The 127,950-nt window shown below is 42.5% G+C and overlaps 3 protein-coding genes and 2 long non-coding RNA genes across 18 annotated transcripts; 2 read left to right on the top strand and 3 right to left on the bottom strand.

The window, feature by feature from the left end:
* Positions 1-7,159: 7,159 nt before the first annotated feature.
* On the bottom strand, positions 7,160-8,133 carry LOC149984114 (uncharacterized). The gene is made up of 2 exons (XR_016495549.1): positions 7,879-8,133; positions 7,160-7,576 (listed from the first exon to the last, which is right to left on the bottom strand). It is a non-coding gene; the product is annotated as an uncharacterized LOC149984114 (long non-coding RNA).
* A 6,282-nt stretch (positions 8,134-14,415) lies between these two features.
* Positions 14,416-15,681, top strand: LOC110520978 (basic leucine zipper transcriptional factor ATF-like). Its single transcript, XM_021598424.3, has 3 exons — positions 14,416-14,721; positions 14,940-15,050; positions 15,243-15,681. Exons 1-3 carry the CDS (start codon positions 14,647-14,649, stop codon positions 15,426-15,428), a joined length of 372 nt encoding a protein of 123 aa, XP_021454099.2. The 5' UTR covers positions 14,416-14,646; the 3' UTR covers positions 15,429-15,681.
* Positions 15,682-25,376: 9,695 nt separating this feature from the next.
* LOC110522249 (cyclic AMP-dependent transcription factor ATF-3) lies at positions 25,377-29,325 on the bottom strand. 2 transcript variants are annotated; one of them, XM_021600481.3, is made up of 4 exons: positions 29,084-29,325; positions 28,138-28,392; positions 27,752-27,859; positions 25,377-27,367 (listed from the first exon to the last, which is right to left on the bottom strand). In XM_021600481.3, exons 2-4 carry the CDS (start codon positions 28,381-28,383, stop codon positions 27,119-27,121), a joined length of 603 nt encoding a protein of 200 aa, XP_021456156.1. In that variant the 5' UTR covers positions 28,384-28,392; positions 29,084-29,325; the 3' UTR covers positions 25,377-27,118. The 2 variants fall into 2 exon arrangements, with proteins under 2 accessions (XP_021456156.1, XP_021456155.1); XM_021600480.3 differs by having other exon boundaries at positions 25,377-27,391; positions 29,084-29,248.
* A 26,778-nt stretch (positions 29,326-56,103) lies between these two features.
* On the top strand, positions 56,104-58,043 carry LOC149984113 (uncharacterized). The gene is made up of 3 exons (XR_016495619.1): positions 56,104-56,258; positions 56,649-56,703; positions 57,300-58,043. It is a non-coding gene; the product is annotated as an uncharacterized LOC149984113 (long non-coding RNA).
* Positions 58,044-69,035: 10,992 nt separating this feature from the next.
* LOC110522246 (androgen-induced gene 1 protein) lies at positions 69,036-126,991 on the bottom strand. Of its 13 annotated transcripts, XM_090233465.1 has the most exons (10): positions 100,602-100,897; positions 99,391-99,438; positions 99,236-99,279; positions 99,031-99,125; positions 96,991-97,091; positions 93,375-95,341; positions 92,614-92,715; positions 74,090-74,205; positions 70,817-70,980; positions 69,036-69,818 (listed from the first exon to the last, which is right to left on the bottom strand). In XM_090233465.1, exons 6-10 carry the CDS (start codon positions 93,375-93,377, stop codon positions 69,784-69,786), a joined length of 420 nt encoding a protein of 139 aa, XP_090089591.1. In that variant the 5' UTR covers positions 93,378-95,341; positions 96,991-97,091; positions 99,031-99,125; positions 99,236-99,279; positions 99,391-99,438; positions 100,602-100,897; the 3' UTR covers positions 69,036-69,783. The 13 variants fall into 13 exon arrangements, 12 of the variants coding, with proteins under 12 accessions (XP_090089591.1, XP_090089586.1, XP_090089587.1 ...); XM_090233460.1 differs by lacking the exons at positions 93,375-95,341; positions 96,991-97,091 and adding an exon at positions 74,650-74,770; XR_002473275.3 differs by lacking the exons at positions 93,375-95,341; positions 96,991-97,091; positions 99,031-99,125; ... (1 more) ...; positions 99,391-99,438; positions 100,602-100,897 and adding exons at positions 74,650-74,770; positions 113,404-113,559; positions 126,641-126,934.
* Between the last annotated feature and the right edge of the window lie 959 nt (positions 126,992-127,950).

The following is a 127,950-nucleotide window of genomic DNA, read 5'->3' as shown; positions in this document are numbered from 1 at the left end:
GTTACTTTTCAAGAGCCACTGGCACACGTAACTCACTTCCACCATACCATTAGGAATTATAATCATTTAGTAATTGAATTGGATCTGTACGATGTCACAGTTAGCTTTGTTGCGCGACATTCTCAGGTTTCTAAATCCATGGAAGCCGCAGCTGGGCAGAAGGCACAAAAAAAGCGCCCATTACAACACCTCATTATACACCACATAATGTGGCTGCTATTTGCTATAGCGCAATGGCGACCCATCATTCAGGGCAGGTGGAGCAGAACCCCAGCTGTTTTAGCCCCACCTGTGTAGCTAAATATATATATATATATATATATATATATATATATATATATATATATATATATATATATATATATATATATATTTGGCCTGTTTTGCATGTTATTTTGGCATTCATCTGTGTCATGTATCAGTTTGCTAACAATGTCAAAAACAAAATACAGTGCATTCTGAAAGTATTCAGACCCCTTGACTCTTTCCACATTTTGTTACTTTACAGCCTTATTCTAAAATGGTTTCAATAGTTTTTTTCTCATCAATGTGCACACAATACCCCATAATGACAAAGTAATTTGAGGAAATGTATTAAAAATAAAAAATGAAATATCACATTCACATAAATATTCAGACCATTTGCGCAGTACTTTGTTGAAGCAGTGACTACAGACTCAAATCTTCTTGGGTATGACGTTACAAGCTTGGCACACCTGTATTTGGGGAGTTTCTCCCATTATTTTTAGCAGATCCTCTCAAGCTCTGTCAGGTTGAATGGGGAACGTCGCTGCACAACTATTTTCAAGTCTCTCCAGTGATGTTCGATCAGGTTCAAGTCCGGGCTCTAGCTGGGCCACTCAAGGACATTCAGAGGCTTGTCCCGAAACCACTCCTGCTCTGTCTTGGCTGTGTGTTTAGGGTTGTTGTCATGTTGGAAGGTGAACCTTTGCCCCAGTCTGAGGTCCTGGTGCTCTAGAGCAGGTTTTCATCAAGGATCTCTCTGTACTTTGCTACATTCATCTTTCCTTCGACCCTGACCAGTCTCCCAGTCCCTGCCACTTAAAAACATCCCCACAGCATGATGATGCCACCACCATGCTTCACCATAGGGATAGTGCCAGGTTTCCTCCAGACGTGACGCTTGGCATTCAGGCCAAAGAGTTAAATCTTGGTTTCGTCAGGCCACAGAATCTTGTTTCTCATTGTCTGAGAGTTCTTTAGGTGCCTTTTAGCAAACTCCAAGCGGGCTGCCATGTGCCTTTTACTGAGGAGTGGCTTCCGTCTGCCACTCTAATATAAAGGCCTGATTGGTGGAGTGCTGCAGAGATGGTTGTCCTTCTGGAAGGTTCTCCCATCTCCACAGAGGAACTCTGAAGCTCTGTCAGACTGAACATCAGGTTCTTGGTCCTAGAGCTACCCGCCAGGCCAAACTGAGCAATCAGGGGACATAGGCCTTAGGCCCTGACCAAGGCCTATGTCCCCTGATTGCTCAGTTTGGCCTGGCGGGTAGCTCTAGGACGAGTCTTGGTGGTTCCAAACTTCTTCCATTTAAGAAGGATGGAGGACTCTGTGTTCTTTGGAACTTTCAATGCTGCAGGAATGATTTGGTACCATTTCCCAGATCTTTGCCTCGACACGTTCCTGTCTCGGAGCTCTACGGACAATTCCTTCGACCTCATGGCATGGTTTTTGCTCTGACCTGCACTGTCAACTGTGGGACCTTAGATAGACAGGTGTGTGCCTTTCCAAATCATGTCCAATCAATTGAATTTACCCAAGGTAGATGGCAATCAAGTTGTAAAAACATCTCAAGGATGATCAATGGAAACAGGATGCACCTGAGCTCAATTTCGAGTCTCATAGCAAAGGGTCTGAATAATTATGTAAATAAGTTATTTCTGTTTTATTTGTATTTATTTTTTTAAACGGTTTTTGCTTTGTAATTATGGGGTATTGTGTGTAGATTGATTAACCATAAAAAAAAGTAATACATTTCAGAATAAGGCTGTAATGTAACAACATTTGGAAAAGACAAGGGGTATGAATACTTTCAGAATGCACTGTATATTGAGTTAATAAAGCTGCATACAAACGTGGTCTCTTTTTTGCTTTCTTGAATAAGGCAGGTCCAAAATGCAGGTGTTTCAGCCTAGCTCAGTGCTTTTTGTGGTTGAGGGGCAGCCATCAGAAAATACAACGCATATGTGTTTGTAATCTTCTCTAATTGCGCAGTGATTGGTTGAGTGTTCTATCACTCATGTGGACACTACGTCACCACAGAATCTACAGGGCGAGCTAAGCAATTCAAGCCCCCTTAGGTGCTGCCATAGATTTACATTCAAAGTCCCCATCCAAGAAGGCTCATTGTCCAACAGATAAAGATCATTGACCAACAGATACAATTATGTGAAATCACGTTATATCTACCATAGCGTTGATTGGACTGATCATGCCAACATCATACTTTCAAAATCTTAGCTAGCAAGCTTGACAAGCAGTCATGAATTATATCAACAATCTACTGGAAAATCATTTATAACCCTTTTTATATGAAGAGAAATTATAGATAAAACGTATCGGTGCTCACCGGACATTGGACATAAACATTACACAAGAAGTCAGAAATCACAACTTCAACAATGAGTGGATTGGAAGGAATCAGTGGCTAACTGCAAGCGTTGCAAAGCAATCACTATTTTGCGTCCTCTGCCTGCTATTTGGTGGAGAGGGTGTGTGGTCCAAGTCTGGATTTAAGGATTTAAAACATCTATCGCTTAAGAGGATAAACATTCACACACAACACCATGGGCCAGAAAAGGCTGAATACATTGAGAATTCTGTCAATCCAGCATGACTTCTATCGCTTTCAAAACAACTGGAAACTCGGAATTGGGAAATCTCAGACTTCAGTGAGTTCAAAACAACTGGGAACTCAGAAAAAAATGAGCTCCGACTGAGAAAATAGGTTTTGAATGGTCATCCAACTCAGAATTCCAAGTCGGGAAATCAGGCCTCTTTCTAGAGCTCCAACCTGAAGATCACCGACATCATGATTTTTTTTCCATATTTCCCAGATGTCATGAAAGCACCACGAATCCAGAGAATGTGTCACGCCCTGACCTTAGTTATCTTTGTTTTCTTTATTATTTTGGTTAGGTCAGGGTGTGACAAGGGTGGTTGGTTTAGTTTTTGTATTTTCTAGGTGTTACCTTGTCTAGGGTTTTTTGTACATCTATGAGGTTTTGGTTTGTCTAGATATATATAGGTCTATGGTGGCCTGAATTGGTTCCCAATCAGAGGCAGCTGTTTGTCGTTGTCTCTGATTGGGGATCCTATTTAGGTTGCCATTTTCCATGTTGGTTTTGTGGGTTATTGTCTATTTGTAGTTGCATGTCAGTTCTCGTGTCACGTAGCGTCACGGTCGTTTTGTTTAGTTTGTTCAGTGTTTATTCTTAATTTAAAAAAGTATGTATTCTTATCACGCTGCGCTTATCACGCTGGTCTCCTCGTTATGACGAACGTGACAGAATGCTAGACTTTGATGACAAAATTTGCCCACAAGAAGGACCGCCGTGCCACCTTCCTGTTCAAGTGAGCATAGCACAATCCAAAAAATGTATTGTATGCTGCTACATACATGATTTAATATACCAGGGAGATATGCATACTGTAGCTAAGAAATTAATACTAAGTGGATGTTGTGTAGTAAACTATTAGTAGCCCATGTGTCTCACCCAAATAATTTGGTCCCTCTCCCCCTCAGAACTTTGCCTACTGTTCTGAATAAGTGGTGCACATGTAGCCCAAAGCCTATTTTAGAGAAATGTCATCATCTAATATTGTAAAAGCTTTCATTGTCTGCTCATTTGCCCCCATTATATATTGTTCTGACTTGGTGTACAGGGATAAAACTAAGAGCGACCCATGTTCTGAATTCTGTCGCTGTACATTTCAAAAGTCCTGAACAAATAGTTATATTGACTACGTCCGTCTTAACTTGCTCCTCGAAATTACGGCTTGCCTCTAATCCGCTCATTGTTCCCTCATGGCATAGTTTGTACATCTCAATTGTTATAGGCCTATTGCTTATATAGGTCTATCTCATTAGTACTGTGTTGCATTGATAGATTTAGGCAGTGTTGGAAGGATTTAATTGTTTTGCTTGCTTTATGTTATAATTAGCTCATGTGATTTTCTTCATGAGGAGGGGATACTATATAACGTTGTTGGGTCTGTTACCATGTGACAGTCTCTTCACATTCAAATATATGTTTTCAACAAAAAGTTCAGTAATATGACCCATGTAATTCCAGTTGATATAGCAAGGGTTGTTTTGTTTGTCTGTGGGTCGGTATATTGTCTTTAAAAGTGGATCATATTTTCCGTCCCTTTTAAACCACATAGGCCTGATAAAATATTTCAAATGGTCGGCTATCTGCGTCTCTCTCCTCCTCCGTGCTGACTCAAAGAAGAGTAAAGTTAAGGCCTCAACAGCTTGCTGAATCTTCTGCACCAACATCTATCAGAATTTCTGTCTGTGTCCATTTTGAAAGTGCAGAACGAATAGGCCTACCTCGTCGCAGCACGTTTGCGTGCACTTGCTTATACTTGGAGCTAAGTGTTAATGATACAAAAACAAACTTTATGAATTTACTCAACATAAATGTACTAATGTTTGTGTATGGTGCAAAAGTCAAAACACTATGTTGGCCTTCATTATTATTGAAGGAGAATGTGATTCTTATCGACTTATCCACAAGTAGTCAGTAGAAACCACATTTGTTTCTGCAAGTCAGGCATATCAGCTATTATTTTTTTTTTAAGCAGTAAATGAGGCTGAATGAACTGTTTCGCTGCCAGACGAGGCTCTGCTGATGGCCAGGTGTAGCCGTAGGAAGGAGTCACTCCATGGTGCTGAAAGGAAAGCTCCACTGTCGGGAGAGCATTTTGTACTGTAGGGCTTAAGTTTTTGGGCACCGTTTTTCACCGTTACAGCAATTCATTTTTTTGTGTGTTTTGTTGTGTAGTGGCTTTGCTGGCATGCATCTAAAAAAAATGTTGAGTTTGCCCCACCAACATTTACATGCCGAAATTACCACTGCTACAGTGGTGTTAGAAAGCTTGGTTATGGGAATGAACAGAGAAGATACATTTTGACTGTCATTTGCAAATGGTCTGCGACTTCAAGTCACTCCCGGGCAGAGACTCCGGAGCAACGGTCCGTTTTGGACAGCAGGACATGTCACCAAATACCAGGCGCAAAGACATAAGCATTGCCATTGTCATAGCCATTGATTGCTGATTTTATGTGTGACCATAGACATTGATGTTAGTGTCTGCTGACTGTCAGGATTTCTGGATTATGCTATGACATGTTTTTCCCACCATGAACGTGGTCTTTAAAATTCTGCTCAAATTGAAACCATGTGATGGCTAATAATAAAAACTCATGGATAGTGACATTTTTATATTTTTCAAGGGCCACCTGGTATGACCAGAGGAACAAAAGACCCACCTTGGCCCGAGTGGCGCAGCGGTCTAAGGCACTGCGTCTCAGTGCAAGCGGCGTCACTACAGTCCCTGAATAGAATCCAGGCTGAATCACATTAGGCCGTAATTGGGAGTCCCATAGGGCGGTGCACAGCTGACTGGTGTGTTCACGGGAATATTCAATCTCTCCCTATCCCAGTCTGCTGTCCCCACATGCTTCAAGATGGCCACCATTGTTCCTGTACCCAAGAAGGCAAAGGTGACTGAACTTAATGACTATCGCCCTGTAGCACTCACCTCTGTCATCATGAAGTGCTTTGAGAGAGAGGCCAAGAATTATATCACCTCTACCTTACCTGCCACCCTAGACCCACTTCAATTTGCTTACCGCCCCAATAGATCCACAGACGATGCAATCGCCATCACTCTGCACACTGCCCGATCCCATCTGGACAAGAGGATTCCATATGTAAGAATGCTGTTTAGTGACTATAGCTCAGCATTCAACACCATAGTACCCTCCAAGCACATCATTAAGCTCATGGCCCTGGGTCTGAACCCCGCCCTGTGCAACTAGGTCCTGGACTTCCTGATGGGCCGCCTCCAGGTGGTGACGGTAGGAAACATCACCTCCACTCCGCTGATCCTCAACACTGGGGCCCCACAAGGATGCGTGCTCAGCCCCCTCCTGTACTCCCCGCCTCCAACTCAATCATCAAGTTTGCAACAGTAGGATGCTTAATTACCAACGATGATGAGACAGCCTACAGGGAGGAGGTGAGGGCTCTGGGAGTGTGGTGCCAGGAATATAACCTCTCACTCAACGTCAACAAAACAAAGGAGATGATCGTGGACTTCAGGAAACAGCAGAGGGTGCACCCACCTATCTACATTGACGGGACCGCAGTAGAGAAGGTGGAAAGCTTCAAGTTCCTTGGCGTACACATTACTGACAAACTGAAATGGACCACACAGACAGACAGTGTGGTGAAGAAGGTGCAACAGAGCCTCATCAACCCTCACAAACTTTTACAGATGCACAATTGAAAGCATCCTGTCTGGCTGTATCACCACCTGGTACAGCAACTGCACTGACCGCAACCGCAAGGCTCTCCAGAGGGTGGTGCGGTCTGCCCAAAGCATTACCGGGGGAAAACTACCGACCCTCCAGCACCCAATGTCACAGGAAGGCCAAAAAGATCATCAAGGACATCAACCACCTGAGCCACTGCATGTTCACCTTGCTGTCATCCAGAAGGCGAGGTCAGTACAGGTGCATCAAAGCTGGGACCGAGAGACTGAAAAACAGCTTCTATCTCAAGGACATCAGACTGGGCTCCCGAGTGGCGCAGCGGTCAAGGCACGGCATCTTGGCATTTGTTAGATATTACTGCACTGTCAGAGCTAGAAGCACAAGCAGTTCACTACACCCGCAATAACATCTGCTAATCACGTGTATGTGACCAATAAAATTTGATTTGAATTGGCCCAGCGTCATTAGGGTTTGGCCGGGGTAGGCTGTCATTGTAAATAATGTGTTCTTAACTGACTTGCCTAGTTAAATAAAGGTTAAATAAAAATAAACCTATGAACCAGAGGAACAAAAGGCCCATCTGGTATGAACCTGAATTAAATGTCACTTCAATTATACATACAAGGGTCCATCAACATGCACAAACACCAGTCTCCATTTTATTTCACAATTTCATTTTCAGAGATACAGCATGAGAGAACACAATATGAATTCATTTACAAAAAGCCAAGAATTAGACCTATACATTTAGTGTGATGTGTGTGACCCAAGGAACAATCGGAGGGCATTCTCTGTGCTGGCATGAATAACCATTTGAGGTGTGATTCCATTGACTTGAGCAATGCACTCACAGACAAGCAGTGTGTTCTTAGGTTCATTCCTGTACTGGAGAGGGGAGATATATAATACGTTTAACGATTCAAAACAACCAGGTTGCTGCTTTCCATAGTGTTGCACTCCAAATGATGATAACCCACATGTTTTTCTGCTTCCAAGACAAGAGAGTCTGTCTCCAGACACAGGTGTTCCAATGGAATCAGTTTTGGCTCTCTGTTACAACACAGTAACAACACAGTCATTATGAGGGGACTCAACGGTAACTATCAAAAATCATGTCTGGTTTTATCACACCATAAGGCCATTTCAGAGTTTTATGTTTTGCAGAAAATGCACACAGCATTTGGCAAAGTGAAAGCAGCCTTTAACCATTCTTTAAAACTTGAAACAAGAGTTTTTTATGCATATTCAAAGATCAAGGGGTTAGAAAAGGTAAGGGATTTCTATGACAATGAGGACATACAGTACTGAGAGATTACTGGATTACTGCAGGTTAATGAACAACTATCGCTCACCTGTTCATTCCTGCAGAGACAGCTGGAGAGAAGAAGAAGAAGTACCCTGCCTGCACTTCTTCCACGGCCACTGATGGTTTCCCTGCAAAGTTGTGCATCGAAGCACGAGTGTTTTTAGAAGGCCTTCTAAAAACACATTCATCACTTCAGCAGTCAGGCAGTCAGTCCTCTTATGCAATCCTGATTTTAATACACCCACACTGTTCTTTCAGAGTATCTATGGTGACCTTTGCAGCTGATTGGGAATGGATGTTCCTGCGTCACAGAGGAAATGCCCTCAACTTTGGTTACACAACAAGAAACGGTCAGGAGAAATATACTGGTGACAAATAATAACGCTCCGTAATATCCAGTTACAGTGAGACATTCCATGCAAAGCCTGTTCTTATCCCTGCCAAGCACACTGCTCATTGCACTTGCCCACAATCCGATAACATTCATGTAATGGTGTGTCTAGTACACATAGCAATATGGATCAAGGCACTATCCACGATGAACTCACACTGGCAAAGCTCCTTGTACATTTGTATTTGCTTGTTGAAAACAGTCAACTGCTCCTATCTATCCTGAAAAGTGGGGGCATACCAAGGTGTGAAGTCAAGACCAATCTGTAATCAAAATAATAAAAAGAGACAGTTTAACAGACGAGGGTCAACAGAAAAATATCCGAACTGTCAATGATTCAGTCTATTGGCAAAACATAACCTCAGCACAAATCTGAAATGGGCACTGGGCAGTGCAAAGTAGGACCCTGCTTATTGTAAACCAGTTGAACAGTGGGTGGTTAGCCAAAGGTTTCCCAGCCCGTGCCAAAAGTCAGTCAGTCCCACACAAAAACACATGCTGGGAATGTTCAGCTAGAGCGCCCTGTCCCCACCAGCTTACTCTGCGTTGTTATTGAGACATTGTTGACTTTGTCCTAATACTTGCCTCTCTGGGCTCCACCAAATTAACATTGTGAAAAATGGTTTATGACAGACATGCATTCCTTCCAAAGCTCATGCAAAGGATATAGATCATGTAGGGTATCAGCAGGCAGGGTGAATTGTTAGTGATTTAAGAAGTTGTTCTGTGAGAGTTCACATACAGTTTAGCAAGCGGGAGCTCAGGCTTAATAAGTCTAATTTGTTTGCTTTACAGAAGTCACATCATCTTACAGTTTTTACACCAGAATATGACATGTACGTTTAAGCATGGTGCAGGGCCAGACAGACCTGCTGCATAGGACTGGTGATCTGATAAGTGGCTTTTCCATGGAATTCTATGAGTAGGCCTACAGTACAGTATATTCGGAAAGTATTCAGACCCATTGACTTTTTCCACATTTTGTTAGCTTACAGCCTTATTCTAAAATGGATTAAATAAAAAAATGTCCTCATCAATCTACACACAATACCCCATAATGCAAAGCGAAAACAGGTTTAGACATTTTTGCAAATGTATTACGGATCAAAACAGAAATAGCTTATGCAAATAAGTATTCAGACCGGATGTCTCTGGTAGAGAGCCACACACGCTGTCCAGGGTGAAAGAGTGGCGTAGGTCGGCGGCATATGTTGGCAATGCATTTCTGTCTATTAGAGGCTTCCTGCAGATGCCGGTGAGCGGTCTCCCATACACACTCACTACGCCGAAACCAGTCGTCGACAGCTGGGACAGTACCAGGCTCCACCTCCCAGGGAAATATGGGGGGTTGTTAACCAAGGACACACTGAAACGGAGTAAGGCGGAGGGATGAGTGCATGGGTGATTTCTGAGCGTATTCGGCCCAGGCCATATACCGGCTCCAGTCGTGTGGCGAGGCAGAACATTGTTGGCGAAGGTACTTCCCTATTTATTGGTTCAGGTGTTCCGTCTGCCCATTGGTCTGGGGGTGGTACCCGGAGGAGAGGCTGAAGGCGACCTCCAGTCGGTCACAGAAGGCTCGTCACACCCGGGAGACAAACTGGGGCCCGCGGTCAGAGATGATGTCCTCTGGAATCCCATACAGACAGAACATCTGCTGGAACATACACTCTGCCAATTCCATGGCAAATGAGGAAGAGGAACCAGACACATTTTTGAAAAACGGTCTACTATGACAAGAATGGTGGTGTTACCAGAGTATTCAGGAAGGTCTGTGATGAAGTCAACAGCTACAGTTGAAGTCGGAAGTTTACATACACTCAGGTTGGAGTCATTAAAACTCATTTTCAACCACTCCACAAATTTCTTGTTCACAAACTATAGCTTTGGCAAGTCGGTTAAGACATCTACTTTGTGCAAGTAATTTTTCCAACAATTGTTTACAGACAGATTATTTCACTTATAATTCACTGTATCACAATTCCAATGGGTCAGAAGTTTACATACACTAACTTGACTATCCCTTTAAACAGCTTGGAAAATGGCCATCAATGACACGGGGAGGAGGGCTGGGCCTGGAAACAGAAGAAGGGGGAGACACAGGCTTAATCCTAGACGCATGGAAAGTAGGGTGAATACGGAGGGTATGGGGTAACAAAAGACAAACAGCAGTGACGCTAATGACTCTAGAGATGGGGGACAGGCCGATTAAATGGGGGGAAAGTATATGGGACTCCACCCAGAGGGGCAGGTCCCGGGTGGAAAGCCATGCTCTCTGCCCGAGCCGATAGCATGGAGCAGGGGTCCGGTGGCAATCCGCTTGTTGCCTATACCTGGAAGTGGTCTTCAACAGAGCTGCCCGGGCTCTCTTCCAGGTACGGAGGATTAACATCTGGGCAGAGGGATTGCTGACTTCCTCCTTTTGTTTGGGGAAGAGCGGAGGCTGATATCCCAAGGAACACCTAAAGGGCGAGAGACCAGTGGCAGAGCAAGGAAGGGTGTTGCAGGAGTACTCAAACCATACCAGTTGCTGACTCCAGGTAGTAGGGTTGGCGGCGACTAGGCAGCGAAGTCCTGGTTGGCTTGTTCCGACTGCCCTTGTTCCGACTGGCCGTTGGACTGGGGGTAGAATCCGGAGGACAGGCTGACCGACGACCAAATGAGCATGCAGAACACCTTCCAGAACCGGGACGAGAGACCATGTCCACCAGGAGACCGGTGCGCCTCCCGGACCTGTTTCGCTATACCCCAGCTGAGTGCCGTCGCCAGGCACGAGGTGAGAAAGACGGTCTCGGGCTTTGGGTTCGTAGCCGTGGGGTTATAGCGGCGAGAAAGAGCATCCGGCTTGACGTTCTTGGACCCCGGCCGGTAGGAGAGGGAAGAGTTGAACTGGGTAAAAAGTATGGCCCATCTCGCTTGCCTGGAGTTGAGGCGTTTGGCGGGGCGGAGATACTCCAGGTTTTTGTAGTCGTCCACAAAATGAACGGATGTTCTGCCCCTTCTTGCCAGTGCCTCCATTCCTCCAACACCATCTTCACTGCGAGAAGCTCCCAATTCCCCACATCGTTGTTCCTCTCCATGGCATTGAGGCAGTGGGAGAAGAAGGCGCAGGGATGCAGCTTAAGGTCCAGGGCAGAACGTTGGGACCGGACAGCCCCCACTCCGACATCCGAAGCATTGGCCTCCACCACGAACTGACGGGAAGGGTCAGGATGAACCAGGATAGGAGCAGTGTTGAAGCGGTGGTTAAGGGCTCGAAACGCCCGGTCAGCCCGGTCAGTGGAGCAGGTGTTCTTGGGGAGAGCGGGAGAAGATGAGCATGTCATCAATGTAAATGAAGACGAACCGGTTCACATGTCATTCACCAGAGCCTGCAGGGGCATTGGTGAGGCCAAAGGGCATGACCAGCTGTTCGTAGTGGCCGCTGGCAGTGTTGAAGGCGGTCTTCCACTCGTATCCACCCCAGGTGGTAGGTGTTTTGTAGATCCATCTTGGAGAAAACAGTGGCCCCCTGGAGCGGGTCGAAGACCGAGGAAATGAGTGGTAATGGATAACGGTTCTTCACAGTAATGTCATTAAGTCCTCGGTAGTCAATGCACGTGTCTTGTCCTTTTTTTCCAATGTCTTGTCCTTTTTTTCCATGAAGAAGAACCCAGCGCCAGCGGGAAAGGAAGAGGGACGGATAAATCCTGTAGCTAGGGATTCCCCAATGTAGATCTCTATAGCCTTGGTCTCTGGTCCCGATAGACATCCCCAGGGCGGCATGGTGCTAGGGAAGTCAATTCTGCAGTCATAGGGGTGGTGCGGTGGAAGGGAAGTGGCCCGGGACTTGTTGAACACCTCCCAGAGGTCCTGGTACTCCGCGGCAATGGTGGACAGGGCAGGAGCAACATCCAAGCCCACAGGAAGACATCTCGGGGCAGGTTGCGCCGACTTCAGACAATGGGCGTGGCAGATCAGACTCCAGCCCATGGTTGCACCCGTACACCAGTTGATGAGGGGATTGTGTCACTGGAGCCAGGAGTGGTGTTATGGGTAACCCAACCTATAGCTCGAAAGCCAGTGTGGCGTCCAAAAAGCTCTCATCGGCCCCAGAGTCAATGAGGACACGAAGAGATTTGGACTGGTCTCCCCGCAGCAGAATGACATGAAAAGGGGTGCGAGTAAGAGAAGCAGAAAAGTTCTCCATACGGCCCGCCAGAGTACTCGCTCCTACCGGTGAGCCTGGTCTTTTACCGGGCAAGAGGACACAAAATGACCAAAAGTCCCGTAATACAGACAGCTCCTTGTGTTGGTCCTGTGTTGCCGTTCCGCTGGCGACAGCCCAGCTCTGCCTAGTTGCATAGGCTTGGAAACAGCATGATGAGGTATGCTTTCTTGGAGCAATGTGAGGGGAAAGAGGAGGTCTGAAACTCGAAAATGAGGGCACACTGAGCTAAAACGCCCAACAGTTGCTCGGCTCTCCATTAAAGCGCTCAGGGTGAGGTAAACGGGGCTCCCAGGAAGGTGGAGAGGCTGGTGGGGTGGCACTGCTAACCCCGAGTTACAGAGGGGCGGTGGGGTTACCAACCTGGCAGGCTGCCCCCTAGAGAACCCGCAGAACTGCTCCAGTAGCATGTCCAACGCAAGGTCATGGCGCTCAGCCAATATTGGGACCACCTCCATAAGACCCCGAAGCAATTCCTCATGCCTACCAATTGAGGCTCCTTGGGAGGAGATAACATTGCGCAACTGGTCTGGGTCTGCTGGGTCAGTAATGGCCAGTTCATACTATCAGGTATGAAGGTAAGACCCAGGTGCAGACAACGTCGAATTAACAATGGTTTAATAATCCAACAGGGGCAGGCAATAGACAGGTCAAGGCAGGCAGGGCAGTAAACCAGAGGTGGGGCAAAGGTACTGGACGGCAGGCAGTCTCAGGGTAGGCAGAGGTCAATAATCCAGAGGTGAGGCAAAGGTACAGGTTGGCAGGCAGAGTGGTCAGGCAGGTGGGCTCAGAGTCAGGAGAGGCAAGTGTCAAAACCAGAAGGGTGAGAAAAAGAGACTATGAAAAGCTGGAGCTGAGACAAAAACGCTGGTTGACATGACAAACAAGACAAACTGGCAACAGGGGGAGGGGCAATGCAAATAGTCTGGGTACCCATTTGATTAGCTGTTCAGGAGTCTTATGGCTTGAGGGTAGAAGCTATTTAGGAGCCTCTTGGACCTAGACTTGGCGCTCCGGTACCGCTTGTCGTGCGGTAGCAGAGAGAACAGTCTGTGACTAGGATGGCTGGAGTCTTTGACAATTTTTAGGGCCATCCTCTGACACCGCCTGGTATAGAGGTCCTGGATGGCAGGAAGCTTGGCCCCGGAGATGTACTGGGCCATACGCACTACCCTCTGTAGTGCCTTGCGGTCGGAGGCCGCAGCTATGCTCCCATTACACCCTCTTCTATCCAACATAAGTGTATGTTTCATATATGACCACGGTTGAGAGTGACTGGTGACCGATGTGTCTGCTGTAAAGACTCTCCAGGTGGTGCATCAGAGGGCTAAGGGCCTGAGACAGGTGCTGAACATGCGTCCCACAGCCAAGTCCCTGGAGGTGTTTGGGGAGGTGTTCAGCAGCAGGCCCAACAGAGAGGACAAGACAGCTAGGAGGACCAGACCACCCATCAAGAGAGCCATAGAGCAGGCAGAGCTCAGGAACAACTATGCTCCTATTTGTGCAGCAACAACTATGTTCCTATTGTGATTGGAAGGATGCAATACTGTAGTATTTATCAACAGTGATGGGGTTTATGTTCGCAGAAGTCTGTGATACAATATCGCCCTCACGTGGTGGATAACGGGAACTGTATACTGTATGTACAACGCATACACCTCCATAGAATCACTTTTTAAAACAGTCCCCTTTTTTTGCTAGGGTTATTATTTTTTATACAACATTTGTCACGGCGTTGAGGTCATCCTCAGTTGTAGGCTTATGAGAATATAAGAATACAGCCAGATTGAACATAACATTTAAAAATGTTAAACTTTCTGAAACATTGTGGGAACGAGCATCTGGTCCTAAAATTTAAAGAAAATGTATAAAGCATGTTGATTTGAATAAAAAACCTAAATCTATTTCAAACATTTTAACAAGCACTTTTAAAAACAAATAAAGTATGTGCTGCTTTGCTCTTGTCCCAACGCTCAAAGGGCGTCACACACTATTTAGCACGTGATTTAAAATAAATATTGGCGCCTTCAATGAAGCGGCAAGTGCACTTTGAACAAGTGAAACTCTTTGTCTCTTGCATGCAAATCCGTATCACTTTTGTAGACTCTATATCTTGGAACTTGCTATCTGAAATAAAACGTTCAACGTTTTTTTTTTTTAAATACATTTCATATTTTAAATAATCGATATAGGCTAAACTTATTATTGCGTCTGGGATGTCTGACTGCGATATTTCTAGCAGCTTTTTGCAAATCAATGATCAAAGCAGTTTTATGCTTCAAAGATGCGAGGTAAGTGTCAAATACACAAAAATAGTAGGCTTAAGTTGAATGGTTTATACAATTATTCCTTTGTTGATTTTTTTGTCACTCTATCACTGTTGACAAATGGAATAGTAATCCGCGTCATTGTGTTGGATGACCACACAAAGATTAATCAGGGAGGGAGTAGCAGCGTTGTGTGATATTCTGACTGACATGCAATGTGGCATTCTGTACCTCTGCTGCAGAGCTCTGGTGATGAAGATGATGACTGGAGACATAAAAGAAGGGAAAATAACAGGATGGCAGCACAGAAGAGCCGAAACAGACAGACACAGAGAGCAGATGAGTTGCATAAGGTGGGTCTGTACGTGCTTAACAGACTCCTTATCGTCACACAACTATCTTGGCATAGTCTAACCTTTTCTCTTATATGACAGGAATAACACAGCTATCAATGTCACATGTATTCTCTGAATCAAGTGGATTCAACTTGTATTCTACTCTACTAGTAAGATTATAAAGTAACTGAGCCCAGTTGTCCCGTACAGGCATATGAGTGTCTGGATCAGAAGAACAGGCTGCTGAAGAAGGAGGTACAGTTTCTGTCTGAGGAGCAAATGCGTCTGACTGAGGCTCTCAAGGCCCATGAGCCTCTCTGTCTAATCAGGCACTGTGTTCCCACCCTGGGGTCAGGGCCCAGGGATGTAGGGGTCCTCTCCAGTCTGCCCAGATAGCCACCATACCATGCAAAGGTCACAGAGACAAACCAACATGGGAGACTTGTAAACAGAGTTAACAGGTCAGATCACGCATGTCCTCCTCTGTCCTTTGTACTCTCTGTGTCAATTAGATTTGTATAGCTTGAATCAAGTTGTAATCAAATAATTATAGGTTGAAGTAACGAGCTTTGTTTCAGATGTTCAAATTGCTTGTCCTGTTTAAAATGTGTTGTATAATAAATTGCAAATACATTGCATATCCCTCTCCCATGAGACCATCTCCCTTTCAGTCTGATAAATGTGGTTACCGCACCTTTAATCACTTGTGTTTTTGAACTTGTGTTCCGGTATCTGGGTTTGGCCATGTGGGAACTTCTCCTTTACCAGAAACAATAAACCATAAAACATTTTTTTTTTGGGGGGGGGGGGGGGGGGTTTCCTTATTCCCTACTCTAAAACAGGTTATACACTGGCTATTACTAATCTATTTATGAATTTCAACACTTAATTGATCAATTAGATAATCAAATCACTTAATCCCAATATCAGATGTAGAGTAATATTACACTATTTTGGTTAACTCATGTTATTACATTGTTGAGGTTACCCACTCTCTCTTCCCTATAATGTGGGTTAACACTCACTAACCTCACGTCTTCTCAAACATTTAAAAAAATGTGTGATGTTGAATAATGTTGCATTCTGGTCAACGTCAATGATCTACAGTACGTTATGGTCTATCTTGATCACATGACTGCAGGCTTCTCTCCAACGCTATTATGGATGGATGTACACATTCCCAGTAGTCTAGTATTTGGCAAGGCTGTTTCTAAGTTTCTAAGAAATGCAGGCTGACCGATGAGAGAAGCGAAAGTCTCTCCAGCCACACAGGCAGTGCTTTTCATGCCAGAGGAATCTATTGACTTCAGTGTACTGTATTTGAGGGAGATTGTGGTGATTATCACAAAGCCTTTTGTGTGGATCGCTCTTTTCAAAAATGGTTTATTTCCCACATTTACCCGAACCCGGGTCTGTAGTGACACCTGAAGCACTGCGATGCAGTGCCTCACCCATTAATTTCTACACCTTGTTGGGGCATCATGTTACACGCACTTCTTAGTCATTTTCTCTTCTAACTTTCACATGAGCACAGATTGCTTGGACATAAACAACACTACTTTCAGTTCCATCCAGGAGATATTGGGGCATCATGTGGTATTTCACATAACACGCTCTTCTGTACGAATATTAGTTTACACATTCAGGTTAACATGACTTCACTTTCAGTATAAGTCAGCCTTACTGGAAAATCACATCCTTCACTTCCTTCTCCTTCATTTTTTTATTTAACTAGTTAAGAACAAATTCTTATTTTCAATGACGGCCTAAGAACAGTGGAACTGAACTGCCTGTTCAGGGGCAGAACGACAGATGACCTTGTCAGCTCGGGGGTTTGAACTTGCAACCTTCCGGTTATTAGTCCAACTCTCTAACCACTAGGCTACCCTGCCGCCCCATTGGCAGGTATACAATAGATACCCTACATTCATACTTTAAAAAAAAATGATTGTCATTGTCTGTGTGTGCCCCATGGCTATCAGATTTGGTAAACTAGTCATTTTACTGCACTCTATTGACTGAACTATGAGAGACAAATATTTAACATTTACATTATGATGCATTCCCTGTCCCTTGTTGTTCTTGTGTAAATGTATGGGGCATGAACTTTCAGAGGAACTGAAACATGTTTTTGTGGAATATACTGTGTACAATTTCCTGTCCCTTCCCACTCAAGTTGAGAAGTTGTGGTGGAGGAAGACATTTTGTTTGCCAATGAATATTCTAGATGCGTAGCTCTGGCATATGGAATGCCCAGTGTGACATATCCTCAATCTTTATCCCAGTCTTGTCCCATCGCTGCAACTCAGGAGAGTACAGACTCGGGAGACACAAAGGTCGAGAGCCATGCGTCCTCCGACCCTGCCAAGCCGCATTGCTTCTTGACTGACACACTGCTCGCTTAACCCGGAAGCTAGCCTCACCAATGTGTTGGAGGAAACACTGTACAACCGGTGACCAAGTCAGCGTGCATACGCCCAGCAGGCCACAGGAGTTGCTAGAGCGCGATGGGACAAGGACATCCTGGCCAGCCAAACCATCCCCTAACCCGGATGACACTGGGCAAATGGGTCTCCCTGTCCCGGCCGGCTGCGACACAGCGTGGGATCGAACCCGGGTGACACCTGAAGCACTGCGATGCAGTGCCTCACCCATTAATTTCTACACCTTGTTGCTTCTAAAAGAACAGAGGCACATATCCAGACTTTGCTGAAGCTGAACATCCATACAAAACCAAGCATGACATTGTCAAAAGCACCAACAGTGGTTGGCAGGCCTAGCTTTTTGGGGGCCTGAAGCAAAATTGTATTGGGGAGCCCATCCACCTCAGGGGAAAAACATTTGAGTGGCCCCCCCTCTTGATGATGGAGAGAAAAAAAACATTTTTAGAGTTGAATTCTGCCATGGAGCGCAGAGAAAATGTTGCACATTTATAGCAAGTTTGTTGCAATTCTACATGTTTGGCCATGGGGGTTTTGTTACTAATTTTATTACTAATTCAATAGATTTCTATTCATTTTGCCATGGGGCGGAGATAAAAATGATAATTTTTTACAGCTAATTTCATGCAATTCTATACATTTTGCCATAGGGTGGAGAGAATTGTTTTTGCGGTCTACACATTTTGCCATGATTTATGCCATGCTAATATGTAATCTGAGTGAGAGTGACTAACAAAATCAATGGGGCCCCTTGGAAGTACCCTTCATGCCTGGTCAATAATTCAGCCATGATTACAAGTTTAGATAGCAGACTAGACTAATTTACCAATATGAAGCTGGCATGGGCTAATTGAGTGACCGTCAGTAGCTAAGTTTCCATCCAATTGGCGACAGATTTTAATGCGAATATTCAAACATCTGTATAAAAACACTATACACATTTTCCCACCAGAGATGTTTCCATCAAATTGACTTGTTTCAGGTAAAAGGTGCACATTAAAAAACAATTTGCGGTCAAATTCCCATGTACCGAATAAGTTAAATGAGTTTCCATTGCATTTTCAACTCTACTGAGTTGTTTGTGTTATATAGCGAGTTTTCCCACTTTGGTATTGGCACGTGTGCTCTAGCCAAGCATTGAAAATCATGTCACCAGAATAAGACCCTCAATATTTATTGGAAAGGAGTGTCAAGTTCATTAACCTTGAACTTTCACCATCTTGTGAAGTTCACAATTGATTTAATCTGAAGCCTAATAAACTGCATGCTTTCCCGACAAGTCATAGTGGGGGTACCATACAACATGTCAAGATAATTTACATCCGACATGCACTTTACAGGCATAAAAAGGTGGAATGGAAACCTTAGTTAGTTACTGACATAACTGCTGAAGCACGTTTTTAAATTGCACCTTGTGTATTCTACTATTCTAACGTTCAACAGTAAATTGAGACACTGACTGATTCCTAAAACTAAATGGGAGCGACCACTTATGCCTGGGGCTGACCCTGGTGGTTGGCATTAAGCTGGAATTAAAACACAATGACACAACTCTGCAGCAGTGGAACTAACATTTCACAAGGGACCTACAATTGCTGTTGAGTGCATGCTGTTCTCATATGAATTTATTGCATCAATTTTCCACATGAACTGAACATCATGATACTGTATGTCTGAGAAGCTTGCCTCATAGTACATTTCCTGTAAGGGCACAGCATGGTTTCTTGTCTTGCATCACCCAGAGCTTCATGACACAGTGTCAACCCCACTATGATGACTCTCATCTGACCCTGACAGAGAGAGGTTAGTTTATCAACAAACTGACACAGCTCAGAGGAGAATGGATATCTGGATGGGGATTTATGATGTAGATATTGATTTACAGCATCCATCGGTTCATGTGTGGATGCTTGTAGTTGTCCTGTACTACATAAGGAATACCAGACAACTTTGGAGATTAATTAAAATGTCACGCCCATGTCATAATCTTGGAAGCAGGTCAGGATGTCAAGTAGGGCTCCCTATCATTGCATGAATTGCAATGTTGAGACAATTCACATTTCTGTAAGGGTTGCATAAATCCTGTTCTATATTTTGTAGAGCAACCCTGAGAGGCATTGCAAATGGTACTTGATGTAAATGTTTGATCATGTTTTATTATCTGTGGCATGAGAATGAGTTGAGTGCTGCAAGGCTGAAGGAACAGATATCATGATGGGATACAGTGCCTTCAGAAGGTATTCACACCCCTTGACTTTTCCACATTTTGTTGTATTACAGCCATCATTTTTAGATTTTTTTTTGTCACTGGGCTACACACAATACCACATAATGTCAAAATGGAATTACTGTTTGTAGAAATATTTACAAATGAATTAAAAATGAAAAGCTGAAATGTCTTGAATCAATAAATATTCAAACCTTTTGTTATGGCAAGCCCTAAATAAGTTCAGAAGTACACATAGTAAGTTGATTGGACTCACTGTGTAATATTAGAGATTAACATGTTTTTACCTCATCTCTGTACCCCACGCATACAAAATCTGTAAGGAAGGTGACTTTAAAACTGACTTTAAAACAATTACAGAGTTTAATGGCTGTGATAGGAAGAAAACTGAGGATGGATCAACAACATTGTAGTTACTCCACAATACTAACCTAATTGACTGAATAAAAAGAAGGAAGCCTGTACAGAATAAAAATATTCCAAAACATGGATTCTGTTTGCAGCAATTTTCAAGCATAGTGGTGGCTGCATCATGTTATGGGTATGGTTGTAATCATTAAGGATTGGGGAGTTTTTCAGGATAAAAAATAAATGGAATGGAGCTAAGCACAGGCACAATCCTAGAGGAAAACCTGATTCAGTCTGCTTTCCACCAGCCACTGGGAGATTAATTCACCTTTCAGCAGGACAATAACCTAAAGGCCAAATCTACACTGGAGTTGCTTACCAAGACGACAGTGAATGGTTGGCCAAGTTACAGTTTTGACTTAAATCTACTTGAAAGTTTATGGCAAGACCTGAACCAGTAGGTACAGTGCCTTGCGAAAGTATTCGGCCCCCTTGAACTTTGCGACCTTTTGCCATATTTCAGGCTTCAAACATAAAGATATAAAACTGTATTTTTTTGTGAAGAATCAACAACAAGTGGGACACAATCATGAAGTGGAACGACATTTATTGGATATTTAAAACTGTTTTAACAAATCAAAAACTGAAAAATTGGGCGTGCAAAATTATTCAGCCCCTTTACTTTCAGTGCAGCAAACTCTCTCCAGAAGTTCAGTGAGGATCTCTGAATGATCCAATGTTGACCTAAATGACTAATGATGATAAATACAATCCACCTGTGTGTAATCAAGTCTCCGTATGAATGCACCTGCACTGTGATAGTCTCAGAGGTCCGTTAAAAGCGCAGAGAGCATCATGAAGAACAAGGAACACACCAGGCAGGTCCGAGATACTGTTGTGAAGAAGTTTAAAGCCGGATTTGGATACAAAAAGATTTCCCAAGCTTTAAACATCCCAAAGAGCACTGTGCAAGCGATAATATTGAAATGGAAGGAGTATCAGACCACTGCAAATCTACCAAGACCTGGCCGTCCCTCTAAACTTTCAGCTCATACAAGGAGAAGGCTGATCAGAGATGCAGCCAAGAGGCCCATGATCACTCTGGATGAACTGCAGAGATCTACAGCTGAGGTGGGAGACTCTGTCCATAGGACAACAATCAGTCGTATATTGCACAAATCTGGCCTTTATGGAAGAGTGGTAAGAAGAAAGCCATTTCTTAAAGATATCCATAAAAAATGCCGTTTAAAGTTTGCCACAAGCCACCTGGGAGACACACCAAACATGTGGAAGAAGGTGCTCTGGTCAGAAGAAACCAAAATTGAACTTTTTGGCAACAATGCAAAACTTTATGTTTGGTGTAAAAGCAACACAGCTCATCACCCTGAACACACCATACCCACTGTCAAACATGGTGGTGGCAGCATCATGGTTTGGGCCTGCTTTTCTTCAGCAGGGACAGGGAAGATGGTTAAAATTGATGGGAAGATGGATGGAGCCAAATACAGGACCATTGTGGAAGAAAACCTGATGGAGTCTGCAAAAGACCTGAGACTTGGACGGAGATTTGTCTTCCAACAAGACAATGATCCAAAACATAAAGCAAAATCTACAATGGAATGGTTCAAAAATAAACATGTCCAGGTGTTAGAATGGCCAAGTCAAAGTCCAGACCTGAATCCAATCGAGAATCTGTGGAAAGAACTGAAAACTGCTGTTCACAAATGCTCTCCATCCAACCTCACTGAGCTCGAGCTGTTTTGCAAGGAGGAATGGGAAAAAATGTCAGTCTCTCGATGTGCAAAACTGATAGAGACATAACCCAAGCGACTTACAGCTGTAATCGCAGCAAAAGGTGGCGCTACAAAGTATTAACTTAAGGGGGCTGAATAATTTTGCACGCCCAATTTTTCAGTTTTTGATTTGTTAAAAAAGTTTGAAATATCCAATAAATGTCGTTCCACTTCATGATTGTGTCCCACTTGTTGTTGATTCTTCACAAAAAAATACAGTTTTATATCTTTATGTTTGAAGCCTGAAATGTGGCAAAAGGTCGCAAAGTTCAAGGGGGCCGAATACTTTCGCAAGGCACTGTATATTCAATGATCAACAAAGATTTTGACAGAGCTTGAAGAATTTTGAAATGAATACTGGGCAAATGTTTCACAATGCAGGTGTGGAAAGCTTTTAGAGACTTACTGTCACGTTCGTTATAAGGATCAGACCAAGGCGCAGCGTGGTATGCGTACATTCTTATTTATTTAAAGGATGAACACTGAACAAACTAACAAAATAACAAAACGTGAAGCTATACAAACAAGTGCTGACAGGCAACTACACATAAACAAGATTCCAACAAACACCAAAGGTAAATGGCTACCTAAATATGATCCCCAATCAGAGACAACAATCCACAGCTGTCTCTGATTGGGAACCATATCAGGCCAACATAGAATTACAAAAACCCCTAGACCTACAAAACCCTAGACATACAAAAACCCTAGACAATATAAAACTAGCGTACCCAACCTAGTCACACCCTGACCTAACCAAAATATAAAGAAAACAGATATCTCAGGTCAGGGCGTGACAGTAGCAAACCTGAACCTATAATGGAGGGTCCGGGTGGGCATCTACCCTCGGTGGCGGCTCCGGTTCCGGACGCATCCCCCCCTCTTTATGCTGATCCCTCCGCCTTTGTAGAACCGGACCATGGATCATCGCCGGAGGCTTTGGACTGCGGATCATCGCCAGATGCCCCGGACTGGGGACCATCGCCGGGGACTGTCGCCGGAGGTTCCAGACTGTGGACCGTCGGTGGAGGTTCCGGACTGTGGACCGTCGGTGGAGGTTCCGGACTGTGGACCGTCGGTGGAGGTTCCGGACTGTGGACCGTCGGTGGAGGTTCTGGACTGTGGCCCGACGTTGGAGGTTCCGGACTGTGAAACGTTGTTGGAGGTTCCGGACTGTGAAACTGTCGCCGGAAGCTCTGGACTGGGAACTGTCGCCGGAAGCTCTGGACTGTGGAGGCGCACTGGAGACCTGATGCGTGGGACCGGCACTGGTGGTACCGGGTTGAAGATACGCACCTCAGGGCGAGTGTGAGGAGCAGGCACAGGACGTACTGGACTGTGGAGGCGCACTGGAGGTCTGGTGCATGGGACCGGTACAGGTGGCACCGGGCTGAAGACACGCACCTTAGGGCGAGTGCGGGGAGCAGGCACAGGACGTACTGGACTGTGGAGGCGCACTTGAGATCTGGAGTGTAGAGCTGGCACAATGCGTCCTGGCTGGATGCTCACTTGAGCCCGGCAAGTGCGGGCGCTAGCACAGGACGCACTGGGCTGTGCAGAAGTACGCAGAGACGGCGCAGGATATCCTGGTTCAAGGAGGTGTACTGGTGACCAGGAGCGCTGAGCCGGCACCATCCGTCCTGGCTGGATGCCCATTATAGCCAGGCAAATGCGAGGAGCTAGAATAGAGCGCACCGTGCTATGAATGCAAACTGGAGACACCATGCGCATCACTGCGTAACACAGTGTCTGATCAGTCACACGCTCCCCACGGTAAGCACGAGGAGTTGGCTCAGGTCTCCAACCTGACTCAGCCAATCTCCCCGTGTTCCCAACAATTTATTTTATGGGGCTGCCTCTCGTGCTTGTCTCGTTGGTACAACTCCTCATAATATCGCCGTTCCGCTTTCGCTGCCTCTGATCTCCTCCTTAGGATGGATGATACTCCCCAGCCTGCATCCAGGGTCCTGCTCCATCCAGGATCTCCTCCCAGGTCCATTCCTCCTGACCATGCTGCTTGGTCCATTTGTGGTGGGATCTTCTGTCACGTTCGTTATAAGGATCGAACCAGGGCGCAGCGTGGTATGCGTACATTCTTATTTATTTAAAGAATGAACACTGAACAAACTAACAAAATAAAAAAAACGAAACGCTATACAAACGAGTGCTGACAGGCAACTACACATAGACAAGATTCCAACAAACACCAAAGGGAAATGGCTACCTAAATATGATCCCCAATCAGAGACAACAATCAACAGCTGTCTCTGATTGGGAACCATATCAGGCCAACATAGAATTACATAAACCCCTAGACCTACAAAACCCTAGACATACAAAAACCCTTGACAATACAAAACTAGCGTACCCACCCTAGTCACACCCTGACCTAACCAAAATATAAAGAAAAGGTCAGGGTGGGCGTGACACTTACCCAGAAAAACTCACAACTGTCCTCACCGCCACAGGTGATTCTAACATATATTGTCTCAGGGGTTTGAATACTTATGTAAGAGATATATTAGTGTTTTATTTTTCATATAGTATTTTAACAAATTACAATGGAACATTACAGAGCATTTTGTGTAGATCGTTGACAAAAATGACAATTAAATTCCACTTTATAACACATTTTTTTTCTGAAAGCACTATACAGGACAATAACATACCTCAGCCTCTGCAAGAGAGAATGAAAACATCCTGTGTGGTGCTACACATATGAGAACATTACAGCACACAGACCTTTTCACCTCCCAACTTTCCCCAAATTCGAACTCTGGTGCCAAATAATGATCCAGTGCCTTTAATATGGTTAATCATTTGTTTAGATCATGATCCACTGTTCAGATTATGGAGATTTTCATCTCAGAGTGTGTTAAACTTCCTGTGTTTAGGGAAATGTGTCAGAGTAATCAGTTATCTAAGTATTATCCATGTTTCACAATCATGTTCTAGAGAAACACTGAAGAAGATTCTGTAGAAACACTACAGGAAAACCGCTGGACGGTCAGTAATTTGATCTACCGTAGCAGTCTGTGATAAGAATAAAGACGTCCCACAGTCTGGCTGCATTCTGGCTGTTATGAGTATTGAGTTACTCATGTGTAGTTATCAAAAACCACCATCAGAAAAAATGGGATATTACTTTTTATGGAATATGGACCACAACGATGGGGTGGAGTGAGGGATACTTGTGTTCTGAGTGAAACATTATGTCACAGCCTATCTCATCAGATAACACCCACTGAACTATACTGAGCAGGCCAGGCACAGGAGAACACACTCTTCCAGTCTCTCCCCTGCCTGGCCTGCCCTCAATAATATGAGTCTTCTGGAGGGAGACATGTCCTGGCTTGTCCTCAGATGAACGCCAACACAAATAATGTGCTGAGATGCTAAACATGTTCATGAATATTTGTTTTGCATCACAACTATGCAATGTCAATATACCAATGCCATTGAATACCATGCCATTGAAAAAAAAATGTTTTAAATGTTGTGAATCCTTCCCCAGAAACAATAGAAAACAAAAACATTTGAAGTATATATATATTTATTAACAAAGTATCAAAAACAGAAAAATCAAAAGACAGAATAGAATTGAGTACTTAATTGGTTTCATCTTGTGGTTTTACCGGACTTGATACAATGTGATATTTCTCATTACACGAATACTTTTAGTGAACAATGTTTAAGTGAGAGAAGAAAATGGAAGGTGAAACAGAAAAACAAGACAGGTATTGAAGAACATAAAACAGGCGTGTCATCCTTCAAATGAAGTATTTCAGTAGTAAGCTCCCAGCCATGACTAGCATGCCTGTTTGAACACGAAACACTGAACTACACAAAAACAAATAAAACACATGGACGCCTGCGTCTCTCACCGTCTTCCTCTCAACCGTTTACTCACAAACACACACAGATAAACAGTACCTTACCATAAACCACACATGTTATTTTGAGACATTACAGAATATAGAGACAAAAGCTACTATTGATCATAAAAATGTGTTGTTTGCGCAATGAGCCTACCAAGAGGAAGTGGCAGCATAACCAATGGACTGAGGGGAGAGGGAAGGGGGTTGTTTGGCAGTGACTTGGTAATTGCAGCCAAACACTGAGGCAATTCATGTCATCTTCCAAGACTTCAAAGTGAAAACCTCAGACAAGCAGAGTGCTAAATAATTCCACTTAGATATCTAGCTACTTATACCTAGTGGTTCTATTTGATAAGTCCAGCTTCAATAACACAAACAAACACCTTTTTGAAGACAATAGGGAGGTGTAAATTGGTTTACATATATGTTATACAGTAAATACACACTTGTTTACACGTGAACAAAATGTAATAGGAAACACACAAGCATAACTTCAACATTTCAGAGAAAATACGACAGATCACTACAAAATCAGGGTCTAGTCAGAATACACCAGCATACAGAAATGTAATGAATGATTTTCAAGAAAAGAGTTCCGGGTCTAACAGTGCCATTGTCTGTCAGTAAGTTAAATGAAATGCTATCTAAGTGAATCAACATTACATGCACTCCCTATATTGTCCTCTTATTAGAGGGTTCCTGTGATATGAACTACACCTGTATCGTCTGAGTTAGTGGTAGTAGTAGCAGCTTCAGAGGTTTTTGTTAGGCTAGTCAAGGGGGAAGAAAGTGAGCTATAGCCAGAGCTAATACAGAATATATTCAATAACAGCAAACACTTCATACCTACGTATGCAAAAAACTTTCAATATGACAGTAATAACACAGCTATCAATGTCGCACACAGTACACAGCCATTAATATCTCTCCACGTGTATTGTGTGCCATAAAGATAGCTTATACAAGTAGTATTTTTCCTCAACAAGCATATATCTCAACTGACCAGTGAAATCATGTGCCTTTACCACTTTGACATCATGCTTTAGTACAAAAATAGAGAATCAGTAATTTACCTCAAATAAAATTGTAAAAGATTTAAGGAAACAATAAATACATTAGATGTATTTCTATGTTTTAGTGCTTTGACATTCGCCCTATGTGCCGGAACAGCCCAAGCCACCCTAGGTGGAACACGGGGTGTCCGTCCTTGTGCTGTCCAGTCCTTCCTCTTTTCACCAACCCAGCTGCAGTCACTATGTTGAGGAGCGGAACGTGTAAAGCTCCTTTGCTTTGATGGCCTGAAAGAGCCTTCACTTGATGCAGGTACAGAGTGCAGTAGCCAGGGGAAGGTGAGTGCTTGAGTGTGTAAGTAGTACCCTACTACCCCAGAGTGGGTGGATCAGAGATGGCCACAAGCGGTTGACACTGAGGTGTGGTGGTGATCAAGCTGACCCATCTGCAGGGTTCCCTCCTTGATCTGCTGGATGAATAGGTTTCTCTCGTCCTCAGGGGTCTGGCCGTTCTGGGCCCGTACGATGCAGGTGGGCCGGTGGAGGTTCAACATGTAGACCAACTGCTGCTTCTGATTCTTCAGCTCCTCAATCTGGGCCTTCAACTCACTGTTCACCAACTCTAGTTTCTCAGACTCCTGGAATAGTAGTTTGGTCAGATCCTGTTAACCATGTTGGTACATCTTTTGAATACTCAATTATGTTTAGTGTAATTGAGTTTGTATGCAAATAATTACATTGAGCCCTTACATAAAAAAGGGGAACCTCTACCCTTCACTTAAATCATAAAAAAAATATGGGAGATTAAATAGAAAGTATCACTGAGGCACATTCATGAGGCTCTAACTTTATTTTAAAAACCTTTTGAATAAATAAAGATATTGCATAATATAACAAACACTATGTCTACTTAATAAATCACAAAAGACCACTTGACAGTCTGGCAGCCTCTGGGTAAAATGTATAATCTCTCTCCATCCTAATAAGGCTGTACTGCCCTTTAAAATACATATTGAACGTACCTTTAGCAGACAATCCGTTTTTTCCTTCTTCTTATTCCTACATTTGGCAGCAGCTACTTTGTTTCTTTCTCGTCTTCTTTTCCTCCTCTCGCTTTCCTCCGGGGTCGCCTGATAAACACGCATTGGGAAAATGAACAACCTCGAATAACAGCACCAAACTAGTGTGTGCTAAAATGTGTCGGTAGACATGTAATTACAGTGTTCTGTATAGCTACGAATTAATTTACCACCGTCTCACACAATTCGGTGAAAACATAGGCCTATACAAAAAAAAGGCCCCTATAAGAGTTATTACTATGTAAGAATTACTATTGGCTTTATGCGGGCCAACAAATAACTGAAAAGGAGTAGATATTACAGTACGCGGCTAATGTCGACATCCTTACCAGTCTCTTGACACTTGTGGCTTCTGACCGTCTGTCTGAACTTGAGCTTGCACAGTCGCTCATGATATCGGTACTCAGTCCGTTGGACAGCCGCCTGTGCTGGATAGCGTAGCGCAACTCCTCCTTTACCAGGGGAGTGAAGTTGGTGAAGTCCTCGAGCGTGAGTGTTCCAGGTGGGGACAGGCAGGGCACAAAGGCTGACGCGCTGATCTCGGACAGGCTGAATCCCTGATGCTGAAGCATCATTATGAACAACTGAAACAAAAAGTGGTGCTCTGTCACATAACGCGTACTAAAATCGAAACAAAAGCAAGACAACAACCCTTGGACACTGGACTGAATAGAACGTCAGATAAGCAGCAACATCTTGACAAGTGAGCAAGACGATTAAAAAGCTTATAGAAAAGGTGTATTCACGTCAAAAAATATAGTTTCTTGCTAATGTATACCATTGGAATATTTTATAGGCCTACAAAAGAACGCTAGCGTGTTCTCTGTTATGGGTGTGATACAGAGGCTACGTCGCTACAATTCCACCAGACACAGCAGTTAAAGTTTTCTACATTGTAGCCCAACATGCCAACAATGTAACCCAACAATGTAACAATACCGGCAAATACATCCCTGTTAAACAATGTAACAATGCGTGTCACTTTTAAGGACAGTAAATGTAACATCTACCCAGTCGTCGGGTAAGTACAGTTCATTTATAATTCAAGTTTCAAAATAACTAATAAGACAAATATAAATAAACTCTAGTTTAATTCACAAAAACAAAAGTTACGAGTAGCCTAAGAATTGTGCATTTAAACCCGTTTTCTTTATGAATGGACATCGGTCCGTCTTAAACTATGCAACATTTCGGCTGTTGTGGGCACCCTAGGCGGATCTTCTGACACTTCGATCCAACACCGGAAGAAACTTCTTATTAAGAAAATAGACCTACCTGATTATGTTTTGAGTGAAGAAATTGTGTTAGACGTTGAAAGGCATTTATTCGGCTCCTGGGTGTGAGACTCTTCTGTTCTGTTAAGAAAGTTACAGTTGTCGACTGAGCGTTGCATCACCCCTTTTTATAGTGGACTCTTCGGCATTTACTAGTTGGTGGGCCGGTCGTGGTGACGTCATCCTATTTATAGCACCGTGGAAGCTTAGTTGCGATGATGCAATCCAGCAACCCTTTGTAGCACACCATAAAAGGGCAGGCTCAACCCCCTTTACTCACAAGGAATTTAAGTCGTAACATTTCATACTAATGAGCAAATACAGACGTAATAGTTGAATGATCCGAGGTGTTTTTTTGTCAAGTCTATGTAAAAAAAAAAATGTGTTAAAGGTATACATACCTTCAGCGAGGGGCTTGCCCATCTGAGATCCCTGTTAACATATCAGTCATATCATCTCTAGCATTCAGTGCAAGGGTATGTCTCGGCTACTAGCAAAAATAATAATAACAGTAATAATAATAATAAAACCTAGTTTATCAGGGAGCTTCCATGAAGTAGCATATTGCTTCTGAATTTAGCTTCTGAATGAAGTAAATGTATATTGAACTACAGTAATATTTTCAAAATAAGGATTTGCCTTTCAAGGTACTGTAATTTTTAAAACATTTGTTTGTGTGCTGTGTGTTGCTTTTGGATGTTATGTATTACTTATACCTAAATTACTTAGATTATTGAAATATTATAATTGTAGAGAGGTCATATCTGATGTTAATTACACGTTTATTACATAGTTATTCATTTAAGTGAATTACAAATCTTGAATGCTATGGGTGGCCAGGTGTCAGGACTTTATATATATATATCATGCATGAGCTATGGTCTCAATCTTACAGAGGACAGTTAATTTAGGTCTCATGGAAAAACTGATATTTTGAGGACTTGATAACAGGTATAAAATCCCCACTATTCCATGGTATCTTTGTTTGATTCCAAAACAAGATTAAACTGATAGGAAACTGTGGCAAACCATGCTAGTGAGACTGAAGTAATATAGGGTTCACTGCTTTAATTTCATGGTTGGAAAATCTTTCAGTTGTGGGTACACATAGATCAGTTTTAATTTCTCGGGCTAATTAAACGTTTTACTTTATATATTTATATATAAGATATAAACTTCTAAGTCATACTTGCATTTCAAGAGGTTTCAATATTTTTGCGAGGGGGCAAGGTAAGTGTTAGTTTTATTGTGTTTTGTATGTCATAAACATAAAGTGAGGATGGATGAAGAGATTTTCAAAATTATATTTTAAAATATGAAATAGCTTTTGAAATCTTGATAATCGTTCATAGGTGGCTCACTTGAAAGTGTTTCACTATAGTTTTGCCTCTGTTCAAGCTGTGCTGGCCTCTGGGAGAATGGTGGCTGGGAGTGTGGAGTAAGCGAGTACTGCATTCCTCTAGTTGATGTGAAGTGCGGCTTTCTGATGATAGTCAGGTCAGCCACTCTCTCCCCCCCCCCTTGCCTGATCCCAGCTATTACCTTTGTGTTCTGGAAACTTTAAATCCTATCCCCAATCGTTCCACCATTAATCATTGCTGACCCTTCTGCTGGCTGCTGGTTTCATTTGTTTCTGTACAGACACATTGTTACCAGGGAGCCATATCATACATAGTAAGTAGTGGAAAAAGTACCCAATTGTCATACATGAGTAAAAGTAAAGATACCTTAAGACAAAATTACTCAAGTATAAGTGAAAGTCACCCAGTAAATGACTAAAAAGTCTAAAAGTATTTGTTTTTAAATATACTTAAGTATCAAAAGTAAATGTAATTGCTAAAATATACTCAAGTATTAAAAGTAAAAGTATAAATAATTTCATATCCCTTATATTAAGCAAACCAGATGGCACAATTGTCTTATGTTTTATTTAAGGATAGCCAGCTGCACTCTCCAACACTCAGACATAATTTACAAACGAAGCATTTGTGTTTAGTAAGTCTGCCAGATCAGAGGCAATAGGGATGACCAGGGATGTTCTCTTGATAAGTGTGTGAATTTCACAATTTTCCTCTCCTGCTAGCCATTCAAAATGTAACGAGTACTTTTGGGTGTCAGGGAAAATGTATGGAGTAAAAAGTACATTATTGTATTTAGGAATGTAGTGGAGTAAAAGTAAAAGTTGTCAAAAATATAAATAGTAAAGTACAGATACCCCCAAAAACTCCTTTAGTAGTACTTTAAAGTATTTTTACTTAAGTAATTTACACCACTGATCATAGTATTGGAAACATCCCTTTGTTGATTTTCCATATTGGAAGCTTTGTAGACATCATACAGTCATATAACCATGACTCCGAGGCATACCGTACTTGTAAAAGTTCATGTTAACTAGATGGCTTCCCCAAACGTGGATATTTACCTTAGGCTTAACATGTTTTGAATGTGAATTGTAGGCTAATTAAGCAATACATGTAAGGGTGTATACAAAAATAGTCAAAGTGTTCTAAGCACTGCAAGTGTCCTAAAAAAAAGCCATAAAGAGGATTTACAATTATTGCATAAAGTTGAGTGAAAAGAAAAGAAAACAGGAAAGGCAGCATGTTTAGGTTTAACCAACACCTCAAAGTACATTTGAAGAGTGATTCTTCATACCAAAATGTATTGATTTGATTTACTTTATCTGGTGATGAGATCATTGGGACCTTTATGTGTCATGGTTACTTGAGTGTTGTTGATATATGTTTTATACCCTCTCAGAAAGTTCAAGGCATATAAACAGTTACGCTGAGCCAAAGACCATGAGCAGTTTTCCAAACATACAACATCACCCAATGCATCTAGACAGCCTGGACTCCCAAGATATAATCACGTCATAGTATTTTACGTCTCACCATACGTATGCAGACAGGTGTTTCAAAGGTCTAGGGTCATGCCCGACCCTCAAAAAGATGTTGGGTCTGTGATACATCACATACTAACCCCACTTGCTATTTATACTGTATGATAAAATCTGGCTTGCTATATCATTTAATGACTCTCAATTGAATATGACAATAGAAAATATTGAATTAATGTTTTGTTCCTCATGGTTTATGAACACATTTTACTTCCTTAAGTTATGTCCTCTTATTCATCAATTTAGAAGTTTCTGGAAAAGGCAGGATGTTTTGTCATTTTGCCACACTTTAGCCTCTTCTTGTTATGAGCTGTGACCACAGTTTGTGGACCGTGTGAAATGCAAGCAGGACTAGTCGGTCACAAAGTTTCATTAAGTGTGAAACACACAGGCATCTCTCCGGGCTGTTTCTGATTCCCTAAATCTCTTTAGCAAATGATGGAGAGAGGCTAAACATTAACTCACGTTGTGCAACTATAAATGTCCATCCATCATGACAAAGCAAATTGATTTACTAAACTTGTGTCCGTACAAGTTTATGGCTTGCTGGTTTACTTCCACAAAACGTTGATGTTTGTTACTTATTTAATTTAACTAGTCAAGTCAGTTAAGAACAAATTATTATTTACAATTGATGGCCTACCCCGGCCAAACCCTAACCCGGACGAAGCTGGGCCAATTGTGCGCAGTCCTACGGGACTCCCAATCATGGCCAGTTGTGATACAGCCTGGAATCAAACCAGGGTCTGTAGTGATGCCTCTAGCACTGAGGTGCAGTGCCTTAGACTGCTGTGCCACTAGGGAGCCTTGGGCAGATACATTGGGATACCAATCATTATGCTGTTGTGTCAAGCCACATTTTACAGGAGAGTTTGGAAAGTTTAGGTTGAGTAAGTTGATAAGGGTAGCCTAGTGGTTAGAGCGTTGGACTAGTAACCGGAAGGTTCAAACCCCCGAGCTGACAAGGTACAAATCTGTCGTTCTGCCCCTGAACAGGCAGTTAACCCACTGTTCCCAGGCCGTCATTGAAAATAAGAATTTGTTCTTAACTGACTTGCCTGGTTAAATAAAGGTAAATAAAAAAAAGTTGTTTTGCAAGATAACAAATCAATTACATACAGACTGTCATGATTTTGAAGAATTTTTATGTATTTTATTATACATGTATATTCTATTCTGTTTGTTTATTCAATAGGGGTAATATGTAGACTATTTTGGCTATACATTTACATGTTTTGCCCTTAATTTTGTTTCATTATAGGATACTTTCACTATTTATTTTGTTGTGGCATCACTTTAACTTGTATTTCGTCATGTGACAGCTACAATAGACGTTCCAATGTTTATACTCCATAGTGATATACCCTACATAACATAACATGGTTCTCCCTACTTGAAAAAACGTCGATACTTGTTGATTCTGACAAGGAGCAGAATACGTAATCGTTTCCGGGAAGTGAAGTGGCCGACTCACCCTGCCTTTAGCATTATAGGCAACCAGCTGGAATGTGGGAAAACGAATCAGAGAAAAGGTAGAAATAATTTGAACTAGGTTCGAGGGGTAGGCAGTCAGGCTATACAAGAAGCACTTTCGATCTGAGTGAATCACCACCACATTCCCGTAAGGTGCAGAACATTAGTCATGAACTGCAATCCACCTGCACCGAGAAACGCTCCAATCTAAAAAAGTATGTAATATTACGGTTCGGCTATTCAGCATTAACATCGAAATACAAACATTTAACACAAATTGTAGGATCTCGTTTTTCGTGGATGTGTAGTTTATAGACATCCCCCACCATCATTAGTAGCCAGAATTCACTGATGCAGTCAGCCATGATTGTTTGGAACCTGTTTTGTGAACATTTGCTGAAGAAATAGGCAAACATAATCAACAATATAAAGATAAATGAATGAATTAGGAGCAATAGTAGTAGTACTAATATAAATAACAATAATACATGTATTACATAATAATATTTAAACAACCATTGAATATTATATTAATTATTATTAATGTTATTAGTCAACAATATTAAACCATAGCATTGTTGTAGGGCTAATGCCACCATATTTATTAAGAGGGGCTTCAGAAGTGTCTTCATTTAGTTTTTCTCCTTTATAGAATGTGTTGACATGCCTCTTGGTCCCATCATGGCTGGTTAGTTGATAGTTATCTAGTGTTGCTGAGGCCATAACCCATGAGGTGTCTAAATGAGTATAGTGAACAGTGAGTGTCAGAGAATTCCCCAGATAATTTGATACATACAGTATGAGATCTAGGGAAACCCTAGCGGATATTCAGAGACATTGTTCAAGGCCTCAGTATTACGAGGCCCTAATTTAGGATGGCCTATAATATAAATATTAAAGGATGGTTAGCAGTAACTTCCCTCTGTTACAAAGGTCACTGAAATCAGGAACTAACATGTACTGCCCTTCATCGCAACCACTATTACAGCTAAAAGGATCCTGTGAGCAATGGCTGGCAAAGGTGAGGGCAAAAATTAGTCTAGATGTAAATAGGCTCAGTGACACTTGGTGACGATGCACTTTCACAAAGCCAAAGTTGGCGAGATGAGCTCACTACGTTCAAGACGTTGACTGACACGGTAGCCTTTAAATAATCGTTTGTAGCTTTCTCAACACTGTACATTGGCATCGTGCATGGACAGCAGAAGTCATAGTTATTAATAAAGCAAGCCCCAGTTAAATCAGTACTACATCCTCTAGTGCGCTCACCCTTGAACGCAGCCCAGATCCCAGCCCTGTGTTTGTGTTTACCCGGCTGCAGCCATAGCAACACCCTCCCACTCAATGGACTTTCATCCTAGGCATGCAGACAGGCAGGGCAGGCAGCAGAGGGCAAGCCGCGACTAGGATTCCCAAGCCCTTCACAGGCCCTGACCTCATTTCCTTTTGCAGCTAGGCTCCCTGCATTGTATTATTTCAGTGTAATTTGTAGACTGGTTAACATGAACTTGGCAACACTTTCTTCACACGCAGCGCCAGTACTGTAGCTTGTTTACCTGGAAGCAGTGGATAAGTTGCAGAATCAGGGGTGAGAGCTAATGTCAGCTAAAAAGGCTGCACACCACCGTTTGGGGTGTCTTAGAAATGTCCTTGTGTTTGAAAGAAAAGCTCAGTTATTTACAACATTAACAATGTCTACACTGTATTTCTTATCAATTTGATGTTATTTTAATGGGTAAAAAAAATGTGTATTTTTGTAAATTCTTTCAAAAACAAGGACATTTCTAAGTGACCCCAAACTTTTGAACGGTAGTGTACATGTATATGATGGTTTATGGACAGTATATGAATAGAAAAGGTGTGTACAGCAGTAGTTATATAGGATGAGCCTTGACTAGAATTCAGTATATACAGTTGAAGTTGGAAGTTTACATACACCTTAGCCAAATACGTTTAAACTCAGTTTTCAGTTAATCCTAGTAAAAATTCCCTGTCTTAGGTCAGTTAGGATCACCACTTTATTTTAAGAATGTGAAATGTCAGAATAATAGTAGCGATAATTATTTATTTAAGTTTTTATTTCTTTCATCACATTCCCAGTAGGTCAGAAGTTTATATACACTCAATTAGTATTTGGTAACATTGCCTTTAAATTGTTTAACTTGGGTCAAACGTTTTGGGAAGCCTTCCACAAGCTTCCCACAATAAGTTGTGTGAATTTTAGCCATTCCTCCTGACAGAGCTGGTGTAACTGAGTCAGGTTTGTAGGCCTCCTTGCTTGCACACGCTTTTTCAGTTCTGCTCACAAATTTTCTATGGGATTGAGGTCAGGGCTTTGTGATGGCCATTCCAACCATCACGGTTGGGATGGTGTTCTTCGACTTGTAAGCTTCCCCCTTTTTCCTCCAAACATAACGATGGCTAAACAGTTCTATTTTTGTTTCATCAGAACAGAGGACATTTCTCCAAAAAGTACGATCTTTGTCCCCATGTCCAGTTGCAAACTGTAGTCTGGCTTTTTTATGGCGGTTTTGGAGCAGTGGCTTCTTCCTTGCTGAGCGACCTTTCAGGTTATCTCGATATAGGACTCATTTTTACTGTGGATATAGATACTTTTGTACCTGTTTCCTCCAGCATCTTTACAAGGTCCTTTGCTGTTGTTCTGGGATTGATTTGCACTTTCCACACCAAGGTCTATCTCCAGGAGACAGAACGTGTGTCTCCCTCCTGAGCGGTATGACAGCTGTGTGGTCCCATGGTGTTTATACTTGCGTACTATTGTTTGTACAGATGAGCGTGGTACCTTCAGGCGTTTGGAAATTGCTCCCAAGATAGAACCAGACTTGTGGAGGTCTACAATTGTTTTTCTGAGGTCTTGGCTGATTTCCCCATGATGTCAAGCAAAGAGGCACCGAGTTTGAAGGTAGGCCTTGACATACATCCACAGGTACACCTTCAATTGACTCAAATTATGTCAATTAGCCTATCGGAAGCTTCTAAAGCCATGATATCATTTTCTGGAATTTTCCAAGCTGTTTAAAGGCACAGTCAAGTTAGTGTATGTAAAGTTCTGACCCACTGGCGTTGTGATACAGTGAATTATTAGTGAAGTAATCTGTCTGTAAACCAAGTAGATGTCCTAATCGACTTGTAAAAAACTATAGTTTGTTAACAAGAAATGTGTGGAGTGGTTGAAAAAATAGTTTTAATGACTCCAACCTATGTGTATTAAAACTTCCAACTTCAACTGTATATATACAGTGGGGCAAAAAAGTATTTAGTCATTCACCAATTGTGCAAGTTCTCCCACTTAAAAAGATGAGAGGCCTGTCATTTTCATCATAGGTACACTTCAACTATGACAGACAAAATGAGAAAAAAAATCCAGAAAATCACATTGTAGGATTTTTAATGAATTTATTTGCAAATTATGGTGGAAAACAAGTATTTGGTCAATAACAAAAGTTTATCTCAATACTTTGTTATATACCCTTTGTTGGCAATGACAGAGGTCAAACGTTTTCTGTAAGTCTTCACAAGGTTTTCACACACTGTTGCTGGTATTTTGGCCCATTCCTCCATGCAGATCTCCTCTCGAGCAGTGATGTTTTGGGGCTGTTGCTGGGCAACACGGACTTTCAAGTCCCTCCAAAGATTTCCTATGGGGTTGAGATCTGGAGACTGGCTAGGCCACTCCAGGACCTTGAAATGCTTCTTACGCAGCCACTCCTTCGTTGCCCTTCGTGTGTTTGGGATCATTGTCATGCTGAAAGACCCAGCCACATTTCATCTTCAATGCCCTTGCTGATGGAAAGAGGTTTTCACTCAAAATCTCACGATACATGGCCCCATTCATTCTTTCCTTTACACGGATCAGTCGTCCTGGTCCCTTTGCAGAAAAGCAGCCCCAAAGCATGATGTTTCCACCCCCATGCTTCACAGTAGGTATGGTGTTCTTTGGATGCAACTCAGCATTCTTTGTCCTCCAAACATGACGATTTGAGTTTTTACCAAAAAGTTATATTTTGGTGTCATCTGACCATATGACATTCTCCCAATCTTCTTCTGGATCATCCAAATGCTCTCTAGCAAACTTCAGACGGGCCTGGACATGTACTGGCTTAAGCAGGGGGACACGTCTGGCACTGCAGGATTTGAGTCCCTGGCGGCGTAGTGTGTTACTGATGGTAGGCTTTGTTACTTTGGTCCCAGCTCTCTGCAGGTCATTCACTAGGTCCCCCCGTGTGGTTCTGGGATTTTTGCTCACCGTTTGTGATCATTTTGACCGCACGGGGTGAGATCTTGCGTGGAGCCCCAGATCGAGGGAGATTATCAGTGGTCTTGTATGTCTTCCATTTCCTAATAATTGCTCCCACAGTTGATTTCTTCAAACCAAGCTGTTTCTGGTGTCCTTTGACAGCTCTTTGGTCTTGGCCATAGTGGAGTTTGGAGTGTGACTGTTTGAGGTTGTGGACAGGTGTCTTTTATACCGATAAGTTCAAACAGGTGCCATTAATACAGGTAACGAGTGGAGGACAGAGGGGCTTCTTAAGAAGAAGTTACAGGTCTGTGAGAGCCAGAAATCTTGCTTGTTTGTAGGTGACCAAATACTTATTTTCCACCATAATTTGCAAATAAATTCATTAAAAATCCTACAATGTGATTTTCAGGATTTTTTTTTCTCATTTTGTCTGTCATAGTTGAAGTGTACCTATGATGAAAATTACAGGCCTCTCTCATATTTTTTAAGTGGGAGAACTTGCACAATTGGTGGCTGATTTGGGGTCACTTAGAAATGTCCTTGTTTAAAAAATATATATGTTTTGTCCATTAAAATAACATTAAATTGATCAGAAATACAGTATAATCATTGCTAATGTTGTAAATGACTATTGTAGCTGGAAACAGATGCTTTTTTTAAGTGGAATGTCCACATAGGCGTACAGAGGCCCATTATCAGCAACCATCATTTCTGTGTTCCAAAGGCATGTTGTGTTAGCTAATCCAAGTTTATCATTTTAAGAGGCTAATTGATCATTAGAAAACCAGAAAACTGTTGTTTTGATTGAAGAAGCAATAAAATGGTCCTTCTTTGGACTAGTTGAGTATCTGGAGCATCAGCATTTGTGGGTTCGATTACAGGCTCAAATGGCAAACTGTCCCTAACCAGAATAGAGAGAGGAGTGGGAGGCCCCGGTGCACATAATGACAAGCATGAGGACAAGTATATTAGAGTGTCTAGTTTGAGAAACAGACGGCTCACAAGTCCTCAATTGGCAGCTTCATTAATTAGTACCTGAAAAACACCAGTCTCAACTTCAACAGTGAAGAGGCGACTCCGGCATGCTGGCCTTCTAGGCAGAGTTGTAAAGAAAAAGCCATATCTCAGACTGGCCCCAAAAAAATAAAAGATTAAGATGGGAAAAAGAACAGACACTGGACAGAGGAACTCTGCCTAGAAGGCCAGCATCCCGGAGTTGCCTCTTCACTGTTGACGTTGAGACTGGTGTTTTGCGGGTACCATTTAATGAAGCTGCCAGTGCTGACAATTTCATTGATGGAAGTTACAATCTATCTGCAACATTAAAGCTGATCTACCCCCTTAAAAAAATAATTTAAAAAAAGACCAGTGTAGTTCATTGTAGGAGAATATACACTGCCGTGGCGATAACCAGAGTCTGCATTTGATAGTGAGCTATTCCCGATCGGGAAACAAAAGGACTGTACTTCCTGTTCTTTACGACAATCACATTATGAATAGTTAATCATGAAACATACACCTCCGTCGTTCTATTTTCCGGAGAGTTCTTTCTTCCTGTCCGCATGATATACGGAGAATACCGATGGCTGTATGGACGGGGACAGTATATCCAGAGAGATACATATATCTAGAGTGTATCACTGATTTACTGGCATTAATTTCTAATGAATTGTTACAATACTCTTTACAACTTGCCGAAGCGGCGTCATATGAGAACAGCCATGTGATTTTTTTTTTGTAACTTCACTGTTTTGAAGTAGGGATCAAATGAATGCTCATTGTTCGAGCCTGCCATTATGGGGTCTTTAGCCAACAGGATTCCTCAGGTGAGGTGACATCAGCTCTCTAATCTGTAGTGTGACTGCAGCGTGCATCATCACAGCACTCTGTGAATAGTTAATGAGAACACTGGCCCGGGACCAATCAGGACTTAGGTCAGAGATTACTCCAGGGACTGGTTTAAGAAATCAATCACACACACACACACACACACAAAACACAGGGCCTGAGCAAATGGACTCTGCTTTGAACAGGCTGCTCCATTAGCACGCTTACAGCCAACCCTCTGATAAGGGCTGCCAAAGACACATGGCTGGTAAACAAGTCTAGCACATGGTTTAGATTACATTGCTTTTAGATTAGTTTGAAATACTTCTCATTATTATTTATAAATCTATGGTAGCCTACAGTTGAAGTTGGGAACCATTTCTCTCCCATCATGCTGTATGCCTATGTGATAAAGAGATAATAAATAGCCTATTTCACTTGAAACCACAGCCTCAGTAGAGTCTTGTGATAATGTGATAAGGGTTGTTATTGTTATGGGTTTGATAGGAAGAAAGGTGAGCCAAGTCTTTTGACAGGGAAGGTTCTGGTGATTCATTGCCAGTTGTGATGACTCACCCTTAATTGCTGGAGAAGCAGACATTTAAGATTGAAGGATTAAGTTAAGTAGAACAGATATTCAAATGTAACCCACTAGTGACAAAACGCTAGAGATTGTGTTATAAACAATCTATTTTATTATTGGTCTGAATTGGGTCATAAAACATTCACATTTTTGCTTATGTACTACACTAATTTCATTGCAGCATACACATCAATATCTACCAGTGGAGGCTCCTCAGAGGAGAAAGGGGAGGACCATCCTACTTAGTGAATTTCAGAAAAAAATATAAAACTAAACTAATTATTTTCACGTCACCAAATAACTGATTAAAACACTGTTTTGCAATGAAGGTACACTGCAGTGCATAAAGTGTGGTGAGTAGTTGACTCAGAGACAGAAAGACAATAGTTGAACAGGTAAAAAAATATATATATATTTTCAAAAAAATGAAGGAGAAACAGCAGAGAGAAAGAGATATCGGTGTATTTTTTCTTCTTCTTAGTTTACTTTTCACTTACTTAGGTAACGCAGCAAATTTTTCCTACTCAACAACCTGACTCAAACAGAGAGAAATGCTATTTATGTTGCCAAGCTGGCTAAGGCTATCCAACACTAAAACTCTTCCAAGTCAAGGTAAGCTTTCCGTTTAATTAATGTATTGTCACCGGGGCCCGCCGGTGTAACTGCTAAACTGCTTGCTGTACATTGTACTGCGTGATTGTACAAATGAATTGGTTTGTGGGTTTACTAACATGTTAGTTCTAGTTTGTTGACTATATCGTTAATGTGGTGATAACGATGTAGGCTGTGTAGCTGTTAGGGTTTATGGTGTGAAGGTTTGGCTTGAAGAGGTTTTTGCGCCTGGACACAGTTGTGTTGTGCACTGAAGTCCACAAGCTGTGATAGGAAGAGAGTGTGTAGATGCGAGAATGAATTATACAACTAGCAAAGTGATGATGCTGTATGTGGCTGCTATGAAAGTGAACTGTGTGTGCGGATGATCAAGGTTGTATTCATTTCACAGATTCTGTTGCAAAACGTATCTTAAACTGAACCAAACAGAATGAAACTGAAACTAATGATTACATTTCAGATCAGCTAGGTGCAGGCAAGCGAGTGCAATGCGATATTGAATGAGTCCCTGTCTGTCACCTTGATTACTCCAATTTGGCTCTTGATCTGTTATCCTATGTTGTAAACTGTCATTTGTTGGCTAAGTTGTAGCAACCTCATGATCGGTATAAGGCAAATTTGGGTATCATGTAGTAGTTGGCCTAAACCTATCGATGTTATATTGAGCTGGATGAATGGAAAATGAACAGTCATCCAATATGCTGTAATAGAAAAGGCGTTCCTAAAAAAACATTGTCCTCCCTAATTTTAAACGGAACAGACCGTCACTGATATCTACAATACAATACCAGAATGTATTAGTTTGTGTTATCTGTTAGTAGCTACTGTTGTCCAGCCTTACTGTGTATCAATGAATACAAGGTTTGAGTTCTTAACAAAGCCATACATTTTTTATCTGAAAAAAACTAAAGGGACATGACTGACCAGCGAACCCATGTTAAACCGCAATCTTTCTAGAATATGCTCTGTAACAACATGCTATTGCAATAAGTTATGCAAACTAGTACTGTTACATTCTAATATACAGTGCCTTGCGAAAGTATTCGGCCCCCTTGAACTTTGCGACCTTTTGCCACATTTCAGGCTTCAAACATAAAGATATAAAACTGTATTTTTTTGTGAAGAATCAAATCAAAAACTGGCCAAGTCAAAGTCCAGACCTGAATCCAATCGAGAATCTGTGGAAAGAACTGAAAACTGCTGTTCACAAATGCTCTCCATCCAACCTCAATGAGCTCGAGCTGTTTTGCAAGGAGGAATGGGAAAAAAATTCAGTCTCTCGATGTGCAAAACTAATAGAGACATACCCCAAGTGACTTACAGCTGTAATTGCAGCAAAAGGTGGCGCTACAAAGTATTAACTTAAGGGGGCTGAATAATTTTGCACGCCCAATTTTCCAGTTTTTGATTTGTTAAAAAAGTTTGAAATATCCAATAAATGTCGTTCCACTTCATGATTGTGTCCCACTTGTTGTTGATTCTTCACAAAAAAATACAGTTTTATATCTTTATGTTTGAAGCCTGAAATATGGCAAAAGGTCGCAAAGTTCAAGGGGGCCGAATACTTTCGCAAGGCACTGTAAACCTGCTTAGTCATTCTCAGAGTAGGAAAGAGCAGGGAAAATGCCTGATGCAACATCTCTGAAATGTTTACCAGAAGTATCTCCCATAATGTTCCAGGATGTCTGCCTTCATGCCTTCAGCTTCTTGACCACACTCATGTGATAGGGGAATTTCCTGTTAGCTGGCAAGCACACAAGAAAGGGCACACTCACAACAAGTCACGTGATTGGAGGTGAGCTGTTTGTGAATGTGCTTTGTGGAAAACACCCTAACAATTACTCAGCACATGTAATTGCTTTATGTAACAAAGCATCCATTATGGACGTTTACACTACCCCTCTATTTGGGCACCAAAACTGCGTCCGTCAGTATGACTAAACCAGTTTCTCCCCATGCCACACAATTGGCAAAGGATTGCCATCACTTTTAGCATCACTTAGCCCATATTAACCATGGACTTGAGTACACACTGTCCTTTATTTAGCCTTGCTCCAGATCTCTGACTGGAAGGCTTTGTTATGAAACTCTGGGAACCTTGACTAGGGCCATTAGAAAAGTGCCATAATGGCACCACCAGATCAGTCACAATCTTACACTCTTTTGTTCTTTAGGAATTCATTTTCTTTCATGTCTATGTTTCATAAACCGCCGGCTGTGTTGAGGACATAAATAGCACAATGTAAAACCACAGTCTAGTAGCAGTCTACTCTTCCAAATCACTAGACGCACTGATGAGTGGGTGTGTGACGAACATGCCTTCTTTCATTGCAACAGAAATAAAAGTCTTTGTTCATATTTGGTATTTTGTATCCCCATTAGCTGTTGCAGAAGCAGCAGTTACTCTTCCTGGGGTCCACACAAAACATGAAACATGACAAAATGCATAATACTAATAGACAAGAACAGTCACACAATTTAAAATAAGAACAATACAACTAAAAAAGTCCTGTACTGCATACACCATATTCATAAACAGCATATACAGGTAACTGACAAAATAAAGGAAACACCAACATAGTGTCTTAATAGGGCATTTGGCCACCATGAACATGAACAGATTCAATGCCCCTTGGCATAGATTCTACAAGTGTCTGGAACTCTGTCGCAGGGAGGCCACATCATTTGACCTTGAGAAATGTTATCATTTGGTGTTTTGTTGATGGTGGTGGAAAACGCTGTCTAGGCGCCGCTCCAGAATCTCCCATAAGTGTTCAATTGGGTTGAGATCTGATGACTGAGATGGCCATGGCATATGGTTTTCATGCTCAACAAACCATTCAGTGACCACTCGTGCCCTGTGGATGGGGGCATTGTCATCCTATGGGGGCATAGCCATGGTAGCCAATATAATGGCCTGCCCAGCATTTTTAGACATGAACCTAAGCATGATGGGCTGTTAATTGCTTAATCAACTCAGGAACCACACCTGTGTAGAAGCACCTGCTTTCAATATACTTTGTATGCCTCATTCCCTCAAGTGTTTCCATTATTTTGGCAGTTACCTGTACATACAGGTTTTTAGGTCATACAAGGTCAGTGGCGTTGTGCCGGGAGGTTTTGCCTCACTTGTTTTTTTAAGATAACTTTGCTACTTGCCTGAGTGATCCGAGTTGGAATTGAGTTCCATGCAACCATCGATTGATACAACACTGATTTGAGTACGTTCTGGATTTGGGGACTGTGAAGAGTCCCCTGGTGACAAGTCTGGTGGGGTAAGTGTTGGTTTTTAGAGGTGTATGTAAGTTGATTATACAAACAATTTGGAATTTTCAACACATTGATGTTACTTACAATAAATAATGCAGTCAATCTCTCCTCTACTTTGAGTCAGGTGGGACTGACATGCCTTAGCCCTCTGTGTACAGTGAAGGGAAAAACATGCTGTTCTGGGCTTTCTTAGGTCCTTCTTTGCAGCTCCTGGCCATATAACCAGGCAATAGTCAAGATGTGACAAAAGCAGAGGCTGCAGGACTTTTTTGGTCAAATGTTATGTTAAGAATGCAGAGCACCTCTATCACAGACATACTTCTCCCCATCTTTACAGCAATATCATCAATACACCTTGACAGTTTACAATCTAAGGTATCACCAAGAAGTTTAGTCTCCTCTACTTGCTCAACAGCCACATTATTCATTACCATATTCAGCTGAGGTCCAGTACTTAGGGAATAAGTTGTACCAAATACAATGCTTTTGGTTTTTAGTTATGACCAGGACTAGTTTATTCCTAGCAACCCATTCTACAACTGACTGCAACGTTTTGTTTAGAGCTTCAGAGATTTTACTAGCGTGGGACACTGACATGTACAGTGCCTTCAGAAAGCTGAAATGTCTCGAGTCAAAAAATCTGAAACACCTTTGTTATGGCTAGCCTAAATAAGTGCAGGGAGTAAAAATGTGCTTAACAAATCACATAATAAGTTGCATGGACTCATTTTGTGTTCAATAATAGTGGTTGACATGATTTTTGAATGACTACCCCATCTCTATACTGCACACATACAGATAATTGTAAGGTCCTTCAATCAAGTAGTGAATTTCAAGCACAGATTCAACCACAAAGACCAGGGAGGTTTTTCAATGCCACGCAAAGAAGGGAACCGATTGGTAGATGTGTTAAAATAAAAAAGCAGACGTTGAATATCCCTTTGGGCATGAAGTTATTCATTAGGCTTTAGATGGTGTATCAATAAATCCAGTCACTAAAAATATACAGTTGCCGGAGAGGAAGGAAACTGCTCAGGGATTTCACCATGAGGCCAATGGTGATTTTAAAACAGTGAAAGGATAAAACTGAGGATGGATCAACAACATTGTATTTACTCCACAGTACTAACCTAATTGACTGAGTGAAAAAAAGAAAGCCTACACCGAATAAAAATATTCTAAAACATGCATCCTGTTTGCAACAACGCACTTAAGTAATACTGCAAAAAATGTGGCGAAGAAATTAACTTTTTGTCCTGAATACAAAGCGTTATGTTTGTGGCAAATCCAACACAACACATCACTGAGTACCACTGTTCATATTTCAAACATGGTCGTGGCTGCATCATGTTATGGGTATGCTTGTTATCGGCAAAGACTAGGGAGTTTTTTAGGGGGGTATTAAAATAAAATGGAATACAGCTAAGCACAGGCAAAATCCTAGAGGAAAACCTGGTTCAGTGTTCTTTCCAATAAACACTGAGGAGACAAATTCACCTTTCAGCAGGACAATATCCTAAAAGGCCAAAAGTACACGAGTTTCTTACCAAGACGAGATTGAATGTTCCTGAGTGGCCCAGTTAAAGTTGACTTAAAATCGTTTTGAAAATCTAGGGCAATACCTGAAAATGCATTCCAGCAATGATCAACAACCAACTTGACAGAGCTTTAAGATAAAAAAATAAAATAAAAAATAAAAAGATTGGGCAAATATTGTACAAGCCAGGTGTGCAAAGCTCTTAGACTTACCCAGAAAGAATCACAGCTGTAATCACTGCCAAAGGTGTTTCTAACATGAATTCTTTCAAGGGGGGGTGAATACTTATCTAATCAAGATATATTAGTGTTTTATTTTTCACAAATGTTTAATGTTAGAATTTCTTCCACTGACAGAGTATTTTGTGTAGATCGTTAACGAAAAATGACAATTAAATCCATTTTATTCCCACTTTGTAACACAACAAAATGTGGAAAAAGTAAAGGGGTGTGAATACATCCAGAAGGCACTCTGTAGTGTTGAAACATCTGCATACATAGACACACAGGCTTTGTTTAAGGCCAGTGGTAGATCATTAACGAGGAAACATTAAAAAGGGCCAAGATAGCTCCCCTTTGGAATACCACGCTTGACATGTTTTACGTCAGAGAAGCTCCCATTAAAGAAAACCCTCTGTGTTCTAATAGATAGATATCTGCCATATCTTGGATAGAGAGCTGTTGTAAAGCCATAACATGAGTTTTTCCAATAACAAATGACCGTCAATAATATCAACGGCTGCACTGAAATCTACACTACAGCTCCCACAGTCTTATTATTACCAATGTCTTTCAGCCAGTCATCAGTCATTTGTGTGACATGTTTCACCTGATATGAACATAGTAGTAAGTAAAGAAAGTATTTTATGATCTCTTTTAATTGTTTTTAGTATATCGTGGCAACTTAACATATTCTAAATACAACAAATACTTTACATCTAATAACACTTTACAATTTTGGGAAACAAAGGTAACAAGGTTGTGTTTACCATCAGTATTTTCAAGAACTCGTAATAAATGGTGATGTTTCAAAAACAAGTACACAAAATATTGAATGTTATAGGTCACTTTTGAGCTTTAACTTTATAAATCAAATGTGTTTGTCCCAAAAGCATTTGATAGCGATGAAGCCTACTTGATCCATCATACATGTTAATTGTCAGGGGCAGTATTGACGCAATGGGAGTCCAGTATAGTGTTAGTCCTTATTGTTATGTGCTGCCCTCTGCTGCTGAGCAGAGGAACATCTAAAGAGACGACAGTATGACCCTGAAGCAAAGGTGGTCCATAAAATAGTTACCTACATTTATATTAGGAAACACAAATCAAAGAGACACTGAATATATTAAATCGTGATTTTATAATTTTTAATGTCAATGCTACAGTACTTACATTTTCTGTTGTTATTCAGAATGTTATGTTACAAAGAGGAAATAGACAGGCCTACATTCTCACTTCAAGTACCCAAACAAACCCCAAGGTTAACTTTAAGGCCCACTCCCATTCCCTAACAGAAATATGAGTACATTTCCAATTTCCATGATTTAATAAGAAAAAACACTGACATTTCAAAGACAGAGACAAAGTAGATGAAGTCAACAGTGCAGTGAAGTAAAGAACATTGTTGAACAGAAAGTAAACCTAGAGGTTGAATGGGGAATTGCAGTCTAGATGGCACAGCACTGGATCTTTTAATCCTTCTTCAACCCGTCTCGTCCAATTCATCTACACTGATTGAAGTGGATTTAACTAGTGACATCAATATGGGATCATAGATTTCACCCGGATTCACCTGGTCAGTCTTATGGAAAGACAAGGTGTTCCTAATGTTTTGTACACTGATTCCTCAACAACAGTAATAGAATGGAAAAACTAAGACTAATCTGTTTAGACTCAAACTGACACTTGGTTCACTTTATGCTTAAAGCTGCAATCCATAGCAGTGAAAATGCCGAGTTCATTTGCGATATTGGTCAAAGGATAAAAGTGACCTTTGATATTTTAAGTAGAAATTGTGCATAAATATCTCATTTAAAAAAAAAAATAGGCGTGCCAAAATTCAGCATTGTAACATCTCCCTTTGTCTCAGGTCAGTGCGATAGCCATCAGCACTGATCTGACGTGAGACAATGATGGACAAGTCAAAATGCTGATATAGAATTAAGTTATTTGTAATTTGAAAAAAAAAAAGAGAAAAAAATCTGGTGTTTTGTGGTGGAAAACAGCAAGGGTCAAGCATAACATGTCAACCCTGTTAGCTATAGATACAGGCTAGAAATATTTTACGCTTGAATTCAATTGCCTTTTCCTGCTGCACACAAGCTTCCATTACCTCGCCACAAGGGGATTTATGGCTGATTTAAGATGAAGTCACTTTATTTGGCACTTGCAAGGTTTTTATTTGTATCTGTTGATGTTGTAAAATAATTAAGAATGTGTGCCCTTTATTGAAGAATGTTAAAATTAGGTGAAATACTGTAAAACTGGGGCTTTTTTCTCTAAAAGTTTCTGGTAAAGTTACACTACTCAAAAAGGCACCTAATTGGTGGAACACATATTACAACAAAGACTTCAAACACCAACAAAAATCTCTCGGACATCATTGCACGAGCGATAGAACAGCAGGGTATGTATGCTGATTTCTTTTTTACACCACAATGCTGGGTGCTCATTTCCTCAAAACAAAAACAACAAATGCTCCTGGGGCAGTCCGTGGCTCCTTTGGCAGATTTCAGCTTTAATGTACCAAAGCAACAGCTATGTAAAGTGGGATAAGGCTTTCAGGATTTTCTTCATAATGACACAGGAAAATTACCTGATTCATGGTGGGCTGTCTGGCTGACTTTTTAAGCCTTGGGGGAACAGTAAAGATTGAACCTTTATTTAACTAGGCAAGTCAGTTAAAAACAAATTCTTATTTACAATGACAACTGAACAAGGCAGTTAACAGTGGGTTAAGGGCAGAACGACAGAAGATGCAGTGGGTCTTTGACCTTGAAGTGTCCAGGTAAAGAAGGCAGCAGTTTAGAACCCTTCAGTCCACAATGGAACACAGTTCTCCCACCAAGGACAGGGAACAGTAACTTCCCAAGGACCCGATCCTCTTGAGTTTTGTGACTTGGTACAGAGAATAAGTGCATTTCTTCCTCCATCTGTGATGTCCAGTGTCATGCAGACATACAGAGAAGGCCAAGAAGTCCAGGTCTACCAGTAAAATGTCCACTCCTTCATTTCTGCAGTTCATGGGAGGTGCTGAATGTAGGCTTAATATGTAACTAGGAATTGAAGCTGCCCCATAGGGTACAATACATTAAAGCTTAAAGGCGTACCATTCAATTCTTGCTGACAGAATTGTCCATGTATAAGTAGCCACAAATTATATTGAGCTGAACATGGTGTAAAACAATCAACATATCAACACACTGTACACAGCCACGACACTTCGGGTGAAACCTGGGGGTGATTACCATATGACAGATTAAATCACTTTAGTTATTGATTCAAATGAATTCATGTTGAAGAATAATAACACTGATAATCTTCAGGTCCTCCCATATTTAAAGTTTATTTGCTGGTCTAGAAGAGAAACAGGTGATGTCATTAATAAACTAATAATTTTGCTGAGCTATCAAGTCATGACCGCGTACGTACATGCTCTTCAGCAGTGCTGTGAGGTTCTGAGTTCAGATTATGTAAAATGGCTTCTCTTAATTAAGGTAGGGAGCATTGACAACACTATACATTTTTAAAAAATCAACAGGGTTTCAAAATGCACAAATATGAATCATCAACACAGCAGTATCGCAATCATTTGACATGATTGTTGCAGGAGATTTCAGGGCCTGTTACTGTTAATAGACTGAAGGTGAGATGACTATCTGTAGCCTACCTGTCATGTTGCACGTTCTCTGGTTACTCTCGAAGTGGAACTGACGTCAGGCTTGAGCGATATACTCTGATGCCTCACGCTCGTGTATATCTCAGATTTTCTTTTGGGTATATTTACCAAGAAAGTACACACCTGGAACAGATAGGCAGGATGTAGCTAGCTAGAACGACTGCACCAACATTTGCTAACGTTACGGCCATCAGCTAGTTAGATTTATGCTGATTATACAGTGCCTTGCGAAAGTATTCGGCCCCCTTGAACTTTGCGACCTTTTGCCATATTTCAGGCTTCAAACATAAAGATATAAAACTGTATTTTTCGTGAAGAATCAACAACAAGTGGGACACAATCATGAAGTGGAACGACATTTATTGGATATTTCAAACTTTTTTAACACATAAAAAACTGAAAAATTGGGCGTGCAAAATTATTCAGCCCCTTTACTTTCAGTGCAGCAAACTCTCTCCAGAAGTTCAGTGAGGATCTCTGAATGATCCAATGTTGACCTAAATGACTAATGATGATAAATACAATCCACCTGTGTGTAATCAAGTCTCCGTATAAATGCACCTGCACTGTGATAGTCTCAGAGGTCCGTTAAAAGTGCAGAGAGCATCATGAAGAACAAGGAACACACCAGGCAGGTCCGAGATACTGTTGTGAAGAAGTTTAAAGCCGGATTTGGATACAAAAAGATTTCCCAAGCTTTAAACATCCCAAGGAGCACTGTTCAAGCGATAATATTGAAATGGAAGGAGTATCAGACCACTGCAAATCTACCAAGACCTGGCCGTCCCTCTAAACTTTCAGCTCATACAAGGAGAAGACTGATCAGAGATGCAGCCAAGAGGCCCATGATCACTCTGGATGAACTGCAGAGATCTACAGCTGAGGTGGGAGACTCTGTCCATAGGACAACAATCAGTCGTATATTGCACAAATCTGGCCTTTATGGAAGAGTGGCAAGAAGAAAGCCATTTCTTAAAGATATCCATAAAAAGTGTTGTTTAAAGTTTGCCACAAGCCACCTGGGAGACACACCAAACATGTGGAAGAAGGTGCTCTGGTCAGATGAAACCAAAATTGAACTTTTTGGCAACAATGCAAAACGTTATGTTTGGCGTAAAAGCAACACAGCTCATCACCCTGAACACAACATCCCCACTGTCAAACATGGTGGTGGCAGCATCATGGTTTGGGCCTGCTTTTCTTCAGCAGGGACAGTGAAGATGGTTAAAATTGATGGGAAGATGGATGGAGCCAAATACTGGACCATTCTGGAAGAAAACCTGATGGAGTCTGCAAAAAACCTGAGACTGGGACGGAGATTTGTCTTCCAACAAGACAATGATCCAAAACATAAAGCAAAATCTACAATGGAATGGTTCAAAAATAAACATATCCAGGTGTTAGAATGGCCAAGTCAAAGTCCAGACCTGAATCCAATCGAGAATCTGTGGAAAGAACTGAAAACTGCTGTTCACAAATGCTCTCCATCCAACCTCACTGAGCTCGAGCTGTTTTGCAAGGAGGAATGGGAAAAAATGTCAGTCTCTCGATGTGCAAAACTGATAGAGACATACCCCAAGCGACTTACAGCTGTAATCGCAGCAAAAGGTGGCGCTACAAAGTATTAACTTAAGGGGGCTGAATAATTTTGCACGCCCAATTTTTCAGTTTTTGATTTGTTAAAAAAGTTTGAAATATCCAATAAATGTCGTTCCCCTTCATGATTGTGTCCCACTTGTTGTTGATTCTTCACAAAAAAATACAGTTTTATATCTTTATGTTTGAAGCCTGAAATGTGGCAAAAGGTCGCAAAGTTCAAGGGGGCCGAATACTTTCGCAAGGCACTGTATTTCATGCTAATTATTTTTTAACTATTTAGATATAACTTAGCTTCATAAATGCATAATAGTCATAGTTGACATAAAATACATCTGATCAAACCCAGACAGGTAAACATTCCTGGCTAGCAGTTAACGTTATGTTAAATCCGACAAAAGTCCCTGCGAAAATACATTTCATTTTGTGGCGTTTCAGGAAATTCCAAGTAGATGAAAACATTGAGACGATTGCATATTTACAAAATACAATAAATAAAGCACCCAAGTGTGTTATTTTCCACAGCGCACATGACACGAAATTGCTAGAGGTGTGGAGAGGCATACTGTATTGTCTATGTGGACACGCCTGGTGCCCAAATTGGTGACGCGTTTCACTCAGCGAGTCTAGTGGAGACGAACGGATCCGTCAGTTGTCTTGATGAGCCTCTCAGATAGCTACTGTACTTACATGTATTTTTTTAGCTAGTGTAATTTGTGTTTGTTCCTAGAAAATTCAACTACAATTTGAAACTTGTCTGCCAAAGTTGGAACTTGGGAGATTGTTCAGAATCATTCAGTTGTCCATATGTTTTGTACAAAAATAAAGGTACGTGAATGCAGCAGTAGTAGGCCTACATTTTAAACTGAATAATAAATAAATAAAAATGACTGGTCAATTGTGTCAGGGCGGTGCCCAAGAGGCAAAAAATAAGAAAATAAATAAGAAAAATGATCCACCCATAGGAGCCCGCTCTCAATGTTCAAAATACACCATAGAGCATAATTTAGCCATAGAGGATCAACAGTTTATAAAAAATAAATGTGGATTACGTTATCAGAAGCACATACAGGAAAGGCTATCTGGTAAAATTAAGGAAACACCGACATAGTGTTTTAGGGTGTTACGCCACCACGAGCAGCCAGAACAGATTCAATGCTCCTTGGCATAGATTCTACAAGTGGATTTAAACCATTCCATCGAAATGCACCCCACACCATAACATTTACTTTGTATCACTTGTTTACTCAAGTGTTTCCTTTATTTTGGCAGTTACCGGTATGCCTACAGTCGGGAAGGTACAGTTTGTTGCTTTGTGGCCATAGATATAATCGGATTATAAACTATATCGATTATATATATGGTTGGTTACGCTGTCGATTTTCCTTTTGCAGATTTCAAAATACAATCGCTGGAAGAATGCACTGTTTGGAAAGAGAAGACTAATCGGTCTGTAGAACCAGTATATAAAAACAATCCTCAATCCCAATTTGTAGCTAACAGAAGCACTGTTTATTTACCTTGCCACGACTAGTGCATCGACCATCACCGTGAGTAGCCTATGGCTTCATCGTTTGGTGAGTCAGTGTGCCAATGGAAATTGTATTTAGTAGCCTACAATATACTCTTTATATATTTCGTCCTTATATTGTACAATCTGTGTGTCGCTTCATTGGCATGGTTTGTTTGTTTGAATTCATTACCAGATTGATCTACATTTGTTAGTAGCCACTCATTTTGGTCATTTGTGTGCCATTAAAAAATAAATCAGCTAATGTCTTCTGTCATACAAATGACGTAGAATTGAATTAAATGCGTGTTTAAAAGGCTGGGTGCCTATGGTTTCTTAATCTGGTCCCTGCCAACAATACAAAGAAATAATAACACGAGGAATAAATACACAATGAGTAACTATAATTTGGCAATATACACGGGGTACCAGTACCGATGCAAAGTGCAGGGGTACTGGGTAATTGAGTAGATATGTACAAGTAAGTGGTGACCAATTACAATTTACTTTTCCCTCACCCATCAAAATAAACATCACTTTATTTTACAAGTTGTTGCCGACTGAACAGATTTGTCTCCTCACTACTCTTTAAAACATAACAATGTTGTAATTGTATTATTATTAACAACAAATCAACACAAAAAGTACATGGGGGAACAAAAGTGTATGTGTATATATATATATATACACACATACAAAGGACAATTGGGCTAGGGGGTACAATATCACATTACACAAGGTCCTTATGGGACATACACACATAGTTCTAACAGCTGTTTTGTTGGTAGAGTATTTAATTGTCTTAAAATAGTTCAATTTATTTTTGCAAGGTAAGAAAATGTGTTTTGTTTGTACATTTACATTTGTGAATATGAAATTTGGTCAAAAGAATAATGAAATGAATCTAATAAAATTATTTAAACTTATATCTATCATAAGAAAAGAATCCATGCAGCACATCTCCCCATAATAGCGTAAAATAATCATAAATGTGTTCAATTATAAATCTACTGATGTCTTGCCACAAATTCCTTACATGAATACAATGACAAAAAAATTGCAAATGCTTCTGCTTGGTCATTACAGAAGCTACAATATTGAATTTGGATTTTTTTTTACTTCTTCATATAGTGGTTGGCAGGATAATATTTATTTATAATTTAAGAAGAAACTTCCTTAATTGTGTTAAGTAGGTATGTGGCAACATCCAAACTTTTTCTACAACAGATATTATCAATAAAACCATTTCAGTAAGTTTCCTGTTGAAACAAGGCTCGTATAGCTCTATTGTTGTTAAATGGACTAAAACAAAAACAAGTCTTTCCTACTGATGAGTCAACAGGGTTAATTGTAGGTATGTTCTGAGGGTCAGGGCCCTGTTTCAGAAAGCGGGTTTTGTGAAAACTCAAGTTATTTGACTCAGAGTTGAAGGAAAGTCTGGGTTTTCGGTTTCAAAAAGCCAGTTCAGTTTAACTTGGAGTCAGTGACTATGGCAACATACTCCGTGGAGCTAACCTGCTCGCTGGCAGGTTTTCAACTAGCCCCGAGTTTCTCCTCCTCTTTAGCTGAAGCCTGCAGACTTAAGGTGTCAGACATGGCGTGTCCTTTTCTTGAAGAGCCAGTTGAAATTGAAGCACAAATACCACCCTCTCTCAGTTGGGAGAGGGTGATCATGCCCCGCTTGGATGTTTTATCATTCCCTGATTAGGTTTGTGCAGAAAAACAGAAACGTTCAATCGATCATTCATCTGAACAATATTCTCAGCCCTCATATCGTTCATATGACACATTGTGGACATGCTCTCAGTTTGGAATAAATTAATTTGTTGCACTTTGTTTTTTTGCCAACGGGAGTTTTCTATATAACATTGGTGACGCTGAGCATATTTCCAAGGCAACCGTCTGTTGGGCCGTCAGAAATGTGACTCTTGCACTGAAACGTTTACTGTACACTTTTGTGGAGTTCCCAAGTCACAGACTCACAAGACTCAAAGAAGAATGCCACAGAATTACAGGTATCAGTCTAAGCAATAATTAATGTATTTAGTATGAAGCACTAAATCAGTTAATGAGCTTCCTCCAAAGATACCTTCATCAATAGGTCACCCACTGTTTTGACTGAGGGCCATCTCTTCAGCGTCTGTGAGTGGTGGTGGACCCCACCCGTTTTTCAGCCCTCAGACTTTTTCTATTGGTTATAATTGAGGTCAAATTTGAACATGTCCAGTAAGCACAAATTCAGAGACATGTATGTACAAAGGAATTTAAGTGTTACTTTCAAATACTGGCAGTGTTGGGATGGCTGAAAAACATAATTTTTTTGCTTAGAAAATGTCACTAACTACTTAAATATATTATAGGTTGAATGTTGCCACTGAATGCTGTTTAATTTGGTAGGGTAGGCTTAACAACATCACAATTTCTTGTAATGAAATGATACTTTACCTGTTTGAAGTATATTTGTATATTTCATCTTCAGTGTCTGCCAAGTAGGTTTTGTGCCTGTTGGGTTGGACATGCAATAATATTAAGCGCGCGCGGTACACACGCACACATAAAATGTTGAATAAGTGGAACACGAGATAAAACTTCTTAAAATTAATACTCACGCATTGACTTGGTCAGCAATTTTCTGCCACGCAAACTCACGTTATTTTGCTGATGCTACGGCATTTTTTTTCCCTTAAATATATGCACATATTCTGCATACGCGTTCGTTAACATTTCAAACTCCACTGGGGAGAAGTAGGAGGTTCGAGACCTTTTCTCCTGTTGCCATGATGAATCATGTTATCTGCGTTCCATTGATGATGGCTCTTTATCTCCTCATGCACAAGTTAACCAAGCTTTGATTTAACTCTTTGTTATCACCTGCTCTGTAACCGAAAACTCTGAGTTTGACAGCTCAGAGTTAGTCAACCCAGAGTTCAGGTTTAAACTCAGAGTTTGTTAAACTTTCTTTCTGATACAGGGCCCGGGTCTTGACACGTTCCTCAAGAATCAAGCAGCATCTAAAACAATTGCAAAATTCCACACCTGACTCTCAGCTGCGCGATATACTTACATACGTCACCAGTTTGGGCACCAGGAGTGTCCGTATAGCCAAAGATAGGAGCTTACTTATTCATTAATTTTCTCGAAATCTAAAGGAACAATTTAGATTCGAGCCAATGTCTTATGTAGTTGAACTTGTTATGACTCCAACCCTGTGAGAGTCACAAACTGACACGTTTTCATTTTCGTCAAAAACAACTTTATATAGAAAGAGTGCCTCTGAGTTGACGACCTGCATATGCGCAGTTCGGCGCGAGACGACCCGATAACGTGTTTCTACGTATGAGTTTTGCTAGCCGAGGTCGCCTACAAGTGTGCCCAGGGATCTTCATAATGCACTGTCTTTTGTATAGCCTCTCCCTGGCTAGGTGGCTGGCTAGCTGCTAACTGTCAAACATGCATGTGTGAAGCAGAACACTAAGCAAAGCGATAACGATTCATCGGTGTTTCTGCGATCATCTGTAAATTACTGAGTGGTCCGTCCAATATTATCTTCCCCCTCAATGCACCCAAGCGCCATGAAATTGTTCCAGGCAGCGATGGTGTTATAAGGCTGTCGCTTGAGCATTCTGGTAGTTCGTGTGTGTTTGTGGCATCTTCTAATTGATGTAGTTTCTCAGACTGTACATCTAACATGGGGATAGAGAATGTGGAAAAGTATGTCGTTTCTAGAAAATACTTTCAGCCATGTGTCTTCGACTTACAGAGATGGATGGCTAATGTCTTTGACATGCTAAATTTGACATAGGCATAGGGGCAGGACATTGCGCCGTTTGTGGTAGCTGTTTTGTTCCTCATATTTAGCGTTAACTTTTAGAGAAACAAACAAACAAAAAAAATATTTTGCGTTTTCACTATGAAGAAGTAAAACAAAAGGAACGAAACAGTGACGACTAAAGGCAGGACAGTCCCACCAGTAAATTATTACAACAACAAACTACTTGTAATGGTCTGCTAATAATAATCTCCACCTCCTTTACAGGTAAAATAAGCTTTGGATAATGGTTTGTTTAACTTTGCAATCATTGTTTTTTTGTCTTGACATAGATGCGAGTTTGGGAAACTCTGCTCTATGTGACTGGAGCCACGCATCAGGTGCCAGGTGTGCAGGAGCTCTTCGCCTGATCAGTGTCCTTGACCTCAACAAGCAGTAAACTTGAGTTTACCCATTGCGGTTTACCATAGCATTGGTGTATGCTCATCGTGAGGGTTATTACCTTGAGAATTCCTCTATAGTACATGTCTGAGTATAGGTCATTATCTGTTTTACTTTAACAGTGAGACAGATGGTGTATGGGTGTTATAATGGCAGGTTTGGTGACTGTGGATCTGTTCTAGACATAATTCTGCTGATCTACCCCACACTGGGTCATCAATAAAAGTACAGTCTATAGTGTTTACAGCATTTTGGTAGAAATGCATCCCGTGTTCAAATACATCCTCATTAATGCAGCAGCCTTGATTTGAATAGTTGAATAGGATCATTCATATACTTTATTCATATATATATATATACTCCTTAATTTTCAGTGTTTCTCATGTTTCAGAGCAGAAGAAGCAGTGTAAATGCTGAATACCTTTTTATAAACAGGAGAACCCAAATGTTAAGATCTGCTACTGTTATCTTGTAACATGTGTATCTTAAGGATTTCCACCTACAGTAGGCCTGCAACTTGGATTTTTCCCATTCTCTTTCAGCCCCCAAGCCCAAAACAAGGAAGGAGTGAGATACTGTTGCTATCCAGCAGGGGGCAATATTCGTTAAGTAATGAGGTGAGGAGCAGAGAACGAACATGAGGTAAAGGGAGTAGCTAACAAAGGGTTCTCCTGAAACAGACTTGGAACACAACCATGGGTCCTATGGATTTGTTTGTCTGACAAAGAAATCAAATGTACTTTTTCATCTTTTCACTTATTCGCTCAGCCTTTTGCATCAGCACTCATTTTTATTTTCATATTATTGACAGTGTTTTATACCCTTAGAGCATAGTTTGAATGGACAGTGGACACTATCCATGGCCTGTAAAGTGCCTTGCTGCTATAACAGCCTCTACTCTTCTGGGAAGGCTAGATGTTGGAACATTTCTGTGGGGACTTCCATTCAGACACAAGAGCATTAGTGAGTTCGCCTACTGATGTTGGGTGATTAGGCCTGGCTCGCAGTCAGCGTTCCAATTCACCCAAAGGTGTTCGATGGTGGTGAGGTCAGGGCTCTGTGCAGGCCAGTCAAGTTCCTCCACACCGATTTCGACAAACCATTTGTGTATGGATCTCGCTTTGTGCACAGGGTCATTGTTATGCTGTTAACAGGACAGGGCCTTCCTCAAACTGTTACCACAAAGTTGGAAACACAGAATCGTCTAGAATGTCATTGTATGCTGTAGCGTTTCCCTCCACTGGAACTAGGGCCTAGCCCCAGACCATTATTCCTCCTCCACCAAACTTTATAGTTGGCACTATGCATTGGGGCACGAGGTGTTCACCTGGCATTCGCCAAACCCAGATTCATCCCTATATGCTGTATTATCATTGTTGGTGATCAGGCCTGCCACTGTTGTGTCATTGGCAAAGGTAATGATGGTGTTGTGCGTGGCCGTGCAGTCATGAGTGAACAGGGAGTACAGGAGGGGACTAAGCACACACCTCTGAGGGGCCCACGTGTTGAGGATCAGGGTGGCGGATGTGTTGTTACCTACCCTTACCACCTGGGGATGGCCCGTCAGGAAGTCCAGCTTTTAAAAAAAAAAAAATATATATATATATATATACAGTGCCTTGCGAAAGTATTCGGCCCCCTTGAACTTTGCGACCTTTTGCCACATTTCAGGCTTCAAACATAAAGATATAAAACTGTATTTTTTTGTGAAGAATCAACAACAAGTGGGACACAATCATGAAGTGGAACGACATTTATTGGATATTTCAAACTTTTTTAACAAATCAAAAACTGAAAAATTGGGCGTGCAAAATTATTCAGCCCCTTTACTTTCAGTGCAGCAAACTCTCTCCAGAAGTTCAGTGAGGATCTCTGAATGATCCAATGTTGACCTAAATGACTAATGATGATAAATACAATCCACCTGTGTGTAATCAAGTCTCCGTATAAATGCACCTGCACTGTGATAGTCTCAGAGGTCCGTTAAAAGCGCAGAGAGCATCATGAAGAACAAGGAACACACCAGGCAGGTCCGAGATACTGTTGTGAAGAAGTTTAAAGCCGGATTTGGATACAAAAAGATTTCCCAAGCTTTAAACATCCCAAGGAGCACTGTGCAAGCGATAATATTGAAATGGAAGGAGTATCAGACCACTGCAAATCTACCAAGACCTGGCCGTCCCTCTAAACTTTCAGCTCATACAAGGAGAAGACTGATCAGAGATGCAGCCAAGAGGCCCATGATCACTCTGGATGAACTGCAGAGATCTACAGCTGAGGTGGGAGACTGTCCATAGGACAACAATCAGTCGTATATTGCACAAATCTGGCCTTTATGGAAGAGTGGCAAGAAGAAAGCCATTTCTTAAAGATATCCATAAAAAGTGTAGTTTAAAGTTTGCCACAAGCCACCTGGGAGACACACCAAACATGTGGAAGAAGGTGCTCTGGTCAGATGAAACCAAAATTGAACTTTTTGGCAACAATGCAAAATGTTATGTTTGGCGTAAAAGCAACACAGCTGAACACACCATCCCCACTGTCAAACATGGTGGTGGCAGCATCATGGTTTGGGCCTGCTTTTCTTCAGCAGGGACAGGGAAGATGGTTAAAATTGATGGGAAGATGGATGGAGCCAAATACAGGACCATTCTGGAAGAAAACCCGATGGAGTCTGCAAAAGACCTGAGACTGGGACGGAGATTTGTCTTCCAACAAGACAATGATCCAAAACATAAAGCAAAATCTACAATGGAATGGTTTAAAAATAAACATATCCAGGTGTTAGAATGGCCAAGTCAAAGTCTAGACCTGAATCCAATCGAGAATCTGTGGAAAGAACTGAAAACTGTTTCACAAATGCTCTCCATCCAACCTCACTGAGCTCGAGCTGTTTTGCAAGGAGGAATGGGAAAAAATTTCAGTCTCTCGATGTGCAAAACTGATAGAGACACACCCCAAGCGACTTACAGCTGTAATCGCAGCAAAAGGTGGCGCTACAAAGTATTAACTTAAGGGGGCTGAATAATTTTGCACGCCCAATTTTTCAGTTTTTGATTTGTTAAAAAAGTTTGAAATATCCAATAAATGTCGTTCCACTTCATGATTGTGTCCCACTTGTTGTTGATTCTTCACAAAAAAATACAGTTTTATATCTTTGTTTGAAGCCTGAAATGTGGCAAAAGGTTGCAAAGTTCAAGGAGGCCGAATACTTTCGCAAGGCACTGTATATATATATAAATATACTCTGATTTTATTGTAGGAACACAAAGAAAGTACAAATAATGTAAAATAAAAGAACAACAAAAAAGATCTGTCAGTTACAGTGCACGTCATATCTTCATCATCATATTAGTTACATTGACATCTTTGAATTAGACCTTTTTCAAGTATGAAACCCATTTTTCCCAATATTGACCTCTCTCCTGTTGAGTTCTTAAAGCAAAGGTAATTTGCTCCATGTGGTATATTTATTTTACAATATCTATCCATTGTGTCACTGTGGGAGGGTCTTTTTGTAGAAATTTCCTAGTGAAAGCCTTTTTACTGGCTGCCAGTAGGACCTTCAAGAGGTACTTTTCTCTATTGTGTAAGTCATCAGGTATTTCAGCCAAGTACAAAGAAATTAATGTTTGTTCTATGTCAAATCCCATTATTTTTCCAATGTTCGATCTTATTTCTCCCCAGTAAGTTTTGATTGCGGAGCAGGACCAGAAGATATGAGTGATCCACCCTTGATAGCCCACATTCTCTCCAACAAGGGTGTAGGGAGCCAGTCTGTTTTGATTTCAGTTTAGGTGTTATGAAGAAACGTATAACATTCTTCCAACAGAATTCTCTACATGACCTGGAGTTGGTGGAGCTATGTTGAGTCTCTAATATGTTCAACCATGTTTCATCAGTTATTTCAATGTTAAGTTCCTCCCATTTCTTTTTAATATAGTTTGTAGAATGTTTCTTTGGTGATTGAATACCCAAGTAGAGATTTGTAAATGTTTTTTTGTTACTCCCCAAGTTGTATGCGTTAGTGAATACTTGGATTAATTTGAGGTGCTCGAGGGTCAGTCACTTTTATCTCCCTTAAGAAATAGTGTCGGACTTGTAGGTATCTGTAAAAATCTTGTTTATCCAAGCCACGTTCTTTACTTTGGTCCTGGAAGTTATCTAGGTCCCCATTCCTTATAATTGTACTGAATGACGTGATGCCGTTCTGCGTCCATTGTTTAAATCTGCTGTCCGGGATGAAGCTGAGGTTGTATGCGGGCCAACTCAGCAGTTTGATCTCTCTGTCTAAATTATTTTGCTTAACTACCCTAAATCATGTCTTCAGAGAGAAATGTATCCACTGATTTTGTATATTGTATATTTCTATTACCATGTCCTTATTACCCATACAGTCAGTTTTGGGAATATCTGTCAAAGTAGTTTCTATGTCTTTCCATTTGGATTCATATTCTGAATTGCACCAACACACCAGAGGTCTCAATTGGGCTGACACATAATAATCTTGTAGGTTTGGTAAGGCCATACCCCCACTGTTTTTTGGTAATTGTAATGTTGTATATCTAATTCTTGGTCTCTTACTGTTCCAGATAAACCTTGATATCCGTTCATCCCATTCCCTAAACTGTTTAGGTGGGATTTGTATGGGCAGTGATTGGAACAAATACAGTAACCTTGGCAGGATGTTTATTTTGATTGTTTCAATTCTACTACTAAGATCTAAGGGAAGTGAATTCCACCTATAGGTCATCATATATGTTCTTGGTGATGTTATCGTAATTCATGCAATAAAGTTTGGGTGTATCTTTGGTAGATATGCTCCAATATATTTAATGGATGAAGAGGTCCAGTGGAAGTTATACCTGCTCTTCCTGTGGGGTATAATTATATACTAGGATTTGGGTCTTGTGTACATTAAGCACATACCCTGAATATGTTCCAAATGTTTGTAAAACATCCATCAGTCTAGGTCCACTTGAGCCTGGGTCTTCAAGGAATAACAGAACATCATCAGCATACATGCATATCTTGTGTTCACTGCCTCTTATTGTTATTCCCTCTAAGGTTGGGTCATGTCTTATTGCCTGTGCTAATGGTTCGAGGTACAAGGAGAAGAGCGTGCGTGAAAGATTACAGCCTTGTCTTGCCCCTCGCTCTAATTTGATCGTTCGTGTCAAATGTCCATTTATCTTTATTCTAGCGGTCGGACATGAATACAGTGTTTTGATGCACTGTATCACTTCTTTGTTGAAACCAAATCTTTCCATAACTTGGAATAGGTAATCCCATCCCACTGAATCAAATGCCTTTTCTGCATCTAGGCTGATTAATATTGCACTTGTCTTATTCTGAGTAATGTGGTCCATGACATGTAGTGTTCTCCTTATATTGTCTTGTCTGCCTATTTTGTATGAAACCAGTTTGATCTCCGTCAATACATTCTGGGATTATGTTCTCCGTTCTGTTGGCTATTATTGATGCATATAGTTTATAATCTGTGTTAAGAATTGCGATAGGTCTATATGAACTGCATTCTTATCTTTACCCTCTTTTGGGATTACAGATATGATGGCCTCCCTCCATGACGGTGGGAGACCCCCCTCCCTCAGAGTCCAGTTAATACAGGCCTTAAGTAGTGTTAGTTGTTCTCTGAAGGTCTTGAACCATTCTGAAGGGAAGCCATCAGTGCCTGGAGACTTGTTGACTTTTTGTTGAGATGTTGCTTTATTCATTTCTTCAGTAGTTATTTCTAGTCTATCATTTTGCTCTGTCCCAAATGAGGGGAGATCAATTGAGTTCAAAAAATGCTCTATTGTCTGTGCATCTGCCTTCTCTGGTTGCTTGTACAGATTTGTGTAATATGATACAAATGCATTCTGTATTTCATCTAATTTGCATGTGATCTTCATTGTTTTGGGGTCTTTTATTTTGAAAATGATATTCTGTGCTTGTTGTTTCCTGAGTCTCCATGCTAGTAATTTGGTTGCCTTTGAGCCTGCTTCATAATATCGTTGTTTCAGGAACCTAAGCTTTTTCTCTACTTCTTCTCTATAAATCTGGTCAATTTCCTGTTTTACCTTTTGAATCTCTTGTAATATAAGAGGGACTTTGTATTGACTATGAGATCGTTTTAAGTTTCTTAGGGTTTCCTGTAATTTCAGCAGTTTCTGTGCTTTAATCTTTTTCTTGAGAGATGTGACTATGATCTTTCCTCTAATAACTGCCTTAGCTGCATCCCACAATGTAGCAGGAGATACTTCCCCGCTATCATTATTCTCCAGATACAGTGCCTTGCGAAAGTATTTGGCCCCCTTGAACTTTGCGACCTTTTGCCACATTTCAGGCTTCAAACATAAAGATATAAAACTATATTTTTTGTGAAGAATCAACAACAAGTGGGACACAATCATGAAGTGGAACGACATTTATTGGATATTTCAAACTTCTTTAACAAATCAAAAACTGAAAAATTGGGCGTGCAAAATTATTCAGCCCCTTTACTTTCAGTGCAGCAAACTCTCTCCAGAAGTTCAGTGAGGATCTCTGAATGATCCAATGTTGACCTAAATGACTAATGATGATAAATACAATCCACCTGTGTGTAATCAAGTTTCCGTATAAATGCACCTGCACTGTGATAGTCTCAGAGGTCCGTCAAAAGCGCAGAGAGCATCATGAAGAACAAGGAACACACCAGGCAGGTCCGAGATACTGTTGTGAAGAAGTTTAAAGCCGGATTTGGATACAAAAAGATTTCCCAAGCTTTAAACATCCCAAGGAGCACTGTGTCCCACTTGTTGTTGATTCTTCACAAAAAAAGACAGTTTTATATCTTTATGTTTGAAGCCTGAAATGTGGCAAGGGGGGCCGAATACTTTCGCAAGGCACTGTAATGTTCAATTCTGTCTTTATTGATTCATTGAATGCTGGATCATTCAGCATGTTTGTATTAAGTCTACATATAGTATTTATTGGTTTGCTATCAAGGTGTAGAGTAAGGTAAACTCCATTATGATCTGATAAGTCGCTCTGCCCGATCCTACAATCCTTAAGCCTGTGTCTATCTGCCCTGTACATAAAAAAGTAGTCTAACCTTGAGTATTCAGTGTGGCGGGCTGAGTAAAAAGTATATTCCTTATCGGTCTTGTGGGTGTCAACGCCACACATCGAGCAGTCCTAGATCCTGCAGTATCCTATTGATCTTTTTAGCAACTAGACTCATTTTCCTATTTTGATTTGTGCTGTCCAAGTTTGAGTTTAGAACTGTGTTAAAATCTCCTCCACAGATAAGAGTGCCAGAGGTTTCTGTGGCAATTAAACCAAACACCTTCCTGTAGAAGACCATGTCACTCCCCGGGGGCACGTATACATTAAATAATGTAACTTCCTTGTTATCCAGTTTATATTTAACAAGTATAAATCTACCCTCCTTGTCTTTTATTTCTGACATAAACTCAAAATTAACTGAATTTGGGATCAAGATTGCAACTCCCCTTCTACCCATTTTGTAAGAAGAAAAAAAAAGTATTCCTATATCCAATTTTCTTTAGTTTCTCGTGTTCAGGTGTGGATAAGTGAGATTCCTGACAGAATAGTATGTCAACTATCCCGTTTCATCTTTGCTATTACCTTACTTCTCTTGATGTCACTCCCTAGTCTGTTTACATTGAGACTTATGACCTTAAATTACCGATGGTGCATCAATATAAATAAAAAAGACCTGTGCACCATATCTGCCTGCTTATCATGAGCCTAAAAATGAATGAAAAATCAAGAACGATAATAAAGTAAACCAAAGTGGGGAAATACTTTGGTATTTGGACTCCCATGTCAGAGGACTGTCTCTTGCCTCTGGGGTTTGAGGGGATGAGCCTGTCCGCAGGATGGGCCCCTCGCTCAGATATGAAAATGCGTGACGTAGTCACAAACAAGACCTGGTGGATCCGAAAATAATAAGGGCGCCTATTTCGTCGCTTATACACATCGGTTAATTACAAGTGAAACTATATCGGTCATGCTTGCATATCATGAATCCTCCCCCTGATATGCCCTTCTGTCGCCCCGTCAATGTGTCATTAATCCTTAGTTAATATATATGTTATTAATGTGACACTACTTAGTGTGTTCATAAAGAGTACATGCCCTTTGGCTACTCACCTTTGTTCAGCATTAGGGTTAAATAGGGGAGATATTTTACCTATTGCAATGTCAACCATAACAACCCAGTCTTAACAGCTCGCGGTAACTATTAATTCTGTTAAATCTGATTCAGTCTCTTCCATCTTCCCGTTGGAAATGCCTGAGTCTCTCTCGGATGTAAACGTCCTCTTGCCGAGATGGTTTCCCTCTTTCTCCATGACCCTGCTTGTCGACAACGATCCATGGGAGAGCCTGCTCGAGTCTTTCCACTGGTGATGTCACCTTTCTCCTGGCGGTATACTCCACTGGGAAGCCCCTTGTCTTCAGGTCCTCAGCCGCCTCGTCTGCATGCTCGTATGTAACCGGGCCGTTTTCCAGAAATACCCGCATTTTTGCCGGGAATGGTGTTTGGAAGCGAATACTCTTCTCTTTAAGTGCTTTCTTAATGGGGGTGTATTCTTTCCTTCTTTTCAGTATCTCTCCCGCGTAGTCATGATCAAAGAACACTCGTTGGCCTTGGAAGTCAACAGGCTTTTTCCAGGTTGCATGTAAGACTTTCTCTTTGACTGAGAATTTTAGGAACCGTAGTACTATGGATCTTGGTGGGGCGCCGCTGGGGGTTTTGAGGCCAGAGCTCGGTGTGCTCTCTCGAATCCCAGGTCAGGGTCGTCTTCAAGTATGTCCTTGAATAGACCCTCCACGAATTGGGCATAGTATTTTTCTGCGCCCTCTACTACTTTATAAAGTCTAATGTTGTTTCGACGTGAGAAACCTTCGAGTTCTGTCACTTTTGCCTGTAGTACCTGTTGGCTTTTCAGTGACTGTTCAACTTTTTTCATGACTGCAAAGTTCCATGTGTCCGTTTCCCCAATGCGCTGTTCTGAGTCCCCCATTCTTGTAGATATGCTGTGAAGTTCTAATTTGTTTTCTTCATGTTTCTAGTTAATGTCCTTCTTGAACTCATTTAGTTATTTTCTTACATCTTCTCGAAGTTCCTCTCGTAAGCCTGTGAGTGCCTCGCCCAATTCCTCCTTCATCACCTCACGAAACTAGGGTTATTTTGCTGCTGCTATCTTATTTGCGCTAGCGTTAGCCATCTCGGGTTCATCGACGATTATATCTTCTTCTGTCTTGTTATGGGTAGCTCCGCTACCTTTTCCTATTTTTCCATTTTGTGTAAGTTATTATAATGCTCAGAGTAAATACTTGAATTTAGGTGGGGAAATACCCAACTGATGTGCAGTACGAAAAAACAGGCAGCCATTTCCTAAGTTGCGTCACCGGAAGCACCCAGCCACGCCGCTTAGTGATGAGCTTTGAGGGCACTATGGTGTTGAATCCTGAGCTGTAGTCAAGGAATAGCATTCTCACATAGGTGTTCCTTTTGTCCAGGTGTGGAGTGCAATAGAGGGTGCATCGTCTGTGGATCTGTTTGGGCGGTATGCACATTGGAGTGGGTCTAGCGTTTCTGGGATAATGGTGTTGATGTGAGCCATTACCAGCCTTTCGAAGCACTTCATGGCTACAGACGTGAGTGCTACGGGTTGGTAGTCATTTAGGCAGGTTACCTTAGTGTCCTTGGGCACAGGGACTATGGTGGTCTGTTTGAAACATGTTGGTATTACACTCAGACACGGAGAGGTTGAAAATGTAAATGAAGACACTTGGCAGTTGGTCAGCGCATGCTTGGAGTACACGTCCTGGTAATCCGTCTGGCCCTGCAGTCTTGTGAATGTTCACCTGTTTAAAGGTCTTACTCACATCGGCTGCGGAGAGCGTAATCACACAGTCGTCCGGAACAGCTGATGCTCTCATGCATGTTTCAGTGTTACTTGCCTCGAAGCGAGCATAGAAGTAATTTAGCTCATCTGGTAGGCTTGTGTCCCTGGGCAGTTCTCGGCTGTGCTTCCCTTTGCAGTCTGCTAGTTTGCAAGCCCTGCCACATCCGTCGAGCTTCGGAGCCAGTGTAGTACGATTCGATCTTAGTCCTGTATTGACGCTTTGCCAGTTTGATGGTTTGTCGGAGGGCATAGCGGGATTTCTTATAAGCTTCCGGGTTAGAGTCCCGCTCCTTGTAAGCAGAAGCTCTACCCTTTAGCTCAGTGCGGATGTTGCCTGTAATCCATGGCTTCTGGTTTGGGTATGTACGTACAGTCACTGTAGGGACGATGTCATCAATGCACTTATTGATGAAGCCAGTGACTGATGTGGTGTACTCCTCAATGCTTTTGGATATATCCCGGAATATATTCCAGTCTGTACTAGCAAAACAGTCCTGTAGCTTAGCATCTGCTTCATATGACCACTTTTTTTATTGACAGAGTCACTGTGTATGAATTTGAGAGTGCTTTCTTTTCTCCAGCTCCATCCCTCAGGTTTTTAGATAATTTATCTTTGAGAGTTTTTTCTACAAACAGTGATTAGGCCCTTACATGCTGTCATGTTATTGATCTTAATCACGTAATAATAACCTCTCTCCAGTTCCCTCTGGTTTTGTGTGTTATGGTTCATTCCTACATAAAGGTTTTAAATGTTTGATGCTTGCAGTAGTGGCGTGTTAGATGAGAGATGTCATGCCCTTCGCTACATTCTGACCATACAACCCCCCCCTGAAGGTCACTCATGTAGAGCTCTGCTGCTATGGCCAAAGAACCACTCAGGATCCCTGCCTAAGACTGGCTCAGTACACATGCTCAGCCGCCTGCCCCCACACATCCGGCAGAGAAACACAAACACAAACACACACACACACACACACACACACACACACCTTGCCAAAGGATCTGTACTCCATATTTTCTGTGCTTGGAGGGTGCAGGGGTTGAGTGCCACCACAGTGAGTACTTGGAGCCACTATGCAGGGCTATATTTGGGCCTCCATCTTGTGCCCGCTGAATGAGCTGCTTGGTGTCACTCTATGATTTTCCACCCACTGGGGCCTGGAGAACAGAAAGGCTGCATTTAAACTGCTTTTACTTCCACTAATGTCAGTACGCGTTGAGCGGTGATGTTATTTGTGCTCAGACTCTGGCATTTCCGCCTGCAAGTTTGTAGTTATCATACTTTTGATTGGCTGTGACTAAGCCTTGCAATGTTGCTCAAGCATCTCCTGCTTACCAAACACCGTTTACTTCCCAATTACTATGCTAATGTATGCCAGCAAAAAATCCTTCAAAATGCATTCAATTTGTCACCTCCACATGGGGGACCGGCAGTGTTAATGAGAAGACTATGAAGTGTCGTTCTCTCGTTATCAAGCTGACAGAGAGCCTGCGACGGTGCACACACTCCACCATGACAAAAATGTATACAAACAACTTACCCGGCAAAGATGTCATTATCTATCAGGATGAAAAACCACAGTTGTCAAGAGCACCTATTTCTGTTTCACTACAAACGACTGTGTTTGCAGAGGAATGGATGAGAAGGGTTTAATTTTTCCATATAATTGAGCTGACGGCTACTATTACGGGAGCTGGCTGGTTGCAAACTTTTAGAGGTTTTGTTTTCTAAGAAGTGGGGATAGCTAGAGAGGAGATGCAGTATAGTACACGGTTGTGTTTTGCAGTTTTGGCTCTACGTTTAAAACATTTTATAGGGTTGTAATACAATGACAGCCTGTTTAAAAATGATAAATAGCAGCTGAGATCATATCACTGTCAAAACAAACTTACAGCCACTCATAAAGAATTTATCCCATTTATCTATTATGCTACTGTGGTATACTTTCATTTATAGGCTAACATATTATTTCATGAGACCTTCTGAGGTCTGTCTCCCAGAGTTACTAGCGCCTTGGAATAGCTGTGATGTGAATGAAAAGGCATATTATGGGTACATTTCTTTTGTATTGAGCTTCTGGTTATTTAGTCTGTCGAGCTAACCCATTTTCTTATGGGCTGGAATGTGTGTTTCTCGTTAAGAGCTTGTCCAGCACTGCACAAAGGAATTGTTATGTTAGGGCAGAGTCTGTGTCTAAAGAAGACAGACAGAAATGCCAGAGAAAATATAGGCCAAACATTAAATCACAAGTGTGGTGATTTTTTCTTTTTAATTGAAGAGAAGAGCTGTAGTGAGACTCTGACTGACACACACACACACACACACACACACACACACACACACGACACATCTGACTCGCTCTAAATAACTTAACACCTTTTTATTGAAAGACCATACACACACTTCAAGAGTCAAACGCTGTCATCCTTTTTTTACAAAAACATAAAAACAAGAAAGGGGTACTTTTGATGTTATTTTCTGGCTGTCCTAGAAAATAACATTCTATGGTACAGCTGTTAGACACTACACAACCAGGAAAAGGCTGTCATTCATGCCACTCTGTAGGAGAGATGCCCTCGCTAGAAAGCTCTCCAGTGAAAAGGGAGAAAAAGAAGAGAAAGCTAATCCTGATACATGGCTTTTGCTAACTCTGCCGGAGTGCCTAAGCATCTTAAGATTAATATCACACCCATAGCAATAAGTTCATTCCATTTAATGCAGTATACTCGGTGTTCAGATAATACTTGAGTCATAGAGATGGATAAACAGGATGATTAAATAGTAAATACTAATACGTGAGTAAATGTAATGTCATCGCAATACCTCCTAGTCCATAGCAAAGTGGTGAATTCATATCCCACCTTGTCATTGACGGGAAACAGGCATCTCAGGTCTTAGCTACAGTCCAACAACTTCAAGAGGAGGACTCAGCACTTTAAAAGCCCAAAAGGTTATTTTCAAAAGAGAAAAAAATCTGATCATATTCTCACATATTTTTAAAATAATTGATTTACATAGAGGTTGTTATTATGCTGTTCGGGTTGGGATTGGGCCTGTCTTTGCAGCGACCCACAACGCAGTGTTCCTACTCCGCAATGGCCTTCAGTCAGCTTTAGCCTTGTCTGTGTCTATAACACCTGGAAGACAGATATGAATATCAATGCAAGGTTTTCTCTTGTTAATCATGCATAACTTGAATCAGTGGTGTTGAGGGGGAATATGAAGTTGTGTAAGACAAAGAACAGGAATACTAAAGAGTTTGTACGTTTTCAGAGACCATCATTTCTAATACGACTCTGTAGTCACTCCATCCAAAATGAAATGCCAAATTGAACATTCATAGCAGACCAATTGGCCTCATATACTGTAGCTATCATTAAATGTCCCATTTGGGTATATTGAGGTTATGTTGGAGCGGTGAGATGGGAATATGAGCTCTGAGGGAAGGAGCTGTGGGAGAGAGAAATGAATTAAATCACAGCAGGACTAGACCAGGGAGAGGAGGGAGGGGATTGGAAAGAAAGGAGGGAGAAAGAGGAAGAAGGGACTGACAAACAAAAGGGAGAGAGGAGAGAACGGGCGGAGGAGAAGGAACGAAAGGAGAAGAGGAAACGGGAGGGGTGAAGATGAATTAGAAAGGAAAGAGAGATGTGGGAGGAGTGAGCAGATTGTAGGACGTGGAAGGGTGTGAGAGGAAAGAGAAGGGTAGTGTTGATTTGTGGGTCAGTGTTAAACAGGTGGGAGGAGGAGGGATGGAGGGATTTGTCTGCTAGCTGCAGTCAGTCTGCTTTTCGACTCTTCTCTCCTATCCCATCTGTAGCGCTGCAGATAGCTCTCCTCCCACGGACCTCCCAACCCGCACTTTAAATGCAAATAGGTACAGGAATGTGTGTGTGTGTGTGTAAGCTCAACGGTGTACTTGTGTTTGCGTGTGTGTGTGTTAGTGTGTGTACACATTTTTGAACTCGTTTGCACTCGTAGGTGAGTGCTGGTGTGTGATTGAGAGCACCACTCGAGGCTCTGAAACCACAAGGATTCATGCTAGTAGAGGCCCTTAGCATGCTATCCCGCTCCACACTGTGGAACACACACACACACACAGAAGGAGCAGCTGCCAGACGTGCTGAGGGCTTACATTTGGAGCCGTCCCAGATGTAGCTGTTGAGGACCTCTCCCAGGACGTAGTAGATGTTAATCAGGACAGTGAGGCAGGAGAAGAAGGCCACCTTCGCCAGGGGACTGATCTGCTCCAACAGGGGGTAGACCCACACGCCGGTCACATGATGCACCCAGCACATCCTGACAGAGGGAGGGAGGTAAGGGGTGAGATGATAGAGGGATATATAAGGAAAGAGAGTAGAGAGTTTGTTTATATTATAAACCGGGTGGTTTGAGACTTGAATGCTGGTTGTGTTGAAAGCCGTGGTATATCAGACAGTATACCACGGGTATGACCAAAAATGGCTTGTTTAGTGTTCTAATTATGTTGGTAACCAGTTTATAATAGCAATAAGGCACCTTAGGGGTTTGTGGGATATGGCCAATATACCACGGCTAATGGCTGTATCCAGGCACTCCGTGTTGCGTTGTGCATAAGAACCGCCCTTAGCCACACCTTTATGCTCAATTATACCCACTTGTCTGTATTTGTATTTACTATGGATCCCCATTAGCTGCTGTCGTCTTGGGGTCCAGCAAAATGAAGGCAGTTATACAATTTTAAAAACATTATAATACATTCACAGATTTCACAACACACTGTGTGCCCTCAGGCCCCTACTCCACCACTGCCGCATATCTACACTACAAAATCCATGTGTATAGTGTGTATGTTATCGTGTGTATGCAATAGAGGCTCAAAGATGGCCAAAGTGGGGATCCTTTGTAGCTGTAGTACACCCACTCTCCGTGTCCCTTTGTCTGTCTGCCTACTATAGTATCCAGCCACTTCCTTTTCATAAAGTTAGGAGTCTGGTCATTTGAGTGTGAGACAGACAGCTGTCTTACTGTAGGAATCCAGAGACTCATTTTTTTTATAGTGAGATGATTCTAAAAACATACCGGCCCTAAATTATGCTGAACCACTGAAATGAATGTAACATACACTGAGTATACAAAACATTAAGGACATCTGCTCTTTCCATGACAGACTGACAAGGTGAATCCAGGTGGTCGTGGTGCAACTCAATATTAGGAAGGTGTTCCTAATGTTTGGTATACTCATTGTACACTTTTGAACATAAAGTGCTACTGATACATAACAGTAGCAGAGGACATTGGAAGTACCATCTGTGGAGAGAGAGAGAGAGACTGCCAGCCAGGGGATGTCTCAGGGAGAGAGTGTAATATTTACTGTACATTTTTTGTTTTTCACTTTTGTTTATTATCTATTTCACTTTGAATAAAGTCACTTAAATTGACATTTAATTGAGAGAGCAAGAGAGAGAGAGATTGCCATGGGAGGTCTCGGGGAGAGAGAGAGAGACTGCCAGGGGAGATCTCGGGGAGAGAGAGAGAGAGACTGCCAGGGGAGATCTCAGGGAGGGAGGGAGGGAGAGAGGGAGTCTGACTGACTGACTTCCAGGGGAGATCTCAGGGAGAGAGAGAGACTTCCAGGGGAGATATCAGGGAGAGAGAGTCACTGCCACGGGAGGTCTCAGGGAGAGCGAAAGAGTGTAATGTTTACTGTATATTTTTTGTTAATTTCACTTTTGTTTATTATCTATTTCACTTGCAATAAAGCTACTTAAATCAACATTTAATTGAGAGAGAGAGAGAGGGAGAGAAACTGCCAGGGGAGGTCTCAGAGAGAGAGCATACAGTACTGGACAAGGGCACATTAGTGACAGGTGACAGTAGTGTGTCAGCTGGTCCACTCACAGCCTCTCCTTAGCTCACTGATTCCAAAGCTATCACTCAGGGTGAGACTGGACTGGCCCTTACCCTGGCCCTAGGCTGCTCCACAATACAGGTGATCTCACTAATATCAAGTGATTAGACTACTTTAGACCACATGGAGAAGCTGTGAGTATGGTAAATTATGTAAATGCTTCAATTAGCTGAATTCAACAATTGGGCAATTAATTGAATGGGAATATTAGGTCTTCCGTTTGCACATGTGGGGGCAAACAAGGTTGTTCATCTAACAGTTACATCCGTTGTTACATCCGTTGACCTCTCCCCTCATTTATGATGTACTGTATGCTTCTTTCGTAAGCCACAATATATATATTTTTCCGACTGACTCCATGGATTCAGGGGAAAATCCTAATGTTCCTTTTAGTAACATAGCATTTCCTCAGTTTCCTGATTTTAGAAAATCCTAATTATTGAGCCTACTGTACCTGTGTCTGTATTATTGATGGTGTCTGACAGACTAACAAAACAGTACACAGATCAGATCGTCTGCCACTGAAGCATAACTCGTCCTACTTTAGGCTTGACATCATTCTCTATCTCTCTTTCACTCCCTCCTCCTCTCTCTCCCTCCTCCTCTCTCTCCCTCCCCCTCTCTCTCTCTCTGTAACTCCATAGCTGGGTAATCCCCGTGTAAGGCAGACTATGGATTTACCCAGCTCCAGCACTTTCCCTCTCCTGCTGAGGGAAGCGAGACAGATTCTCTGACCCTGTGAGACGTGTGGGGATATAATCCTCTTCATTTTAGCCAGGGATTAATACAGAGAGAGGTGGGGGCCCTGACACTTCTAGTGGTACTCCTACATTTCAGGTGATTCTGGAAACCCTTTCTCCATGCTGTCGGCCCTGGTTAGCTGCAGTAGAGGGCTCCTCCAGCTCCCAGCCTCTCCTGTTCTCCCCTCTTCCGTGAGCATTAAATCTGCCGTGCCGTGTCAGGATTAGGGTCTGGTTCTCTGGTTCAGTAGAATGTTTTGTCACAAGGCAGGCCTCTCTCCCAGACCAGAGACAGTCTCTCTCTCTCTCTCTCTCTCTCTCTCTCTCTCTCTCTCTCTCTCTCTCTCTCGCTTTCTCTCTCTCGCTTTCTCTCTTTCCTGACTGATAGAGGAAGGTTAGAGGCTGTTTTATCTGCAGGAGATTTGCGAGAGACTGTGTGTCATCATGCTGGGAGAGGGCCATCCATCATGAGGGTGTGGAGGGACAGAGCCATGAGAAACAGGTGTTGAAGTGGAGCTAGCTGCCAGAGCCATGGGCCTGGAGAGGAGAGGTAGCCAGCTAGCCTGATAACATGCTCACTGGGGAGGGGCGGGCCTGCTGGTCTTCACTATGCAGTGTTTATAAAGTGATGTTTCTCTGTTCTGTACAGTATGTTCTTGTATTTTAAAACCAAAGTTAAGTGGAAACGGACAATAACATCTTATGGTCTCTTATCAATTAGCAACAACAACAAAAAAGAGTCCAGCCTACCATTGTGGGAAGAAAAGGGGGCTCTTACCATAGAACATATCCCACAGCGAAGCTGCACACAGCTATCAGTCCACAAGGCCTGCTGGGATACTGGTGGTGCGTGGTCCTCATCTCAATGATGATGAAGGGGAGGACGGTGGTGTGCTGGAGCAGAGAACACAGAGGGAAAGAACTCTCGTTAGCCACGTACAGACAGCTAGCTACTATAAGCGACACGCCGCCTGTCTCACCTCAGGCTCAGTGACAACGATAGAGACATGACACATTAGTAACACACAGAATGGCTTTGAGAGAGAGAGAGAGAGAGACAGAGAGTGATGTTATGATGAGGTACTCAGGCAGACATACTGTAGATGGGCTCATGTAAACAGTGGGAGTCTAGAAGCTCTGTCAGTCTGGGACACGGAGTGCAGGGTCATAAGAGGGTAATGAAGTTTTTTTCTAGAGCCATGTGTGGGAGACATTAAACAGATGACGTGCTCTGCTCTCCAGAGTGAGTGTCTTATGATTAAAATCCCCACTGCTCCCCTCTTGTGTTCTCTCGCTGACACACCTCACTTTTGTCAAGAGTTCAGTAATCTTGCTTACTTTGGCTCGCGATGTGGCACCTGTTTTCCGACGTGCTGAAAGGATCCAATCTTTTTTTAGAGTCTGCCTGCGTCTCCAGCGTGGCACAGATGTGTTTGCAGAGGAGTGGGGGCCCCGGGGCCTACAGCAGACAACATGAACTATTAACACCCTTTAATATTTACTGTGCGGGTCGTGCTGCTATTTCTCACCATGTTATTTCACCTAGCTGAACCAGCAGACCACTTGGGCCCGGTAGAACCCACCCTGTCCCGCCTACCACACACAGAGCAGCGGAACGCGACAGCGCCCTGACGAACGGCTCAAATTAATCAACGTGCTCACGACTCACCTGCTGTTCTTATAGACCACCTGCGCTCTGTCAGGAATAGAACCGTTACCTTACACCCCTGTGTGTGTCCGCGTCCGTGTCTAGGTGTCTGCGCACAGCTGAGTAGAAATAGGAGTGCTGGGTTTGAAAGCACATCGTAACAGGATCAGGCTCGGTAACAGGCTAATATCTACAGGGCAGTATACTAAAGTTAACCTTGTTTCTAGTCTGTTTCTGCTTCAGCCAATTATTCAATCATTGCCGTACCAAATAAGTTGGTATCAAGCAGAAACAGACTGAAAACCACACTGGCATTGACAAAGGCACAGGTTGGGTGGCCGTGAAGGAAATGTTCTATGTGACTAATTGCAAATGGCAGCTAATGACAGTCTCTCTAGAGCTGTGGTAACCATCTGGTGGAGATGTGGAGGGTCACAGTGCGGAGACCTCCCTCTTGCGCTAATTGAAATATGAATCAGCTCCCTGAACATACACTTCCACTGAGTGGGCTAGAAGTGGCCTGGGTTCATAATACAGTATTACCATGTGGTTCATCCAAAAATGAAATAGTTTTATGTTAATGTGAATGGTAATGGCTCGGCCCATATAACCATGTGGTGAGAATGTAATTCACTGTGCTTTGGTCAGCGGCATGTGGGCAGCCTTTATGCTGGGACGTTAAAACAAAGCTTACAGTGCTCCAATGGTACTTATCTCATAAAAAGATCATTGGAGGACCCTGTCTGGCCTCTCCATGTATGTATTACTTACACCCGTCGCTAGATGGCAGCCTTCTTACATTCAGACCAACAGAAAAGTCTCCTCCCACACCTGTCTAGCCTCAGTTGACCCAATGTACACCACATCACATCAGTGGCTATAAATGAGCCATGTTCCAATCTAACCTGTTATTTAAATACCTGACATGTTGGCTTGACGCATCTCTGCCGAGAAACAGTGGTTTTTACCCTCAACTCCTCATTAATGTGCTAGTAAGTGTTATTCAGTGGTATTTATTACACATCTTACTGGCCTCTCACCACACTACAGCAGAACAGAACCTATTCTACCATGTCATGGTCACACAAATGAAGCTTTCTAATCACTCTATTGAATTGCACTCACGACACACACACACACACACAGTCCCAGTGAGTATCCCCATGCCATAATGGTTGTAATGCTGTAATCGTGTGTTCCTTATTACGACCTCAGTCACAATGACGAGTATTTCCTCACAGCTGGCCTCTCTCTGTCTCTGTGTCTCTCTCTGTCTCTGTCTGCCTCTCTCTGTCTCTGTCTGTCTCTCTCTGTCTCTGTCTGTCTCTCTCTGTCTCTATCTGCCTCTCTGCCTCTGTCTGCCTCTCTCTCCCTGTCTGCCTCTCTCTGTCTTTGTCTGCCTCTCTCTGTCTCTGTCTGTCTCTGTCTGCCTCTCTCTGTCTCTGTCTGCATCTCTCTGTCTCTCTCTGTCTGTCTCTCTGTCTCTGTCTGCCTCTCTCTGTCTCTGTCTGCCTCTCTCTGTCTCTGTCTGCCTCTCTCTGTCTGTCTCTCTGCCTCTCTCTGTCTCTGTCTGCCTCCCTCTGTCTCTGTCTGCCTCTCTCTGTCTCTGTCTGCCCGTCTCTGTCTGTCTGTCTCTCTGTCTCTGTCTGTCTCTGTCTGTCTCTCTTTGTCTGTCTCTGTCTCTCTCTGTCTGTCTCTCTGTCTCTGTCTGCCTCTCTCTGTCTCTGTCTGTCTCTCTCTGTCTCTATCTGCCTCTCTGCCTCTGTCTGCCTCTCTCTCCCTGTCTGCCTCTCTCTCCCTGTCTGCCTCTCTCTGTCTTTGTCTGCCTCTCTCTGTCTCTCTGTCTCTGTCTGTCTGTCTCTCTGTCTCTGTCTGTCTCTCTGTCTCTGTCTGTCTCTCTCTGTCTGTCTCTGTCTCTCTCTGTCTGTCTCTCTGTCTCTGTCTGCCTCTCTCTGTCTCTGTCTGCCTCTCTCTGTCAATTCAATTCAATTCAATTCAATTCAAGGGCTTTATTGGCATGGGGAACATGTGTTAACATTGCCAAAGCAAGTGAGGTAGACAACATACAAAGTGAATATATAAAGTGAAAAACAACAAAAATTAACAGTAAACATTATACATACAGAGGTTTCAAAACAGTAAAGACATTACAAATGTCATATTATATATATATATATATATACAGTGTTTTAACAATGTACAAATGGTTAAAGGACACAATATAAAATAAATAAGCATAAATATGGGTTGTATTTACAATGGTGTGTGTTCTTCACTGGTTGCCCTTTTCTCGTGGCAACAGGTCACAAATCTTGCTGCTGTGATGGCACACTGTGGAATTTCACCCAGTAGATATGGGAGTTTTTCAAAATTGGATTTGTTTTCGAATTCTTTGTGGATCTGTGTAATCTGAGGGAAATATGTCTCTCTAATATGGTCATACATTGGGCAGGAGGTTAGGAAGTGCAGCTCAGTTTCCACCTCATTTTGTGGGCAGTGAGCACATAGCCTGTCTTCTCTTGAGAGCCATGTCTGCCTACGGCGGCCTTTCTCAATAGCAAGGCTATGCTCACTATGCTCACTCTGTCTCTGTCTGCCTCTGTCTGTCTGCCTCTCTCTGTCTGTCTCTCTGCCTCTCTCTGTCTCTGTCTGCCTCCCTCTGTCTCTGTCTGCCTCTCTCTGTCTCTGTCTGCCTCTCTGTCTCTGTCTGCCTCTCTCTGTCTGTCTCTCTGTCTCTGTCTGTCTTCTCTGTCTCACTCCCGTTCACTCTTTGACCATAATGACATAATCTATCTAACTACAGTATATACCCGTGTCAGACCATCGGACACATGCTGCATTTGTCACATTTCAAAGTTAATCTATGTTACACTTACCTTTCTAGATTACCTCCATTTTCTTAGTGAGACAACTGGGGACATCTGTATTCATTTACATAAACTACAATCTGTTTGTAATTTGTTGTTGGTACGATAACAAGATTAAGACAAACTGACTGTTGATCTTGGAGATGAACAATAGAATTTCATACGCCTTAAATCTTTCAACCAGCCACATTTCTGGGAAGAGTGTTAGGCAAGCAACGTTCCAGTGACCTAAACCGCCAACCGTTGACTGTTAGGAAGAAACTAGAGATTGAGAGTTGAAGGCACCTCGTTAGCCCACCTAAAGCTAACGTGTCGCTGTTAAAGCCTGGGAGTGAGCCATGACACTCGGCAGATCTATGCAGCTGCTGCAGGTGCAAATAATAATGGTAAGAAGTCCCTCATCTCCTCAGAGACATTACGTCCTCCCTGTCAGGAGACAGAGAAGAGCTCTTCCGCTGCTCTACTCTACTCTCCTGGATCTGAAAGTGCTCTTGCCTGCTGTTTTATCTATCTGTCTTTCCCTCACTTGTTTTCAATCTCTCAATCTCCTCTTTCTCTAATAGAAAAAAAACTTAGACATTGACACTCTTTTTCAGACAAACAAAAAAAAGTTGAGGCAAGAATAACCTCTAGATTTACAGTATGGGTTTACTTGAGCACTAATGGCTATCACCTACAGGCCAATCAGGATTAGGTGGAGTGATCCAGGGGAAAGAGTTTGGTTAGCACTGCTGAGAAGAGTTCTCCCACAACAGACTCAGGCCAGTGAAGGAACCGGGTTTTGACACAAGATCCAAGAACAACCCTCCCTGCCAGTGCTCACACGTAATCTCCTTTGACTTGCCACATGAAAACCTTGTCCATGATGAGCTTTGCTCTCATGCTCCCTGACAATGCTTCTTCATTCATGCAATGGAGAGGTCTATGATTTCCATTGAACATGTTGCTTGGCAGATGCCCTGGTCCACAGCGAAGATACCCTGGAAGCTACTCAGGCTCTCCGTTTCCCCACAGAGCAATTAGGGTCAAATTCACAGCTGTAGCCTGGTTGGGATTTGAACCCGACACCCTGCGGTCAGGAGTGCGAGACCTCAGCTACTGGTGCTTCTATTTTCATTGTTGTCTGCTACTGCTATCCAAGTGCTGGGGGAGTATTTTGAAGACCTCTGAGTGTATGTTATGCAAAGCATCGTAATTACCATAACCACACACAATGGACAGCCAGAGAACAAATAAATAGACAATAAGAGAGAGCATTTCTAAACCCACAACGTCTCTGGCCTTTCCATTTGTGTCAGACTGATTCAGTTACATAACAGACTGTCCATGCACAAATGAACTGGTTCCAGTAGTCTTTGTGGCAATGACTGTAAGTGACAAAGGGGACATACGTAGGCGTACATACGTATGCACAAACACTGGGGATTCGGTGGCTTTTCTTAACCCCCCCCCCCCCCCCCCCCAATGTTGAGTTACCCTGCAGTAGGTTACTAACACTGTGAGGTGAGAGCGACCCTCTCCTCCACCTCCTCTGTCACATATGGAGCATATGGAGCATGAATTATTGGCTGGGCTCTCAGTTCCCTTTCTAATCAGGGCCAATAAAGACGCCGGACATGCTTAAGTAATTTCTCCCTGTGCACATAGTGTCATGAGCTATCCCCCTTGTCCCCTCCCTCCCAGGCCAGGCCACATGTGTGTGTGTGCTGCCATCAGGGCATTGTGGGATTGTTTACGACAGTTATTTTGCTGTGGCAGGATGGGATGCCTGCTGGACTGGTGGAGGGCTCCCAGAGGGTATAGGGTGACAGAAAGAGTACTCCCTCACAAGGAGTCCCTCACAAGAGCTGCTCCACGCCACACTCTGAGCAGCTCCCAGTCAACAGAGGGCTCACATGTCCCCATAGCCCCTATTTCCCTGTCAGCAAGCAACCCCCCCCCATCATGTTTTATTTTAGACTTGTTTTTTCGCCCCCCCCCCCACATTAATCTAACGTGGCAGTCTCTCTCTCTCTCTCTCTGACCACCAGATTGAGGAGCTCTCAGATGCTTGTGGTTAAGACTGGATGCCAGCACTGTCTGTGGAAAATCCCCTCTTACAAAACAAGCGCAATTCACTCAAGCGGTCCAGGGCTAAAACAGGATAGGCCATGTCAAAAAACAAACAAATAGAAAGAGCAGAGAGGAGCGGGTTCACGTTGCTCCGAAAATGGCAAGTAGTAGATGAGAAATTAATGTTTTAGTGAGTCGTGTCAAGACTATCTCATTATGCGTTGAGGAGCCAGTGTTCAGTATCACACCTCACCTGCTGCCACATGATCACAGATGTTTGGAAATGTACTGCAAAAGCAGAGACACACTCAAGGAGTTTGTCATTTGAACAAAATAACAAATTGTGTTTTTCTAACCAACTTACTCACGCAGTAAGCTTTACACCGGCTTTGGGAACAATGGGCAAAAAAAGCAAGCTGTGAAACGGCCATCGTTCACTGGGTCGAGATTAGTAAATATTTCCCAGTTGTCAAGGATGAGCTAGTGAGCCAGCTATGCACCCGTTTTAATGACAGGGTTTGGACGGGGGAACTTAACCTAGTAACTTTTCCAGGCTCAATGTGGCCGGAGACTCAATCATGATATTGTACACCCCTGCGCCTCCGACTGCCCTGAAATATTAGCGTCCAGAAAAATGGACCTGCAATTATCGATATTTTTTAAGTAATCCCCCAGCAGTCTGCAAACCAGAAGGAAATAGCAGAGCAGAGAACACTTCAAACGGGAAAGGATTGTTTTCCTGGCAGAGAATCAATACCATTGAACACTCATTTTTTTTTCTCTCTCTCACTCTTTCTTTCTGTTTTTCTTTCTTTCTCTCTCTCTCACTCACTCACTCACTCACTCACTCACTCACTCACTCCCTCTCTGGCTTGTTGGAGAAGCTGGGTTTGTTCTCTCCAGCTAACTGAATCTGTCTCTCTCAGACACCGTGCACATCTGTTCTCCCACTTCACACACAACTGGCCCAGGCAGCAAGGTAGAATCAGATTTTTTTCAGCTAAATCTCCCGTCAAAATGTTCCCCCACGGTAAGCATCTGCACGGCAGGGAGGGCTCTGAGAGCACTACATTAAAATGTTTAACAATGAGTTGCCTCTCTGTTTTCACTTAAATAAGGTCAGTCAGGAGCGAGTCAGAGCTGTGGCTTTAAGAAAGGCCTTCATTTCTGCTGAGTCTGCAGATGTCCATAGCCCTCATCATCTTGTTAGAAAGTTAAAAAAACAAACATCAAACGCAGACTCAAATATCAATGATCTTTTCTGCAGTGCTGTTATTTAACCCTCCGACACTGGAAGAGGTGTCTCTGATGACGGGGAGCAGCTTCGTGCCCCTACAGGCCCCTTCAGCTCACCACCACTGTGTGTATGTGTCTGTGGCACCAGAGGCAGTAGCCAGGCCAGCGGGTGATGAGAGCTGTGTTAGAGCGGGCCCACGGCCCTCCCGGAGAGTAGCTGTCAGCTGGACACCTGTCGACCATGGATACCTGCCACCTCCCTGCCTCAGCCCTCTAACATGCAGCCTGGGATAGTGCTGGCATTCACAGGGCCTCTTCCAAAAATACCCAGCACGGCTAAACACAAACCCCATGTTATCTTATCTTGTGTATGAGAATGCTAAGAGTGGACCTCGTTCATTATAATGGCCCCTCTGTGATATCAAATGTTATGTCACATGCGCAGAATACAACTGGTGTGAAATAAATGCAACTTTACCGTGAAATGCTTGGTTACGAGCCCTTCACAACAATGCAGAAGATAAAGATACAAATATAATAGTAACACGAGCAATTATATACACAAGAATGGAGCTATATTCAGGGAGTACTATTACCAGATAAATGTGCAGGGGTACGAGGTATTTGAGGTAGATATGTACATGAAGGCAAGGCCAATTGACTAAATAATAAGAGTAAAATAAAGAACAGGGTAGCAGCAGCATATGATGAGTGTAAAAGTGTGTGAGTGTGCATGTGTGTATGAGTGTTTCTGTTGTGTAGGTCTGTGTGTGTGTGCATACAGTTGAAGCCGGAAGCCGTCTTGTTAACAAACTATAGTTTTGGCAAGTCAGTTAGGACATCTACTTTGTGCGTGACACAAGTCATTTTTTCCAACAATTGTTTACAGATGAATTATTTAACTTAATAATTCACTGTATCACAATTCCAGTGGGTCAGAAGTTGACATACACTAAGTTGACTGTGCCATTAAACAGCTTGGAAAATTCCAGAAAATTATGGTTTAGAAGCATCTGATAGACTAATTGACATCATTTGAGTCAATTGGAGGTGTACCTGTGGATGTATTTCAAGGCCTACCTTCAATCTCAGTGCCTCTTTACTTGACATCATTGGAAAATCAAAAGAAATCAGCCAAGACCTCAGAAAAAAAATTGTAGACTTCCACACGCCTGGTTCATCCTTGGGAGCAATTTCCAAACGCCTGAAGGTACCATGTTCATCTGTACAAACAATAGTACGCAAGTATAAACACTATGGGACCACGCAGCCGTCATACCGCTCAGGAAGGAGACGCGTTCTGTCTCCTAGAGATTAACGTAATTTGGTGCGAAAAGTGCAAATCAATCCCAGAACAGCAGCAAAGGACCTTGTGAAGATGCTGGAGGAAACAGGTACAAAAGTATCTATATCCACAGTAAAACAAGTCCTATATCGACACAACCTGAAAGGCCGCTCAGCAAGGAAGAGGCCACTGCTCCAAAACCGCCATAAAAAAAACAGACTATGGATTGCAACTGCTCATGGGGAAAAAAATCGTACTTTTTGGAGAAATGTCCTCTGGTCTGATGAAACAAAAATAGAACTGTTTGGCCATAATGACCATCGTTATGTTTGGAGGAAAAAGGGGGATGCTTGCAAGCCGAAGAACACCATCCCAACCTTGAAGCACGGAGGTGGCAACATCATGTTCTGGGGGTGCTTTGCTGAGGAGGGACTGGTGCACTTCACAAAATAGATGTACCATGAGGAAGGAAAATTATGTGGATATATTGAAGCAACATCTCAAGACATCAGTCAGGAAGTTAAAGCTTGGTCACAAATGGGTCTTCCAAATGTACAATGACCCCAAGCATACTTCCAAAGTTGTGGCAAAATAGCTTAAGGACAACAAAGTCAAGGTATTGGAGTGGCCATCACAAATCCCTGACCTCAATCCTATAGAAAATTTGTGGGAAGAACTGAAAAAGTATGTGCGAGCAAGGAGGCCTACAAACCTGACTCAGTTACACCAGCTCTGTCAGGAGAAATGGGCCAAAATTCACCCAACTTATTGTGGGAAGCTTGTGGAAGGCTACCTGAAATGTTTGACCCAAGTTAAACAATTTAAAGGCAATGCTACCAAATACCTATTGACTGTATGTAAACTTCTGACCCACTGGGAATGTGACGAAAGAAATAAAAGCTGAAATAAATCATTCTCTCTACTATTATTCTGACATTTCACATTCTTAAAATAAAGTGGTGATCCTAACTGACCTAAGACAGGGAATTTTTTACTAGGATTAAATGTCAGGAATTGTGAAAAACTGAGTTTAAATGTATTTGGCTAAGGTGTATGTAAACTTCTGACTTCAACTGTATGTAGTGAATGTGTGTGGGTTTTTTGTGGGAGTGTCAATGTAGTGTGTGTGAGTGAGTGTGTGTATATGGTTTGTATATATATCCTAGGGAAATGTCAGTGCAGGTAGTTCGGGTAACATTAATTGACTTTTTAGCAGTCTTATGGCTTGGGGGTAGAAGCTGTCTCCGAGCCTCTTGGTCTGAGAGCCCGATGCTTTGGTACCATTTGCCGGATGATAGCAGAGTGAACAGTCTATGGCTTGGGTGGCTGGAGTCTTTGGCAATTTTTCGGGCCATCCTTTGACATCGCCTGATATAGAGGTCCTGGAGGGCAGGGAGTCGGCCCCAGTGATGTACTGGGATGTCTGCACCACCCTCTGTAGCGCTTTGCGGTCAAGGGTGGTACATTTGCCATTCCAAGCAGTGACGCAGCCAGTCAAGATGCTCTCGATGGTGCAGCTGTAGAACTTTCTGAGGATCCGAGGGCCCATGCAATACAAATATTCCGCCTCCTGAAGGGGAAGAGGCACTGCTGTGCCCTCTTCACGACTGTGCGGGTGTGTGTGGATCTTGTAATTTCCTTGATGTGGACGCCAATGAATTAGAAGCTCTCGACCCACTCCACAGCAGCCCTGTCAATGTGGATGGAGGGGGGGGAGGGGGGCGTGCTCTCCCCTCTTTCTCCTGTAGTCCACGATCAGCTCATTTGTCTTACTGACGATGAGGGAGAGGTTGTTGTCCTATCACATTACATATGGAATTGATTGTAGTATCAGATGGACCTCTAATTGTGACATCACACTGTTGTCTGATGGGCTATATTAAAAATCTGCTCCATGCATCGAACAACAACACATGCTCGTCTGTGTGACTGACTACCATCCTGACACGTGCTGTGCGGATTTGCGGTTCACCTGCTATTTTTACAAGTCTGTTGTGATGCGCAACTCTTTTAGCGTAACTATAGAGGACAGAGAACGCTCTCAAACGCTCTCAGAATTTGGCCGCTCCCTGGTTCGCTCATCTGCGCTCAGAAACCCGTTTCTGGAATCCTGAACCGAACAAATTTCAGCAGATGTGAAAACCTTTGAGCGACGGCCAACATCTCCTAAACCAAATAAGCAAGTCTAAGTTGACGGGGAGAGGCTCTCTGCTGAGTAGCTAATGATGCCAGGTTATTTTGTTCTTCTGCACTCCTCCACAACACTCCCACCATCCCCTCCCTCTGTTTTCCCTCCAACGTCTGTGTGTGATATAAAGAACAGTTCATGGCAGGCCCACAAGGTTTCCGTGAAAAATGTTACACCGTGTTTTAATACGCTCCTCTTGGTTTTACGGGTCTTCCCAGGACGAAGCTCTAAACAGGAAGATTTTCTCGAGAGGCATTGTTTTCCTCCAGCTTGAGAAGTCGGGCTTAACCTAATGTACATTTCAGGCGGGGTGTGTGTCTGTGTGAAGGGGTGGGAGTTTAGGGGTGGAGGGAGGAGATAGGCAGGAAGCATTAGCTGGCGTTTTTATGACACAGAGGTACAAAAATGCACCTCTTGGGAGAATCTTGACGGATATTGTCCGAGGCATGAGAAACAGTACACAGAGACTTTTGATATGATGACTACAGAGCAGAGGTTAAAGATGTCCTGTGTCATACAAAACATACATACATTGAAACAAGCAACAATATCTCCTTCCTTATCCACTGAAAATGATGGCATTTGACTTCCCCTCAACATCTAATTACATTGAAGCATAATCAGTGTGGAGAAATGAAAGCTAGGGCCGTTTGGTTATCCCACTGGGGATTGGATTGCTGTGTAATGTCTCCCATTAGGAAGGAGAGAAGAGGATGATTGCATTGTACGACAGATAGGAGCCAGATGTCTCACAGGATGTATAAATCTGAAGCATCCGTTTAGAACATCTTCTCACCACCAAATATGGTGATGAGAGGAAGTCCAGTGGCGGGAAGTGGGAGGAGATGGAGCTAGATGAAACTTGGCTGACTCTCTGCTTATTCTCTCATCGATTAAATATTAAATCTCAATGCAGTTTTCTGTTCCCAAAACCTAAAATATGTTACGAACAGAGCGCAGTTTTTTAGACTTCACTTGACCCTTTGTACAAGTTTTAAAAATTGTATTGTTTAGAAGTGCAAGGGCGTTTTGAGTTATTGCACACGTGGCATTTAGAGTAGGCATTCCCTAACGGAAATATGCAAATACATGCTAGAATGCCCCAATGGAATCTCGCTAGCTGGTGCTTGGCTCTGCCCACCTGCTTGCTTGTCATGCCCAGTATGCTTCATTTGTTCCCATTGGAAACAATGCAATGATATATCTTGAGTTAGTTACCAGTATCTTTGATTGTACTATATGGGAGCAGAACACTGGGCTCTGCTGGCAGTCTTGATGTGATTATCTCATGTTATGACAGGTTGTCCTGGATAAAAATGCCTGGCACCAGTGTTAGGGCTTCCCTGGGCTAGAGTGGGCACGCTGTGTAGTGATGATGTGCCTAACTCTTGATGCCAGCTGGGGCCATGACCTTTGACCTAACCCTGAGGACAGGACAGGCCAGTTGGGAGAGGCCTGTACTGGGATGGAGGGATTAAATAGGAAGGGAAAAGGGGTGAAGGAAGGCCACCCTCTAGAATAGTAGAGTTATCAATCACAGGCTAGATAGCACCTCTGGCCTTGTGTTGTCAACGATGCCTCTTACCATTCTCAATGATTTGTTGTGACCTGACTGTCTTTACTGGGCGTTAATCACAATGAAACTGGCCCATTCTGCTCTCTGGAAGAACCTGGGGCAGCTTATTCCTAAAATAACGTACGCCTGCCTTTCTCTTATTCTTCACTCGTCTTCTCCTCCCTCTGCCATCCCAGCCCCGACTGAGCATGTCTTACGTAAGACTGGGTTACACTATGTCCTTCGTGAGATACTGAACACCTGCCAGTAATAACATACAGATCCCATCTGTCACTTTCCAGATTTTCTAAAAGGCTGCAGGTAGTAAGCGTGTAAAAGTGAACACTTACATGACTGTATAATGGCAGACAGACAAAACATGAACAAGCAGTGGAAAATGAAGCAAGGTACAGCAAGTGTGGTTTTGGGTTTGGTTGTTACATACATGCTCAGTCAGGTTATGGGACAGTGTTATGCACTCTCAAGTACCCTGGTATGTCTAATGAAGCGCAATGATTATACCCAGCTACCTTTAATACCTCTACGGTTCCTACTACTAGACTGCAATCCAGAGACATACACCGCTGTGCTGCTATCTCGTCACACCTAACATCTTATATTACAACGCCCCACAAAAGAGTTATCTACATTATGACACTACATGGAGAATTCTGTGGGACTGCCCTGAGTGATGGGCCTAGTCATCAGATAACGCAAGGAACACTAGGCCCTATAACAAGTCGAAATGATATATGTCAAGGTACAAATGTCGGAGGACCCACAATTGCCTTTATACCTGCAATAAAAAAATGTGTCATGTCAGCTAATAAACTTTGATTCATGTGCCAGGCAGCTATGGACAATGCCCACCAGAGGGCAATCTTATTTCAGCTGCCTCTGTCTTACCTGGACTGTAACAGTGAGGTGTTTTATCAGTCCAAGACAGAGGAAGCACCACAGAGTTCCGAACATGACTGAATGATTTAGGTGGGAGGTGCAGTACTGTAACAATGGGGGAAGTCTGGTTAACAGTGGGCTACGCCTAGCTACGTCTTTCTCATTATGAATGGGGTGTTCGCCTCATCTGTGTTTGCGTTCTTGAGGTTGCACCTAAAACAGCTTGGGATCCAAGTGTGCATACGGTACGAAATGTGAAGTCTACAAGAGTTCTGAAAAACAGTCGACTTAACACAAACACTTCTGTTTCTCGTAGTAAAAGTGTCTTCTCTTTGGTCTGGGTAATAGCATTGGTTGAAGTTACACTACATAAACTACTGCAGTTTAAAGATCATTTATAGGACTTCCTACACTCCTGCCCAAATCCATGTAACGCACCCAGAAAGGTCACATCTCTGTTAGAGATGCAAAAAAGCACAAAGGATGTTGTGGTCCTGTGATAAACTGACACCGTTCTGGGATTATGTGCTGTATGTGCTGTCATTTCATTGTGTCTAGGACTTTATATCCATCCATCTCCACAATTATGTCTGTTGGGAAATGTTAATATTGGTGAACAATATCAGAGTAAGTTTTGTGATCTAAGTCCAATTGCTGCAAAAATAACAAAGTGGAGGACTGAACTATCTAGTGATGCCGCTGGGTTTAGTCAGTTATGAAGTTAAACAAAAAACGGAGGTATTTGACAAAATGTGGAAACCGTATGTTGATCACCTTGGGGAATGTGTTGTATAGTGGCCATTTTGTTTGTGTGTTGTGTTGTGTTTGTGGTGCGCCGTGGAAAAACAATAAAAAACACATTGTCAACATTTTTTAAATAAAATACAACTAAAAGGAAAAGAACTTGAAAGCTGTCTGGGACTGTATGTAGCTCCTTAGGTGTTGGTAAACCAAACATGTCATTATCAACAATGTGGACACCATTAGAGTGCATTGGAAGCCTGAATCATCCTAGCAGTATATTGGAAGGGATGTTGATCGGTCGTAGCCCTACTAAGAGAGACCTCTACTTTCACAAGAGTTACAGTAGGGACTGTTAAGTCTTACTTTAAATGGATATCTCCTCTGTCCCAGTCTTAAATTCCAAAGTCACAGCAGGGGCTTACAGTTAGAGACAATCTTCTCCTCTGCGAAAGGCCTATTCCACATTTGTCTGTGGGCACTGCTATTTTCCACTCTTAACGACTGCCTGCAAATCCAGCACAAGGAATTGGACTGAAACGCCGCAAATAGTTCAGAGACAGTTTAAGAGGCAGTCTACAGAGTTTACAGCTTCTTCAGTCCAATCACTGTACTAACTTCGAAACTAATGAGAGACAGTCAGGGAGAAAAATCGCATTAGATAGATAAACAGACGGGAATGAGGAGGGGATATTGAAAATGCACGTATAACTACATTGTTGGTACAACCATGTGTGACAAACTCTTTCAAATAATCCAAATGCATTTCCACTGGCACATGACAAAGGAACATAGAGAGGGAACACACGCAGAGTTAAAGAGGAGGGACATGAATAGTTGATGTTGGGCGAATCAGAGAGCTGCTCTTATGAAAAGGGTGCTGTGGTGTATCACATTGTCTCTCCGGCTTTACACTTGGCAGCGCAACTAAAGGCCTGGCCAACATAGGGGGTGTTTACCAGGGATAATCATTCATAAAGGCCCCAGTGCACAATGAGGTCCATCTCAAGGCACAGTGTCATTTAAATGTCCCCTGAAGCGACCTGCTGAATTAAATATAAGGTGGCCCAGACAGAGCGAGAGATGGATAAAGGCTTCCTTCTAATTCCACAGGGGCCGAACAAGAATACCTTCAAACTTGCAACTTGCTTGTTTAGTCAGTTTCTGTCTCTCTCATTGTTGTTTTTGAGAACCGGGACATTGGTATCGAGTTCCATCCCTACACGTATCCCTCTGGGGAAATGTGAGATGTTTACTTCCGTGTTGACGCGCGTTGAGCTGCTTTGAACCTGGGCTGTGGGAGATGGCTGGCATTAACATTACAGTAGAGACAGAGAGGCCCTCTGTGACAGCCCTCTTTCGGCAGCCCACTAATTACATAGTGGAGATGTGGATTATTGTCAAAGTGAGTTTGACGCAGGTAAACTGCCTCCTGATGGTTCGGTGGAACTCTCGCAGTGAACGCGTGACACCGAACTCTTCAAGTGGCGATGAAATGACTCTGCCCTAATTGTCACAGCCACATTAAGGGAGTCCTGTTAAGCTTGTCAAACATGCAGCACCGGGTTTGACAACATCAAAACGTGTGCTGAGGAAAACTGTCCCATCTATTCCCACTTTGGTTGCAAATGCTCCGGAATTCACACTGGTTTATATTCTCTGCCTTTGTGTAAATTCTTGAAGGCAAATCTCTTGACGGCAGATCTGCACTTTCCATGGCACACTTTTCAAGTCACGTCTCGCTTTACTTTGTGAACTTGAAATGAATATTCAGGGAGGGATATTCTGCATAAATGAACAGAACGTTACTAGGTTATTCAGTGGGATATAATTTTGACAGTACTACACGCTGTACCAACAGCATCGTAATCAGACCACTCCTTACAGAGTCTATAAAACATTTCTGTCTTCTCTTTGTGCATTCCCTGAATAAACGTTATCTCTACGGCTGTGTGCAGCAGTGCACTGTGTCAGGGACTGTGTCCGGATGGTCTGTCGTATCTCCCACCCAGAGAGAAAGATGAGACCGGGTTTCTATCAACACCTCGCTCCCTGTGTGCACCAAGGCTTCATTGTGTGGTAGACAGGGTGCAAAATACCTCCCGACCGCCTTCCTTTGCTATGTTAGATCCCACCGCCTGCCGGTGTATTTGAATCTTCAAAACAGCCGCCACGTGATAAGCAGTGTGAGGAGGAGATATATATATACATATACCGTTCAAAAGTTTGGGGTCACTTAGAAATGTCCTTGTTTTTGAAAGAAAAGCAATTTTTTTTGTCCATTTAAAATAACATCAAATTCATCAGAAATACAGTGTAGATATTGTTAATGTTGTAAACGACTATGTTCCGACTCTGTCCCTCCTGTGTTCCAATGGCACGTTGCGTTAGCTAATCCAAGTTTATCATTTTAAAAGGCTAATTGATCATTAGAAAACCCTTTTGGAAGTATGTTAGCACAGCTGAAAACTGTTGTTCTGATTAAAGAAACAATAAAACTGTCCTTCTTTAGACTAGTTGAGTATCTGGAGCATCAGCATTTGTGGGTTCGATTACAGGCTCAAAATGGCCAGAAACAAAGACCTTTCTTCTGAAACTCGTCAGTCTATTCTTGTTCAGAGAAATGAAGGCTATTCCATGCGAGAAATTGCCAAGAAACTGAAGATCTCGTACAACGCTGTGTACTACTCCCTTCACAGAACAGCGCAAACTGGCTTTAACCACAATAGAAAGAGGAGTGGGAGGCCCCGGTGCACAACTGAGCAAGAGGACAAGTACATTAGTATCATTAGTTGCAAAGAAATAGCCATATCTCAGACTGACAAATAAAAATAAAAGATTAAGATGGGCAAAAGAACACAGACACTGGACAGAGGAACTCTGCCTAGAAGGCCAGCATCCCGGAGTCGCCTCTACACTGTTGACGTTGAGACTGGTGTGAAGATGGTGTGGTGTGAAGATATATATATATATATATATATATATATATATATATATATATATATATATATATATATATATATATATATACACATACACACACACAGTGTTTATACAGGGCTGAACCAGGCCACACTCTCTTGCTCTGTAGTGAACTGTAATAGCACTCACAGGCCAGGCTGCCAAACAGTAACAGGGTTCGGTCACTCTCTCCTCATACCGAGGGGAGCTGGAGACAGTTGCCGTGGCAGCGGGGGTAAACAAACAAATGCGGTACCATGAAATGCAGGAAAATAGTTACTGTGGAGTAATAACTCTGCTGCTGCAGTCGTCACCCGTCCGGTGCTCAGCACTCACATACTGTATCTGGAGGCTTTGCATATCATGAATTGTTTTCAGCTGTTGGACCCGTTGTGGGTTTTCTCTGGGGTCAGCCTTTAGTAAAATAGTTAGCAGGACTGGAGGCCAGATCACCTTCTGTGAGTGTCTGTTCTGGGTTAAACTCATGTTGGTCCACATGATTGTTGAGGCGCGGGGTAACATCTCGTCCTGACTTAAAGACTCTTGGTCTGTATTTAATCGGAGCATTTGGGACTTGAATTGACCGTAGCAACACAGACTCCAACACACACAACAAACAACACTCCCGGCACGCGCTGAAGTGGATATGGGTCGGGGTAATATGCTTGAGGAAATTAGACCGGCATTTTTGCATAGCGCCGCTGGAAAATGATCGGATTTATCTCTCACGTGAATGGAAAGATCGCATATCCATAGTTACAATCAAAACAAGGCTTTATTCCACGGTTTGACTGCCAAATCTATGCTGATATTCTGTAGTATGGCCCATTAAACACCAATTAATATCATCATACATAATGCCTTGGACATTTACATACACCCAAATTGCTTACACAGAATTTCCCACAGTCTTTGTGAACAGTTATTGTTATGTAGCAACCAGTCTGTGTACTATTATTGGTTGCTAGCAGTGACAGACTACTACAGTATGTCGCATCCGTCAAGATATCCATTGAGGCTTCTTTATACACTGTCTATGGACACAGCTGGAGCTCGACTCTTGATGCAGGATTGGGATGTGATTGTGGAGCCAAAAGACATGCAGCATGGGCGCTGGGACGCACGAATGCACACACACACACACACAGACACACAGACACACACACACACACACACACACACACACACACACACACACACACACACACACACACACACACACACACATACACACACACACACACACACACACCGAACGAACACATCCATCAATCACCAGTGTAACCAGCTAGAATAACAAGCCTTTCATCTAATTGTGGCAGCCGGAGGGCTTCGGTTCCACCTGATAGATATCACTAGTTACACAACCTCTTCCCATTGTTTTGACTGCTGACGTCAACATGACCATAGCGAAGATTATTGGGGGGAACAAGATGTGCCTCACTACTGTGTCTGCTATTATGGGAAGCGTTTAGGCACCATTAGCTGCCCATTGTCCACTGTGACTGATGTGTTTGGGGCTCCAGATATGCTTTCAAATGTATATTTATTTACTGAGTGGGCTCTTAAATAGAGTGGGGGAAATGGAAAAATGCTCTATGGTCTATAATACATACCTCTACTTGATAACATGTTTGTAAATTATAATGATAAATAACAAATATTACCACAGAGAAGTGTGATGGGTGAAATAACATGTATCTTTGGGACTAAATAACATTTGTCTTTTGGACCCAAATGTTGAGCAAAAATGAAGGATTTTTTAAAATCGTATTCTAGCTACCTAAACACCCTGTACTAACCACGCTAAATAATCAACAGTGTAACGCTATGACAGGTCTCGGAACAGTATAGTAAACAGACAGTACTCACCATGCCATGGTTGAGCCACTGGGGTATGAAGTTGTCCAGAAGTCTGGGGTACACCAGGTCTCTGTCATACAAGTATAGGGCCCAGAACATGGTCACCACAAACTGCAGAGAGACAAGGACACAGAGACATAGTGAGGACATAGTGAGGACATAGGAGACATAGCGAGGACATAGGAGACATAGTGAGGACATGGGAGACCTAGTGAGGACATAGGAAACATAGCGAAGACATAGGAGACATAGCGAGGACATAGTGAGTATATAGGATTCATAGTGAGGATATAGGATTCAAGGTGAGGATATAAGAGACTGTGAGGATATAGGCTATATAGTGAGGACATAGGAGACATAGTGAGGACATAGAGACAGTGAGGACATAGAGAGACATAGTAAGGACATAGAGAGACATAGTAAGGACATAGAGAGACGTAGTAAGGACATAGAGTGACATAGTGAGGACAAAGAGAGTAGAGACAGTGATGACATCAGTTACATGAAAAGAAGATTAACTATCAAACAATCATGAATCACAAAGATAAACAATCAAACAGATAATCCACATAGAGAAGATAAAATGTTTATGTAAGACCGCAATAGAGCTTACATTTCTCAGAAAACCCATTCATCAAAAAATAATGTTTAGGATTAATTCAAAGTTAGATTTCACTGCACTTCACATAAGCATATTGGTTGACGTGGAAATACTATGATTGAATATTGAAACAATGCGTGGCGAGTCTATAAATAGGTGACACACATACCATTACACACCTAAATGTACAGCACCCTGAGCCATGTCATGGCTCACACCATCCAGCTAGGCACTGTCATACAGTATATCACCCTATATCCCAGTGGGCAAAACCTGGTTGAAAAGATGTCAAAATTATTATATTTTAAGAAAACTTATTCTGGTCGCAAACTGGTTGAACAAAAAAAATGTAATTTTTACTGACCACCATATGACAAGTGGATCATAATTGTGACCACTATATGATGGGCTATATTACAGTGCCTTCAGGAAGTATTCACACCCCTTGACTTTTTTTGTGTTACAGCCTGAATTTTTATGTTGTGTTAATGACTTACACACAATACCCTATAACGTCAAAGTAGAATTATGGTAAATAAAAACATTTAAAAAGGAAAGCTGAAATGTATTGAGTCAATAATTATTCAACCCCTTTGTTATGGCAAGCCTAAATAAGTTCAGGAGTACACAGCTTCTTAACAAGTCACATAATACCTCATCGCTGTAGCCCACACATACAATTATCTATAAATTCAGCCGAGCAGTGAATTTCAAACACAGATTCTACCACAAAGACCAGGGAGGTTTTCCAATGCTTCGCAAAGAAGGGCACCTATTGGTAGATGGATAAAAAAAGCATGGTGGCTATTAATTACACTTTGGATGGTTTATCAATACACCCAGTCACTACAAAGATACGGCGTCCTTCCTAACTCAGAGGAAGGAAACTGCTCAGGGATTTCACCATGATGGTGACATTAAAACAGTCAGTTTTCTACTATCACAGCCATTAAACTCTGAGTATGAATCAACAACAATGTAAGTTACTCCACAATACTAACCTAAATGACAGAGTGAACAGAAGGAAGCCTGTACAGAATAAACATATTCATTATGTTTGTAATATTCAATGTTTGTAATAGGGCACTGAAGTAAAGCTGCAAAAAATGTGGCAAAGAAATACATTTTATGTCCTGAATACAAAGCATTACGTTTGTGGCAAATCACATCACTGAGTACCACTCTTCATATTTTCAAGCCTGGTGGTGGCTGCATCATGTTATGGGTATGCTTGTCATCGGCAAAGACGAGACGGAATAGTACAGGCAAAATCCTAGAGGAAAACCTGGTTCAGTCTGCTTTCCAACAGACACGGAGAGACAAATTCACCTTTCAGCAGGACAAAACACGAAGCCAAATATACACTGGAGTTGCTTACCAAGATGACATTGAATGTTCCTAAGTGGCCTAGTTGCAGTTTTGACATAAATCGTTTTGAAAATCTATGGCAACTTGACAGAGCTTGAAGAAAATAATGTGCAAACATTGTACAATCCAGATGTGCAAAGCTCTTAGACTTACCCAGGGGTGTGAATACTTATGTAAATGAGGTATTTTTGTATTTAATTTTCAATCAATTTGCAAACATTTCTATCAACATGTTTTCACTTTGTCATTAACAGGGTTTTGTGCGTAGATAAGTGAGGATTTGAACAAAATGTGGAAAAGTCAAGAGGTATGAATACTTTCTGAAGGCACTGTATATACTGGTCATAGTTAAGATATCATAACCTGAATGACCACCTGATTACAGCTTATTACCTACTGTAACACGTATTGCAGAGGATGAAGTTTGATATTGAATACATGGTTCATTACATTTCTATGAGTTTCTATAGGCACCAATTAATGTTTCAATATGCAACATATTCTTACATTTAAAATATATCAAGCAATGGCAAAAACGAATATACATCAAAACATTTTGCACATCTGCATACAGTAATTGTTTCATAATTCACCCACAGACATTACATACATAGAAAGACTGGGACACAGTGTATAAAGGCTCATTGTTTTTATTTTATTCATGATTAATAAGAGTGGTGTGATGGGGTAGATCCTCATGAAGGACCTCTGAGCACAGAAGACGATCTGGAGCGTAGTGGCCTTGAAGAGTCGTGTGATGTGTCAGATCTGCAATGAACAGAATCAGTGCATCACAACTTTATCAATTTGAGATTTTAAAGAAAACTAGAAAATAACATTCCTGAAGAAACTTTGAACTCAGCTGACTAAATGTATTTCCATGGTACGAGTTGAAGACATTTGTGGCAGTTATAGATTAGAGGTGTCTTCAAAAAAGAGCAACTTGTACAAAACATTAGGAACATCTGCTCTTTCCATGACATAGCCTGACCAGATGAATCCATCTGAAAGCAATGATCCCTTATTGATAACACCTGTTAAATCCACTTCAATCAGTGTAGATGAAGGGGAGGAGACAGATTAAAGGAGGATGTTTAAGCCTTAAGACAATTGAGAAATGGATTGTGCATGTGTGCTATTCCGAGGGTGAATGGGCAAGACAAAAAGATTGAAGTGCCTCTGAATGTGATGTAAAGTTGTGATGCTCTGACTAAAGGGAAGCACAGCCGAGAGCTGCCCAGTGACACAAGCCTACCAGACGGGCTAAACTACTTCTATGCTCGCTTCGAGGCAAATAACACTAAAGCATGCATGATAGCACCAGCTGTTCCAGAAGACTGTGTGATCACAGCCGATGTGAGTAATACCTTTAAACAGGTCAACATTCACAAGGCCGCAGGGCCAGACGGATTACCAGGACGTGTACTCCGAGCATGCGCTGACCAACTGGCAAGTGTCTTCACTGACATTTTCAACCTCTCCCTGTCCGAGTCTGTAATACCAACATGTTTTAAGCAGACCACAATAGTGCCTGTGCCCAAGAACACTAAGGTAACCTGCCTAAATGACTACCGACCCGTAGCTCTTACGTCTGTAGCCATGAAGTGCTTTGAAAGGCTAGTCATGGCTCACATCAACACCATTATACCAGAAACCCTAGACCCACTCCAATTTGCATACCGCGCCAACAGATCCACAGATGATGCAATCTCTATTGCACTCCACAGTGCCCTTTCCCACCTGGACAAAAGGAACACCTATGTGAGAATGCTATTCATTGACTACAGCTCAGCATTCAATACCATAGTTCCCTCAAAGCTCATCAAGCTCAGACCCTGGAACTAAACACCTCCCTCTGCAACTGGATCCTGGACTTCCTGATGATTTGGCATGGGTCCTCAAATCCTCAAAAGGTTCTACAGCTGCACCATCGAGAGCATCCTGACTAGTTGCATCACTGCCTGGTATGGAAACTGCTTGGCCTCTGACCGCAAGGCACTACAGAGGTTAGTGCGAACGGCCCAGTACATCACTGGGGCCAAGCTTCCTGCCATCCAGGACCTCTATATCAGGCAGTATCAGAGGAAGGCCCTAAAAATGGTCAAAGACTCCAGCCACCCTAGTCATAGACTGTTCTCTCTTCTACCGCACGGCAAGCGGTACCGGAGCGCCAAGTCTAGGTTCCAAGAGGCTTCTAAACAGCTTCTACTCCCAAGCCATAAGACTCCTGAACACCTAATCAAATGGCTACCCAGACTATTTACATTGCTGCTACTCTGTTGTTATCATCTATGCATAGTCACTTTAAAAACTCTACCTACATGTACATATTACCTCAACTAACCGGGGCCTCACAGGGGGTGCAACTCAATATATGGGAAGGTGTTCCTAATATTTTGTATACTCATGGTACATACTTTGTGTCCTCCTCCACCACGACAGTCAGGGGCACATTTTAGGACTTTCCAGAGAGCCCGTAACACAACCTCCTGAGTGTTCTGACTTTTCATGACACTTACTGTAAGCATAAAAAGATAAGAAAATAAATGAACGATTTGGCATAATGTGGGCATGCAGGATATGACAGAACAGTAATACACAGTAAAACTATCTTCAACAGTCAGAATCTACAAAAAATGTTTCATTAACATTGGTTTCCATCCAACCTTTTTATGCAAGTAAAGTACAAGTTTGAAAAAAATACTGTATCATTTACATACTGTAAGTATTCACACCCCTGAGTCAATACTTTGTAGAAGCACCTTTTGTAGCGATTACAGATGTGAGTCTTTCTGTCTGTAAGAGATTTCCACACCTGGATTGTGAAACATTTGCCCATTATTCTTTTCAAAATTCTTCAAGCTCTGTCAAATTGGTTGTTGATCATTGCTATACAACCATTTTAAGGTCTTGCCACAGATTTTCAAGTAGATTTAACTGAAAATTGTAACTCGGACACTCAGTAACATTCACTGTCTTCTTGGTAAGCAACTCCATTGTAGATTTGGCCTTGTGTTTTAGGTTATTGTTCTGCTGAAAGGCGAATTCATTCATCTCCCAGTGTCTGGTGGAAAGCAGACTGAACCAGGTTTTCCTCTAGGATTTTTCCTGTGCTTAGCTCCATTCCGTTAATTTTTTTATCCTGAAAAACTCCCCAGTCCTTAACGATTACAAGCATACCCAAAACATGAAGCAGTCACCACTATGCTTGAAAATATGGAGAATGGTAATCAGTAATGTGTTGTATTTGCCCCAAACATAACTCTTGTATTCAGGACAAAAAGTTAATTGCTTTGCCACATTTTTTTTGCAGTATTACTTTAGTGCCATATTGCAATCAGGATGTATGTTTTGGAATATGTTTTATTCTGTACAGGCTTCCTTCTTTTCACTCTGTCATTTAGGTTAGTATTGTGGAGTAACTACAATGTTGTTCCATCCTCAGTTTTCTCCTATCACAGCCATTAAACTCTGTAACTGTCATGGTGAAATCCCTGAGTGGTTTCCTTCCTCTCCGACAACTTGAGTTAGGAAGGATGCCTGTATCTTTGTAGTGCCTGGGTGTATTTATACACCATCCAAAGTGTAATTAATAACTTCACCATGCTCAAAGGGATATTCATTTTTTTTAACCATCTACCAATAGGTGCAATTATTTGCAAGGCATTGGACAACTTCCCTGGTCTCTGGTTAAGTCTGTATTTGAAATTCACTGCTCGATTGAGGGACCTTACAGATAATTCTGTGTGTGAGGTACATAGGTGAGGTAGTCATTCATAAATCATTTTAAGCACCATTTTTGCACAAGGTGAATCCATGCAACATATTATTCTTGTTAAGCACATTTTTACTCCTGAACTCATTTAGGCTTGCTATATCAAAGGGGTTTAATACTTATTGACTTAAGACATTTCAGCTTTTCATTTGTAAAACTTTTGAAAAAAAAAATTATACTTTGACATTATGGGGTGTAGTGTTTGTAGGCCAGTGCAAAAACGACATCTACATTTAATCCATTTTAAATTCAGGCTGTAACACAACAAAATGTGGAAAAAGTCAAGGGGTGTGAATACTTTCTGAAGGCACTGTAGTTAGCCTGCCCACATTGTATCTGCCAGCTGTTGGCTTGAGTGCACATGCCAAGACTAAAGTGGGCACATTCACGATGTAACGCAACATTTGTTGTGAGAAAACCATCAGTAGAGTTGAAAATGCAACGGAAACCCATTTAACTTGTATTTCTTATTCGGTACAAGGGAATTTAACCGCAAATGTTATGTTTACTACGTCATCACGCACAGCCATTCATCACCAAAAAGTCAATTGGATGGAAACTCAACTCTGTTTAGAAAATGTGCATATTGTTTTTATGTGTATTTGTGAATATTCACATGAAAATCTGAAGTAAATCTAGCTGTTGTTTATGTCAAATGTCTCAACTGCTCATATTTACTTACCAACTACAATGAAGAGCACACACTAGTGGTAGCAAAGGCATGCTTGCTCCTCTAGCCCTTATATTGAAGTGGAACATTAATTCTTTGGTCATCATCTGAAACATTTTAAGAAAAAGGATTGAAAAATGTAACAGTAGTTGGATAATATCTCTAAATGTTTTAAGAATGAGGAAGAGAGAAATGGTAGAAACTTCACATGACTCACCAAGGGAGGTAGGTATCTCTTGAATCAGAACAACGGTTTTGCACCTGAAAAAAAAAAGTGAGTTAAAATAGGATTTTATATGCTTTACAAACTTCTATTATTAGAAGTGGTGCTATTCCAATTTGATCTACTGACAGCAATTTGGATCTACTTACTCAGGCAATCATGGGCAGCTGAATAGCATGTCTCTTGGGGAATCCAGTCTCAGTGATTTAATGGAAAAATGTTAACGATCATCAGCATAGCTAGTACAAACCTAGCTCTTACAAAGCTGATTAGTAGGAATCAATACACATTGAATATCAGAGTATCAAATAGACAAAAACAACATTTTCCACACAAAACTGTCAATGACTATGGATTTAAAGACGGGTTGGTCTGCTCTCTCCTATCCCTGGGATGTAGTAGAATAGGTCACTGGTAACTGAGTGTGTGGCCAAGCACTGGTGTAGAAGCCGTGCATCATGTCATTGACATGTTTCAGGAACTTTAAAGACCGAGACAAATCATGATTAACCATTGCCTAAGGTCTTCACTAAGTTAGACTTAGCCTAGCAAGTACATTGACTATGTTGCCTCACAGCAATCTGGCAGTCAGGCAGACAGATGGAGAGCGAGAGATAGGCTATTTAAATGGCTTAGTCAGCAGGCTGGGTAACTTCTGTACTTCTTTCCTTTGTTACCACCTCTACCCTTCCATCCAAGTTGGACCCCACTGGGAGCAGACGTTAATCCAACGTCTATCCCACGCTGGTTCAACGTAATTTCATTTCAAAGATGTGGAATCAACATTGATTCAACTAGTGTGTGCCCAGTGTGAAGATTTCCGCAAAAAAAGAGAATCAAGAATTGAAAAAGGCAGTTGACAGGTGCAACATGTGAATGAGTGTTGAGGGGGAGCAGGTATAGCAAAATGTATCGTATTGTCAAATACAAAATACACAAAAATACAAGGATCTCTGATGAATCAAGAATTTTTTTTAATCCATATGGGGGGGTACACATTTCAAGAATTAGACTAGCTTGCAATGTCTCACACACACAATCAATGTTTCTTATATGTGTACTCATCAACCATCTCGCGCGCTCTCTCTCTCTCTCTCTCTCACACACACACACAGCTAGCATGTCACAATGTTGACATGACAACTATATTTTCTATAAGTTATTGTGATCATCATCATCTCTCTCACTCACACACACACACTCTCTCACACAGAGAACACACACACACACACTCTCTCACACAGAGAACACACACACACTCTCTCACACAGAGAACACACACACACTCTCTCACACAGAGAACACACACACACGCACATTTACTGTCATTAACTAAACATTTATCAAAATGAAAACTTACCATGTCAACGGAGGGTTAGCCAGAGAGATAACGTTAGTTAGCTAAAGTTAGCTAGCTAGCGAACCTTTCCTTGACGTTCTTTTCCCCAACAAACCACCGCTTTACTTACAGCAGTAAAACAAGAATGCCGGAGAACAGGGACTACCACTTAGCAGTCAAATATATATATTTTTGGTGTACATTGAGAAACTGTCATTCTTTTCCAGCTGTGTTGTTGTGTAGCCTACCCGGTGCTCTGTCCCAACGGCTTTATGGAATGCTGAAGCAAGCAGGCTGCCCGCTGCCCGGAGAGATCTATTGCTGCACATGAAGCACAGATTCCAATCCAAGTTTCAGCTGGAACTGATATGCCTACCTCCTTATTTAGCCACTGAAATTAAAATACAATTACCGCCTGCATTATGTTTATTGCTTAAAAGCTTTAAGGGAAAATATTATAGTCATATTTTCAGGATCAAATTCAGGTGCAATCATGTTTGACTAATTAGTGATTAAAATAAATGCGATAAAAATAGGATTTTGTCAATCCTGGTAAATTGTAGTAGGATATTGAAAAAAATAGGCCTGTGTGTTATTTGTTAAATTCAGATCTTTTTTTGTTAGTCATAATAGAACATCAAAATGGCATACAGTGGAACAGAAGAACATGTGCAGCACAATAAACAGTGCAATTAGCTAACACAGACAAAAGATGACCATAGAAGCCAACACACACAGCAAGTTAGCAGATAATGTTTGTAAAGTTATTATTGTGCACGTATATCTTATATGCTGGTAACCTAGAAACAATGTTATGGAAAGGAATGAGCACTTTTTAATTGGGTGGACTGTAAAACAAAAGCTGCCATAGCCTTTAGTAAAAGCAAAAGCATTTATAGGATTGGATATTCTCTAAATTAGGGACCATCTCTGATAGCTATAGGACCGCAGAGACTGACACAAATTGTATGACCTAGAAAATTCGATGACTTGGAGGTGAAATATATATATTTTTTAATATTTTTTTTATATTGGTATTTCATCCCTTGCCGAATAAAAACCTTAAATTGCCCTACTCCTGAAAAAGTGAATCGGCCCGGGTAAACTGAAATGGGCTCGGCTCGAGTACCATTAGCCGGAGCCCAGAGTGATATGATTCGGCCTGACGCGGGAAAAGCTCATCCGTACGAAGTCCCCCCAAGTCCATGCCGAGTCCTTCAAGTCTCAAATGGAATAGGCACGAGCCCAACGTGTTGACTGGGTCCAGTATGCCATGAGACCTTAACCCGCTTTGGTGCGCTCTGCCAGCTGTCGTTTGCCAAATGTTTTAAGCTGAATCATGCAAACCCTGCTGAAAAAGAACATTTACTCCAATTTCAATCATTTTAATGGTTCTAGTGTCTTATATCCAATGGGTGAATGATCCCAAACACTACAGTATGTACAGTGCATTAAGAAAGTATTCAGACCCCTTGACTTTTCACATTTTGTTACATTAAAGCCTTATTCTAAAATGTATTAAATTAAACACCCCATAAATGACAAAACATGTTTCTACAACTTACATCGAGTCCACCTGTGGTTAATTCAATTGATTGGACATGATTTGTAAAGGCACAAACTTGTCTATATAAGGTTCCACAGTTGACAGTGCATGTCAGAGCAAAAACCAAGCCATGAGGTCGAAGGAATTGTCCATAGAGCTCCGAGACATGATTGTGTCGAGGCACAGATCTGGGGAAGGGTACCAAAAAATGTTTGCTGCATTGAATGTCACCAAGAACACAGTGGCCTCCATCATTCTAAAATAGAATACGTTTGGAACCACCAAGACTCTTCCTAGAGCTGGCCGCCCGGCCAAACTGAGTAATCGGGGAGAAGGGCCTTGATCAGGGAGGTGACCAAGAACCTGATGGTGAATCTGACAGAGTTCCAGAGTTCTTCCGTGGAGATGAACCTTCCAGAAGGACAACCATCTCTGCAGTACTCCACCAATCAGGCCTTTATTGTAGTGTGGAAGGACAGAAGCCACTCCTCAGTTAAAGGCACATTACTACCCGCTTGGAGTTTGCCAAAAGGCACCTAAAGACTCTCAGTCCATGAGAAACAAGATTCTCTGGTCTGATGAAACCAAGGTTGAACTCTTTGGCCTGAATACCAAGCGTCACGTCTGGAAGAAACCTGGCACAATCCCTTCGGTGAAGCATGGTGGTGGTAGCGTCATGCTGTGGGCATGTTTTGCAGCAGCAGGGAGACTAGTCAGGATTGAGGGAAAGATGAACGGAGCAAAGTACAGAGAGAGATCCTTGATGAAAACCTGCTCCAGAGCACTCAGGTCCTCAGACTGGGGCTAAGGTTCACCTTCCAACAGGACAGCAACCCCTTGCTCACACCCAAGGCAATGCAGGAGTGGCTTTGGGACAAGTCTCTTAATGTCCTTGAGTGGCCCAGCCAGAGCCCGGACTTGAACCCGGTCGAACATCTGGAGAGACCTGGAGAGAAATGGATCTGGAGAGAAATGGCTATGGAGAGAAATGGCTGTGCAGCAATGCTACCCATCCAACCTGACAGAGCTTGAGAGGAGCTGCAGAGAAGAATGGGAGAAACTCCCCAAATACAGGTGTGCCAAGCATCATACCCAAGAAGACTCAAGGTTGTAATCGCTGCCAAAGGTATTTCAACAAAGTACTGAGTAAAGGGTCTGAATACTTATGTAAATGGAGGGTTATACATTTTGCTAAAATTTCTAAAAAACAGTTTTAGTTTTTCCATTATGTGTAGATTGGTGAGGGAAAACATCAATTGAATCCATTTTAGAATAAGGCTGTAACTTAACAAAATGCAGAAATAGTCAAGGGGTCTGAATACTTTCCGAATGCACTGTGCATATTTATATAGATTGGTGTCTATTAATTGAGTAGCATTAAGATAACTGATTAGTTGTTCAATCAGATTTCAATGAAGAACAATATTTATTTTTCATGACGTCAAAAAGACATCATGGAAAAGAGGTCTTAATCTGGTTGTGATCGAGTTATAGACGTCCCGACCAGATTTCAACCAGAAAAATATGTCTTTATCAGGTCGTATGCCCACTTGGATGTATATCACAGAGAGCAGGAGAAGCTTTTGGCCCAGGGGGTCAAATAACCATGAATGTTTACATGCTGCCCATGTTATCCCAAGATAATATAGGTCAAGCTATCCACAAAAGAGATTTGCATAATAGCTATGAGTGTAATAAAAATACAAATCTAAGTACATTATATTTTCAGTCAAATACAGTATGTTCATAATTTGACAGGCAATGTAATGGTCTATTGGGGTTTTCCAGACCATTTTCCGCCCTTGTCTTATGCCCTCTGGACACGCCATTCACCTCAGGTCATCATATACCCAGGAAATCCACTGGTTCTGTGGCCTGGCTCTTCTCTTGTCTCTCTCTGAGGTTTCCTGCTTGGCCTGGGTTGAGCTTGACCCTGCTGCCCCCACAGTCTGCCCCTCTAAGGACCAGTGCTGGAGCATAAAGATGTCAGCCTCTGACCTGAGCACTAGCTATCTCCTTCATCCAGGTTGCCTGGCACTCTCCGACTAACACCGAGGCGAGCTAGCAATAAAGCCTGCCATGCCGGGTGAGGCGAAGCGAAGCGACAGTTCTGGGGCTAATGTTTTAATATCAGCATACCATAATTAATCCCTAAGAGGTGACTTCTTCGCCGCTCCTTGTCTCTTATCCCGACGCTTCTCCACCAGCCCTGTATGCCTCCTGTAAGAAGGACAGCAGTAAGCTTGTGAGGAGATCAAATGCACAGCAAAAACAAGCATGTTACTGTCGAGTGTACAGGCTTTGAAAAGGGGTATTTGAAGTTCCAGCTCTGTGGAGTGGAGCAGCTTCCTCGATGAAAGAATTCCAGTTCTGCCTGTAATCCTTCTGATCCAGACAGTTGTAACTGCTCCCGACCCTACCAAACTACCCAACCTATTTGCATTAATCGACCTCGATTAGGGATTTGACAGAATCCTGTTTTGCTTTGTACTCGCATTATTTAGCTGGATCTACGATTTCCCGTAAGTCTCTTGCCACTGTGGCCAAATAAACAGGCTGAACTACAAGGCCACAGCAAGCAGGCAGGCCTGCTGAATGGAGAGCATTGACTCTGAGGGAGCAGCTTATTACAGACCCTCGAAAGTGAGAAACAGAATTTCTTATTTCCTCTCCGAGGTGCAGAGTGTGAGTAAATGGATTCAGTCTGACACAGGTAGTTTATTTAGACATTTCACATTTCCACACCCTCAGCCTTTTTAGCTGCATGGGCTCCATATCGTCGGGTCCGTAGGGAAACCACACCTGGCCCCGTAAGGGGCCTCTAGGCCTGTCCAGGAGCCAAACCATCCACAGCCCAGCCGAGGGGGATGGAATTACCTGGTCTGCCATCTGCGCCTCAGATGGATGCATGTGAAATGTCCCCGCTATTGTGCCCTGATGGCACACACTCCTCTTTCATCATCATGTGGAGAGGTGGGAAGAATGGAGGGGTGCGCTAGACCCTGCCAGGGATACATTCACACCTGACCAATGCAGGGAGAATACACACACACACACACAAACCAGAGCAGCATGCAGACTACAGATACACACATATTACCATTATCCAAGCATCAACGCTAATGAGCGCTCATTTCCCGGCATTAGCTGCGGTGCACATGACATCCATTGTGTGGTGTGTAAACTGAACTGTGTGGCCAACTCTCAGACAGGGACTGGTGCCAAGTGGCTCATCATACACTGCACTGATCTGTGACGGTGACGAGAAAAGGGTTCTTCAGCTGTCCCCATAGGTGAACCCTATGAAGAACCCTTTTTGGTTCCAGGTATAACCCTTTACACAGAGGTACGTGTTTTTTCTAAGAGTGTAGCAACTGGTCCCTAGTTTCTAGGAGGATATGTAAGGAGCAGCGCGTCGTCTCTCTCTCTCCGCTCTGCTGCTCTGATGACTCATGACTTAAAGCCTACCTACGCAGAAGAACACAGGTCACAGCACACATCACATGATCTCTGGTAAGCAGGGCCTGTGATGTATATAACACGCATGTCCCTATTTCAGTATACAATGCCTTCGGAAAGTATTCAGACCACTTGACTTTCCCCACATTTTGTCACGTTACAGCCTTATTCTAAAATGAATTACAAATGTTCCTCATCAATCTACACACAATATCCCATAATTACAAAGTGAAAAGAGGTTTAGACATTTTTGCAAATGTATTAAAATAAAAAACAGATACCTTATTGACATTAGTATTCAGACCCTTTTCTATGAAACTCGAAATTGAGCTCAGGTGCATTCTGTTTCCATTCATCATCCTTCAGATGTTTCAACAACTTGCATGGAGTCCACCTGTGGTAAATTCAATTGATTGGACATGATTTGGATAGGCATAAACTTGTCTATGTAAGGTCCCACAGTTGACAGTGCATGTCAGAGCAAACACCAAACCATGAGGTCAAAGGAATTGTCTGTAGAGCTTCAAGACAGCATTGTGTCGAGGCACAGATCTGGGGAAGGGTACCAAAAAATAGCTGCTGCATTGTAGGTCCCCAAAAACACAGTGGTCTCCATCATTCTTAAAGAAGAAGTTTGGAACCACCAAGACTTTTCCTAGAGCTGGCCGCCTGGCCAAACTGAGCAATCGGGAGAGAAAAGCCTTTGTCAGGGAGGTGACCAAGAACCCGATGGTAAATCTGAGCTCTAGAGTTCTCCTGTGGAGATGGATGAACCTTCCAGAAGGACAACCATCTCTGCAGCACTCCAACAATCAGTCCTTTATTGTAGTGTGGCCAGACAGAAGCCACTCCTCAGTTAAAGGCACATGACTACCCGCTTGGAGTTTGCCAAAAGGCACCTAAAGACTCTCAGACCATGAGAAACAAGATTCTCTGGTCTGATGAAATCAAAGATGAACGGAGCAAAGTACAGAGAGATCCTTGATGAAAATCTGCTTCAGAGCACTCAGGTCCTCAGACTGAGGTGAAGGCTCACCTTCCAACAGGACAACAACCCTAAGCACACAGCCAAGGCAACACAGGAGTGGCTTCGGGACAGGTCTCTTAATGTCCTTGAGTGGCCCAGCCAGAGCCCGGACTTGAACCCTATCGAACATCTCTGGAGAGACCTGAAAATAGCTGTGCAGCAATGCTCCACATCCAACCTGACAGAGCTTGAGAAGATCTGCAGAGAACAATGGAAGAAAATCCTCAAGTACAGGTGTGCCAAGCTTGTAGCGTCATACCCAAGAAGACTCAAGGCTTCAACAAAGTACTGAGTAAAGGGTCTGAATACTTATGTACATTTTATATTACATTTTTTTCTTATTTATATTTCAGCAAAAATGTCTAAACCTGTTTGTTGCTTTGTCGTTATGGGGTAGTGTGTGTAAATTGATGAGGGAGAAAAACAATTGAATCCATTTTAGAATAAGGCTGTAACGTAACAAAATGTGGAAAAAGTCAAGAGGTCTGAATACTTTCCGAAGGCACTGTAGGTCATGGTAAAAAATAGATATCATGATGATGACACGACATGCAATGTTCTTCCTTATTACACAGTTACTAAGCCAAAGTTATTACAAATTAATTTATTTCCCTCTCTTTTGGCTTGAGGCCTGGAAGAAAAACTGTATACTAGCAACCAGTACCTTTCCACTATAATTCAAATATTTACCCAGTACTTTATAAATTCACATCCCTGTATGAACCCCTCAGCACCTGCTGCCTGGGCATCCTGGCCCCTCACCACCACCACCTCACTATATAAAACTAAAACATCACCTCTCCCTGCTAACAGGAAAAGAGGCAGCAGCAAAGAACCAATTTAAATATTTTCCGAGTAATTATCAGATGGCCATCACGGACACAAGGGCATATAAAAGTAAGACAAACATGCAGTGTTTCCTTTTTCTCCCAGGGCTCAGCCCTCTGGTCCTGCTACTACTCGCTGCCCGTTGCCTCCAAGGCCACGGCATGACACCCAGCCAGATAGATGACTTGGCATTTGCAAAGCAAATTGGCTGTGCTGCATCCAAGACAATGTGTGTCGGTGTCCCTACTAGGCTTATGCAAAGGCCCTCCCAGAGGACAGTGCAGTCCAGGATAGGCCACAGGCAGCGGTATGCAGCAGGGAAAGAATGCTGACAGTGTCCACTAACTCAGACGGAAGGCTAGCTAGGGGACTTTTCCTTTCCGCCAGCCTTGCTGTTTCACCTGCGAGGTGTGAGACAACCCTAGATTTGTCTGACCTACATATAGACTAAAGACTAGCATTTGTCTGGCGAGGTAGGAGGAAAACAGACACTTGTTTATAGGTTATTAGGTCTGGAGCGGTTGAGTTTCGGTTCTATTTCTCATTTACAGGTAACTGCCAACATAATGGAAACATTTGAGTAAATGAGGGATACAAAGTATATTGAAATCAGGTGCTTCAACACAGGTGTGGTTCCTGAGTTAATTAAGCAATTAACATCCCATCATGCTTAGGATCATGTATAAAAATACTGAGCAAGCCATTATTTTGGACATTATTTTGGCTACCATACTATTCCCCCATAGGATGACAATTCCCCCATCCACAGGGCACGAATGGTCAATGAATTGTTTGATGAGCATGAAAACGATGTAAACCATATGCCATGGCCGTCTCAGTCACCATATCTCAACCCAATTGAACACTTATGTGAGATTTTGGAGAGGTGCTCCAAATGATGGAATTTCTCGTGGAAGAATGGGGGTGCCGCACTAGGCTGCGGTGCGTTCTGTGTACTGCATGCGTTCAATATTTTCAACTCGTGCATTGTTTTACGATGCAGTAGTACAAACAGAAGTACTGTACAGTCGAACTAGCTAGCTTTTAGCTAGTTGAAAAGCGAAGCATATGTGTCAATTACGGAAAATGCGAGATATGGAATAACCCATCGGCAACCTCCCAACTATATGTACACCCGACCCTAATCCGAAAAATATAGAAAATGCGTTGTAGGCTACAGTCAGACGGCATAATTATTTTTTGACAGGGGGTGCAGGATGTTTTTGATATACAGTGCATTTGGAAAGTATTCAGATCACTTGACTTTTTCTACATTTTTTCTACATGTTACAGCCTTATTCTTTTTTCCTCCTTTTTTTCACTGCACAGCTATTTTCAGGTCTCTCCAGAGATGTTCAAGTTCGGGCTCTGGCTGGGCCACTCAACGACATTCAGAGACTTGTCCCGAAACCCCTCCGAAACCCCTCTGTTGGCTGTGTGCTTAGGGTTGTTGTGCTGTTGGAAGATGAACCTTTGCCCCAGTCTGAGGTCCTGAGCCCATGGAGCAGGTTTTCATCAAAGATCTAGCTGTACTTTGCTCCGTTCATCTTTCCCTCGATCCTGACTAGTCTCCCAGTCCCTGACGCTTGGCATTCAGGACAAATAGTTCAATCTTGGTTTCATCACACCAGAGAATCTTGTTTCTCATGGTCTGAGAGTCTTTTAGGTGCCTTTTGGCAACCTCAAAGCGGGCTGTCATGTGCCTTTCACTGAGGAGTGGCCACTCTACCATAAAGGCCTGATTGGTGGAGTGCTGCCGAGATGGTTGTCATTCTTTAAGGTTCTCCCACCTCCACTGAGGAACTCTGGAGCTCTGTCAGAGTGACCATCAGGTTCTTGGTTACCTCCCTGATTGCTCAGTTTGGCCGGGCGGCCAGCTCTAGGAAGAGTCTTCAAATTTCTTCCATTTAAGACGGATGGAGACTACTGTGTTCTTGGGGACCTTCAATGGTACAGACATTTTTTGGTACCCTGGCCCAGATCTGTGCCTTTACACAATCCTGTCTCGGAGCTCTACGGATAACTCCTTCGACCTCATGGCTTGGTTTTTGCTGTGACATGCACTGTCAACTGTGGGACCTTTATATATACAGGTGTGTGCCTTTCCAAATTATGTCCAATCAATTGAAATTACCACAGGTGGACTCCAATCAACTTGTAGAAACATCTCAAGGATGATCAATGGACACGGGATGCACCTGAGCTCAGTTTCGAGTCTCATAGCAAAGGGTCTGAATACTTATGTAAATATGGTATTTCTGTTTTTTATTTTTAATACATTTGCAAATATTTCAAAAAATCTATTTTTGCTTAGTCATTGTGGGGTATTGTGTTGATGAGGGAAAATAATAATGTAATCTATTTTTTACAAGGCTGTAACATAACAAGATTTGGAAAAAGGGAAGGGGTCTGAATACTTTCCAAATGCACTGTAGATAGCATATGTTTCTGCTTATAATTTCCGACATTTTAGTATGGCTATTTCTTAGTCAACTTGTCTATACTGTAATTAGATACATGCAGCTTCTCTTCTGTCATATGTTGCCCTAGAAACGATATAAACCTTTGCTCACCACAATGTCATAAATGTCATAAAGATAGAATGAATGCTTCAATTAAGTTCTGTCAACTCTTCTTCTTTCGCAAACAAAAATGCAATAACTCTTAAAAAGAAAAACCTGGAAAGATTTTCTGTGCAAAATTTCCAAATTACATGTTTGACCAGTTGACCAGTTGTCTATGGTGCATGTACTATGAGCTGAGCCATACAGGAGATTAGGCATCTACTGTACCACCCCACTACCAGATTAGAGGGGGCAATGTAGCCTGTTTTTTGTCTCCCCACTTTGGTTTTGAAATTACCATCACCCACTAATTAACTATTAATTTTTGCAGATTAAGTGTTTGAGCTAGTAATGTACAGGGGAGTAGTGCTGCCCTCACTTTTTTCAATTTGAGAATACATGGAGCTGATAAAACTATTTCTGGAAAATGAATTATAAATTATATTTAATTACCACTAAAACTCCATGAAAAACGATAGAATGACAAACCAAATAAATATGTATCGCAGCCTAGAGGTGAATGGTGGTTTCTCCCCTGTCTTCTCTCTGGTGGTGGTGAGAATGAGGAAAAACTATAGGCTGTGTGTGCACTGCGGAGGCCCGTCGGCTTGACCATTTTGGCCAATCAGAACGTTGAAAAAAAAAAAAAATTCACTGTGTGTCTGCCTTGATGTTCACAAAAGCGGAACCCTCTTGCACAGTGGAACCCAGAACAATATGCGACCACTTGGTTACAGTGGTACCATTCTGCCGAGGACACCCAAACCAGAGTGGCCACTGTAAAGCCGGACCCTGTCTGGAAGTTGCTGTAGCTCTGCTTTGGATCTTTAACCTATATTGACTATTAGCTGAGATGCAGGGCCTGTTCTAGCTTAGAATGTCAGTCAGGAATGTGAATTGTAAATTGGTCCAAGTTGGAGGTAACAATGCATTAAGCTTCTAGTTTATTGAGATGCATGAATACGCCACACCAACATTTTGATTTTATGGCTGTTTCATAATGAATTTCCTGTAATTCTACGTAGTAATGGTTCATGTTCACTACTTGGTCAATTTATTTGATAGCATGTTTAATCTATTCAAATAAATTCTATGAAGTGATAGTTCACCTCTGTTTTATTCTGTAATAGGGTATATTGTAACCATGGGTTTAAGCTAATCAAATCAAAGTTTATTTATGATGCCGTGTGTAAGGTACACAATACAATGAAAATGCCAACACACAATAAAGCTCTCCTCGCAAACAGTGTAATGATATTAAGCTATATGTATTTGTATTTACATTAGGCTATAGCCTACAAATAGCTATACCATATAGTCACAGGCCTATTAGGCTATAGGCCTACTGCAAATTATTGTTGTTCCTGAACCAAATGGCAGCGCTATCCTTCAGCACCACAAGTTGGTTCAACTTCTTTAACATCATTACGCAATCCTGGCGCTGTCCTTCAGCACCCCGAAGGGCGCTCCAATCGCTTAAAATAACACTCATCAAGATCTGTTGCCTACGCCTAATAGTCCTTCTCATCTCTTAGTAATAATAATAATAATAATAGTAATATTTTATTATTATTATAACAGAAGATCATCACTTCTCACAATGGTGCTCATTTAGTAAAGTTAGATCAAAGCTGAATCAATGTCTTGCAAGATCACATAATGATGAATTCGCATTTTACATAACAGAACCAGATATCATACCATAGCATAGTCCTTCAACGTTTACTGTTCCACCAAAAACACCTCTTCATTTCTAATGAGATTTCAGGATGGTTAGCTGAAGCTGAATAGTCAGACAAAAAAATATAATGTGCCAAAACTGTGCCATATAGACATATGGTTTGATTGAAACAAAATACAAGAAAGGCTAATAGTTTGTTAACATCATTTGCTCTAATTCACTCATGAAACAGTAATTCAAGAAGATCTAAATACATGAAACTGATTGAGATCAATCAAATTATTAACAGGGGATGCAGTTTGGAAGTAAAATGTAAAACTTGTAAAATGTGAAGAATTATAATTTACGATGGACAGTGATGATGGCCTATTTTGAAATTAGGTAGCCTATGCCTAACTTGGTGTTTGAGGGTATTACAAATATAACATTTTCTTGAGACAATATGTGTGGGCACATGCAGACCTTGCTATCGAAGGAGCATAAGCATTTTCTTTAATGATAGGCTATTAAATTGGCTACATCTGTCGGTACAAACTTTGAGGAAAAATGCTGTTCCTCACCTAAAAAAAATAGCACTACAACACTGGTAATATATCAATAATTATTGTTTACAAATGAGCTATGACATAGTCAGGCACAACTTTGGATTTCACCCCCATCTCAATGGTTTTGACCGTTTAGATGTATTTACAGAGATGTCCTCTTCTTTCAATTTGGCCATACAGTGCACCTCGCAAAAGTGATTGCTTGTTATGAAATTATTCACTTTACCGTATATATCTAAAAATGAACATATACAACGATTGTTTAAAGCAAAACTACCAAAACTATTGCTGAACTTGGGCAATCGAAATAACAGCTATTGTAAGCCCTGTTCAGCAGGTAGGCTATTGCCAGATGAGAGTTGTCTCTGGTAGTTTACTTTAAAACTTTTTTACTGGTAAAACACCATTTTCAATGGCTCATAGATAACAATAACCTAGCAAATGACAGGTTGTCATACAACTAATAAAGCCTAATACCACACAAGCCATTTTAGCATTTGAATACTGAAGGTGCCGCGCAAATGGGCAAGATCAGGAACAGGCCGCCTCACATTGGTCAGCCCGTGAAGCTGGGCACAGTGCGAAATTTGACTAGGCTCCTGATATTGTCTGGTGTTGTTAGGCACGCAAAATTACTTGTAGATCAGCACAGTTACATGCATTTCAACACTGAAACAGAAGAAGCATCATTTGTCACAAAAGATTAGGTCTTTTTAGAAAGAATGTAATATGAAGCAAAAAAACTGAACTGGTGATTAGTAAGGTTTGAGTTGGTGACATGCATCTTAAACAATTGAATTGGGTGAATCGTTACGTCGCTAATTCGGGTGCATCTGTTTGTTCAAATATGTACATTTTTTAAAATCTTAATTTTACCCATGAATAATGCTTGAAAAGGCAATGAGAATGGAAGCATCTGTTTGTTGTGGATCTGTGGTTTCAAGCATCTAGACAGTCAGAGTAAGAAACGCAGTTATTTACAATGTAGAACATTCACAGAGTGTTTTTTGCTCATTTCTCCTTGAACTAACTTTCAGATTTTGTGCTATATCCTAGTCCCAGATCTGTGTGTGCTATACACCAATGGTCGTTGAGTTGGCGATATACCACAAACAGATCTGAGAGCAGACTCCAATGCCCTAGGCCTTGCGTTGTTTTGTGACTACTACTTACCACTCCAACAGGGAAGGCCAGCACGGCCATCATCCAGTCCCTCAGGCCAATGAGCTTCCTAAGCTGCCTCTCCTGCTCCTGGCTCTCACTTCCCTTGGTCAGCAGGCTGGACAGGTCTGTCAGCACACACACGCCAAAGAACACTGCCTGGATAACCTAGAACAGGGGAGGAGAAGACACATGTAGATCACATCATGTGTACTTCCAGACAGATCAGCCACACACAGAGTACATAGTAGTTAGTGTTTTTAAAAAAAAATATAGCAGCTCCAGGAGTTGTCACAGAAAAGCATTTTCTGCACATTTTAAAGGGATTCACCGGTACTTTAGTATACTTTTTAGCCAGTAATTCTGAAAGTAGCGCCCACGAGCCAAAAGTAGTTCTCGAAAATTATAGATATGTGCACCACGCCATTTCTCTCCCTCTCGCTCTACTGTGTGTGCATCTAGCTAGTTGTACCTCAAATGGCAAGGGGCTGAAGCTCATTGGCTAGAAATAATTTCTAAAAGCTGGCCCACGTGGGGGGAAACAGTTGCTTTCAAACTAAGGATTTTGTGGATAATTGTCACGTAGGTATGAATGAGTCGGGAGACAGACACAGGAATGCGTAATACTTTTTTTTATTAAGCCCACATTACGCCGTGCCGTGCAAAGGCATGGGGACGAAGAGCAAACAAACACATAACAGAACACAGGGTAGAAACCGAAAACAAAAGAGCAAGGAGTACCTCGAATAAATAACACTAGCGCACAATGATTAACACAAGGGACGAGACCCGTAATCTGCGCAATCCACAAAGGCATGAAAGCCAAAACACACAGCATAGGTACTCACACGTACCAACGGACATTGTAACAATAATGGACAGCCCAATGGAAACCAAAGGCCACACTTATACAGGTACTAATCAGTGGGAATAGGGGGCAGGTGTGCATAATGAAAGTTCCAGAGGGATCTGCACCAGCAGCGCAACGACACCGGCCTCGAGGACGATCACAGGAATGCAGTGTGGGTCGATCAGGACCAGATGCAGCTGCCGAAGTTGCGTCGTCATCGTGATGGGCCAGTTGCGGCTGCCAAAGTTGAGACGGCGTCGGACGGAAAGTACCAAAGCATGTCTTTAAAGCTGCAATATGTAACTTTTTGGGCGACTTGACCAAATTCACATAGAAATCTGAGTTATAGATTTGTCATTCTCATTGAAAGCAAGTCTAAGAAGTGGTAGATCTGTTCAATGTGCTCTATTTCTATGTTTCCCGTTCTTAAGTTTTGTTTTTGAGTCTTTTACTTTCAGTTTTGTACACCAGCTTCAAACAGCTGAAAGAAAATACTATATTTTTGGTGTAATGAAAATATATTTCACAGCGGTTTAGATGGTACAATGATTCTCTACACCACATATGTCAGAGTCAAGGCCCGCGGGCCACATCCGGCCCGCAAGAAGGTTTTTTACGGCCCCTGGGATGATCTTGATTTATTATTAGAACCGGCCCGCAGCAAGCCGGCAGCCCGCAGATCTTTTACACGCACCAATACTACATTTCCCACAATGCAAAGGTGACGCACTGAGCAGTAGGCTGCTTCATTTCAATATTTATTGGCACAGCAGTCGTCAGCATCACAGTAAAATTAACTTTCAGATACCCATCAAAAATGGCAAAACGGAAGGTGGATACTGAGAACCGGGGGTTTCAAACAAGGTGGGAGTCGGAGTATATGTTCACGAAGGTAGCTGGAAAACCTGTGTGTCTTCTGTGTGGAGAAAGTGTGGCGGTACTGAAAGAGTATAATCTGAGATGACATTATGAAACGAAACACGCGGACAAAAACAAGAATATGGACATGGAACAAAGGCTACAAAAGGCAGAGGAATTAAAACGAGGCCTCAAATCTCGACAGGCTCTGTTCAAAAAAGCCAAATCACAAGGCCAGGCTGCTGTCAAGGCCAGTTTTATTTTGGCAGAAGAGATCGCTAAATCAGCCCGGCCATTTACGGAGGGGGATTTCATCAAAAACTGCATGATTAAAGTTTGTGACGAAGTTTGCCCAGAAAAAAGGCAACTCTTTTTAAATGTGAGTCTGAGCAGAAACACCATTGCCGAGAGAGTAGACCAGTTGTCCATCAATCTAAAAGAGCAGCTTGTGAAAAAGGGAAAAGATTTTATTGCATATTCCTTGGCTGTGGATGAGAGCACCGACATTTCTGACATTGCCCAGTTGTCAATTTTCATCCGCGGAGTGGACTCCAACCTAAGCGTGACAGAGGAGTTTTTGGCTTTACGTCCTATGCATGGCACAACTACGGGGCATGATTTGTATGAAGAGGTGTCAAGATGTGTAAATGAGATGGAGCTGCCTTGGGAAAAACTCGTGGGTTTGACAACCGACGGAGCACCTGCGATGTGTGGACACAGGAGCGGACTGGTGGCGAAGATACGGGAAAAGATGCAAGAGGAAAACGCGACAGGTGAGCTGACAGCTTATCATTGTATCATACACCAGGAAGCGTTGTGCGGTAAAGCCTTGAAAATGGAGCATGTAATGAGCATCATCACGCGCACAGTTAACTTTATCAGAGCCAAAGGTTTGAATCACCGCCAGTTCAAGGCATTTCTGACGGAGTTAGAAACGGAGCATGGTGATTTGCCTTATCACACAGAGGTGCGATGGCTAAGCCAGGGAAAGGTGCTTCAAAGATGTTTCGAGCTTCGTGAGGAGATTTGTCTGTTCTTGGACAGCAAAGGGAAAGACACAACACAACTCCGAGACGAAATGTTTCTGTGTGAAATGGCTTTTCTGTGTGACATTACGAGTCATCTGAATGCAATAAACTTGCAGCTGCAGGGTCGGGATCGTGTCATCTCTGATATGTACAGTACAGTGAAGGCATTTAAAACCAAACTGACTCTGTGGGAGACGCAGATGCGGAAAGAAAATTTGAGCCACTTTCCCAGCTGCCAGACCATGAAAGAGAAGCTCTCTACCAGTGCGTTCCCGAGCACACAGTTGGCTGATAAAATAGATATGCTTGCCGCTGACTTTCGACGCCGATTTGCTGACTTTGAAGCACAAAAAAGCAGGTTGGAACTGCTCGGTAACCCATTTGCTGTTGACGTGGAAAGCTCACCACCAAACCTCCAAATGGAGTTGATTGACCTCCAATGCAATGATGCACTGAGGGCAAAATATGCGGCAGTGGGTGCTGCGGAGTTCGCCCGTTTCCTCCCCGGCACAATGCCCCAGCTGCGCATCCAGGCTGCTCAAACGTTGTCTATGTTTGGCAGCACATACCTGTGTGAACAACTGTTTTCTTTGATGAACCTGAACAAAACATCACACAGAAGTCGACTTACTGCTGAACACCTCCACTCAATTCTGAGGATTTCTTCAGCTCAGAGCCTTACCCCGAACATTGATGAACTTGTGGAAAAGATGGGACACCACCAAGTATCACCCTCAACCTCAAACAAGTGAACATTACTGTGCAATCACATATTTAGAGTTTTTACTCAGTTCAAGTTTAAAAGTTAAAATTTAATATTTGTTTTCACTGCATGTTACTTCTCCTTAAACAAAGTGTTGTTTTTGATTAATAGATTTTTGCACTTTATTTTTTTGTATTTCAATCCAATTATATTTTAAAAATATTTCAGTTGAGTGGATGATAGAAAATTGCTATTATTGTTTTTTCTTTGAAGTAAATTTAGCCCACTTTTGCTAAAATAGAAAATATAGTCTACTGATGGTGCCTTGAATACCGGTTTCTTTCATTTAATGTTCATGTTATGGGGATATTTATATAAAGGAAATTTGTCTTTTGTGTCTGTTGAAAATTAAAGATTACTGACAGAGCCATAAGAAAATATTGCTTTATTTATCTGATCATATTGTAATATATTTGTTAGGTTTTCAGTAGGTTCAATTAGGTTCACTAGACTATATGCGTCATTTAAAAATTTTTCAATGAACATTCGAACAGTCCGGCCCTCGTCTTGTAGCTGATTTTTTTATTTGGCCCTCCGTCCATTTGACTTTGACACCCCTGCTCTACACGATCCATTGCTTGTTTTGTCACAAACTGAAATTAGGCAAACTATTCGAATTTTAGCAAACAGGAAATGGTTGATCATTTTTTCACAAAATCAGTAGTTCCTCATTTCTCAAGAGCACAGTAGCTTCAAATATTTACATCACATTATATTCATGAAAAACATAGTAATCCTTAAAAAGATATCTACAATACATTAATACAGTGAGCTCCAAAAGAGTTGGGAAAGTGATCATTTGTTTTGCCTCTGTACTCCAGCACTTCGAATTTGAAATTATACAATGACTATGAGGTTAAAGTGCAGACTGTCAGCTATAAATTGAGTGTATTTTCAATCATATCAGGTGAACTGTACATAAATTACAGCACTTTTTGCACATAGTCCCCACATTTTAGAGGAACAAAAGTATTGGGACAAATGAACTTATATGTGTATTAAAGTAGTAGAAAATTAAGTATTTGGTCACATATTCATAGCATGCAATGACTACATAAAGCTTGTGACTCCACAAACTTGTTGGATGCATTTGCTGTTTGTTTTAGTTGTGTTTCAGATTATGTTGTGAATGGTAAATAATGTATTGTGTAATTTTGGGGTTACTTTTATTGTAAATAAGAATAGAATATGTTTCTAAACACTTCTACATTCATGTGGATGCGGCAATGATTATAGATAATCGTGAATGAATCGTGAATAATGATGGGCGAGAAAGTTACAGACGCACAAATATCATACCCCAAAACATGCTAACCTCTCACCATTACAATAACAGGGCAGGTTAGCAGTTTTGGGAGGGGGTATGATACTTGTGCATCTGTAGTCATTGTGTGCTATGAATATGGGACCAAACACTTAACTTTTTACAATATTAATACACATACACAAGTACATTTTCCCAATTATTTTGGTCCCCTAAACTGGGGGACTTGTCACGACTCCCGCCGAAGTTGGCTCCCCCGCCTGTTCGGGTGGTGCTCGGTGGTCGTTGTCACCGGCATACTAGCTGCCACCAATCCCTTTTTCTTTTCGGTTAGTTTTGTCTCATTTGTTACACCTCTTCCTATTTTGTGTGTGCTTGATTTTCTTCCCTATTTAGCGTATGGAACCCACCCCTTTGTTGTGTGTTATTATTTTGATGTTCACGTTGTATCGTTGGTGTTGTTAGTGCTCTGGACCTTGTTTTGGGTTGGTCAGCGTTTGCGCCCTGTGTGTTGGGCATTTCATTTTGGTGCCGTATTAAAGTGCACTTTATACCCTGGACCTCTCTGCTCTCTGCGCCTGATTCCTCGCTACACACCTAGCCAGCCGTGACAGAATCCCGCACCTGTTAATATGGAATCAGCAGGAGCAGCCACACCTCCTCTCCCATCGATGGAGGAGAGGGTCCTCCATCACACCACCGTTCTTCACCGGATTGGGTCCGCCATGTATCAAATGATGGAGAGGATGGACCGACCCCCACCAGCACCACCTACCCCTGCTTCAGCATCCGGCTCCGGGGCCCTGCGTCTGGCGCTCCCCAGGGAGTATGATGGGACGGCGGCTGGGTGTCAGGGGTTCCCCCTCCAACTGGAATTATACCTAGCTACCGTCCGTCCGACTCCCTCAGGGGAGAAGAGCGTGTGCTTCCTCATCTCCTGTTTGACGGGGCGAGTCCTGGAGTGGGCCAATGCTTTGTGGAATGGCCCAGACTCGGCGAGAGATCACTACCCCGGGTTCACCCGCCGATTCCGGGCTGTGTTTGATCACCCACCGGAGGGCCGAGCGGCGGGTGAACGGCTGTTCCACCTGCGACAGGAGACGAGGAGCGCGCAGGACTTTGCCCTGGAGTTCAGGACCTTGGCCGCAGGAGCTGGGTGGAACGACAGGGCCTTGATGGATCACTTCCGTTGTAGCCTCAGGGAGGACGTCCTCAGGGAGCTAGTGTGTCGGGACACTACTCTCTCATTGGATGAACTGATGGACATGTCCATTCGTCTGGACAACCTGATGGCAGCCCGCAGGCGTCCGGAACGGGCCTTGTTGATTCCACCCCCAGGCCCTCCTGCTCCCATCCCCATGGAGTTAGGGGGGGCTGCATCGAGGGGGACCGGAGGAGGAGTTTCCTCCTGCACCAGTTGTAGTCGGCGAGGACACACGACTGGGAGTCGGGAGGGCAGGCGGAGCACTACTCGTTCACCCCAGGTGAGTCTGCATCAGACCTCTTTACCTGGGTTCTCCCTCTCTACAGCATAAGGCGCTAGTCGATTCAGGCGCAGCTGGGAACTTTATGGATCATGGGCTCGCACTAAGGCTAGGGATTCCCTTGGTGTCGTTAGACCAACCTTTCCCCGTGCACTCCTTAGATAGCCGACCATTAGGGTCAAGGCCGGTCAGGGAGGCCACGGTGCCACTGGACATGGTAACGCAGGGGGGTCATAAGGAACGGATTAGTCTATTCCTTATTGATTCACCTGCGTTTCCAGTGGTGTTGGGAATTCCGTGGCTAGCTCATCACAACCCAGTGATTTCATGGAGACAGGGGGCTCTTCGAGGGTGGACAGAGGAGTGTACAGGCAGGTGTATAGGAGCTTCCATAGGTGCGACTACGGTGGAGTGTCCAGACCAGGTTTCCACCGTGCGCATACCCTCTGAATATGCCGATTTGGCTATCGCCTTATGTAAGAAGAAGGTGACCCAATTACCACCCCATCGTCGAGGGGACTGCGCGATAAACCTCCTGGAGAACGCTGCACATCCTAGGAGTCACGTGTACCCATTGTCCTAGGAGGAGACAGTGGCTATGGAGACATATGTCACTGAATCTCTGGGGCAGGGGCAGGGGCCCTCCACGTCACCCGTCTCCTCAAGCTTCTTTTTTGTGATGAAGGAGGGAGGTCTGCGTCCGTGCATTGATTATAGAGGTCTTAATTCAATCACAGTGGGGTTTAGTTACCCACTACCTCTCATCGCTACGGCGGTGGAATCATTTCACGGGGCGCGTTTCTTCACAAAACTGGACCTGAGGAGTGCGTATAACCTGGTGCATTTCCAGGAAGGAGATGAGTGGAAAACCGCATGAGTACCTCGTCATGCCATATAGATTGAAGAATGCTCCAGCCGTCTTCCAATCTTTCATAGACGAAATTCTCAGAGAACTGCACGGGCAGGGAGTGGTAGTGTACATCGATGACATCTTGATCTATTATGCCACACGCACCGCGCACGTGTCTCTGGTGTGTAAGGTACTTGGGCGACTGCTGGAGCATGACCTGTATGTCAAGGCTGAGAAATGGGTGTTCTCCAAACAAGCCGTTGTGATGGTGATGGAGTGTGACCGCGTTACAGCTGTGCGTAATTGGCCGACTCCGACCACGGTAAAAGAGGTGCAGCGGTTTTTAGGGTTTGCCAATTACTACCGGAGGTTTATCCGGGGTTTTAGTCAGGTGGCTGCTCCCATTGCCTCACTGCTGAAGGGAGGACCGGCACGCTTGCGCTTGTCAGCAGAGGTGGGCAGAGCTTTCAGTCATCTGAAGGAGCTGTTCACCAATGCGCCAGTGTTGGCTCATCCGGACCCCTCTTTAGCGTTCATAGTGGAGGTGGATGCGTCCGAGGCAGGGGTCGGGGACGTGCTGTCCCAGCGCTCAGGCGCACCACCAAAGCTCCGCCCTTGTGCTTTTTTTCCGAAGAAGCTCGGCCCGGGGGAGCAAAACTATAACGTGGGGGACCGGGAGTTAGCTATAGTCAAAACTCTGAAGGTGTGGAGGCATTGGCTTGAGGGGGCTAAGCACCCTTTTCTCATCTGGACTGACCTTCGTAATCTCGAGTATATCTGGGTAGCGAGGAGAATGAATCCACGTCAGGCTAGATGGGCCATGTACTTTACCAGGTTCTGCTTCACCATCTCATACCGGCCAGGCTCCCAGAACACTAAAGCCGACGCGCTGTCCTGCCTATATGATACCGAGGAGCGGTCCATCGAGCCGACCCCCATCATTCCACCTTCACGTCTCATGGCACCGGTGGTATGGGAGGTGGACGCGGAAATAGAGAGGGCACTACGGTTGGAGCCTGCCCCCCCTCAGTGTCCAGCGGGGGCTCAGTACGTGCCGCGGGGTGTCCGTGACAGGCTGATTCGTTGGGCTCCTCGGGTCATCCTGGCATCTTAGGGGGAGATACTGGTGGCCACGTTGGCGAAGGAAGTGAGGTTTTATGTCTCCACCTGCTCAGTGTGCGCTCAGAGCAAGGCTCCTCGACACCTTCCTAGAGGAAAGTTACAGCCCCTCCCCGTTCCACAACGGCCGTGGTCACACTTGTCTTCCGGCACTATGGGGTGCCTGAGGACATCGTCTCTGATCGGGGTCCCCAGTTCACGTCCAGAGTTTGGAGATGCTGGGGGTCTCGTCAGCTTGACCTCAGGTTTCCACCCCGAGAGTAATGGGCAGGTGGAGCGAGTAAACCAGGATGTGGGCAGGTTTCTGCAGTCGTGTTGCCGGGACCAGCCAGGGGAGTGGGCGAGGTATGTTCCTTGGGCAGAGCTTGCTCAGAACTCCATTCGCCACTCCTCAACTAACATGTCTCCCTTCCAGTGTGTGTTGGGCTACCAGCCAGTCCTGGCCCCATGGCATCAGAGCCAGACCGAAGCTCCTGCGGTGGAGGAATGGCTGTAACGCTCAAAGGACACCTGGAAAGCCGTCCAGGAATCGCTGAGACTGGCTGGGGAACGGCAGAAGAAGAGAGCTGACCAGCACCGCAGTGAGGCCCCCGTGTTCGCACCGGGGGACCGGGTCTGGCTCTCGACCCGAAACCTGTCCCTCCGCCTGCCCTGCCGGAAGCTGGGGCCGCAGTGTGTGGGGCCATTTAAAGTCCTGAGGAGGATAAACAAAGTGTTATAGGTTACAACTACCTGCTTATTATCGTATTAACCCCTCGTTTCATGTGTCTCTCCTCAGGCCGGTGGTGGCTGGTCCCCTACAAGAAGGTGAGGTGCCTGAGGTCCCTCCGCCCCCTCTGGACATCGGGGGTTCCACGGCATACACAGTACGTAGCATTCTGGACTCGAGACGCCGGGTGAGGGGCCTACAGTACCTTGTGGACTGGGAGGGGTACGGTCCGGAGGAGAGGTGCTGGGTACCGGTGGGGGACATTTTGAACTGCCTCGCCCTCCGGGGCGCCCTCGAAGCCTGCGAGTGTCGCGCGTCACGGGGGGGGGGGGGTACTGTCATGACTCCCGCCGAAGTTGGCTCCCCCGCCTGTTCGGGTGGTGCCCGGCGGTCGTCACCGATCCCGTTTTCTTTTCGGGTAGTTTTGTCTCATTTGTTACACCTGTTCCTATTTTGTGTGTGCTTGATTTTCTTCCCTATTTAGCGTATGGAACCCGCCCCTTTGTTGTGCGGGATTATTTTGATGTTCACGTTGTATCGTTGGTGTTGTTAGTGCTCTGGACCTTGTTACCCGTTGTTTTGGGTTGGTCAGTGTTTGCGCCCTGCGTGTTGGGCATTTCATTTTGGTGCCGTATTAAAGTGCACTTTTCCCCTGGACCTCTCTGCTCTCTGCGCCTGATTCCTCGCTACACACCTAGCCAGCCGTGACAGGCCTATACACAAAAGGTGAATTTCCTAACGGTTCACCCGATATGGATGAAAATACCCTCAAAAGAAAGCTGACAGTCTGCACTTTAACCTCATAGTCATTGTATCATTTCATATCCAAAGTGCTGAAGTATAGAGCCAAAACAACAACAATGGTGTCACTGTCCCAAAACTTTTGGAGCTCAATGTACAGAATGTATATCACAAAGGAGTTCAATTGAGGTGTTCTCTAAAATACAATGAATATTCATGTTAAGTATAGAGATAAATACAAAAAATGGAGATAGATACATTCATAGAGGGTATTTTGTATTTAAATAAGCATTATATAACAACTGAACAATTGCATAAACCCCATCCTGTCAATGTCTATCCCCTTAAGCTAGCATATGTCATTTTCTGTGAGTCTAAGAGCAGTCTGTGGCAGTGGTGGAGATTATTAATGCATTAAATTAAGAGCAAGAGAACATAACAGGGTGTCTTTATCTCCACAGCAAAAATCCAACAGACTGGAAAGTGTGACTTTAATTCTCATTAATTCACTGTTTAATTTAGGATTCCAGGAACCCACATCTTTTTGGTCAGAAAATTGCCTCGCAAAACTTGGTTTGAGGACAGGGTAGTGCCCAGCAACGGCATTAGTATGACCCCTAGCTAACACGCAAGACAGGTATTTAATTTCTCAGAAGTTCTTAGTTGTCTTTATATCTTCTACTTCGTTTTTAGCCTCCGTAACAGCATGTTAGCCTGAGGCTATTCTAAAAACGAATGCCTTCCAGGTCTCTTTCACTAAGATCAAATGCAATGGGTTTGAAAAACAGAGCTCTCACAGGGAATGAATGCCAATTGCTAAGTATAAAACCCTTTACTAGCTCTATGGGCTCTTTTCCCTACCCTGTATCGCAGGCACTTAGGTGCAACCACAGTAATTCCTGGACTGGAGCGCAAGTCATAAAGTGTTGCTCCACACAACTCAAATGTATACAGCTGGGCCAGAGGGAATCTGGGAAGGAGAAAATGGATGCTGCATGAACAAGTGTGAGACAGTTTATCTTTACAACAGCTATAGGAGTTATGACGCACGTACAATACAATAATTACAAGCCTGAACATATCCAGTGTCTATTAACTATATTACATTAGAGAAGAGCATTAAGGAAACATCAGTTAGCCATTTATAGAACAATGGGAAGTAACGTAATGTATATAGGAACCTAATTACCTCCACAGTTAGCAGAGGCTGACAGGAGAGTACAGTAGTCCTTAGTTAACGTAGACATTAGGTACTGTCCTACACTCCACCTATCCCTCTTTACACGTGCTGTGTAGCATGCTGGCCAGAGGCAGAGAGGGAGAACTGGACTGGATACTCCAGGGACGGGGACACACTTCATATGTACTAAAGAGCCAGACAGAATATCTCTCTGTCCACACCTGCCCCACTCTAAGCATCACCTGACACTCTGACTCTGTGGGGCAAGGCAGGAGGGTTCTGCACTGTCACCGCAGTTATCGAATGCTACTTATGTGCGTGATACTACTTATGTGTGTGCATGTGATTCATAACATAGAGTAGATGACACTTGCTCTATACGGTTACTTACTTGGCTTAAAACTGATAAGTTTAACGAACAACGTGGAAGTGAGAGAACAATTTAAACCAAAGGTATGACCCAAACAGACGTTCAGTTTCACAATCTGTCTGCTAGGCGCCTCACTTTTTTTCCGACGGAGGCACTATGTTAAACCGGAGCGAGACTTTTCAGATCATTTGATTCCTCCAAACACAGGGGTTAGAGGTTTCGCTCTGTCTATTGATTGATGTGGACAAAGGCCAGCTGTCACTGGTGGTATAACCCCACGTGACAGCCCTGTGTTCTCCTCCTAATGTATCCCCCTGATGGGAACCTAAATCTGACCCAAACACTCAATAATGGATGACTGAGTCCCAATGAAAATCTATCTACAGGTTAAAATCACAGCAAGGTAAGTGAAGTGTTACAGAATTAGTGTTGACAGATCCATGGATGACAGGCCTACAGCTTGTTTCTAGAGTTTCCCATTCCCCCTTGGAAAGGTCTGGTTCGTTGCACAACAGCCTGCGAGCGAGTGGCATGTCTTATTGTGGCTAGAGATTGTGCTGTGATGACATGTTTTTTGTTGTCTGTTCCAGTAACTTCTACATATAGCAACCACTCTAACAGGTAAGATGACTCAATCATGATGAACATTTAGAATAAGAAATGCTTAAAGCAATTGTAATCCTTACCAATAACCAAACCAGTTATTCAAAAGGCCTGTACATACTGTAGCTGTTTCATGTCAAAGTCAATATATTTCCACCTCTGAGTCACTTCATGTTAGATTATTTTCGTCATGGCAATTTTGTATGAGCTAAAACACGTATTCCCGAGAAGAAGAAAAAAAACATATTGATGCCAGAATGAGAGGATCCATTATAATGGGAAGAGACATTGTACAATTTAATTACAGTAAATAGGAAGCAAAAAAGAGGAGCCAATTGAAGGACTATTCCTGGAATTTGCATATTGACTTCATATTGTCATTTTTCTTATTACTGTAGGATCACGATTAAAGATGGAATATTGAACGCACGAAAGTCTCTCTCTCTCACTCACACACACACACACACACACACACACACACACACACACACACACACACACACACACGCTCTCTCTCTCTCTCTCACAAACACATACTCTCTCACACACGCACGCACATACTTTGTTGTGTCAGGATTTATGACAGGCAAAATCAATAGCTGTTGTAATGCACAATAACAAAACATTTTATTGCTGTTATTGCATTTAACACTATTGCCATGAAAATAGTTCAGCAGTGGGCTTCTAATGTGGAAAACATGAGTCATTGGTAAAAAAATTGACTGGCCCAATAAAAGTGTGTGCTTTGTGTGTGTGTGTGTGTCTGTGTGTGTGTGTGTGTGTGTGTGTGTGTGTGTGTGTGTGTGTGTGTGTGTGTGTGTGTGTGTGTGTGTGTGTGTGCAGTAGTAGTAAAGCTGAAAATTACAATTAATTTCAGAAAACAAAAGTACAACCGCTCCAAAAAAAAAAACAAGCTAGACAGAAAGAGAGATAAAGAAAACATCCTGGGTGTTTCCATACAACATGTTTTACTACCCAAACCACATTCTGTTAAAATGACGGCTGTGTGATAATGTAACAGGGGAATAATTTGAGCTCGGGACCTTGTTATCTTAATAACATCATCTCGGTTACCCACGGGGCACGGCTGGCTGCTTAATTGTGATTCATGATATGATTACAATGTTGCAACAGAAGGCAAACCGCTTGCGCGCATCAGCAGCAGCCGAGAAGAGAGGGGCACTTTTTAGTGGGTGTGAGCTTTTTATGTCTAACACGTGCCCAAAAATGTGAGGAATCCGTATTAACGCTGGAAAAAACAAAACATATTGTAGCGGACATCATAATAAGACATATTAGGCCCGTTTCGCAACCGAGGGTGGGCGGTATCAACAACTGGAGGTAGGTCACTGACCGTCTGTAGCATACCATACTATGACGTGCTACCATTTCTGACCAGGAGCCGTTCTAGAGAACAATATTACACTTACCAGGTCTATGAATGTTAAAAACTTCCAGCTACCGCCGTATGTTTGATGCGCGGGCATGTCAATGGCTTTATAATTGCAGAGGATGGAGAAATAGGACAGGAGGATGGCTACCCTTAGCACCTGAGATGGGATGAGCGCCATGTTTTTTTCCCCTGTTTCCTTGTCTCGTCTCCTGCTTTATCCTCCTGACAGAGCGACGCTGCTATGGGTCTCGCACAGAGCATGGGGGTCGTTGCCTCGGAGAAGGGATGCAGACAGAGAGGAGGGTGCGTACGAGTTGTGCGCGCAGAGCGTGAGGGAAGGGAGGAGGGAGGAGGGGTGTTGCCATAGAAACAGAGACCTCAGCCTCTCATAGATGAGGAGAGGCCAGACCACCGCGTGATGCTCTGCATGCATAAAGAGGCTTCTTCAATGATGTCTTCATAGCCTAGTGAATGGTGTAGGCTAGCTAAGATGTGTACAATAATATTTTAACCAGAAATGTATTTTTTATTTTGGAGGTTAGTTTTAAGCAATAGAAGGCCTACCAGAATGTGGCAACACACAAAATCACCATTTATGACCTGACACCAGACTTCTTGAATAAGAAACAATATATTTCTTCTGACATAAATTTAGTTTCAGAACAGAGACAGTTACAGGTTTATGTTTGTAGTTCCAGCGGAGACATTCTAATGCATTATACTTTGGCAGAGAGTTTACTATCACTAGAAGCGTTTTACAACTTTACTGTGGTCTCTAGGACACAACGCAACTCTCCTTCCATGGCCTTCAACTGCTCTTACATGCAAGTAAAACTAAATGCATGCTAATCTAGAATCGGCTTCCTATTATGCAACAAAGCATCCTTCACTCATGCTGCCAAACATAGCCTCGTAAAACTAACTATCCTGCCGATCCTTGACTTCGGCGATGTCATTTACAAAATAGCCTCCAACACTCTACTCAGCAAATTGGATGCAGTCTATCACAGTGGTATCCGTTTTGTCACCAAAGCCCCGTATACTGCTCTCATTGGCTGGCCCTCGCTACATATTCGTCGCCAAACCCACTGGCTCCAGGTCATCTATAAGTCTTTGCTAAGTAAAGCCCCGCCTTATCTCAGCTCACTGGTCACCATAGCAGCACCCACCCGTAGCACGCGCTCCAGCAGGTATATTTCACTGGTCACCCCCAAAGCCAATTCCTCTTTTGGCCGCCTTTCCTTCCAGTTCTCTGCTGTCAATGACTGGAACAAACTGCAAAAATCCCTGAAGCTGGAGACTCATATCTCCCTCACTAACTTTAAGCACCAGCTGTCAGAGCAGCTC

Source organism: Oncorhynchus mykiss, chromosome 4 (assembly GCF_057628025.1).
Source record: "Oncorhynchus mykiss isolate SJ-2025 chromosome 4, ASM5762802v1, whole genome shotgun sequence".
NCBI lineage: Eukaryota > Metazoa > Chordata > Actinopteri > Salmoniformes > Salmonidae > Oncorhynchus > Oncorhynchus mykiss.
This window is presented reverse-complemented; position numbering and strand designations above follow the sequence as displayed.

Excerpts from the sequence above, each read along its gene's own strand:
- LOC110520978 (XM_021598424.3), top strand. The coding sequence starts at position 14,647 with ATGTCTGACTGCGATATTTCTAGCAGCTTTTTGCAAATCAATGATCAA. Across the intron at positions 14,722-14,939 it reads TTATGCTTCAAAGATGCGAG|AGCTCTGGTGATGAAGATGA; the intron begins GTAAGTGTCAAA and ends CCTCTGCTGCAG. Across the intron at positions 15,051-15,242 it reads GAGCAGATGAGTTGCATAAG|GCATATGAGTGTCTGGATCA; the intron begins GTGGGTCTGTAC and ends TGTCCCGTACAG.
- LOC110522249 (XM_021600480.3), bottom strand. The coding sequence starts at position 28,383 with ATGATGCTTCAGCATCAGGGATTCAGCCTGTCCGAGATCAGCGCGTCA. Across the intron at positions 27,860-28,137 it reads CCACAAGTGTCAAGAGACTG|GCGACCCCGGAGGAAAGCGA; the intron begins GTAAGGATGTCG and ends CGTGTTTATCAG. Across the intron at positions 27,392-27,751 it reads AAACGGATTGTCTGCTAAAG|GATCTGACCAAACTACTATT; the intron begins GTACGTTCAATA and ends CATGGTTAACAG.
- LOC110522246 (XM_021600478.3), bottom strand. The coding sequence starts at position 126,781 with ATGGCGCTCATCCCATCTCAGGTGCTAAGGGTAGCCATCCTCCTGTCC. Across the intron at positions 74,206-92,613 it reads AGTGGCTCAACCATGGCATG|CACACCACCGTCCTCCCCTT; the intron begins GTGAGTACTGTC and ends TCTCTGCTCCAG. Across the intron at positions 69,819-70,816 it reads CATCTGGGACGGCTCCAAAT|GTGTTATAGACACAGACAAG; the intron begins GTAAGCCCTCAG and ends TCTGTCTTCCAG.